The 102,720-nt window shown below is 38.7% G+C and overlaps 4 protein-coding genes and 1 long non-coding RNA gene across 15 annotated transcripts in view; 2 read left to right on the top strand and 3 right to left on the bottom strand.

Moving 5' to 3' along the window:
- Positions 1-4,678: 4,678 nt before the first annotated feature.
- dnai3 (dynein axonemal intermediate chain 3) lies at positions 4,679-27,472 on the bottom strand. Of its 3 annotated transcripts, none has more exons than XM_046050707.1 (23): positions 27,359-27,472; positions 26,058-26,140; positions 25,915-25,953; positions 22,994-23,178; positions 22,421-22,525; positions 21,784-21,912; positions 21,478-21,677; positions 21,037-21,153; positions 20,399-20,595; positions 19,689-19,807; positions 18,920-19,009; positions 18,508-18,597; positions 16,803-16,922; positions 15,558-15,631; positions 11,873-12,026; positions 11,048-11,147; positions 8,948-9,072; positions 8,420-8,480; positions 7,827-7,957; positions 7,385-7,592; positions 6,733-6,824; positions 6,042-6,158; positions 4,679-4,935 (listed from the first exon to the last, which is right to left on the bottom strand). In XM_046050707.1, the coding sequence occupies exons 2-23, from the start codon at positions 26,116-26,118 to the stop codon at positions 4,795-4,797; spliced, it is 2,655 nt and encodes an 884-aa protein (XP_045906663.1). In that variant the 5' UTR covers positions 26,119-26,140; positions 27,359-27,472; the 3' UTR covers positions 4,679-4,794. The 3 variants fall into 3 exon arrangements, with proteins under 3 accessions (XP_045906663.1, XP_045906665.1, XP_045906664.1); XM_046050709.1 differs by having other exon boundaries at positions 11,072-11,147; XM_046050708.1 differs by having other exon boundaries at positions 26,064-26,140.
- A 68-nt stretch (positions 27,473-27,540) lies between these two features.
- mcoln3b (mucolipin TRP cation channel 3b) lies at positions 27,541-35,222 on the top strand. 6 transcript variants are annotated; one of them, XM_046049240.1, is made up of 14 exons: positions 27,541-27,736; positions 28,703-28,899; positions 28,979-29,146; positions 29,418-29,571; positions 29,690-29,759; positions 29,863-29,959; positions 30,282-30,381; positions 30,564-30,676; positions 31,533-31,682; positions 31,843-31,944; positions 32,158-32,280; positions 32,427-32,633; positions 33,241-33,353; positions 33,566-35,222. In XM_046049240.1, exons 1-14 carry the CDS (start codon positions 27,724-27,726, stop codon positions 33,603-33,605), a joined length of 1,647 nt encoding a protein of 548 aa, XP_045905196.1. In that variant the 5' UTR covers positions 27,541-27,723; the 3' UTR covers positions 33,606-35,222. The 6 variants fall into 6 exon arrangements, with proteins under 6 accessions (XP_045905196.1, XP_045905195.1, XP_045905194.1 ...); XM_046049239.1 differs by having other exon boundaries at positions 33,238-33,353; XM_046049238.1 differs by having other exon boundaries at positions 33,235-33,353.
- Positions 35,219-55,216, bottom strand: LOC123970873 (G-protein-signaling modulator 2-like). 4 transcript variants are annotated; one of them, XM_046049237.1, is made up of 15 exons: positions 54,983-55,216; positions 45,874-46,112; positions 45,390-45,525; positions 44,890-45,029; positions 43,534-43,657; positions 43,213-43,328; positions 42,185-42,340; positions 41,149-41,257; positions 40,680-40,878; positions 39,965-40,062; positions 39,627-39,809; positions 38,811-38,973; positions 37,597-37,782; positions 37,392-37,507; positions 35,219-36,208 (listed from the first exon to the last, which is right to left on the bottom strand). In XM_046049237.1, exons 2-15 carry the CDS (start codon positions 46,092-46,094, stop codon positions 36,041-36,043), a joined length of 2,115 nt encoding a protein of 704 aa, XP_045905193.1. In that variant the 5' UTR covers positions 46,095-46,112; positions 54,983-55,216; the 3' UTR covers positions 35,219-36,040. The 4 variants fall into 4 exon arrangements, with proteins under 4 accessions (XP_045905193.1, XP_045905192.1, XP_045905191.1 ...); XM_046049236.1 differs by having other exon boundaries at positions 45,874-46,095; positions 54,983-55,215; XM_046049235.1 differs by lacking the exon at positions 54,983-55,216 and adding an exon at positions 50,531-50,676 and having other exon boundaries at positions 38,811-38,913; positions 45,874-46,095.
- Positions 55,217-58,807: 3,591 nt separating this feature from the next.
- On the bottom strand, positions 58,808-64,370 carry si:ch211-262h13.5 (uncharacterized protein LOC571127 homolog). The gene is made up of 7 exons (XM_046049245.1): positions 64,137-64,370; positions 62,993-63,103; positions 62,580-62,667; positions 61,712-61,878; positions 61,104-61,211; positions 60,431-60,517; positions 58,808-59,548 (listed from the first exon to the last, which is right to left on the bottom strand). The coding sequence occupies exons 1-7, from the start codon at positions 64,368-64,370 to the stop codon at positions 59,051-59,053; spliced, it is 1,293 nt and encodes a 430-aa protein (XP_045905201.1). The 3' UTR covers positions 58,808-59,050.
- A 27,537-nt stretch (positions 64,371-91,907) lies between these two features.
- The window catches only part of LOC123970731, a 24,281-nt gene continuing 13,468 nt past the window's right edge, over positions 91,908-102,720 (top strand). Inside the window, exon 1 of the long non-coding RNA XR_006825046.1 lies at positions 91,908-92,084. This is a non-coding gene — a long non-coding RNA (uncharacterized LOC123970731). The remainder of the gene's footprint in view (positions 92,085-102,720) is intronic.

Raw genomic sequence — 102,720 nt, 5'->3', positions numbered from 1 at the left:
TGCTATCGCCTGCCTCCTGTCAGCAGAGCGCTCTCCACCTGTCAGCAGGAAAACTTAGTTTGCCTGCTGCTGTAGTAGCCTCTTTTCTTAAAGGTGTAGTTCCACATTTTGGGAAATATGCTTATTCGCTTTCTTGCTGAGAGTTAGGTCAGAAGATCAATACTACTCTTCCCAGTCATCAGCTGATTATCATAGCTTAACAAAGTCTGGAAACGGAGGAAACAGCTAGCTTGGTTCTGTCCAAAGCTAATAAAATCCACCTACTCCTACAGTTTACTAATTAACATGTAGTTTATCCATACAAAATCAGAAGTTTACTGGTTATGTGCTGGACTATTTCTAGCTCAGTTTCCCCGTTTCCAATTGTGCTAAGCTAAGCTAACTGGCTGCAGCTTCATTCAACTGACAGATATATTTCCCAAAATGTAGAACTATTCCTTCAAGCAACAACTCAACCAAATAACTCACTTTACAGAAAAATACCATGGAATTATGTGTGAACATCGTACTAACAAATTAACTTTATTTCATGGAAGCAAAGTTATGAATAATCTGCCTGATAACAGCATGTCAAAAAGATGGTTCAGAGATTCCATGGTTATAGGAAAAGCTTTAAGAATTTTCCATATGTTTGTTCTGACAGACTGATAGTTTAGATGACAGATCCCAATTTGAGGGAATGGCATCCTGGTCTGGGTTTATGCCAAGATATCGTATGAAAAATGTTAAGCAACAATTTCTTGAACACACATACAAAGGTCTACTTGCTAGGTTTTTTCCCAACAGCTTTCAATCTCATGGTTTTCATCAGTGGACAGAACTGCTCAAATAGCAAACTAACTCTTCTGATGAACACTAAGATATAGTTCATAGCTCTAGAAATAGCTAGTAAGTCGACCTTGACTCAAGTTTATTTTGCCAAATTATATTGTGGATTTTTTTAGCCAGGCTAGCTAGCGGCGATGTTGATCAGTCAGTTGCTGCATCACTTGGTCCAGATTGAATGACTTAAACTATAAGATCGATGGCCATGAAATTTGGTATATTCATGTCCTCCTCCAGGCTTGTATTAACTTTTTTGATCTGTGACTTTCAAATTTCAATTTGACCAATACTTTGGTTTCTGACCAAATACTTACAAATACAAATAATGACATTCCCATTAGCCTCAGTAAGGTAAATAGCAAATGATAGCATGCTATCAGGCTACGCTGAGATGGTGACCATGGTAGACATTGTTCCTGCTCAACATCAGCATGTTGATATGGTCATTGTAAGCATTGTGATGGTACCATGTTCATAAGATAATACTTTCACCTAACGTAGGGTCACCTAGAGTTCACAGTAGGCAACTAGGAAATGTTGTCCAGGATGCTAAGTATAGGGCTATTCTTGATAGTTAGCGTTGCCTGGGAAGTTTAAATTAAGATTCAGTCAACTGCTTTATATATAGTATATGTTGCAATTTATGATAAACTGAACTAAATAAAGCATACCCCCTGTTTGAGCCTTTAATTTTTTTTTAATTCTTACTGCACACAGGACATGCAAACACATACACGCTTTGAAGTTAAAGGAAGATGCTGATTGAACTCTTTCTTGAGACGAGGAAACACTGTTTAAGACAAATTGCTGTTTTCATTTTCTTTTTAACTAGAGGCAAATGTGCTGCTCTGATGGTCAAGAAAATAGTAAGAAACAAGTCTGAACAATCACTTTTCTCAGAGGCAATCGGTTTTCCTATTTTAATGTTCTTGCCTTTGCTGTGCAGCAAGTTCCCTCTCCTGCAGGATCTGTGACGTGTGTTTGTGTGACTTGGATCTCTCCGTCTGCAGCTGGGGTCCAACTTGAATGACTATGTGTGAAATGTTCAGGGTGCCCCCATGTTGGGAGATTTAGGCAGTAGACCCTCGCACCACCTTACCCCACCATCAAACCACTTCCAAGCAGGGGCAGCTAAGAGGCCAGCCAGAACAATGCCAGGGAATGCCTTAATTCGCCAGGCCAGATTTACAGCCCCTCCTGCACAGCACCTGCTCACATTGTTTCCCAGGATTTGGCTTGAAAACCTTCAAGAATTGGTGATAAAAACTGGACCGCAGGCAATCCATCCTACATAGACACCCCCTTGGTTAGAGATTTCTTTTTATGTTTGGGAATTCTCTTGGACTTAGATGAAGAAATCAACTGAGGGAAATCTGACATGAATACCCGTCATGTCAGGAGGGTCACTGGGTTTATAGTTGTGCTGTAGTCCATTGTCCAAAACATTAAAGGAGTGTGAGTGCTAAGCAGCAGAGCTTAACCTGCAAAAGTCTCCGCATATGTCTGTGGAACTTCAAATGCCACGAATGCTTACATTGCATGCATCCTTACTCAACTGCACAACATTCTTTGCAGCGACCATAACAATAATAACTAACCAGTGAGGGTGAAGACACTCCCCCTGTGTATGTGCGTGTTGGTCTGCAGAAGGCACATTCCTCAGCTGGCCTGGGAGAGAGTGAGAGGATCTGGAGAAGAGAGGGACTGCAAAACAGAACTCCCAGAGAGGTCTGAGGAGCGGACGACTGGAGAGCAGAAGCCCCTTTTGTGACCCGGGCCTTGTTGGTGCCTAAGGGGCCATATGGACGCCTGCCTCTGTGCACCCTCACATCAGCCCATTCTTTTTAACGTCTGTCACCCCCTCTGCTCCATGACAGGACCATCCATGTGAATGAGTCATGGCCGGAGTGAAGTTGACCCCAGCTCCCTTATGTTGAGAGGAATCAACTCTGTTTTTCCATCTCTTGCCATCTTCTTTTTCTTCTCTCTCACTCTCCCCTACCCACTCTCGCCCAACATTCAGCTACTTGTTTTGCTGTTGATCATCTGTTCTTTCAATCGTCTATTCTCTCTTCCCTTTTTCGGCATCTCATACTCAGTGAACCTCGCAATAGACAGCTGCCCCTAAATTATGCGGCCACCCCCCTAGCTCTGTCCCTCCAGCTTCTTTTCTGGCAGGATACTTGCTGTCAGTTTTGACTATAAGTTTACTGGGCCTGCTCTTGACCTGAGGTGGACCAAGCACTCTGAGGCGTCCTTATGTTATCCCCATGAAGGTGCGAAACTAATGGAGTCCAGAGAGCTGGAGGGGTACTTGTTACAACACATGACAAGGGAAAGAGTATTCTCATAAATGTTGTGAACAATGTGCCAGAAATAAAAGTTTCACTTGGGAAAACCTTTCCATTGTGGTGAAAGAGTCCAACTGAAATGAAAACCACACTTTTAGCTGCAGAGCTACTTTTCCGTGTGAGCAGTAGTCCACTGCTCCCTTGCTTGTGTTGATAAAGTTTCAAGGCCACTCATTCAGGTGAATCTCATTACTGGATTCACATTGTCAATGTAGCAGGCTGCTTAAAAGCCTAGAGGTAACATATAACCACAGCTTAGATCAGTTGATCTCAAACTGGGTGGGGCATGTAGGCACTGTAGCGTTACCGGGAGAAAAATTTGGAGAGGAACTTAAGTTAAATAAACATGATTTATCTAGGGAAAATCTAGCAAACAAGAGTTTGATGTGCAATCGTGCCTACCTGAATCATTTATTTTATTTCAATCAAACTCAACTTTGCTCCTTTTTTCTTTGTTTCTCCCCCAATATTGTTATTGATTGATAAGAATGTCTAACCCTAACCGCCTTTTTACACATCCAGCAGATACAAAGCAACATGATTCATTTAAGCTGATGATACACGGGACAGCTTTTTGAGCAATCTTGCTGGTGGCAAGTCTGACTATGTTTTGAACGGATAGCGGCGATGCGGGGCGGGTGGCGGAGTGGTGGGGGAAGGGGATTACGGTAGTAATCTTTACTCATTACCATTGACGGCAACGTTGCCCTGCATGATTGCTCTAAAAGTTGCTCCGGTTATCATCAGCTTTAGGGTTGTAATTCTGGCCACCTGGCCAATATTCACTCTGTCTCTGCATTATTCTAACCATCCACCGACTCCTGAGGTAAAGATCTGTCTCAAATGTGCCAAAATGTTCACCGGCTAGTTAGTTAGCTATTTGCTAACTAGTTGTCTGTAGGCCTTAAAACCAAAACAATGAGCTGAAAGACGTTAAAAGAGCTGAAGGGAGTTGTAGAGTGAGAGGATATTTCTGTGTAGCTTCATCACTACAAATGAGTTGTTTCACACTACACAGTCATTTGACCCTTTGTTATATATTGATCAGTGCAGCTTTAAGAATATGGTCCAGTAATGTTTTTTCCTAACTGACATCTGAATGATTCACATAAAGTTATACATAATATTATTTTTCTTGTCTACTGGTTCAGATAGCTGCTGTGTGAACTGTTATATAATAGAGAAGCTTTCAACAACAACAGATAAGTAATCATGAAATCAAAGAGCCATAAAATGACTTCCTGCCGAGGTCAGATCCTTGAGATAGTTCAAAACTGCATCCTCAGGGAGTGGTGGTGAAGACTGGGCTAATGGATGGCATTACCCAGTAACTAGATCTCAGATGGGTAGATGAAAAAAAAATCTGTGAGCCTGATGTCCCAATCCAAAATCAGCCTGAATGTTGATGGCAGAATAAATGTGCAAAAATGTTCACTCTTCTCATATTTTACGTCTAAGTAGTATATAGATTGTATTTCAATAAAAACTGCAGCAAAGACACAAACCTTTACACATTTATAAAAACAGTCAATCAAATGTATAAAAAATTATGATGAAAACCAGTTTTATGTCTTTTATATGAAATGCAATTTGTGCGTGTATGTGTGCAAGTGTGATATCAGGTATCTTGTGTGTTGGCAGTAGCTGGCAATAGGCCCAGGCCCTTCAGGATGCTTTCCTCTAGCATCAGGTAATCACTGTATTCCTTCATGTTCGCTTCTTCATTCTCCTGCAGGAATTTGACTGGCTTCTCGGGCTCCTGGGGACAAAAACCAGAGAAGAATTTCAGACATAAACAATATGTAGCAAATGATAGGGCACATTACAACTTCTCCTTACCAAAGAGCTGACTTTTTCCCTGCTTTGAAGCAAAATCTTCAGCTACATGTGTTGCGTCAGACTTTTAGTTACACAAATATTTAACATAAATTTCAGGCAAACCTATGATTTCAAGAATACATCTTGCAGCAATCCCAAAATAAAAATATGTGGGAAACTTTTGTGGCTTCAGGAAAGGCTTGACAGACCACTTAACATTGGTGTATATAAATGAGATACAGTCTGAGCAAATTCTCTTTTTTGTCTCCTTTACCAAATCTTTTACAAAATAAAATTTTGTATTTTAACATTGCAAAATGTTCCAATATGATCTGCTTTGATCAGGTGGGGAAGAGTTTCTTAAAGGAGGCTTTGGTAAATGATAACTTTCTGAAATCACTTAATTTAAAAACAGTAATCACACAGTTTGAGGTGTCACATCCTTGTCATATGATGACAAAGATTGGAAATGAACATACCAGCATATGTGGGGAATGTATGACTGATTGGAGGAGCAAGAAGATCATGTCCACCACCACATAAACCATCATAAGATTACTGCAACAAAACTAACCTCCCTCTGCATTCATACTTACCATTTTTTAAACATTCAGCCACTGAAAGTTTTATCTCCTAACTATACTGTCCCCAGTGCAAAGGATCAAATGATCTGATCTGAGTGAATTAAACATGAGGGGAGGCAGAGTGAAAGAGAATAAGAGAGACAGAGGAGACAGAAACAGAGGGATGACCTACTCCAGTTTTTCCATTGCCAACTTTTAACTGTTGTACACACTAACTGGGGCAATAAAAAAAACATTTGCAGATCTCGCTGTACAGTCAGAGGGCTGTCCACCAATACCAGTGAGGTTAGAGTGTAGCTGAGGACACAAGGTCTCATTCAAAGACCACTTAAAGATAAACATTGATTGTGCAAGGATCCAAACCAACAACACTCCATAAACAAACTTACTTCTGCTCTCTAGGTCTAGTGTAATGTCCGCACAAAGCCTGCTGAGGCTTCTACCAATCAGAACGACAGCTTACCGTCTTCTTTTTTTGTTCTTCAGCTTCCTTCTTCTGTTTTGCCCACAGTTCCTCCCTCTTCAGAAAATCCTTCAACCTGTCTTCCTCCAGCTCAAAGTATTTCTTCACACTCAAACTCTGCATACGGACAAAACAGAAAGCAGTTCTAATGTGTGATGTATACTGTTCACAATAACCCATAATAGCAGCTTTTGCTATCAAACAGAAAATTTAGCGTCCCAGAGGCTCGACTGAACAGACTGCCGAACTCTTTGGTTCCTCAGTCTGTCAAACAGTTATATCAGAGTTTGGGTTCTCAGTAGGCCTCCGTGTTCCTGTGTAGACTAAGAACTGATTATAAAAGGGAGCAATTAAATGTATTGCACTGCAACCACTTATTCATAATGTCTGATGTAATATATGTCTGTAGTATTTGTTTTGTTGTTTTGGTTAAATGTTGTGTTTTGTTATGTATGTTAAACAGTGTACGTCTCGGGAAGCAAGACAAATTTCGAGAAAAATGTTCTAATAATAAAGTTACAGTAAATCAAATCAGGTTTGGTGATCATTGGTCTGCAGTGCTAGAGTTGTTATCTCATTTTGTCAACCTAGACCATACGTACATTTTTATTTCTTTTTACAAAATAATAAATAAACAGACAACTCATAAGCTTCTTTAAAGTGAGTACATCTGAGGTTGGATTGTCTTTACCTCACTCCTGGAGGGAACGTAGAGTGTCTTTGGGAGTTCAAAAACACGGACCATCCCAAGGTCATCGGTCACAGCCAGGAAGTGTTGCTTGGCTGTTTGTACAAAAAACAAAATCTTTATTACCAAGGCTGTGAAAATATAAAAAAAACAGGCAGAGAGGCAGGGACATTTTATATCTTAGAAGTAACTGTGACAGCAGGTACAGCAGAGTACTTCTTTCTCCCTATTTTATGTTATTGTCTTTTATCTATTTTGTTTGTTTTATTATTACATTTTCATAAATTTGTATTTCTCAGGTACATTTATTCATTATTTTACTGTTAAAATTTGTATAGTCTTATTATCAGCCTGTCAGTCATCCGTAAAGCATTTTGAATGGCACTAACCTGTACGAAAGCTGCTATACAATTAAGTTTGACTGATTAATACCTTGTAGCAGTCCTTTTTAGCAGTTAGTTTAGATAGTAAGTTTTCCATCTAAACTAAATCACAGGTTTACCTCCATTTAATGTAAATAAGGTAAACATATCATTACAATGTGATCTGTTTGTGAGACATGAAAGTTTTCTTTCCAAAACTTAGTAAAAACAAGTTATTGGAGCCACACATATGCATACCACTGCGCTGTGCACCAAAGAGGCCAAGAACTCACATGAGGCGGTCCAGGGTTTGATGCACGTAATCTTGGCGTTGGTGATGTGTGCGTGTACCCGTATAGGTTCACTGGTCTTTTCCAGCAGGTTCCACACATCAATGCTGCCATCCTCTTTCCCAATGAAGAAAACAGCTGGTCGGGACAGAGACCAGCATCCCACAGTGCACACATGCTCAGAGCTTGCTGACTGAATGATGGGACCATCCTGAATGTCATAGTTTACAAGAAGTTAAATTGAGTCAATGGGTTTAAAATGCAATAAATATGTTAAATATTATGATTTTGATCTTGTTGTGTACATCATGATAACTTAAAGGACTGATTATGTTAAAAGTCTAGGATAACTTTGATCTTTTGTGTTAATTTGTTATTGTAACTCAATCAAGTATGTGGGTATGATTTTAACTGGTACTGTAGCTGAAACGACAGTTGTTGTTACCATGACGCCCTCCTTCCAGATGGCGAAGCTCCAGCCTCCTGTTGTCAAAATAATGTCTTTGAAGAAGGGTGACCGCTGTACTGTATTCACCAACCAGTGATGGATGCTAAAACAGTGGAGGGGCTTGGCACCTGGGAGGGAGGAGGGACAGGAAGAGAAGGTGTACTGTTATATTGACAGTAATTTGCTTCCACAGAAGCAACAGAGCAATGCAATACGAGGAACAATTAACCCTCTGCGTCCCTTTAAATGCATTGACAAATTTGATGACAGTGATTACATTCAGTATAGGTGCCAAACGAAACAGTTGACTTAATGTGTGTTTATTAAAACATACATAGTTCTTATTAAAAATATTTTGATAAATTGGATATAATTGTTATTATGATTTAATGTTGCTTTCAGTCGCTTCTTTTGTCTCAAGACTTTGGGGATACCATTATTATTGGATTAGTGGATAACATCTAATGGATAAAATAAACCGCATTGTGGTCTGCTATGGAAAATGGTCAACAGTCAAGAATACACGATTTAACATAATGTGCTTATGTTCCTTTAAACTCATTTTGATAATTGCAAGCCAGAATACTCACTGTGCAGCCGTCCTGAGTCGTCCTTCTCCAGTTTCCAGTCAGTGTAAACAATCTCTCCATTCTGGCAGTAAAAATATACACATAATGGAACATGTTAGAAGGAAACATGGTATAAACCTGATCACATTTTATATTTTGTCTTAGTTTTGTTAACAGAGCTGCTGATAAAATTGTTACAAATGGGCTAGTCGATTAAAACTTGAACAGTAGATTTATTTTCCTGTGATTTTGAGATGGTAAATTGCTCATGTTCAATACAATAAAATGTGACATATTTAGCTTAACTTAAAGCCAATATTTAATTTTGGTACAAACAGTATTTGTAGTAGAATTTAATTCTCAGTTTTGAAAGACACCCAAATTAACAACAACAATGTCATAATATTTGTGGGTTCTTCCAATACAATAATTCCTATAAAATCTTCCTTAGTCTTTGTTCCATCATTAATATCTGTAAGCAGAAAAAAACTCTTAAAGGCTCATAGTGAAGAATGACTTGCTTTTATTTTATTGCTAAGAATATTTCACCTCTGTTCCAATATAGAGCTTGGTATTGACATCGTCCAGAGGTCTGAGTGTTCTAGCTGAGAGCGCTCTGAGCTGGCTGTAGTCCGGGATGACCATTAAGCTATCATCATTTTCATTAGCTTCCTCTGTCAGGGTAAACAGCAAGGGAGAGGGTAGGGAGCGGGGCAGAAAGTAAGATAAGGGTAAAAGTTCAACTTGTACATTTCTTTCACATTCATAAGCCTTTTTCAGACAGTCAAGAGAGACCGCATGGTCCTCATTAGGGACAAAATGTTGACAATACACTGTAGAAAACTCTCACAGAGCACTTGTTTTTTTAAATAGTTGGCTCATACCTGGCTTTCTTGAAGCTATTTTGGGTCTTGTTTACAAAGAAGAAATTCCAAAACATGTATTTAACCATTTGAAAACACTAATCAGTTATCAGAAAAGAAAGACATCTACTTAAAAAAATAAGAGAGAAAGAGTTAATAAGAGAGATTTAACAGTGGATTTGGTGCAGCCTGCTCTGTAATCTGACCATGAACAGGAAGGACAAAAGAGATGGAGGTAGGGAAGGGTACAGCTGAGGTGAATGGGCTGGTACGAGGGGATATGAGGGGAATGGGAAAGAAAAGGAGGTGGAGGTGGGAGAGAGGATTGTAGCGAGAAAGGAGACAGTAAGGGAGAAGGGTGGGAGGGTTGAGATAGGCAGGACTGGTTGAGATGGAAGAGGCCTTTTCCATCACAAAAGCCCAACTGTCTGTCAGGGACAGTACAGGACTATCTGTTCACACCCCCTTATCAGCGGGCCGCTCTCAACCAAGTCTCAGCCTCACTCTGTTAGGTTAGCTCTTGAAGGTCAAATCAGATTACCCAGTCAAACATCTTCTAAATCCACTTTCCCCCAGTTAAGATGTGTGTAAAGATATGAGACAGACGATATAGCACAGCCACAGATGTAGACATTGTTTCACTTTTACCACACTGCACTACTCCTCTGCTGTTGCTCAATCCCCATGAGGGGTTGCTCGCAAACACTTGGTGTATAAAATCATGTGGTACTGTTGCAGGGCTGAGTGGAACAGCGGCTACCGCTTTTTGTGCAAGTGAGTCCAGCATCAGAAATGGCAAAAGGCTCTGACCAAAATGCTGAATACAGAGCTCAGAGGCAGACAGCGTAGACTCAATCAATCTCAGTCAAACATCTTAAGTAGCACCAAAGTATTTATCACACAGCAACTCATTAAAACCTTAATAACAGATTGCCTGAGGGCTGCTGAAAAAACACCAGCAGATTTACTGCCTCAGTTAGTGGACATATTAATTCTATAACCGCCAGCCAAAGCTGTGTTTAGAGAGGCAGACCTTAAGTCAGACAAAGACAGGTCTCTTCTTGACCAGCCAGGACACACACGATCATCTTCTGGCCCTCAAGGAGCCTGAGTAGCATATTGCAAAGAGCTGACAGTCCACACGCCTAATGCTCTGCAACTATGAGGGCCTTGTTTTGGAAGTATCACTTAATAAAGTGGTATGAAACTGGAGGAGAGAAGAGGGACACAGACAGAAAACTAGAGTACCCGAGGGCTGAGTGAACTCCGCCCCACTGATCACTATGCTCAGCCATCCGAAGCAGAATAAAAGAATCCAAGATCCCCCAAAACAGATCTGCAGTCATGCTCACACTTCTGAGAACTATCAGACATGGGATTGTTATGTTTATAATGTAAATGATTTGATCTCCTCGCTTGTTTCTAACACACACCTTCACAAATTAAGCTTTCCTCTCACCTGTGATGTTCTGAGGAGTAAAATGAAAAGTAGGACTACTCATGTAATGTACACAAAACGAAATTTGCATTTTACATTTTGAACTCAGTGACAATGACCACAGAGCTGTCTCTTTTGTACAATCGGTTGCTTTCTAAAAGTGATTGAGTGAGTGTGTGAGTGAGTTATAACCCACTTTCATGATGTGCTCTGAATGCAACAATAAAACCAGTAATATTTGTAATAATGTAATTGAGTAATGCTCATTTGTGTGACTGATTGTAGGAAGAAGGAGGAAGGGAGACTGTGCCAATAAACTCAGGCAGCCTCAAGGGTAAAATTCCTCACCTGTGGTACTACTTATATTATTACCATTAGAGGTATAGTGTTCCAGGCTGAACTTCAAAGGAGCGTATTCTCCACTGGTATCGATCTTTGGCAGGGAAACCTGATGCATGACAGAGAAGAAGAAAACTTTTGACACTTGAAAAACTGACAGAGACTAAACATTATGTAAAACAAAATCACAGACTACGTTCAAGGAACTGCACAAGAAAAAGCATTAAATGAGCCACATTTCAATACATAGATATATATAGATAAATACACACACATACACAGAGCTTTTAAATTTGAGTTGTAGATAATGTTACATTCATATTGTGGTTTAATGTGTTAGCACTGTGGGGAATTAGCCAAACTCAAAGCCTCAGTCCTTCCTCCTTTTAAGTGTGTCCACACTCAATATTCAACTTTGTTACTTTATTGGTTTTATTAAAAAAAAATGTTTGGCATCCTTGAAAATGTCAAGAATGGAAGTGGAATAGCAAATCCAAATCTTATTATTTTTTGAAAGCTTTAGCTTACTCATGGCTTTATATCAAATGCAGGTGTATTCACATATCTACATATATTCATTTTTAAATATTTCAGCATCAAAATAAAATTTGTCATGACAGTAAATAGTCAAAATATGTTAACATTTATCAAATGTTTTCACAAAGATCGGCAGGATTAGCAGTATTTTCTTCCAGTATTGGTGGACTTCCAAGTTTTTGCTGTAAACAATACAGCTTAATATTTACATTAAGAAACTTTTGTCCCAAAGAGTTATGATTCTACACAAATCATGAGTTTTGTGCATCCCCATTGCACCCTCAAACCCTGTAGTACCCTGAAAAGAGGTTTCCATAACCGGTCCAGGTGTTTGAAAGTGTCAGGGACAGTGGAGAGTGTCAACTGGGTCTTCTGATCCACATTTGGCTTCATGTCTGACATTGACTGGCTCAACAGTTTTGATCCTCGCACATCCCAGAACATTAGAGCACTGTAGAGGGAGAGAGAGACACAGACAAAATCTTTACATCAACCTGAATATTAATAAAAACAAATTATTAACTGATACAGACTTTTTGGAGACCTGTGTCATTCTCTAATTAAAGGCACAAAAAGCAGCACCGTCTGCCAATAACCACAGAAAGTGAGCAGTACTTTGGCATCACTCTTTCATCTACAATTCCTTCACCACCAATCTATGGACATTACCCAGACTTCCAAATATATACTAAGCAGTCTGCATTTATATCAAAGCTACAAACATCTGCTAGAGGCTGATACTTCACTTCAACTTCTGCACACTGTAGTCAGAAGCATAGTCCACTCGCTAAACAAATAAAAATAAATTGCTGATAGGCGGTTCCAAAACAGCTGATGAGAATTAGCTCAATCAACTCTTAGCATGTTGAACCTGATGGAAGCGCGTGCATGGGAATGAAAAAAAACACATCATCAGTGAAGCTCCAACATACATACTCAGAGTTCTCACTAATCCTGCTTTCTGAAAAGGGGCCCTGGTATATTAGATGACATGTTACACAACTCTCCACAATTATTATTTCACAGCTCAAACACATAAAACACACACTGGAAATGTTTTCTCACAGATGCTGAGATAAAGTATCAGTATACTATTTCAACAACTTCGTCATGTCTTGCCGTATACATTCACACATATCAGGCCAAGAATTCTCTAACATGTTTGTGTGTAAGCGATGATGACTAACAATGATGTCTAGTGGGACCTGTAATCTGGCTACTAAAGACAGTACCCTCATAGACTGCACATCTCTTAAATATCTGACACAATACAGTGTGGTCAGCAGAGGGAGAATAAGCTAGTGTTGTTTTTGTTTTTGTTGACACAAGTCCATGGAGAACCTGGCAGATGCTGTTTTTTCAATGTCACAGCAAATGACAGTGGCCCACACACAGTGGTGGAAAGTAACTAAATACATTAACTCAAGTACTGTATTTTCAGAGACAAATACAGACTTTTTTTTTGCTTGCTTTTAGTGCTGACCCCAGGGCTCTCAAGTTTGATCAAAAGTTTGGAGTGAGATAAAGCGTGTTAGAGGAGGAGCCACTCAAATATTTGCCGCAGTGGCCCCTCGGCAGTTAGATTTTACCTATAAATAACTGATCCGAACAAATACAAATTATAATAATAGGTAGATCTGATAAAAGATTATTTATATATATACTTATATTTCAAAAATACAAATGTATCACAACAAAAAAGAAATTTGGCCCCAAACAAGCCCACTGAACAGCAGTTCTTTACACATAGGCCTACAGTAGGATGGCAGAACTTGCCCTACACATGTATGCCAAGCTGTGCGTGAGAGTAGGCTACACATTTCAGCTTGTAAATAGTGTTTTGTGTTGTAATTGTTTGTTGCACATTTTAATGCCTCGATGACAGCGGTAGGGGATTCCCACTTGAAGCACTGTGCCTCAAGGCTAGCCATTTTCACCATCATGATGGATAATAGCTTTCTGTCCAGAAACAAAATATAGGAAAATATCTCTAGTCCTTTCCTTAGTTTCAGGTAGCCAAAGCTAAGCCCAGTGGTGGACAAAGTACTACTGTACTTATGTACACAAGGTATTTGTACTGAACTTGAGTATTTTCTTTTCATGCCACTTTCTACTACTTAACCACATCTCAAAGGGAAATATTAAACTTTTTACTTTATCTGACAGCTTCAGTTACTAGTTACTTTTTAAAAAAATGTGTGTGTATGTATGTGTATGAAAGTTTAAAAAAAATAGGATGTTTTGATATAAATTACATTACTTAACAGTTTATACAAGTCCAGCTAGTAGGACTACATCAGTTAGGCTAATTGACGGAAATTTAATTGGCAACTGTTTTGGTATTAGTCATTTTTCATGTAAAAACATTTCATGGTTCCAGTTTCACAAACGTGAAGATTTGCTGCTTTTAATGTATTGTCAATCATTTTGAGGTTTGGACTGACAAAATAAGCATTGTGAAGGTCCCACTTAGGGCCCTGGATAACTGTGACAACATTTCTCACTATTTTCAGAATTCATTGCAATCCATTAATGGAGAAAATAATAAAAATAATCATTTCTCACTATTTTCAGAATTCATTGCAATCGATTAATGGAGAAAATAATAAAAATAATCATTAATTGCAGTCTGATACAAAATAGTTCAATCTCAACCAACTACATTAATGCATGAGGAATAATAATCTACTGATAGAATATATAATAGTATACAGTCATACGGGACAATTTTCTGTCTGCTTTGAGTAGGCTACTTTTATTTTTAATTGGCTACTTCTACATCTTCCAGCTCATCGCCTACTTACATACTTTTACTTAACTTTTTCAACGCAGTAGGCAGGGTGCAAACTAGGGGGGAGCCAGGGGAGCTTAGCTCCCCTAAATAAGATATCAGCTCCCCTAAAAGCATGATTTGTGGAATTTTGGGGGGTCTCGAAAATATTGACAGCATGCTTTATTGCCAATAATTTCTATAGTTCTCTATCATCATGGATCCATGCGTAAATTCAGGAACGATCACCGACCGTCCGCAGCGGGCATTTGCTGAAGAGACGGAGCCCCAGCTTCACTGGTGTTGTGCCGAGTTGTCCGTGCCTTGCGGGACTTTCGGATAATTTATCACTGTTGATGAACCACACAAAGAATATTATATAGTTTTTAAATAGCCAGCTACTTGAAATAGACCCACGAGGAACCGCGACGTGCATGCAGTTGTCGGCAGCACGGCATGCATGCAAAACTGAAGGTATGCTAGAAAGAGAGAGAGAGAGAAAATGGTCTTCAATAAACCTCAGTTTATATGCATATTTACAGTGTAAGTTGAATGAATGGAGACTGCAGCTCCGCGGCTTCCCCCCCATCGTTGTGCACAAAAACACACATGATTTAGTAGACAATAGGCAGGACCTGACGATTCTGATTGGACTATGTAAACCCTTAGTCGGGGACAGCTCTACTTGCTTTACTAGTTAGGCTACTAGATTCATATTGATAATACAAAAATGTAATCAACAACTTTTTAACATTTGACTTTTACTGGTAACAAAGTATTTCTACATTGTAGAATTGCGTAAAAGATCTGGACACTTCTTCCGCACCCTCACGTGGAACAAAAGATCAGCTATAGTAATTCATGGTAGATCATAATTATGTCAGTTGAAAATAATCACACGCATACACAAACACCAACAACACTGGCAGAATAGCTTTTACCAGCATGTACAGTGCTATCACAACACACAAGTACAACTGATGAGAAAATACAATTGAATTCTACAGACAGACAAAAGTGAACAGGGTAAAGGGGAATAGTAATAGAAGGAATGCATATGTTCTGTACCTGGCAGAAGCTCCCAACTATAAACAAACACGCATGCTTGTTAAGTCAAAATCTCTCATATATCACTTGGTTATATTCACTTCAGGCTGACAGCATTTCATAAATTTAACATTTTAATTCAACATCTTCCTGTATAAGACTTACAAGTCAGGGGAGCAGGTGACGACCTGAACAGAAATGTTATACTTGTTCTCCACTGGTAAGCCAGTCCTGGTCACCTAATCAGAGAGAGTGAGTCACAAAACCAACAAATGTCTGTCTAGTCAGGCTTTGTAATGTAAAGAGACAATAGTGAACAAGGTTCCTGAAGATATATGGGAGGTAAATTTGCCCTGGGGGGCACTTTGATGATTGCCTTATTTTACTTATCCAGATGAGTGCCAATGTTTGTCATGATTTATTGCAGTTGGCTGTATAGACACGAGGGATAGGCAGCAACAGGAAACCAGAATTATAGCGTTATTCATTCTTCATTGTTTAATGAAGAAGATTGTACGAACACAAAGCAACATGCTTAGATTCTGTGGACTGTAATAATTTATAGAATCAGTGTGAGACCACTGTTCATTATTACTGTATGGACATTTTTATGGCTGCTAACATTTTCTTTCACAGTTATTAGCAAATATCACTTTAGGGCAATACATTTTTAGAAAAAAAGGTTTTCTTTCATGCTGGGCCACTATTAGCGTACGGAAACTGGATGGCAGACATTATGATCTGCAAGTGAAAGTCTGTCAGTACAAAAGGAACCCATCTTGATCTGGATCAGCACCAACTATGTTTTATCTTATTATTTTTTGTTCTCTCACAGTATCATCCCTGTATACCTTCCTCGAATCTTGCACTTCCTATCATCATACCCTCAATATGTTGCATTCTAACCTTCACAGCCTTTTCTCTGCCCTGACTTCAGCCTTTTCTACTTCCCTGTGCTTCCTGTCAGTCTTGTTTATATTCAAGTCAAATGTATGTCGCTTTGGATAAAATCATCTGCCAAATGAGAAAATGTAAATGTAAGTGGCTTTTAACCTTAGTCAGTTAAAAACTCTGCCAACATTCTAAAACTAGATATAGAAACATATAATAAGAACTCTGATCATTTAAGGGTTTAATGTGTTCCTATCAATTTGAGACTTAGAGGTGAAGGATTAAAATGTACTCTAGTTGGCTCCAGTGTGTTGGAAACTATGCCAGCGTTTACATTAGATATAATAAAATAAGCTTGAGAAGAAGAAAACATTAAATAATGTTTTGCTGCTGTATAGTCACACAAAACACCTTTTAATAATCAAGACAGACCAAATGAAATACTGATAAACTTTGTGGAATGTTCTTTTAGTCTGCAGTTGTTACACCTTCCAACCCCTGCCCTTCAGCTCTGTATACCTCAAATGTTGGTGGCAGCCACTGGACATCAGTAATTGGTGCTTTGTGGCTGCTGTCTAAGGCAGACACTGCACAGTAGCACACAACGGGAGTCTTATTCTCTTTGTTGTTCTCGAGGTCCTGATGGGAGGTCAGACACAAAAGGCACAGCATGTACAGTGAGCTCAGACAATTCAATCTTTAAACAGTGCTGAACAGCCATCCTAAAATGATCCAGCAGGATTTTCAAATATAGTACGCTTACTAAATTCTACAGAATGTGTAACAAAGGATTTTTTTCAGTATCACTGAATCATAATAGTGCTGCTGTCACGTGGCATAAAGATTCAAATAGCACACTGGTGTTAATAGCAATATGGATTATGGCACACTTTTTGCAATACTAGATATAAAACCTGGCAACAGGGTATAATATTAACAGTTCAACATTTACCAAGTGCAAAACTTCTGATTGCTGATTGTGACACAGTTTGCACGTCAAAAATAAATTTATCTTTTTCTACTTTTTTTTTTTTATTTAGATCACAGGTTTTAAACATCTACTCATGCTGCTGCATGCTAACTCTGAGTGCACACACATCTGCTTGTTTGATTGTGCAGTGCAGTTGGATTTAAATTCTTCAAACAGAACACAAATCTATACAGGAGGATTTTTATTCTTCGTTTATCTGATGAGCTAGCAACAGGTGCTGGTGTAGAACAGCTTTCACAGCACTCAATATGGAAATAAAGCCTACAACTGCCATCGTTTACACTGCAAACACCAGGGAGGGCAGCAATCTGATTTGCTTGCGTGTGTTATCATCTATGGGGACAAACTATGGTGAAAGATGGAAGGCTTGTGTAACAGCTGGAGTATGTGAGCTGATGCTGTTGACTCTGGGGAATGAAGAGCAAACAAGGACAAAGAGAACAGAGGGAGGTGTGGACGGTGGGAGAGGGGAAAGCAAAAGAGAAGGAAGTAGTGAGGACAGGGATGAAGACAGCTGTTCCACTGTAGAGGCAAAAAAACACACACAAAGCAAATGGGGGTTGATGATGGGGGCATATGTGCCTATTTAAATACAGCAGCCAAGTAGAAGACGTCAGTGGAGGTCAGGCTTTAATGAACAGAACTGGTTTAATGTTTGGCCTCTGGATGTCTCAACAGGCTACGGTGGATTTAATGTACTTGCTATGGTGTGGGTTTAAATCTGAGCCCAAGTTTATCATTACCTCTCTCTCCCCCCACCTTTCCTTTATTACTTTACAAAATAATAGAGGGTTTTTTTGTGAGGCCTAACAGGGTGCTTTCGTTTAGTAGTAGGGTCATGTAATTATATAAATTTGCTTAGAGATTTACTCCTGGCATCACCAGTACGTTTGTGGGACTAGTTTTGATGGCTGTGGCTGGCTTGAAAAGGACCATTAGGCCACTGCATTCCCATCTAATGAAAGGGTGAGGATGAGGAGAGAACTCAGGAGTCAATGTATCATCATCTCACTCTGTCATACAGCACCACTAAAGAGTACTGCCTGTCTTTTACAGCAAATATGTTGCATGCTTTGATAAACTGAGGACCCCTACTTGAATAAACCAAACTGACATCATCACTAGCCAAATATTCAAAGTAACTGATACCAGATTTAATACACCAACACTAATATAAAACACCATGTATAATTGTATTATTGTGCATGTTAGAGACAGGATATGGGTACTTACGAATGTGTCAGTGTTGACAGAGACCTTTTTACCAGTTGGCTGTGTTCCTTGTAAGTGCGTAACGTGAGCAGAAATGTCCCATAACACAACCTGAGACAATAGCAATGCAAAATCAGTTAGAGGAGATCAATATCTGAGCTGTGTGCTAAATACACTTCATCATGTGAAAAACACATAAATCAGGGAAAATGTCAATTTAAAACAGAATGGGAACAGAAATAATACATGGGAACTGTACAGGATTATGACTAGTAGTGACCAAAGGTGTATTACATAAATCATATTAATCTAATTTTCTCTTATAATAAAAAATAGGGGCTTGGGGAAGTGGTAAAGTACAAAAACTACTATGAGGCAGAAAAGGCAGCAGATGCAGTAATGCAGAAATGCAGAGTAGAGTCAAAGTCAGCACCTGGCCATTTATGCAGCCGCCAACAATAATATTTGGATCAGAGGGGCAGAACTCAAAGGCAAAAATGTCATCTGGGCACTCCAGAAGCAACTGCAAACAACACAGAAAACCAACATACATATGGCAGAATTATTATATTTCAAAGTAGACATTTCTACATATTGGGTGCTTGCCATCCCAAGTATTTATTTATTCTCCCCATACAAAGCTTAGCTTTTAATCCACAAAACCAAATGCATACAGTAGATTCCACTTCTTCAGGCACAAGTGGAAATAGACCCAGGAGGGGCAGCATGGTATTACAAAGAAGTCATTTTTTAGCACCTTGCTGGAGTTTAGATTAGCAGCGAGACTAAACTACAGCACTTTGCTCCCCACACTAAATAAATAGATTTATTTCCATTATATAATGTATCTGGTTTCCGCTACACATTACCCTTTACCACTTTGATCCCTGTTCCAGCAGACAGTGAAACCAAAGCATGACACATGCACCAGTTAAGGCATACATCATCCAGAACTCATATTACTTTTGAGTGATTTAGCAGCTCAATTTTATTGATTGAAAGCCTGGGTCAAATCAATAGAGCCTATCAAATTTTGCTGAAGCAAATAATGGTCTTGAATAACAGCACAAAGCAAATCCTTCCAGCCGTTTCTTATCAAAGTGTATCTCAAACAGATGTGAGGTGAGAAGGTAGAGAAATTCTGTCTTTCTTCTTTTCCAACTTGTCCACTTTCCACATTGCCTATTATACACTTTCCATACCTGTGGATTAGAGGGGTTGGAGAAGCTATAGAAGAGAATGAGAGATGGTCTGACGACAAACGTTTTGGACTCGTTCAACTGCTCATTCTTCTTCTCTGCCAAAGCCACAGCGATCAAACCTACCACATCAAAAACACATCATACTCTGTATCAACTACACAGCAGCAAAAAAAACAGATGTTAAATATGTTTACAGAGTTTGAGAAATCTGTGGTTTAACTCTGACCCCTTCTTTGAATAACATATATTCGCACTGATTACATGTTTTGCACTGATATTATTATCGGTCTTGCTGGAAGTGTACCTTATGGGGGATGACAGCTAAGCAACATTACAAAGCAGTACTGAAGAACAGTAATGCTTTTAGATGAGGATTTGAAATTCTGATATTGGTTAGTGACAGTGTAATAACAGGGAGAATGGATGTTATTTATTTTTGTTATAATCATTGCCAGCATTGTCCATCAAAACTATCCTTGCCAGCACTTTTTAACCCAACGCTATTATAGACATTTAAAACCATAATCTACTGAACATGTTCTAAAATGATACTAAGTAAAGTAATCTGATCCAAATAACTTTTTTTTTCACTAAGAATATACTAATATTATAATATACAATACAATGCATTAATACAAAATTGTGTGAGAAATTTTTCACTGTTCAAACCCAGCGGAGAAATCTGTTCTCTGATGAATTCTGTACTTTACCGTAGATGGTAGGGTGCCAATTAATGCTGCTGATTTTCTTGTCCTTGGTGTACTTCTGGTCTGTGAAGGCCTGATAAAGTATCAAACCTTCGGAAACCTTCCCAGACCAGTCACCGTCTTCAGCTGCTGTGCCCAGAGCTTTCCAGTCATCAATGAACACATTCATGATCTCTTCCTGCTGAAGGACTTGCAAAACCCTGCAAAGAAAAAAAACAAAAAATGTTTTTTGGTAAAGCGGAAACACTTTCATCTAAATGTGCATCATTTTTCATTGCCCTCCATTGTATTTCTCCATAGCTACGGTACAACATTTTCTAAACTCCAGATGTTTAATTATCTCTTACCTGAGAACCAAGGAAGGTTGGGGGTGTGGGAATATGTACAATTACAATGTGTTATTGAAACTTTTGTTTGTGAATTCAACTATGACAGCACAAAATATAGTACAGTTGGAAGGTGAAAGCATCATCAAAGTACTCCCTTTAAATATTTTGATGCTCCTACAGTGGTAATAGATGAGTGTGAGTACCCTGAGGCCGATAGAGTAATCTAATCTATTGAGTTGGCTGGGTTGACTATCAGTCTTCCTATCCAGTATAGAAAGCAGAACATGACATCACTTGAACATTTCATTTTACCTGGGGGTCACTGAGTTGCAAAAATTCTTCAGGTTCTCAGACTGGAGGTTGTTCTCTTTTTCTTCATCACTTAACTCTCTTGGCACGTACTGGGTAAAGACATTCTTCTGAAACTTCCTGCAAAGTGGGCAGAAAATAATTATACAATATATTTGTTGCAGTGGAGAAACTATAAAACGATAAAGAGAGAAAAATGGTGGTGAATACTATTTCACAAATATGTACATAATATACAGCTATATAATCTGTCTCACCTAGTATAAGGCATATAAAAAAATAATTGTCTTACAAAGGGATTTAATATTGCATTCTGTGTTAAAATCTTATTTTCTTAATGCACTGAAACAGGTAAAATTATTTCACCAGACTGGCAGATGCTGGCAGAGTGCTTTCCCCCCCGTAGAACGATTCCCTTTTATGTGTAATGATTTGCTGCCATACCACTGTGTCTGAGCACTGCTGCTCTGCAGTCTTGGAACAGACTGAACCCCGCAGTCCCTCTGCATCTTCTTGATGCTGAATCTGCTGTCTTGATAGGAAGCACACTCTAGGTAGGCATCCTTGGCATCTGCAGCGTTGCGGTCGGAAAAACAGACTGGTAATCCAAACTTCCTCCGCACTCTGGTGAACTTGTACAACAACTTAAGACAAAACCGGGACAGAATAGAGAGGTGCAATGAAAGGACATATTTAATGTGTTTTTTATATACTGTGCATATTTAATGTGTTTTTTATATACTGCAGTACCTTTTCTCTGGTCTCTTTGATAGATTCTTCTTCTATTTCCTGCTCACTACCAAGAGATATCCATTGCCTTGGTGCTGGGATTTTATTGACTTCATTCTGAAACACCTCTGGTGTCTCAGGCTCTGGGGGCTGCAGTACACAGAATTACAAGAGTATACAGTATAAAGAACAGGAAACACACTAAAGTAGAAGGTGAGGGTTTTTTATGAACTTTCCACATTTTGAAGTTACAGCAAGATAGTTAAATAGATCTAGAAGTCTTAAACTATTTTAATCAGCCATTAAAAATATTCGAGCTACCAAAGCCCCATGGGCCCTCCAAATGTATGACCACTGTTACCAGCGATTCCTGTTAGCGGTAAGTGATAAAACAGCGTACACATCTACAATATAAAAGGAAAGTAAATAATATAAAACATTCCGGCTTAAAAAATTGTTCACCAGAATAAAAGTGAAATAAAATATTGTCCCTGCACTGGTGCTAATATGCCCATGCTAAATGATTAAGGTATTTATCCTCATGACTAGGAAAATATTTATTTATATTTATAACAAAAACACCAAGTAGTGGACATGAAATTAGTAAGAGCAAAAGCAGTGCATTTTGTTACCATAACCAAAACTACTGTCTGCTTACGTTGAGGATTCTGTCCTTAGCTTCTGGTGTCAGAACCAGGTAGAAGCTGTGATCATAGGTGAAGTCCCTGTCAAAAACCAGTAAGATCTCATCCTCTGGGTAGTCCTGTCAGATAAAAGAATTTTCAACATTCAGCTATTTTCATGACAGCGTTTCTTTAGAGAAAAAGTAATGTGGTGTATTTGAATGGATTCTGGCAACCACAAGGGAACTACAGGAGGAATTTGGTCAAGATAGTGTGCAACGGAGTGAGGTGGATTTCAGACATGAAGACTGATGCTGTAGGATTTAGGAACACAGAAAAAGACAGACAACCACACACGCATCACCAAAGAACAGATCAGTCTGTATGGGTCCCACATCAGAGTAATGTACTGAAGTAGAATGGGCATGACAGCATAAAGTAAAAGTGGTGGTTACCACATATTTCATCAAGATCAAAGACAGATGGGAAATGAAGTTAAACTGGTTACTTGTCTGTTCCCACATTTTTGTAACCTGGGAGTCTGTGTATCATCACAGTGTCTTGGGGGTATTGTCTGAGTGATCTGTATGACAATGGATCAGCCTCACCAGCACAATCTGTTTCACAGGCCTGAAATCGGACACTGCAGCTCTTGTCTTAATGTCCTGTATGATGTCGTCTTTTTTCAGCAGCTTGTAAGGGCTCTCTATTGTGACGTCCTTGTCTGTGCGGCAACCAAAGTGCTCCTGGGTGGCTGATGTCAGGACCATGGGGAAGATATCTTCAGGATGACCTTGGTGAGAGAGTTCACGATCAACAGAGACTTGGATTTTATGAATATTTGGGCCAAGCACTCAATAATAGCATCAATTGATTGCTGGGTGACTTTCCAAAAAGTTATAGCTACTTCCATTTCAAAACATTGTTAGAGATCTTTAGATACTTTTTTTTTGTTTTGGTGAATTTATTCAGAAACACAGTGTGTTCATATTCTCTTTCTCCTCTCCTGCAAACTGTAGCGAGTACGGCCTCATAAAGTCAATCTTTAGGATGATTCTGAAACGATAAGTTGAGGTGTCTTTGTCAGAAGCCAGAAGATTTGATACTGATGGTGTTGACTATAATAATAATAAGCTAGGTTTTTCATGTCTATGTGTTCTATCCTGCAGACTGTACACAACAAATTGCTGTCATTGTCTGTGCATCTTTAAAATATCTTCTTGAAATGATATGCACCAATATTACATAACAAGATTCCTTTACAAATGGAGTGTCATAGTAAAACTGTTAGAATAAAAATATAAATGTTTAATGTCTGATTATGTCCTGCATATAAAATTTGTTTTCGTATCTTCACCAGAGTGAGACAGGACTGACAGACATATGGGAAGAAAGCAGAAATGTAATTTGTATTTAGATGCAAACAGTGCTGAAAACAGAGATACAAGCGTGATGAGTGGCAATGTAGAGATTCCACAACTAAGAGTCTAAACCTCACTTATCCACATTGGATATTTGTACAGTGGGCAGGCTTTAAAGTCACCACTGCCTTTTCTCATCAAACGCACAACCATGCCTCTGATCCTTCACCTGCCTCTACCTGCAGGGTGGACCACCCTACAAAATCACAGGATGAAATGTAATCCTTGTAAAATTGCCTACAAGCAATGTCCCACTGCTTACTGCTCTATTTTCCACAATACTGGCATATGAGAGGCAGATCAATAATGCATGAATGTGAAACATAAACTGCTCAGTTACAGTCATCTAACCAGGATTTTTACTATATAAAACCGCAGTGCTGCGCCAGCACCACAGCAAAGTTGTCTTAATAAACAATATATGGAAACTCCTCCATATCTAAGGCCAGGCTCAGCCCAGGGCACACTACAGTAAACAGGACCCTGCATAATGATAGTTTTCATCCTGCTTGCGGTCTCTCTCTTCAAAGTCTTTCCACAAGGTTGCTGAGGGGACCCTTGGAATGCTAAAGTACAGCTTAAGTAACCACTTCCCAGCTGGGTGTGTCAACCTTTCCCACTCACACCACTTAGGCCTCACGCCAAATCATTGTAGTGGAAACTCACACCCCTCATTTCACAGAGTTATGTGTCAACTAAATGTATTCATGGGAAATATTTGCTTGAGAGACAAAGAGAGTGTGATGTGCAATGTTCCATAACCCTAAAGAATGCAATTAAACTGCACTTGTAGGCTGCGACTGTATATTGTAAGATATTTATACTATAACACAGTACAATGTAAGTATAGCTGTTTGTTTTCATTTCTCTTAATAGTGAAGAAATTAAGCCTGAACAATAGACCTGTATCAGCTGATATGATCATCTATCACTTATATCATCAAGGTCCTTGAGAAACCTGTTCAGGAGTGATGAAGTCAGTGGGCCACCATATAGGCATTGTTACTTGATGTGGACTAACAAAACGTTGTACCCCAAAAGGTTAACAAATTTAATTACAGGTTAAGAATTGGTTTTAGGTGACGTTTACGATCAGGATTAGGTCATGGTTAGGATAAATCTATTTTGTGTGTTATGTGTTAATTTGGGAGATCTAACAACCTTGTTCTTTTACTGTTGGTTGTATAAGATGAAAATTGGTGAAATTAATGAATACAATGAATACATGTACAAAACAGCCAGGACTCTTAACACCACTGTTTGTGACCAAAAGCTTGGTTTCAAAGCTGGTATGTTGACAGTAAACCAAGCCATGACAATGGGGACCCACAGCTAAGTAGAGAGCATGTCCAAAGGCTATGCAATGGTACACTCAAGATCACATCAGAAGAATGCATATCATTTGCCCAACTCATCTCTGATTTTTAGTTTCAGTCATACTTGTTACATCCTTACATTAAAGTAAGACAGTTCTCCTACATTATCTAAGACAAGTCTGAATAATTGGTTTATTCAGTACTGTGCAAATGTTTTAGGCAGGTGTGGAAAAAATGCTGTAAAGTAAGAATGCTTTAAATAATAGACATGTTAATAGATTTTAGTTTTCAAGTAACAAAATGCAATGTGAATGAACAGAAGAAAAATCCAAATCAAATCAACATTTGGTGTGACCACCCTTTGTCTTCAAAACAGCTTCAAAGCTTTTTCACAGTCCTGTAACTTTTATTAATTCATTGCTCTGTCAAATAAATAAAAGGTAATCAAATACAAGGTTCAAATTAGAACTTATACAACTAATTAGTTTTCTGTATCCAAAGGCCTTGTAAGATTTACTAGATCTCTAGATAATGTAATTTAAGATTATTCAAATTTGCAATTCCTGCAGGCACCTACAACAAACTAACTGTTTACTTTAAGATAGCAGCATCTATGCCGAGTATAACCAAAGGCCAGTTAACCCACCACTTTTTCTGAAATTGTTTACCTATTTATTTCAAGTTGACATGACTGTGAATGCACTAAGCTAAAACAAAATATTTTAATTGTCTCTTCTACATCATAGTTTCATCATAGTAAATAAAGTAAAACAGTGAATAATTTTCTCTTACCAGGCTTTTCCATGTGTGCAGGTGACTGAGTCTTTTTGCCTGAAAGGGAAGTAACAGACAACCATTTTTTAACTCTCCATTTGATCTTCCTTAGACAAACATGCATTGTATTTACATGCATTAACTAGTTTTCACACCCTCACCTTTACCTTTCCCCTTACTGCCTGCACTGCTTGTTGCACTTTTTTGTCTTGTAGGTGGCATCGTTGCACTTAGGATGGCTTCACTGATGAGAAAGAGAAGGTTTATGTACAAATTCTCTGAAAACATTTCTCCTAGCAAAACATCAAACTGCACATTTTTAATCAATCATTATCAATTCACGTGGCGACATCTTGTGGAGGATAAGAGAATTGCCTTGCAATTTTTGCACTGCCCTTTAAGAAGGCTATCTAAATATATACTTTATCTGTAAATAGAAAATTCAGCCAAGTCTGACTTACATTTTTATGGTGTATTTCAGTTTATTATTGCGAAGGTTACAACTAATGATATAAAATGGGGAAGGAAGATTACGATAAAACGAACAATATCACAATAAATTCCAGCGATGAAAATGTAATTTAAAATACAATTGCCTAAAGTACTTGAATATAAGTATTTTTTTATTATTTTGTTTATAGTATTTTATGCTATTTTAGAGTATTTGTCTTTTTTTATATTGCCTACTGTTCCATTATATATATTAAATATTTTCTTAATTTATTTAAATGTCTTACTGTATGTAAAGCACTTGGAAGAACCTTGTTGTTGTTGGTCCTATACAAATAAACTTATTTACCTAAAGTATCAAAAGCAAAAGTATGGCCCCATTCAGAGTATTATGTTACATTAGTTATTGAAACTGATGCATTAAAGTGTGAGCAGCAATATCATATTATATTTGCTCAAGGTGCAGCTACTTTTCACTTACTTATATAACGTTAACGTTCCTATTGGGTAAATTGATTCGTCCGTGCATCATGTTTTAAAACATATACATTAAATCTTTAACTTATAAAAAGAAACAATAGATGTAATATATTTTCTGCTGGAATACTTGAACTTAATACTTGCAATACTTGTACTTAACCTCGTTACTTTCCACGACTTCGAATTATGTTGGTCATAACTAATAACGCCACAGTATCATAATGCAATATACAATACATAACGTTAAGTTACAGACACATTAACGTTACATCCGTACTTGATACGACAAGACGTTAGCGTAAAGCAGCCTAAGCTATTGTTAATTTAGCAGAATTTACTTGCTAGCTAAGTTAACTAGAAGAGGTAACGTTAACGTAATGTAAACAGATGTGGTTAAAGAGCTCTAGGAATACAGTTTGTTTATTACAAGTCAAGTTTCGTCGAAGGCGCTGCTATTCGCAGTTAACGATAATCGCACTAGAGATGCGGCTACTACACAACTACAGTTTATAAACGAATAAATAAAGTTTACCGGTAGTTAAACCGTAGCAGTTTGCTTGAAATCCTTTCCACAATTTCAGCTCGCCGCTCATCAGTGGGACTGTTTGGTTTCCAGGGGTTACAGCAAAAAACATTGACTGACAGATCCAAGAGCCAATCATGTCCCAGCAGTGGAATGACGTCAAGTCGTAAACTATGGTTGTAAAACGTTACCTGAGCCACACAGCTTGAGGACTTCGCTCACAACAAGACAACACATCACAAGACAACACATTCTCCAGAAGTCGAGTTTATTTACTTAAGTCATGACATTCACAATTAAAAAACAACAGCAATTTGAGTACGTTATGAGTTTTAATTGAGAGACATCTGAACACAACCACAGACCACTGGTGGATGCAACCAAACGGTAATTAACCTGGTGCGGGACAGTGGTAAGTAGGCCACTGGCTAATTTTATGTTTCATTTAATTCCTGTTCACTGTTGGCCTGGATCGACAGGACGTCATTTTAACTCTCACACGACAATTAATGAATATTTCATAGTTTGCCGCAAAGGTAGAAGTTGATCAGGTTTCACAATGTGATCTGCTGTGTATTATTCAACAATGCTCAGGTACACCTGACTACAATTCCTTCTTCTTCAAAGACAATTGCTGCTTAGTCAATTTGGGTAAAGACAAGTTAGAGCTATGCCGAAGGGATTTCACTTTCAGATACACCTGTACAATCTAATGCAATAAAGTACAGCAGCCCTGCAATAAACCATATGATATTTCAGTTCTGTACAGTTATGTTTGCATTCAACTTTTTGAATTTGAAAGGCAAGTGTATTGGATTTCGTAATCTTAAGAAGTGTTTCTGTTCTACCTAATTTTTGTTTCCTTTATGCACATTCAATATAATGAAATCCAAAAGTAATACATGTTAACTAAAATCGCTCCATGCTCAAGCCAGCCTACACTTTTTTTCTCAAGAGTTTATCACAATTGTTTTGAATGTTCTACCTCAGTTTTGTGAAGTGATCCACTGTTTGGCATCAAGTGTTTATTCTGACCATAAAGAAGAGTTTAAACCACAATTAACCATCAGGTTTCTTCAACTTTCACTCAGGAGAAAAAAATCATCCTTTAAACTCAAAAGAAATAAGGATTTGATACTTAACGTGACAATTATCTAGGAAAAAAAACCGTTTTATCGTGATAACATTTTTGGCTGTATCATCCAGCCCTAAGTACAAACATGTAAATATTTATGTTATCAATCATTTTATATTTAATTGTCACATTTCATTGATCTGAGTAATGTTATAATGCCAATTTTTATATAATGTCAATTTATTGCACGTAAGTCACCCATATTTAGTTTATTGTAGATATGGACGAGTCCAGTGTCCCCCCTCCCTTGGCCAACCACCAACATCAGTGTGTGGAGGATCTCAACAACGTGGAATGTCTCAGAAGGAAGATCAAATATTACTTCATGAACCCATGTGAGAAGTACCACGCTCGTGGCCGAAAACCATGGAAACTCATAATCCAGATCATCAAAATTGCCATTATTACTATCCAGGTAATCTCAAACATGACCAATATGTTAATTGTGTTATTTCATCATCCTGATAACAAGTGTCTTTTTTTCACAATCTCAGTTAGTGTCTTTTGGCCTGAGCAACCAGATGGTTGTCACTTTCAAGGAGGAAAATCTGATGACATTCAAGCACCTCTTCTTGAAAGATTATGCTGATGGAGACATGGATATGTATGCTGTTTACAGACAGGCTGATGTTTATGATCACATCGACTACATCATTGAACAGGTAACTGAATGCTTACATTTTTTTTTTTTTTTATTTCCTCCGTTTTACAAAGAGCACCTGGAAGGAGTATTTTTATAAGCTCAAATTTGTTTGTGTGTCAGTTTATTTTGATCATGTGACAGATTGATTGGACTTTGCTCATGCTGTTTGAATTTGTATAAATTAACTGCATGAATCTACTGTACAATGGCAGTTCACCCAAACAACCTAAACTACTGCAGCTACTTTTTCACCTGACTTTATCTTATCTATTTCAATTGTTCATTTCTAGTATGGAGTTCTGCACAACATCACAGTAGGCAATCATGAATATGGGAAAAACGGCACTATCTACACCCCACTCTTACTATGTCAGGAGTTCTACAGAAACAGTACCATCTTCCCTGGAAATGACACCTTTGAAATAGATGCGCAAGTGGAAACTGGTATGTATGCATGATTGTTTGATTGAGTTAAAGGATAAACAGAATACATAACCAGATTTAATGAGTTTTATTTGCAAAACATTTCAAATTTCTTTTTGTTCTGGCTTGCATCTAACAGAGTGCCTCAAAGTTTATCCGATGTATCGCTCATCATTGCGGAACGCACATTTTAAATTGCATTTCAAAAGGTCTGTATGTAACTATATTTTTCTTAAGACAAAATCCTTTTCCTCTCTGGGATGTATGATTTTTAAAAAAAAACTAAGTTAATGTACCTGTTCTGTCTTCCAGGATGTTGTCTGTCAAGATCACATTTGTTCTCAAGGCCATAAATTTACAGACCATGAGACATCGAGAGCTGCCAGACTGCTACAACTTTGCTGTTATTGTATGTTTCATGACTTGTCCTCATGGCTCAGTAAACTATAGTGGATCAATCAAATTTTGTCTTTGAAAAGCAGTGATATGACATCTGATCACTTCAGCACAGATAGAAGTTAAAATGAAAAGAGTCAGGGTCAGTCCTGTGTTTATTTAATGAAGTTACGATGAGGACACAAATTTGAGCAGTTTAAAATGAAGGCTGTTTGCACTCATTGCTAGCTATTTACATAGTTAAATGTTATCTTTAGGGCTTCACAATTGAATAGTCAGCTATTTGGTTTGGCTGTAAGGATGAAGTAAAAAATGTTTGGCTGTCTGGTTAACAGATCACTTTTAATAACCATGCTCACAGTGGCAGGATAAAGGTTGACCTGGAAAATGATGTAGACATCAATGAATGCAGAGACTGGAAAGTAACTGGAGCGTGTAAGTTTATTTTAAAATTTAGTATGTACAAAGGAATAATCTGTATTGCTTTAAGCTTGTGTTCAGGATTCCTGGGATTCATTAAGACTGCTCTCTAAGCTTCAGACTTTGCTGCACAGAAAATCTGTTTGAAGACGTTCATCCTTTTCAGATAAAACATTTTAATTTCTCTGTTCCCTCAGCTGCTAGAAACATACACCTGACTGTGCTCTTTGACTGCTTCATCATTATAATCTGCATCACCTCCCTCACCCTCTGCACACGCTCAGTGATCAATGGGATTCGGCTGCAATTTGTAAGCAAACTGAAGTGACCATAAAAGACAGCAATTATTTTTGTTATCCCAAGTAGTACTTTATTTGCTCAGACGAAAAGAATAAAATGTATGATTGTTTGATACAGTATCTGTTCATACTGTATTCATAAAATGGAGGTAAGTCAATGCCAGAAACATTTTCCTCTGCCCTTAAAATCAGAAGGATGAAAGTCACAGCATCAGTCTGGGGCAAAACATTTAACCTGCTCAGTCAGTTTGTCTACTTATTTGTTTAATCTGTCCATTAATTAAAAGTGTTTATTAATTAATAATTATGGGTACAACATAGTATTGTTTTATTAATTGTGATTATTTTGACTGATATTGCGAAATCATTTGGGACATTAGAGGGAATAATGAATCACCATTCTGATTTTCATTGAAAATTATGTGTAGTCTGAGTCATCTCTGCAGTGCTACCATATTTTGAATGGTATTTTTACACACATCACCTTTAACAAATATTGCCCTTTTTCAATAAAACTTGGATTAATTGTTCTGCCCCAGTACAACAGCAGCTACGCGAGGGTAGATATCTTGTCAGTACTTCTTTATTTTGACTCTGTAATTCTCAGATACTCTACTAATGTAAAGTTACTGCTTGAGTCGTGACTTACGTGGAAGTGATGTAATATACTGCCCATTATTGGGATTGTGCTTATTCCTGGGACTGCCGCTTAATTCTTGTTGGTGCTGACTTGTTGGTTTCCCTTTGCCTGTTGTGTGGATTGCTTACATGGACTTCTGTAGTCAGTGCATCCCTGTATCTCTATTTGATATGTTAAAAGAAAGTTAACAACAGTACAACTTACCTGCATTTCCCTGTTGTAAACAGGATTACACACTCTACTGCAGGAACCACTGCAGTAAAGAAGTCCCCTGGTCAGACAAGTTTGAGTTTGTGAATGGTTGGTATATCCTCATCATTGTTAATGACATACTGACCATCGTTGGCTCCATTCTCAAGATAGAGATCCAGACTAAGGTAATGGGGATTTGCTATTACAGTATAGAGGTTGATCCATGTTAATTGCAATGTCTTTTTCAATATTACATTCTATCAATACTAGCTGTGCTAGCTAGCATGTACTTTGAGGCATTCCTTCAGTCCATTAGACACTTTTGTAAACGTCTGTTTCTTTTAGGTACTCACAAGTTATAACGTCTGCAGCATCTTCCTTGGGACAGGCACCATGTTTGTCTGGATTGGGGTCATCCGCTACCTGGGCTATTTCAGAAAGTATAATGTAAGATGCAGTCCATGTTCATTAGTTTCTATAAGTGCCACATGTAGTAAAAAAAATTACCACTGTTGTAATACAATTACAACAATAGCACTCATTATGTTACACTCTTACCTATCTGTTCATATTTCTGAAAACTGGCTCTGCAAAGGGAATGCCACTAAACTTTTTTTTTATGTAGTTGTATATTTTACAATGTTGTATGGCTATTTTCAGATTCTCATCCTGACACTCAGGGCAGCTTTCCCAAATGTTATCCGTTTCATCTGCTGTGCTGGAATCATCTACCTGAGTTACTGTTTGTGCGGCTGGATCGTCCTTGGCCCGTATCACGAGAAGGTAAGGAGTGTTTACTAAATACAAAGAAAAGTGGATTTTCACAAAAGCCAAACCAGAAAGTATTTATAATTCTAATCAGGTTCTCCCAATTTCAGTTGTTGATCATGAAGGACAGATAAAAATAATACCCGTTGCTTGTGTTTTAGTTTCGGTCCTTGAACACAGTGTCAGAGTGCCTGTTCTCCCTGATCAACGGAGACGACATGTTTACCACCTTTAAGAACATGGCACAGAAGAGCAGCCTAGTGTGGATTTTCAGCAGAGTGTACCTGTACTCCTTTGTCTCGCTGTTCATCTACATGATCCTCAGCCTTTTTATCACAATCATCACCGACACCTATGACACCATCAAGGTGACATTTACTCTTGTTTTAGATATTTGTTCCTTTTTATTATTTTCCCTTCCCAGTTGTGAAGGATGATTTGTGTGCTGGTTATTCAGAGAAAAGTAATGGTAGAAGAAATATTAGATCTTATACTTAAGTAGCAATACCAGTGCAGACAATACTCTTTTACAAGTAAAAGTCCTACAGTCACAATTTTAAGTACACAAGTATAGCATCAAACTTTACTTAAAGTACAATGTATTCATGTGTACAACATTATGTTGTAACTAGTAATGGTGGGGATTATTTTAATTACTTTAGACACTGCTGGGTAACTTGTGAATTTCACCCTCGGGGATCAGTAAACCTATAATAATACATTTGTTGATTGTATTTTGTATTATTAATCTGAATCTGTAATGTAACTAAAGTTATCAGATGTAGTGGAGTAAAACACACATTATTTGCCTCCGAGTTGTAGTGGAGCAGAAGAAGTATAAAGTAGCTGAAAATGGAAATACTCCAGTAAAGTACTCAAGTAAATGTATTTTGTAACTTTTCACCACTGCAGTATCGCAATGTTTCATTTGCAGTTGTTCTAACCATCACTTTCTGTATCATTAAGCAGCAGCAGCAGCAGCAGAGTGGAACTCCAACCTCAGAGCTGCAAAAGTTCTTATCATTGTGTAAAGATCTGCCAAACTCTGGGTTGTACAGACTCGACGAGCACAACAGCTGCTTTGCCTGGTAGGTAATGTGCAGCTGGTTCCACTAAAAATGAATTTGAATATTGCAACATTTGCTTTTTGTGTTGTAACAAACTATTTTGGGTGCCCCTTATTAGCACTAATTATACTGAGGATGCAAGTGCAGTGCGCCAAAGCACTTTTTAATATTTTATGCAGTTGCTCCACACAACATCTCAATAGAATCTAAGCTGAGCCATTTTCTCCTTTCAGGTGCAGGGAGCATCAAGGGAGGCAGACTTCAGAGGCATAGCAGGCCTTTATTTGGAGATTTTGAAAGGCTATACTGTATTATAGCCTAACAATAATATACACCTTATATGATTAAATTCAATGGGAGGTTTTCTTTAACATTAGGCCTCAGGTGATTCACTTCTGAAATTTTACCTTTTGTTAAAAGGTACAATGTGTAAGAATTGAAGAGATTTAAGAGTTTAAAAACTTCATCAGCAGAATGTGATAAAACAACACCCCATTTATACCTGGTATTAAAATGTGATCTGTATCCGGATACATTATCTGGATGATTAAATGATCCAATCTTGCCTTTGTGTTTATGCCGGGTATTTTTAGTGCATTCTTGTTATCCTCCTCAGATCTCAGTCCTCAGCAAACCCTGTGCCTGAATAATTTGAGTTGCAACAAATCCACTCTAGTTTTAAAGAAAATCATGTACTTTTGTGAGTTATTGAACTTTGTGACGACAAATTCTTAATATAGGTCCCCTTTTGTAAATCCGGCATATAATTAATAATTTAGCTGACGCTGTTATTCAAAGTGACTTACAATTGCTATATATGTCAGAGGTCACACGCATCTGGAGCTCATAGGGGTTAAGTGTCTTGCTCAGGGACACATTAGTGGATGTCATGGTAGTAATCGAAACCAGGTCTCCCATACCAGGCCTGTGTCAAATCCACTGCTCCATTGCCACCCCCACATTTTAATTTTTTAAGCAGTTCTGTTGAATAATGCATCTTTTAATGCTTTGGCACAGAATAGACACATATTCAGACATTTGAGGCACAACTCTTTCAGCCTTCTAGCTGTGTTGTTTTATGTTAGCTAAAAACATATCTATAATGTAATGCTGTGTATAGATGTCAGCAAATTGTACGGATTGTGTTTACACCTCCGAACACAATGAGAGCCAGACTACCTCCAGATGAGGTCAGGCAGATCCGATAACGAGACATTTAGACCTGTTTATACTTTTCCAGAGAACATGTCTGAATAACACAACCATACACTTTCTGAAATCAGGTTTCTCTTTCACCGAACAAATTGCTTTGTCAACTCGTCTTAAAACACTTCATTCAAACTGCACAAACTCACCAAAACTGTTGTTAGTCTTTCCACTGTTTCAGCTCCACACACACACACACACACACACACTATTCTGGCTCTACACACTATTGCCACCTACCCAATGCCCGACTGCCCTTTCGTTCCCCTACCGCTTGATGCCTCCTGTGCCCACCTGAACCCGCCGTGCCTTCGTCAGAGCCCTGGTTGGAGCTGTTGTAACCACCTCGGTACTGTATTCACCGTCTAGCCTCGTTTCAGAGGCTGTGTTCAGTCCCGGTTCACAGGTAGGCTGCTTAGCCTGACTCTGGTGCCCATTCAGGACTGTTTTTGATATGTAATATGCTGCCCCCTGTATGTTTGGAGTATGAATTTGATAGGGGAGTGTTGTTTCAATTCTTATACATTGCTCCTTTAAGGTTAGAAATTAAGGTACTAAAACATTGTCAAGTCTGGTCTCAATATGATGCACTGATGTTTTTCTAATGCATGTCACTTGGAAGGACCCCCATGTTGTACACTGAAGACAATGAATCAAGGTTAAATAAATAAGCTCTAATGTAAATTCATGAGGTTTTATTTCTCCATTGTCAGGAGAATATCAATATAAAAGCTACAATAACTTCTCCCAACCCCCACTCCTCACACTAGTTAAGCCCCTGTAAAATCTTGTTAAAATGGGGGGAAAAAATCCCAGTTCAGTTCATGGCAATAATAACTCCATACATACAACCTTTAACAATATAAAAACGATCAGTGAAGTCTTCAAAAGCAATATAGGGAAACAGATTCTAAAAATGGCTCCATTAGCCACCAGTGCAGCAGTAGTGGTGGATGTGGAACTCATTTCCCCAGAGAAGATTTGTTAATTGACCTCCATGTTGAAGAGGTCTGAGATCAATTCAAACCGAGATGTACCACTCTGATAGACTTAATGTATTCACAAATTGGCAGAACAGGCCGTGCAATGATCCAATTTGCTTAATTTCAGAACCTCTGAGATGGGTTCATAGAAGGTCCATCATCAATCCCTTCAGTTTGGCTAAAGTTTTAAGAATACAGTACTTTTTAGTCCAAACACAAACCACCACAACCCACAGGTTGAATGAGTGGCTTGATGCAAGCCTCCAGAGTAGACATCTAAAAAAAACAAGTCGCCGAAAAAAATTTCCCATGATTTACAGTCATAATGAACAGTTCTGTATTTTTTTGAGACCCTTATTCTTTATAGTGTCCCTTGTATTCTTGGCAGTCTCACAGGAACGTTGTCAGGACAATCCAAAAAGGCAGAGCTCATGAGTATTGTGGGTTACAACAAAACAGCTTTGTTACTTCATCTGTTATCCTGAGACAATAAAAACAAAAAAACAATCACTCATGGGGTCAGCCTGGTTTGGATTGGGTGATGCCAGGGGGTGGCAGGACTCGCTGCTCCTCCATCCTGTTAGACTGGGAACGCAGGATGAGACTGAAGAAATCCTCATCTGGAACAGTTGGTCCCTTAGTTTTAGAGGGTGGAGCAGCACACCTCTGGTCGTTCAGTCGAGAGCCCTAAACAGTGACAGTTATTAGTAAATTGTTCTTTATAAGAGTCAACTGTTTGGCTCGAGTGACCATGCATCACTGCCAGTATTAGAAAAGCTCTTATTAAATGTAAAGTCTGTTAGATGTTTTACACTTTGTATTAGAGATATCTAGAAGAAAATCATTGTAATGATTTGGTTGTGATCAAAACACGTTTTTGAATAAATCTCCATAGGTTTAATTTAAGCCAAGAAAGTTAGTAAATCAAAATGCACAAAAAAAAAAAAAAAGAATTAAGGTGAAACAAAATCTTGTTTATCAAACCTCAGAGCAAATGAGCACTTAGCTAAAGCCAACTGTTTCCCATAATGCATTGAGCACCTGGCTCTGTACCTGTAAACCGCTTAATCTCATGAGATTATCACCACCTGTGTCAATGTGACGCTGCAGCAAGTCATGTATTACACTGAGCTACACTGTGATCACTGATTCTGCACAGGCCTTGCTTATCAGGAACTGCCCAACTGTTTTGTCATAATATACCAGTGACAAATTAGGCGTCTTAAGTGTTATTTTCCTGTGTGTGTGTGAGTGTGTGTGAGATCTCCTTGTAGCCACTCAGGACTGATTCAAAACACAAAGAGAAAAACTGAGTGGGGCTCAGGTCACAAAATAGTGTACCAAGATAGTTCATTCCCGTGCCTCTAAAATTTACAAAGTGAACCCTGCAAGAACTTTCTTTACACCTTCCCACTATGTAAACAGAAAAATAATTACAATAAGTGGATTGAACACTCAAACAGTAATTATGACTGAATGAAAAGGATGTAGGCCAAGATTTATTTTTTTTTTGGAGGTCCATAATTTTATTAAATTTCCAAGAAGTTTCTTGGAAAGAACCATACAATGTGTTACCAGTTATTATAATGAAAATAGAGACTTGTTAACTTGGTGCACATCCATGCAATTAAACATAGCTGGAGAATTAGGTTGGCTTTTAATGGATCAGCTCTTTAAATGAACGTTGTGTTTCTGCCCATAATTAGTAACAAACTATGTAGTTATTTCCAGGGGACCTCTTGACATTTATTAAGAAGTTATTCACAAACTACAGACCACCAGTAAAATAAAGTATTAGTAGAATTTCTATCTAATGTGGAACACCCGTTATGCCTGGGCAGCAGCAATATACTCGATTTATATTTCTTACCTGGCACTTCACTAGCATGTCGAAGAAGACATCATCCCCCTCAGGCTGCTCAGCGTTTACCTCGAGGCGACTGTACAGGGAGGGTATGTGAGAGGTATCTATACTGGAGGTGGGGGCTGGGAGGAGAAATTAGCATAGGTCATGATGCGAGTAGTACTACCGAGTGATGCTGAGGGAGATGACAGATTAAGCAGCATTTTGTCACCTTGTGGGTGGACTTGATCTTTGCTGGAGGTGGAGGGTGTACGAGGCAGGTTGGAGGTGTTGAGACGTAAGCCAGGAAAATGGTTCAGGCTGACTCGTTGGTCGTCCAGACGACGGGCCTGGGAGCTGGCCAGCAGCTCCAGGAAATGACCAGGATCCTGCAATGGTGTTTCGCACTCCAAAATAGCTAGAAACAGAGATTGTAACAAATGAAGGGTTGTTTAGAATACGTGTGCTGGTAACAGTGAGTTGTTCCTTTTACTCCTATAGCCAGCATTTCATTATGATTTTGTAGAAGGTAAATACTGGGGGAGGAGCATAAGAGTTTGAGGAAGAGGAGATGATCCCTGGTTACTTATTCTATGACATTTAAAGCAACACACAAAATGTATTTGAGCATCAAACACTTCAAAGAGACTTGGCAGTTGGCTATAAAGTATGTAGTTTTGTCCTTCATGCATTATCACAGCCATCATACTGTGAGCTTGGATTTGTGACCATAACAGAGGATAGACAAAAAGTATTAAGGTCCATAAAAGCTGCTTTGCTCAGTGAAGGATTAAACTCCAAACCTTTTACAGGTAATGTTCAAGGCTAGAGGCGTTTGAGTGCTTGACACTCAAATCACAGATTTTGGGTAGCGTATCACTTTAAGGCATCTTTGACACAAACAACACAAAAGGATTAATCACACAATATAGGGCCAGTGTGTAGGATACAGTGGCATCTAGTGGTTGCAGATTGCTACATTCTCAAATGTAAGCTGCTAAACTCGCAAAAACACTAAAGGCCCTCTCTAGAGTGTTAGTGTTTGGTTTGTTTGTTCTGGGCTATTCCATAGAAGAAGACCCGTTTCCTCTATAGATATAAAGGCCTCATTCCAATGTAACAAAAACACAACAATACTTATTTTAGGACAATTATACACTAATGAAAACTATTGAATACTTGTGAATATTACATTAATTTCTGACAATTTTACACACTGGTCCTTTTAATATATAAAAGGACACATTTGGGGACATGCTGCATTCACACCATATGAGGCAGAGGTGGTATTACACAGCAGACTCGTAAATAAAATAAAACAAGATCTTTACCAAAGAACAAATTTCTTTTACTCGTTTCCACTTCTTTCCCCTTGAAAGATGAGTCAGAAAATTGTACTATTAAATATGGTGTGAACACAGATGAAAACACAAGGGGCTGACTCACATTTTGTTTCAGCTATAGGTGGGGTGGAGGAGGGAGAGGAATGAGCAGGGGGTTGGCTCTGGCCATCCATTAGGGTGCACCTTTGGTCGTCCATTCTGTTGCCCTGGAAACGAGAGAGGAGGTCGAAAAAGCCATCCTCTCCAATAGTGTCCTGTGATCCTGGCTACAGTGATAAAAAAAATTTTTAAAAAAACCCCAACAAAGATAACAACTGAATAACATTAGAAGAGAACAGAATAGCGGACAACCAATATAAACATCAAAATACATGAATAGCAGAGGCATACTGCATTAATTACAACTTTCAAACGCTCCCGTTAGGGATTGTAGTCCAGGGTAAGATGAATTACAAGTTAATGGTACAGTGTCTATAGCATAGCCTATAGACACTTGTAGTCATCTTACCCAGGACTACAGTTTCCTTGATGTTTAGCCACACAGTTTCAACTGAGTGACACAGGTGTTCTGCATTAAAGGTTGTTCTTTTAACCTTTTGTACTGCTGCATTTACTTGCTGCCTGTTCTTGCCTTGAGGGTCTATCACCGAAAGCTTGCTAATAAAAAGATTTTTGTAAAGATTTAAGTGTGCAGATGCTTCCTTTCCATTGAGTTTCAAACATAATCAGAAATGATGGTTCCACACCAAAACATTTCCTCTGTATTACTGTAAATTAAAAATCTATAAAAGTGCAACATGTATCCTATGACACAGCTTCACTTCCAAACTTTTTCTTAAAAGCTGAAACATCATTGTCCATTAGCCTCTTGTGGGTTCCAGGATGTTTGAGCAGGACAATCTACTGTATTTAGAAATACCTTAGGAGACACCGGTGCGTCCGGCTCAGGGGAGTGCTCTGTGCGGGTTTCATTCTCGTCTTTAGGAGATGATTTGTTGTTCTTCTGCTTCTTGCTTTTCAGCCGGTGAAAGAGGAACAGCTTAGTAGAAGCCTTGATTGTGTTGTTTTTTGAAGACCCGGGGAGTACATCCTCCTCCCAGTCCTATAAATTCAAAGTGCGTACAGACCGATGTTAATCCTATAGGCTGAGTGAACAGTATTGTAGATCAATCATTAATGAGTAAACAATTCACTGTATACTTAATCATAAGTTTTCTTGCCTTGTGAACTTTTTTTTTTTTTTTTATAAACACATACCAGATGTGCTGGTGAATCTCCGGTTTGATTTTTGTTAGGACTTGAACTATGTTCCAGGTTCTCTTCACTGCCTCTTCTCCTTGATGGAGAATTGGCCCCTGAAACAGAAATACAAAATTCAACATTGTGGCCACATTTTTTAATATATATGCAGCACTTGTACAACTACAGGACAACAGTAATTTAAACTGGTGCCCTGAGTCTTGTACACTAACAAAAGTTATGCTTACAGTGTAACTCATTGTGTGTATTTCCTGAGGTCTAACAAACATGTTGAATGTATTTTCTTACTAATAAATTACTTGCGGGTTTTTCAAACAATCCTGCATTCTTTAGATTCATGTTTACTGGCTTGCAGTCTTCCTCTTCCCTGCCTTTGTTGGCATATTAGGTGCATTTGAGATGACTGTGGCTGACTTTTGCCAACTTCATAGTCAAACGTGAGCTGCAGGTGACTGCAGGGGAGGGGCGTAAAACCCTGCCGTCAAGTCGGAGACACTCTACCTCCCGTAGAGTGCGTGAGCTTACTGTGAGCTTAGAACAATGATGATTGAGATCATTCAAAAGGTTGTTCCAAAAGCCGGAGAAAAGCAACTACAGCTGCCTTGCTCCTGCAAGGTTTTAATGTTATGTGACATGGTGACGTTTTGCAGTGCTAGCAACTAGCCTGCCTTATGTTAAATCCGACTTGCTTTTCTGAGGATTGCAGATTTACCTGCGAGGTTGGGGTAACCCTGGAAGGCTGGAGCCAGAGCAGAGCTGTTAGTGTTGCGGAAGATGTTGGGGTAGATGTTGGAGTTGGACTTGAAGCCGACAGCTGGGGGGTAGATGTTGGAATTGGACTTCAGGCTTACGACCACCCGTAGATCCGACAAGTTCATCCTGGCTGTCACCTCACCGCTTTTGTCTCCAGTCTGCAATATCGACAACATCAAAGTTCATGTAATTAAAGCTCAATGTGAGCATGAGACTTCAAAACAAAGGCAAAACATGTGGGGTTCAATGTCACACTGCCCTTGTAGTCTATAAAAGTGCTTTATGCGTGCATATATACACACATGCTGTGTTCAGTACAAGGAAGCTATTATTCCCTGCTGTTCCCAATACAACCAGTAGAGGGTGGTGTTGCCTGTTGGCAGCTACTGATAGGTCTCTGAGGAAAGAGGTAGACCATAAACAGTCACCTCTTTGGCAATTTCCAGATGTTTCTCAGCAAAGTACATGGCCTGCTGATGATTCCCCAGGGCGGTGTGGGCATTTCCTAGACTCCAGTATGCTCTTCCTTCACCAACTCTGCAGCGAGAGACAGAGGGAATCTGGTTGAGCAAGTTCAGCTAAGATTATGCAAGACTGGGAAGGGCATTCATCAAACTATTACACAGTACATCAACAAAAACCTGATCTTAACATGAGCTTATGCTCATTTCGCAACAGCTGGTATTTAACAATTCCATATGTATTGTAGACCTAAAAATCAATCTGATGTTTGTGTACATATTATTTTATAAGAATATCATAGGTTCTCCTCACAGGAAGAATATTTGTATGAGTAAACCTATAATCTGAACTTTATTTCCACCCCCCCTCAATCCGATTTTATTCCTTTTACATACTACCAGAAATCCTGGATCCCTTTACTAAGACTATAAAAAATAGAGAGGTACTCCCACAAGAGGAATTACAGCATTGCCTTGTTAGCAGATTTGCAGTAACAGAGAAGCCTATAAACACTGACTTTATCTGCAAACAACAGCTTAACAGTGTTTTCAGGCTGATGTACTTTAGATCAGCCTTTTAATGTTGGTAGATATGGAGCTAATTTAAAATTTTATCTATAAAAACAGTACCATGTTTATATGATTTGGGTAAAATGTGTCTTTTGTACATAGAAAATATATTTTCTGCCTGTCTAAAACAGACCTGTTTGCTGGTATGCATGTGAACTTGCACATCCTTGCTTTTGGATGCTTCAGATGGTTTTAGCTGGTAATGTTTTAATGACATTAAACTTCCATAAGCAAGACCCCAAATGCTCTTGCCTTGTGACTTTGTCAGATTTGTCTGTGTTTTGCAGTTTACTGCGGCTTCGTGGGTGTTAGCGGTAACACCACCTAATTTTGGCAGGTAATTAGTTAAGGGACCACCCACATTAGAGCTGTACATGCTTGTTATGCTTCAAAGACAGTTTGGCAGAAAACTGACAACAAATGGCTTTTATACCTGTCATTGAGATTCTGAGCAATGACCAGATGTTTGAGATGGTAATCAATGGCTCTCTCATAGTCCTGAAGCAGTGTGTAGGTGTTGCCCAGACTGTAACAGGCCTGGGCCTCCACTGCTTTGTCCTTCAAAAGCCTGGCCAGCTGCAGAGTCCTCCTTAGGGCGAAACAGAAGAGTAGGAAGAAGGTCAAAGAATGTTTAGGGTGGGAGCAGCAGAATGATAGCTATCTGCTCCTTTCTTTCCATTTTCCAAGGGCTTCTGTTTCAAGAAAATGCTGGAGTAAGGGATTAAAAACTTTTGAAATAAACAGACTACTGCTTCTACATATCTGTACACACATCTGTGGTTATAAATGACTGTATTTACATTTTACTTCAAGTCCCATTTATAAACAGTAAACAAACATTTACTAAATGGTACACACACACACACACACACAGATTTAAGGACCTGTTAAGTGTTTATTAATGCACAGTATATCACCAATAGTAACTTCTACTAATGCACAGTATATCACCAATAGTAACTTCTACTATGAAGACATTTTATATTATGACTGTTTTGCTATATTGGCTTTAATTATCTGTTATACACCAGCCTCCACTTATGAATGCCCACAGGAGGAGTTGTAGTTGCTGATAAATACATTAATAAATATTTGTATTTGCTTGCAGTTCCATTAGTGTGTTATAAATTTATTAAATGTTTTTAAATGCTTATAAATGGTAAAAAGGGGGACATAGAGTAAGCGTTGCAAAATTCATTCTCTTGAATCTTAAGCTTGATTTTTTTGTTGGCCAATTTATTTATGGTTGTATATTCAATGGTTAAATATTGCTTCTGTCGCTTATGCTTTTAGAGTACAAAGAAGAAAACAGAAATAGAGTAATCTGGGCTTAATGTTAAAACTCTGCAAAAATCATCATCATATGCATAAGTTTCATGTTCAAGTATGATGACATACAGAGATATCTGCCAATGACCATCACAAAGTGAGAAAGGCCTCAAGCCTCACTTGTTTACTCACTTGTAATGACCAGCTGCCACTTCAAACTGGCTGAGGAATATATAAGCGTTGCCAAGGTTACAGTGGGCCCTCCTCTCAGCAGACTTATCCCCAAACTCTTTAGCGATAAGCAGCCGCTGCCAAACAGGACGAACAGTAGGGTGCAAATTACTGACATTATAGGATTCACAGGAAAGACTGAGGTGATCAAGAGCGGGCATAGGCTTCAGTCATTGGGTCAGACAAAATGAAAATGTATGTGGATAAATTGTCTTAACAAATTGCAGGAAGGCCTATTGGAAGCAGGTGATGTGTAGCCCTCACAACAAGTTTGCCACTTACCTTTTCATGAGCAGCTACTGCAGTTTCAAAGTCACCCAGCAGATAGTAAGTGTTGCCAAGGTTACCATAGGTACGACCCTGGGCTGCCTTATCGCCTAACTCCTTCACCACGCAAAGGTTTGCTCTTTGTTAAAAAATAAATAAAAAAAAAAAAAAAAGGTAAAACAAAGAAACACATTTACACAAGTACCATAACCTGTTATCATGTGAAAGTTTCATACTTGGGTCCAAAAGCTAGTAAATGGACCTTGAGTTAAGATTATTTTGTCGAAAGTTCCAAGGTCAAGACAGAACTTTCACGCTCAACAAGACTACATGTCAGTGGCAGTCAGGAATGTTAGAACATTTCCAATCAACACTGCAGTATTTTCTTTTACAGAGATTTTACCGACAAATTGAAGAGAAAAGGGAAAGCATAACTTCATCAATAACTTGTAAACACTGCCAAAAAGGCAGCCATGGTGTGCTTCAGAGTCTTGGTTCAAAACAATTTTGTTACAAATGTTATACAGCCTCCAAGCAGCTTAGAGTATGTTCATTTTATATCTCAGGAATTTGGCTGGCAAATTTACCAAGAGTAACCATGTAGGAGTTCAGCATCTTACTCAAAGACACTTTGATACAAGGCAGAGCAGTGGGCTGAGGATATAAGTATGAAGCTAATGATAAGACTAAACCAAAACTGCATACATTTTAGGATGATAAAATATGAATTTGGTATTGACAATTCTATTGTATATAGCAAATCTTTATTTGTCTTTATCTTTATTTGCCCAGCTGAGATGTGGTATTTAACAGCTAAACTGGACGGTATGTTAGTCTGGAAAAAGATATGTGGATTTGTTCACTGTGCTGTGGAATGATGTGGAAAATGAGTCGTTTTACTGGAAACTGTAATACTTTGTTTAGCAAGATAAAAACAGATCTTGATTTTGTTAATATGGATAATGCACCAAGACTAAGTTGACTATTCAACATGTGAAACATTTAAATTTGCCAGTTACGTGGAGAAGGCCTGGGAGATGAGAAAGCTTAAAAGTCAGTGTACAGGTCATTTTTCCATATAAATATGTTACTTGAAATAGAATAGAAATACTTATGTTATAACTTTTCTTTTCCTTTCGTCAATTTGTTTCAGTATATGCAATACTAAAAGATGCATGTTTTGTAAAATTGCAGTGTCTTGTAAGCCCATGTGGGATGGGCCAGATGTTAGGTGTGACACAGACAAAAAAAATAAATAAAAAAACCTATGCTGGCAAGTTAATAGTCATGTCACTTGTATCATTGCTCAGTACTTTCAAAATAAATGCAAAAACAGCACATAGTCAACATTTAGAAGTGATACCAACTCACTCATAGTACTGTGCAGCTTTCCTCAGGGCTATCCTAGCTTCCTCCGAGAACTCTCCTGGATCAGCTCCAGTCCAGCAGATGCCCTTTCCCTTGGCGTGATAAACGTTCCCGAAATTATACAGCGCTCGAGCCTGCCCAACCTACAGCACGCACACCAGATTTTCACAGACGGAAACCAGAGTGACCAGCGTTGTAATTATGTACTTAAAATACATCGACACCAGACCTGCTTGTTTGCATGGGGGCTGGCCAATTCTAGATGTTGGTACGCCGACACTGCAGTCATCGTGCATACTAATAATGTTCTATGGTTGCAGAGCATGCCATGTAGTATGATTGACAATAAATTTGGATCCATTTATTCTAATGTAATAGTCATTGACTGAACAGATAAGTGCAAAGTCATCCATTGTCAGTTTGCTAAGATAAAAGGATTGAGGGAATGTTTCACCTAAATAACTCTTGCTGTAGTTCTAAAATATCACTAAAATACCACCCACCTTATCATACATGGATCTGGTGATATCCAAATGTCTTTGGCAACAAACCACTGCTTCATCATACCGTCCTAAAAGCTTTAATGTGTTTCCAAGGTTGCCACTGGCTTTTGCCTCACCAAGCTCATCTCCAATTGTTCTGAGATTTCAAGGGAGAAAAAAAAAACATTAGGAAATAATTAGACTGGAATATAAGTGGATTACTGAAATGTATTAGTAGGAAAACACAAGAGGCAAGAAAGTAATTTACAGCCTCAAGCAATAATACGGTGTAGTCCAGTCTAGCAGGTGGAATCAGGTCTAGCAGTTTAATCATGGAGAGTGTGATTAAAAAAAAGTTTTAGTACGTAGTTTAATTCCAGATTATTCATGTTTGACCTGTATAAAACTAGTGGGCATGGTCACTAACCCTGTATCCTTATGAAAAGGGTTCAAAGGAGGATTTGGTTTTCGAAAAAACTAATGTCAAGGTTGTGAAACAGTTTACCTGGTAAGTGTGAGGTCATGTCGATGGTACTCCAGGGCTTTGTTGTACTCTTGCAGGTGAAAGTAGGCATTGCCCAGCTGGCTATAGATGGCGCTAAGAATTTGGAGGTCCTCTGTTCCAACCTGGATGGCAGACTCAAAGGAGGAAACACCGGCACGATAGTCACCAGCCTTACAAAGCCGCTCACCTTCCAGAGCCAGGTCCAGGCAAGATGACTCCATCCTGCAGGAGAGTGGGGTCTACGTGAGAAGTGACAGTGAACTCTATGTTTAAAAGTCATGATATTGTTGATTGAAGTTACCTCACACCAGACTTACAAAACAAATACTGAAATGTGATGAACACGTTTAAGTAAAAACTTGTTATATCCTAGGGGGATATAGTAAATCAAATGAGGAAAAAGTAAATTATAGCCATATATATATATATATATATATATATATATAAATTAACTACAATTCTTAAAAAGGGAAGCAACTAACGATTATATTATCAACTAGCCTAATATTAATAACTGCCCATCGCAAAAGTCAAATGTCTTCTTTTGTCTGACCAACAATCCAAAAACAATTGAGACACATTTGAGAAGTTTGGCTTTTTTTTTTTTTTTTACTATTTTTGCTTGTAAAGCTATGAATTAATCGATTAATCAAAATGGCCTCTAACTGCCATAATTTTAAACCATATACTTAATCCCAGAAATGCCAGATGTCATGTCCTAAAATAACAAAATGCAGACGGTGGTATCAAAATCAGGAAACTCTGAATGTCTTCTGTGTGTTGTATTAACTCAATCAACCTGATGGTTAAGATCACCTCAATCAATGATTGCTAAAGCTCCTCTTAACCTCAAATGAGGACCCTTTCTCACACACAACCGACACAGAAACAGCCAATGTCAAGCAGAGAAAGTCTACACCATGTGAAGCCAGAGACAAGAACTATAAATCCAAAATAGGACGGCACTTTTCCTGTCTGTCATGAGCTTAAAAACTCCAAAATTACCCTGGTATGAAAATATGTGCCTTCGATTTAGCCATGGGCACAAAAGTAAACTCATGTGTCTGTGGTAAGGACTACCATTTTACAACCTCCACACCCTTCCTACAAAATAAGACCACCCCTTTTTGTAAACTTCAAACCACCAGTTTGAAGAGAAACAAGTGAATCCATGTGATAACATCACATGGTTGTAAAACAAATCCAGTCATGCACGAGCGCACAGATTTTCTATCTGGAGGACTGCGAGTAAGGACATCTACCATTTACTTCATTTGCAGTTTAAAGTCTAAAGATAAAATTTCCAAAGCTAAATGTACTTTGTTTCAATTGACTGATCCTAAATTTGGACCACTCATCTTCTGTAAGAGTTACATTTACAGACTGCATTCAATCTTTTTCCTTCTAAAGATACAGATATTACAAATGTTAATGTGGATTTTGAGATATAATTAGAATTGGGTTGCCAGCATAAATTCTCATTTGAATAATCAGAGGCTTATGACTTCAGGACTTTTGAGCCCGAGAGACCCAGTACTAGGTCTTCCAGACAGACTGCACTTCCTTCAAATCTGGCTCCTGACCCCGCAACAAACTCTACCATGCTTCAGGAAATGAATGATTAAGGTTAGGGTTAAGGTCTGCCACTCCCAGGAAATAAGAAATTTTTTTTTTATTTATCTATGATCCTATCCAGTCCCTGTATTAAGAAATGACTGATCAAATGTGGCTTCCTATAATTCACCTATTACAACAAAAAGTAATTTTGTCGATGTTCTGTCTCATCTTACTGTTTTCTAAACTTAGAAGATTCCTCATTTTCAATCACCGGTTCTACTGAACACACTGGTGTCAAGGAGAGACGTATTTAATCTTGGCTGTGCAACGGGGACCTTGGAAGGGAAAGTTGATGCAGAGACTTCAGAAATTTGTTTTTAAAAATATATGCATGTTGTTATTTTTTAAATAGCTTTACACACAATAAAAACTACTATTGCTTTTGTTGCTTAAAGATATTCTTTTGACAGGTTTTCCATTATAGCATACCCAACCTAGGTACAGATTTGTCTGAATCTGCCATGAGTATTACTTAACGCTAATAATATGAAATACATTGTTTCCTTGTCTATAGTAACATGCCTTCTGACATCTAAACAGAACAATTAATTACCTCAAATCAGTGCAAAGTGACATACCAATGGCCATGCTCACATACCTGTTGCCTTTTCCCATTCTGATGCACTCAAGACAGTTTGACACGACGGACATTTCAAGCTTTTTGATCACTTTCTGGAGCAAACCCAGCTCTTTCAGAACATTATCCTTTTCCTTCTCTTCCTTGACGTGCATACACATAACGCACGCAGCCAGAGTATCCCAGTTTCATTAAAAATGAAGAAAACACGCTCCTTTGGATCTACTGCTGTCTCTCAAGAGCACTCTGCTAACCTGTGGCAACAGCTAAACAAAGGACTTAATCCTCTCAGCGAGTTCACTTTGACTTTAACGGTCAGGTGCAGCAGCAAGAGATCTTTTCTTTAGACGAATACAGATTAACACCAAGTTGTTACCACGCCGATATTAACGAAGAGAGTCGTCAGCTTGGTTGCCATGTCTAACTAACTGTTGTATTCTTTATCACTTTGCCATTGGTAACCTGCATCTCTAAGCCACCTGATGGTTTGTGTCACTTCCAATTAGGCCAGTCCTCAGTGGTAATTATAGCTACTTTAAGTGGCTCGAGTGAACCTTAAGGCTATTTGCTCAACACTCCATGAAATAATCATTCACCATCAGGCTGCCTGGATGGGTGGGAATTCTTCTATTGTCCCCTCAAAAATAATTTACCTGCAAAATATAATAATGAGATGGGTTATTCATTATTGGATTTCCATAATTCTCAATCATTTCCTGGGGCAAATCCCACAGAGAAAACATAATAATGTATTAAAAAAAGAGGAAAGTCAGAAATACATTTACAGGTAAGTGACAAATAAGGAAAGGCAAGATGAGCAACAAGCCTAATGCATGTTTTAAAAGCATGTAGTAGGCTTTCAAAAATGAACATTTTGTATTTACGTTGGTTTCATGTAATTTGATATGACATGTTTAAACCACCTTCACACTTCAGGAAGTACTTCAGAACAAAAGGGATTCCATTACTTTTATTTACTATTAAATATTTATAATGTAATTGATAGGCATTTTATTGAGAATTTGACCTTTTTAGAGCAAGTTTAAAGATTTATTACGGTTAAACCACAATGACATTCCTGCCATCATGCTCCAAATATTTTCTCAAAACCAGACATTTTGGACTAGGTCCTCAATTGTAAAGTTTATTTTCAAATTTTAATCCCTTTAAATTTAACTAAACCGTATGGACAAAATAATTAGCGTCCTGTCATTGATCCTTACACCACATACCATCCCTTCCTTCTCTAAAGCTTCTAGTAACTCAGCTGTAGCCAATCCTGAGAAATCCACTTGTCTGAATTAACTAAGAAGTCTGGACCAATGTGCCCTCTAAGGGAAGAAACAATATGTTGCCTCATTATTAGCTGTTCCCACAGTTGACCAAAAGCCAGCCCAATCATTATTTAATCAGGGCAAATGTTGGATATAACCCAGCCTTAGTTCATGCAAAAATGCTTTAGACTAGTAAAAATCAAATAATGATGCTTTTCTCTAACAGCAACTCTGGGCACAGAGCCACCTTTAGTGCAGCTGCTCTAGTGCAGTTTGTCCCTGTTGCTTTTGGGTGGGCACCAACATTTTAGAAACTTCCATCTTCTTGCTATCTCGTATCTGGAAAAGACATTACCATTGGTGCTCAAGACAAGCAAGAATCTGGATATTGGATTGTTTCAATAACCTGCAGGCTAGTCAGTAACCAGTACAAGGAGGGGAATTCATTCAGAGAAAAATGTGCCAATGGCACAGTGACTTGATGGGGCTTGTATGTAATACCCAACATTACAATGAGGGTGCAATATTGTGTCATCTCTACCTTTCAATAACAACATAGCCTGCAATCATGTGCATATTCTCACAATTGTTTCAGTTGTCCCATGAAATATTTAGATTGAGGTTAGTAAAGACCTCCTGTAGTCTGCTCAGCATCCTCCATCAGTTAGCCAGTAAGGTGTCATGTTACTGACACAAGAAAAACCTTTAACTGTTGTTACTTATTCTCACATTTATGTAGACAGACAAATCTGTAAATATACTATGAAATCTATTTTAGTAGGCTATTTGTATTAATAAAATGGCATTTGATTATAATAATAAAATATTGAATGATTTTTGAATATCAAACTGATTATGTCTAATATTAAATTGAACAATCAATAAAAATTCCATAATTTCCACAATTTCTAATATCCAATTGTTCAAATTGCATGTTTTGTCCAACCAGCCGAAGAAATTCAGTTCACTATCACAGAAGACCAAGAAAACCAACAGACATTCACATGTAACAGGTTATTTAGACTATTCATTGATTACCAAGAAGCAATTTGAGGCAAATCTATCATCATATCACAATATATGAAGGACAAACATCTGTAAACCTTCAGATACTAAGCAATGAATACATCATTTTGCAGTCATCTCAAATTTGACACCTGACATGTCAGACACTAAACATACAGCCTACCTCTGGCGGACATGAAGTAAATGTTCCCTGTGCTGTATACAGGGTAGAGAAAAGCTGCCATCCATGACAGTCAGCCTATCAGTATGAACCAGAGCCCGAGGGTGAAGGGTGAACACAGCCGGAGAGCGAACCACATGATGGATCCCTGACAACTGCCAAGCTCATGGGAAAACCTGGAGACTAACTGACAAGAAATCTACACCCTACCATACGTGAAAGTCTTCAGAAAACGCTCGATACCGCCACGCATGCTTTCCATCCGACAATGCAGGAATTCAGCCATCACACTATCTCTGTCCCAACTCTTATCTTGTAACTGGAGCTGGGAAGCAAGAGTAAACACTCACTGCACCCTCACACTGTCATGTGTTTTGCACCAGCAACATCTTATTTCATTCATACATTAAACAAAAATCAATCCATCCAATTATTTTGAGAGGATGCAGATGAGTTTAAATATGTACACTGATGCTTAATTTTTTAGAAGCTGTCGGTTCTAGAGCAGAAACGATTAGTCGATCAGCAGCTAAATTAATCGGCAACAATTCTGTTCATTTAATCATTTAACTAAAATGTGCATGTTCACAGGTTTTCTTAGTATCTTACGATAGTAAACTAGAGGTGCTCCGATCAGGATTTTGTGGGCCGATCACCGGGTCTACATGAAGCCATTTATCTATCATGTACCATTGTACAGTATACTGTATATTTATTTAATTAGTCCTAAAAACAATGTATTAAGTACTAAAATTAACAGATGATAAAGTATTAGGGAAAGCTTGGCCTGGTTACTGCGAACATCTTATAGCTTAACAAATATAGCTTTCCTTTGGAATAAGCTACAAAAACAGAACAAACAGCATCTTTATAAATTTACTTTGACTATAAAAACTGCAACAAAAGAGGCTGTAGCCAAAATATTTAGGAGATAAAGGAGCACAGGCATCCTGAGTCGATGATAAACTGAAGTAGCCGCTTTTTGTTCTGGAAAGCTCAGGCAGGTTCTGTGGGCTTTAGGGGGTAGAGAGAGGGGGAGTGCAGAGGAGTCATAACTGACATTGAGATTTAAAAATAAGGGAAATTTAAATAACTAAAAGTACAATGTTAATTCCACATTATACTGTTAGTATATTGTTAATATTGCTTATAGTTACTATATTCATTATAACTTCATATGGTTTATAGGCCTGATATTATTTCAGTGGGTTGTTTATTTATTAAATCCTTGTGCAATAAGAAGAGTCGACATCTTTTACATAAGACTACTGCCACGGGCTTTAACCAGAAGAGAGAGTAGCAAAAACTTTAAATATGGCCAGCAGGTTTTTATTTGATTTTATAAAAAGGTTAAAAAGACGGAAGATTACCAGGGAAACATTTAAACGGGAGGATACCGGGTGAGAACTGAAAAATACGGTAGATTCCCGGGGAAACAAGAGGGTTGACATGAGAGTAGTAGAGAGGGGAGTGGGGTAATGTGAGGCTACATACGGTTTTTTAAACAATTTTATAACGAATACAATCTTCTCCGTCAACAGCAGTGTTTTAGCTGCGCATCAGAGTTGATCGTCCATATTAAAACTACTTAAAAACATACATCTAGTGGCCGTTCACATCGACTGGGCATGCGTGTGCCAGTGTAAACATGAAGCAGTTGCAGAAGATTTGGTGAAAGTAGTAAGTAATACAGATGAATAACCACACCAGGTATTGTTTTTGCAGTGACTGACAACGATGTGGAACTGTTACTGAAAGCAACACGTGAGTACAAAGAGACTGACAGCGGAAAACAGACTGGGAGTCGTCGCAAAGTAAATACAGCGACATGCACAGTACAAAATATTTTAAATACCCAAACTAAAATAGTCAGTAGCATTGTGTTTTTGCTTTGCATGACTGATAACAACGAATCGGAAAGCCAAATGTGAGTGTCTGTGTCATTGTTTTATTAAGTCATCCGTTTTTGCCCATGGATTTGCCGTTTTAATCTAGACGGAGGCAGAAACATAGCAAAAGAGAGATAAAGAGGCAGTCAGCTGATTGAGTGGCGCCTCTCTTTGCATCAGGAAACTCACACTGAAGGATCAGTCTCTCTCTGCCTGATGTGCTGTGGGTCAAGACTAAACTCTGGTAGCCGGCGACGTGTGTGTGTGTGAGATGAGCACGACCGCGACAGTTTCACATGATCGCTCCTGCTTGTTGCTCCTCTTGTCTGATTGCTGCTCAAGTCTCATTGTAAATGATTAACTGGGGGCATCTATCGCGTCCTGTCTGAAAAGGAGAAGAAAGGAAAAGATGCTAGCCAGCTTAGAAAACTGCTCAGACCGCGTAGTGAAACCATTTTAGCTGTTGTTGAGAAATTTGTCCGGTGAGTATTGCATGATCTGATCGGCTTTTCTTATCGGACTTTTTAGAGACCACCGATCAAACTAGTTAAAACCATTATCGGCCAATTACAAACTGTGACCAATCGATCGGAGCAACCTTTAGTAAACTGATTTTTTGGAGTTTGGACTGTTGGTCTAAACCAATGGATTAAAAGATGAATAAAAGAATATGATTGGCAGACTAATCGATAATGAAAATATTTAGTTAGTTCAAGTCAATTCTGGCAATTTTCATGTACGTTTCTTTAAGAAGAAATATACAACTTTAACAATAAATAAATAAAATATACAACATGTTGCAGTCACTATCAGATATGCCTAGCTAGTACTAGGATATTAACTTATAGCTGGAAGTATCCATTTTAAAAAGGGTTGACTGTGGCTTAAATGGATTAATGCTCACCACACCAGCCTGACACTCCAATGAACCAATGAAGAAAGTATTCATCCATTTGTGCCAGAATCCCCCCTACCATGTCAAAACAACATTTTATCCACTCTTTACACCTCCCATTTTGGTGATCCTGTCCCCAGGAGGAGCTTTTTGTTTTGCTCTCTTCTGCACATACCGCTGCACTGAGCTGTACTGGACTTGCCTCACTCTCGACTTCAATGAGTCTATTATCCTATGACCTCATTCATTTTCACCCGAAAAACTCCAGCTGACTGCATGATTTTTGTGTTGAATGCACCATCCTCTGTCAACTCCAGACAGTGTAGTGAGCAAAAACCCCAAGTGTGCAGCGGTTTCTGATGCAGGGACCACAATGTCTGGCAACAATCAAAACATGTTCAAAGTCACTTTAGCTCTCAGTAACTTCACTTGTTGACCTGTCTGCATTGTTTTACATCTTTTTTTTTTTTTTCAGAGAAAAAAAAGTTTAAAATTTTCTTTAACAATTCCCAGTAAATAGTTGCAACTCACTAATTAAATACTGGCAACTAAAAGACAGTCTCAACAACACTGGGACAACATGTATAACATTGTATTTACATTTGCACAGTTCATTTTCACTGACTCTGGCCATGTAGTATTGTACAATACAGCTTGTCGATATCAGGAAAGTTCAACAGGAACTGAGATGTGCGGCCATGTCAAAAACAAAACAAGACAGAGCACCAAATACTTGCCCTTTCACTTTTAATTTAATCTACATAACTCTAAAATGTTGTAAATATAATGTATTTCATCTGTTTAGTTTAACTGTTGTTACTGTAGACCTCTAAATTCCTAGGAGGAATGATGTTTGGGCATTTTTCAAATAAGATGAGCCCAGTAAATTCTAATTGATCATTTCTACAGGCCTAAATAGCAGCTGAGCAATGACAGAACCATGACCAACCCACAGAAGTGTGTGTATACTGGCCATAAAAGTTTGAAATCCGGCAGCACAGATGTGCCAGGTATAAAAAATTACAAATCTTTCTTTACCACCGCTTGCAACATTATCGGTCCTGTTACTTGACTGTTTTTTAAACTTTTAGTAGAAGAAAGATTAGGCTACTTAAAAAAATATAAAATATTTCTTTGCTCTGACTAGCAGTTATTTAGTCACATATGCTCATGATAAAAGGCCCAATGCCGCATCCTAAACCGTAACCATTTCAATATGAATACGCCCAACCAATCCCCCTCCAATTAAGTGATGTACTCTAAAGTGATAACCATCTTTTCTTTTGAAGTAGGCTTAGGAGAAACCATCAATAGCGACGCAACCCTAACCCTGCATGGGAAAAGCGGTCACAAGGAAATTTAAATAGTAAACTGAGCTCATTTCCAGAAAGTTGGAAATGAGTCAGTTTAAAATGAACATGCCATCACATGTTCGCTGTCTGACTGAAGGAGCGAGAGGATCATGAAGTGGAGAGACGTGTCTGTTAATATAAAGACAAACAGAGTAATGTGAAGAACTTTAAGGAAGGCTTCACCGTGAGCAAAACACGCTAACATTACACTTAGAGGTAACAGAGTGTCGCTTTTACAATAAATGTAACGTTAGCACGACAACACGGAGGACTGACACCAAAACTTTTTAAGGTCCTAACGTTATTTCATTTCACCTACCTCAAACTGAAGTGCGCTACTGCACCACAAACATGGCCTCGGCTTCAGAAAATGTGTTCCCCAACACAAAATCTTCTACACCAATCGTTTCACCTAGTTGTTTACAAAAGTACGATCTCTGGGAGGAAGATATCTCGGTTGTCTCGGGAAGCAGAAGTTGAAGAAGCCACTCCTCGCGCTGAAAATCTGCCTCCAATTAGGATTCCACTGCTGCTGCCTTCAAGTGCCATGGGAAAATTTGGCACCGCTATTTAAATGCAAAAGATCGACCAATCAAACATCAGATATGAAACTATCGGCTTTAAATGTGACGTTTAGTGGGCGGAGTGAAGTTGAAGACCCTTACTAATAGAGGACAGTCATGATTGATACAGCGACATGCGGGAAATTACCACAATGCCTGATGTGATAGTTACATTTAAGGTATCTCACGCCCCCTTCAGCACAAAGTGTGTCTATGCTACTGGATTATTAAACTCCAACAGCAGCTCCTAAATTAACTAACCTATTGTTACATGCGTTATTAGGGGTCCAAACCACAAATGGGGCTGGGAACCGCGATGCCTTGCATTTGTTTTCGGCCCCTATTGTTTTCGTTCTCATTTTTATTATTTTTTTATTCTTCTTGCATAAAACTCGTACTGCGGCCTACACGGTAACTGCTAGGGACGCGAAACTCCTGGGGTAGGTCCAGTTCACTGCACATAACTCAGGCGCAAAAATCCGCACACTTCTACCTCTAGGGGGTGCTATAATCAAGGTCAACGCGTTTGGCCTTGGAACTCCCGCCTACGAAGGCGGATATCAAAAACCTTACATCCACGCGTTCGGGGGATCGAGCTGAATGTCGTGGTATAGGCCCCGCCCATTTCCGCCCAGACTTTTTTTTCACTACATCGAGAAAACTGAACAACCTATTTTAATTAACTCCTCCGAAGCCGCAAGTCCGATCGACACCAAACTTGGCACGGACAATCTCTGGACCAAGCTGATGAAAGTTTGTAGAGGAAATTTTGATCCGACAAAAAATGTCGCAATTATATGCTAACAAATGTTTGCGAAAAACTTCCAGAAGGAAATGATGTCATTTCGTCGCTTTGGAATGGCCGATCCACACCAAATTTGGAGCGTTAATGTGGGATGCCCCCCTAAGGGCATGTGCAAAATTTGGTGCAACTCGCCCCTAGGTGGTGCTATTGAATCCCAAAAAATTGTTCCTCTATAACCACAAGTCACCTTGACATGAAACCAGAACCGAATTGTTCAGCATGGTCCCCTTACTACAGGCACCAATGTTCACCCAAATATGCCCATAGGTGGCGCTGTTATTGCAGATTAAAGATGTCAAAAAAAATTCCCATTGATTTACATGCATTTTATATCTCCATAACCACAAGTCCCATTAACACCAAATTTGGGTCAATTGTTCAGCATGGGGTCCCATTTGGTGCACTTCGGCCAAAAGGTGGCGCTATAATCGAAGCTCAAATACCCCATTCATTTCAATGGGATTTTCAACCAAAGGACATTTTGCCGGATAACAGCTCACTACATCGCACATTCATAAACCTTACGTCTACGTGTTTGGGAGATGCTGCCGATTCCGATGTTATAGGACACGCCTCTGTGCGATGACGTTTTCATTTCGCGAAAACTGGAAAATCTATTTTAATTAACTCCTCTGAAGCTGTAAGTCCGATCGACACAAAACTTGGCACAGACCATCTCTGGACCAAGACGAAGAAAGTTTGTAGAGGGAATTTTGATCCGACAAAAAATGTCCCAATTACAAGCTAATAAATATTTGCGAAAACGCTAAAAACATGAAGTATAACATATCTCTGGCTTGGAAAGGCCGATCAACACAAAACTTGACGGCCTTATGTGGCATGCCCCCCTGAGGGGCTGTGCAAAATTTGGTACAGTTAGCCCCTAGTTGGCGCTATTGAAAAAAAAATCCCATTGACTTGCATTTTATATCTCCATGACCGCAAGTCCAATTGACACCAAATTTGTGTTTTTCGGATTCTAGGTGGCGCTATAATCGAAGCTGAAAGGCCGTGGAAAATATCATTGTAATGGCGGATCAACACCAAACTTGAGGTCCTTATGCGGCACGACCGCGGGGCACCCTTGCCGACTTGCTCACCCTCCGCGGGGCTAGGGGGAGGCTTGCGCCGGGAGGCTTGGACCCCGCTTACAGCTGCTTGCAGTTCTAGTTTTGTTTTAAGACTTCCAAACAACAGCAAGGCTGAGAAATGTATTTTCAAATATGTTTAAGTTCTGAACTCTCGAGAAACACTTGAAAGCAGCAACTCGTGTATCAAATATTTTTTACGTCTAAAGTAAATTGTAAATTTGGGAAATAGTCTAATTACAAAAGCACCCAACAGAGTGATGTTAAAATTGTGTTTTATAAGGGATTTATAAGTTATGTCAAAATACAATTCTTGATTTCTGGTCAACAAAACCTGTTGGGGAAGATACTTCTAGATTTCAAGATGCCACAGGTCACGTCAACTGTCAGACTCAAATATTGAAGTTCCAACCATCCACAAGCCACATACAGGCCTATTTCCTTACCTTTACCAAAATAATTCTGTCCCAACAACATTTTTGCTTTGTTTGTCAGTTCTATGAGACTAAAAACAACAACAAGCTAATAAATGTAGTGATCGTTTCAAATTCTGAATCTATCAGCTACCGTGGTCTAATCTGGTCAATGCCTTCTGCTAGGACTAGCAATGGGAATTTCTTTTAGAGCTGAGACAAAAAACAGGAAATGACAGAAAGGAGGGAGTTAACTCTCAGTCCCTTTTAAAACACACACACACACACACACACACACACACACACAAACACTGTTAACAAAACTGAACATGATCCCACCAGGCCTCTTGAATGAAAGTGTAGCCTACTATTCAGAAGAACATAGACAAGCTTGGTATTAACATGTTTTGACATGTTCTTGGCCTCATTTTCCCAGGCATTTAAACCTCTGTTGGTCATTCACAACTTGATGTCACATGTAAATCACTAAGTAGATTACATGGCCATCATATGAGTTTCATGCAGCATAACAGCAGTGTCGCAGCATCTTCCACTTTGTTTCAGGAAGGTTAAGTTTGCCTTTTTCACTCATCTTTCAAACCACTTGTCCTCTTTGTCAAAAATGTGTACTTTGCTTTCCCCAAATGAGTTTCCACTGTCCTTTAAATGAAGACAGACTGCTGCATCTTGACCTGTGGGGTTTGTTCCACCTTGGCTGTGTTTCATTTCCTGATGTATAGCTCTCTGTGTTTGTCATTGCTTTGGACTTCACATTGCTCTGCTTATGTTTGGTGAGTGTTTTTTTATAGATTTCAAGTTGCTGACTTGCTTGTTGTTTGAAAAAGACAGGGTTGCTGTGTATATCAAAGATAAGACTGAGTGACACTCCAGCCATCTCACCCGCTTCTCCCCTCCTTGTCTGTCTGCTCTTTCTAATAGCTCTAGTGTGGGAAAGGACCTACTTTGGGTACCCGCAATTTTAAAGCTTTCCTGAGATGTTTGCACTTGTCTTCTTCTCAGTGAACAATGTCGGCCCTGTGGTGAAGAGTCCTAATAAACCCTGACTTTTTCTTTGTGTCTTTGTAAAGCTGTCTCTAGTCAAGTTCAATGACCACTTAATTATGTTTGGGCTCCCCCACAATACTAAGGCACTCCTTCACAGTTATTTTGCTTTATCTAAAACTCGCAAATGTTTTTGTTTCCTTTTGCAATACTTTTTAGATTCACTTAAAGCATTTCAGACTATTAGCTTCAGTATATACGTTCTTCAAGTAGTTTACAGGGAACTCAAAAGAAGGTTTATTCAAATTGTTCAAATATTGGAAGCCATTTTCAAATACATATAGGTTAAGCTTTGGTTGCTTTGGTGAAAGTATTACAGTAGAATCAGACAGATAATTTCGGGGCCAGTGAGAAGAGATCATATTCCTTTCATTAGCACAAATTATCACAAGCCTCCGGTAACACTGGTCCACCCCCTCACTAGATAACTGAAAATGAAAAAATGAGCAGTGGCAGTTAAACCGTGGTGTATCGAGAAGGACCAGGACAGGAGCGGAAAGGAGAGAGCCCACTAGGGAAATCAGACAGGAAGATGGGGTTGTGAGAGGGTGAGGTCTCCATCAAGGCCTGCCGTTTCTTGCGGTCACGCTTCTGGTAGCGGAAGTTAAAGGGTGGTCGCAGTGCCACGGGGCCTCCTATCTCTTCAGAGGATGAATCAAAAGGACCGGCAACTGCTGGTTGCTGTTGCTGGTTTACAAGATCTTCAGCAGATTCACTGGAAGATGAGGAGAGGGGGTTAGAGGGGTTAACCACAACAGAGGGGTCAAAGGGCACAGGGTGATTGGGTGTGGGGTCAAATGGTGCTGGTTGAACAGCAGGAGGCAGTGTGGGGTCAGAAGGAACAGGCTGCGGATCTTTTCTTGGGTCATCAACCAGAGGAGGGAAGGTTGGGATAGCAGGGTCTTGGGGTCGGTCGTGACCCTGAGGCCGCACTGGTCTGAGGATGTCCACGTTCTGCAGATGAAGAGACAAGATCACACCAGACTAATGTTTTACAAACTCACTCTCAGTGGCTGCAAAAAGAGTCTCAGTCATGCAATATTACATTACACACCACAGTTCCTAAAAGGAGTGAGAAGACAACATAATTATAGCACAGAACCATACAATTTTAAATCTCACACATACATTTAAACACACACAAGCACAGCATACAGTACATTTAAGGACACAACACACAAGATATGACAGAATAATTATACAGCCAGTGTCATTCATTCAGAAAGTTAAATTATCATTTTAAAGGCTGCTTTAGTAAAATCTGAAACAAAACAGAGCATAAAACATTCATCAAATCTCGGTCAGGCAGTGGGTTATTACATTCCCAACTGCAGTCGTAAAGTGTGATGTGACTGGCACTTCATATTACACTTTGCTGAAGTTTTTGGACTTTGCTCACTTACTGACTTACATCTTTTAAGGCACTCAAATGTTGTTTTTTGGGCTGTACATGGTTTTCCTGCTTTTGGTGTTAAACCTCTCTGCTGCTGTTTTTCTGTATTTAAAGTACTGTCATGCTTCACAGATTATGACAGAGGAGAATTGAAATAATTTTATTTGGTAGTCACAAAACACGAAAGCTCTTAAAACTGTAGAAATATGGTAGCAGCAAGTAGAAAATGGATGGGGTTGTTATTGTTATACATTCTCTTCCTTTCATTTAAGACATACACCTCTTATGTGTATTTGCTTTTCATTTGTCACTTAAGGATAAGATATTTATTTGTACTTAAAATATTTTTGACACCAAGGCAAATTCCTTGTATATTAAAAGCAACTTGTCAATAAATCTGTTTCTGATTCAGATGGTAAATATTTCTTAACTGCTTCCTATACCTGTACTTTGAACATCTCACAGGACACCTGAACATCGGGATGGACATTCATGTCTCCGTGGACAGCTCCCGCACAGAAACCTGCAGTCTGAGAGGAGAAGATGAGACATTTTGTTAATGTCGTTTAGGATACTGGGTCAATACAAGAAAAAAGCAATAGGATAAAACAGGGAGGGTACATATAAATAAATAATGCAATAATAAATGAAAATGGAGAGAGAACCTGTCAGGCGTCTTTAATAAAATAATCAATTACTGCAGCCTTTTAGTGGTGTCAGTTTTAAAACTAGAAATTAATCTGTCATGTCATCAACTAACACTTCCAGGAACGGCTTCAGTGATAGTAAACAACTTGCTGGCTGATTGATGTTTATTTAAGTTTTTAGAACAACATTAATTAGTGTCATAACACTGTCACGTTGTCACCATAGGAATCAGTTATTTTAAATTAATGGAGCTTCAGACAATATTGTTTAATTGTATCCCTTTTTTGTCCTTAGAAGAAACATTTTCACGTATCCAAATCAAGATTGTAATGATATGAAACTCCAGTTTCTGTGTGAACAGTATTACATTAATTTAGCATTTTACTTGTCTAATATGTTGTGTTCATTGTGTCAACATAATGTCTCATTTTGAATCAGCTGACTGTCTGGACTCCCTCTGTTGAGTACCTCTGTGTCAGATTCGAGTGTTAGTCGTTGGCAGTTGCCTCTTTCTGTCACTCCCTCTGGACACTCTTGGACTGTGTACTCCACAAAGCTGGCTTTCACTGGCACAATCTGAAATATAAAAATAATATGCTAAGAAAAGGGCAAATCATACATATAAACACACTCTTACAGGCATATATAGAGAGGGGGTATGGTTGCTGCAGTGTAATGGCTCATCATCTTGGTTTTAGAGCACAAAAATTGTTACCTGAGGGGAATTACTGTATTCAAAGAGAAGCAATATACTGAGCTTTCCCCCCCAAGCGATCTACTCAATTTCTCATTTGTTCCCCAAACAAAAACCTGGCCAGACAGTAAGGTCTAACGTGCCTTCAGTAATTCTTCACCATGTTGTTATATTTTCATGGTTAATGTGGAGCAGTAACGGTACTCATCTGGTACACAAAAGCTCAAAGGTGCGCTGTGCCATCTGCTCGTGTACACCCAGAGATTTTTCTCAAGTGTAATTTTGCAATAAACATTAGATTCAACACATTGTTGCGTAATGAAATCAGCCATGGGGGTTTCTCCGGCCAATCAAACTAACTGTACAGTATATCCTGTTGTACCTGTGCTGCAGCTCTAGTGATCTTCTTCACTCCGAGACCTGCACCCAGCGTGGACTGCCTCTTATAGGCAGCCAGAGTAACCTGAGCAGCAGTCACGGCCTGTTGGCTTTCTACAGGCAGCAGGAGGGGGCAGGTTGGACAGGTCTGCTGGAGCTTCTCTGGGGGATCTACAGGGACCAGACAGGCACATTTGCACGAGAAATTACAACAACAAAATTAAATAAAATTGTTGATTAAATAAAAGTACACGATTAGCAGTATTAAGTAATAGCTGAATAAGTAATACAGCATGTTTTGGAACATATCTTGTAATGATTTGATCCACATGCACCAACAAAACACACACACAGGACTGGGTGGGTTTGTACAGATCATGCTTGACTGACTAATTGTTTGAACTTACAGATTCAAGATTTTCTTAAAAATATATTATTTTGGAGTTTGAGCAGAGGTAACAGGCAAAATAACTAATGCACCTGTGTAGGTGTTCAGTGCCTTTAAGTGTAAATGAATATAAAATCTCAGTTGACATTAGGGGGAACCAATGGACATTTTGATTACTCATAGTGGGTATTGCACATATGTAACTTGTTACGTTAATCAAGGCTCAATTCCATTTAGGTGTGCCAGTGAAACATACAATATGTCATACAAACACAATATGGTAAATATCACAATTTCTCATCAAGGTCCAAGGTTTAGGGGGGAAATGCATTCCTTCAGTGTTCCAGTATAAGCAATATGTAACTGAAACAGGCTTCTTGAGCAAACCAGTGTTTACACAACTGTGCAATATTTTACAGAAATAATGAATGACTAACTGCCTTTGTCAAACTGCTAATTTAACAATATGTTACAGTAACGTTACCTGGGACAAGAGTGCAGTCGTAGCTGTACAGGTAGGAGTATCCCTCTGGTGTGTGGAGAATGGTGGTGTTACAATTGCCAGAAATTTGCTGAAAAGAAAAAAACAGAAGTTAAAACAATCACTTCGAAACCACTTAAATTTGATAATATGTGACATAACTGAAACGGTCCAAATTGACTTTACGTGTGTGTGCTCTTTTACTTCTATCGTATCAAGGACCAAAGTTTTAGACCTCAAGAGTGAGAATGTTTTTGTGAAGTAAGGATAATTGGTTCTTTAATGGACTGTTTATGGTTTTAAGGTTTAAAGTGAGAATTTGGTTTAGGCCAGCATAAGGGTTAAACTGCTCTTTTTGCAATGTAGGGAATGCAGTGTTGCACAAATAAACGTGTGTGTGTGTGTGTGTGTCCTACTGTTTCCATGAATGGTCTGACGTCACAGCGTTTCCATGGTTTTGGGCTGCCTATGTGACACTTGGTCTCCAGGACATCCAGGTCCAGGTAATACACATTGCCCGCTGGGCCCTGACACGCACAATGCAAACACAAGTAATAAGAGAGAGGAGATAAAAACAATGCAATTGGCTCAGATTTTCCAACAGTACTTTCATATGCACCAGTATTTTTGTTTATGGAAAAAATGATAATGAAATTTATGAGAAGTCTTCTGCCCAGTACCTTCATCTGTTACATCGGTTACATTTTTAAGGAATGGAGGTGCTAAGTAATTCCCTGTAACACTTTGGACAATATTGATTTGAGCGGTAGACCTGAAAGCAAATGCTAACACTTTGAGCAGGTGTAATAGGGGCCTTTTCAGGTCATGAAGTTGAACTGAGCCTCTTAAAACCTGATCTATCCCACAGTAGAGCTACAATAGCCTTCAGCTGTTGACAGCATGAAGTTCATAAAGCCTGTTGTGTAAGGTGGTCCTGCACTGAAATGACCTGGACTTTATTAACAGTCACTTCAGTCCTAAAGGCCTTTTTTCATGAGGTGTGAAAGGGGATGGCTTCTCGTTTCATAACATAATATGTTACATTTATTATGAGCAACATGCGCCGAGGGCAGTCACTCACAACAAAGTGCAAACAACAAATATTTATTGTTGTTTTTAGTCTTTAATGGTTGCACACTAATGTGATTGCTGCTATTTTTCATGTATTTGAGATATTGCAGTGGTTCCCAAAGTAGGGTCTGTGGACCACAAAAAGTCCTTGAGAAGCCAATTATCATTTCCCCAGAGTGAGAGTCAGCATATTGTGACACTGTGAGAGGATGCTTTCAGATTCTAAGTTTTACTGTGCACAGTAATTTGTAATAACAAAACACACATCTTCTCAAAAGAAATCAAACTAACGTGAAGATTGGCCACGGCTGGTTGATCATTGTGTGACTTCCTTTTTTCACAGGGATGTTTTGATATTTCAGCAACAACACAAGTGAAAAAAAACTTTCCAACTTTCCTTTTTCATTGTTAAACATGAACAAATCACCCACTGACAGAGTATTACAACAACCCCAGCTTTTCCCACTGGGCATTTGTCTTTGTACTGACCTGAGCGTGCAGGTGGACATTTGCAATGCGGTTGAGGGCAAACTTATAGCCATCTGTGCGATCCTCATTGATGTAAGTCGTCGCCAGACGAGACAGCTTCTCCACTGCTTTGTCATTACAGGGAATGGGAGCAAGTTCAATGGGCCCGAGTAAAAAGCCCTCACTGTACACACACAGAGTGTGAATGGATAGCAGGCATAATAGCAGTATTAATGTGCAGATGGATTTGTCCATGGTAGCAGACTTTCAGACAGGAGCTAAAAGACAGAGCTGGTATAAAGTGAAGTTTGTTCTTCTGTGTTTGCATTCAGTCTCTGCAGTGACTTTTGGAATCAAAACAGGACGGAGCTGTTGAAATGAAGCCAAGGACAAAGTTTATTTGATGACAGGGGGCTGATATTTGTGAATGAATGTTCCAGTGATTCTTTCGGCCTGAAGAAAACTCATTCCTACGAAGCAAATCAAGTGAATGACAGCCATTCAGTTCATAACATACATGTGTTTATATGCACATACAAATAAGATTAAAGGTGATTTTATTTTGATTTTATTCTGAATAAAAGATGCATGTAGTGTATTTGAGAACTACTTTAATGCTACATTCCCTATTTACATTGTAAGTTGTACCAAAGAATTATTTTGTAGGTCATATTATGTGGCTGTAATATGAGCATCTCACCAGGAGGGGTCACTGTGAGTTTGGTGTGCTGTAACGGAGGGAAATCTGGTTAAACTGTTGGTCCACCAGGCAGAACTGGGTTAATGATTCACTCATATCCAGTTAATTAGACTTTCTTTTGTATTACAACCTTGTAACTCTTATATCTGTGTTTTCTATCTTGATTTTACTGAAAACCCATTCACCCTTAATCTGACTGAATTTACTTCATTATGGTAAATGAGCAATTGTAATTATCTCAGCTTTATTTACAATTACTTACAATGAACGAATAGATTAATTTAGATGATTGAGATTTCTTATAGTATACATTGTTATATCATTTCAAGGCAGTAAACAGTTTAACCAAGCTGCATTGTGTGTTATGGGTGGGGTTCACACTTTTGGAGCAGTCAGATTGGTTCCATTGTTTCATCACAACAACATTGATTAATGTCTACAGTCGTGCACAGAATAGGACACAGGCGAGCACACATACCCTAACTATGTCTGTGTGCCACACACATTTAATTTATCAGAGGTTTTACACAGATTATGAAACAACATACAATCTTGTCTGTAGACACAACATTTTTATTAGCCATGTTAACAGTGTGATTCGAGGGATGACAGCATTGGTTGGTTGGTTGGTCCCCCACTTTGATCAGACTTAAATATCTCAACACATATGAGATGGGTTATTGTGAAAATTACTGCAGATATTTATGGTTCCTGCAAGGCAAGGCAAGTCAAGGCAAGTTGATTTGGATAGCATATTTCAACAACAAAGCAATTCATAATGCTTTACATAAAATATAAAAACAACATAGGGAAATATAAAAAAGACACTGACATATTCTAAAGGCTTTAATTTCATGTAAATAAAGGCAGTGGTAAAAAGAAAGGTTCAGTCTTTATTGAGAACTGAGGGTTGCAGCAGGCCTGCAGTTTTTTGGGAGTCTGTTCCAGATATACGGAGCATAAAAACTGAACGCTGCTTCTCCATGTTTAGTTTTGACTCTTGAGAGTCAAGCCGATTTCTGAACTGGAGTGATGTGATCCACTTTTTCGGCCTTAGTGAGGACTCAAGCAGCTGCGTTCTGAATCAGCTGCAGCTACCTGATGGATTTTAGGGATTGTAGGGAGCCCTGTAAAGACACCGTTACAGTAGTCGAGTCGACTGAAGAAAAATGCATGTAAAAGTTTTTCCATATCCTGCTGAGACAGAAGTATTTTAATCCATGATATATTCTTCAGTTGAAAGTAAGCTGACTTTGTAATTGTCTTAATGTGGCTGCAGGGATACATTTGCATAGGGATCACCTTAATTTCCCTGTAGCACCACCAGCAGGTATGATTTCACTTATTTTGTGAAATATCTCAGCATCTACTTGATGGATTGGTACCAAATTGTGTACATACATTCATGGCTACCAGCAGGTTGACATTTTGGTTCAGAGTAAATTGCAGTGGTGGAATATAACTAAGTACATTTAACCAAGTACTGTACTTATACTGTATTATTGAGGTACTTACAGATTTGATGCAACTTTATACTTTTACTACATTTCAGAGGGAAATATTAATATATAAATAATATATTACTCCACTATTCATTTCACAGCTTTAGTTAGTAGTTACATTTCAGATTAAGACTTTACATATAAAACATAAGATAAGATTTTAAAATATGATGCATTGTTTCAGAAAAACTACCCAACAATATAAAAAGTTGTTAAAATAATCTCCACCTTGACAACATTTAAATGGTTCCTACATTTTACTGCCATTTTGAATACTTTTGACACATTAAGTGTATTTTGCTTCCACTTTTTTAGAACATGGTACTTCTTCCATCACTGGTGAAATGTCTGGATAAGTATTGAAGGTTACAGACATTCATGTCCTAAAAAAAGGGATGAACTGTAAAATCTTTGGCAGTGCAATGACCTTCATTTAGCATCATTCTCAGGTCAAAATACCAGATTTTAGCATTCTGACATGCTAAGAAGGAGAGCACGATGAACATTATACCTGCTAAACATCAACATATTACAGAGCTAAGTGCTTCACGGAGCCGCTAGCATGGTTGGAGACTCTTCTCATTTAGAATGTTTCAGATTGATATTCATTCTTAGGTTTAAAATTTGAACAATCAAGGAGGATAAAGGCCATGTTTCTCAGGGAAGTTTGTAATGTTTCAAGTTTCAAGTGCTTTGTTCAATTCAGTGGTAAGTAAACTTTGAACAGTTAAAATATTTAACATAAAATTAAAGTGTAGAGTGGGTTCCTTTTGCAAGCATCTGTCCAGGGATAATCATTTAACCCATTTCAAATATTCACTGAACCAGGTTCAGCTCTCAACAGAGGCTGAGAGAGAGAGAGACTCACTCAGCAGAACAAATTCTGCTAATATCAGAAGAAAAAAAGAGCTGCCTCAATGCTGTGTGTCTTTGTGCATGCGCGTGTGAGTTTGTGCGTGTTATTTCATACAAGAGAATGTGTGCTCGTGTTTGTCTGTGTGCACATTTGACCGTGCAGAGCCATGATTGCATGTGTCAGTGTTACCGGCAGCTAGTTGTGTTGCAACAGAAAGCAGAAAGAGTCTGTGGGGGAGAGATAAGAACGGCGAGGCTGCTCCAAGGACTCGCTCTACCAGCACAACGCCAGACCCAAGTTAGACAAACCTCCTTTGATGTGAGCACAGAGTAATCTCCCCTTCTGCTTGCTGCGGAGAGATGCCACGCTGTTGTGATGCCCAGGCCCAGATACGATGGGGCTGCTGCCACTGGGGCTCCTGCTGTTCACTTTGTACAGTGATGAGCCGGGGGTAAGAGGAGAAGAGAAGAGAAGAGGAAATTTCAGTTTGATGTGGTCAAAATACTGTTTTGAAAGGTTTCACTTACTTGTTACTTGTTGTGGAAAGTTTTACTCTGACATGGTATAAATGGCGTTTCAGGGAAGTTCATTAGTATTGTTTCCAGTAGAGAATTTCAGTGTAGCATGGTCTAAATGCTGTTTCACAGACCGTTCCACCCTGCCTAGAACACATTTCTGTGGGAAATACTGCCAGAAATGTCCTCCTGTGTCACCTCGCCTGCCAGTAGGATAGGAAAAGAATTGGTTTCTTTACTGCATGCCACATTTAAGAAAAAATAAGGCCAATGCTGTTACTCTTCTTTCCCTTTCTAACCACACTCTACCTAGGATTCATGTGTCTCAGTCAGAGTATTTACATTTTGTCTTTTATCATTACTTTTTTGTCTCTCACAAATACGTGTGAATGAATAGAACAAAATTACAGGATGACACCTAGCCTTTATCTTTTGCAAATCATCCTCTTTATCTGCATCTCACATGCTTTCATTCACACACATTATCTTTGCTTTTGTCTTCTCTCTCACTCTTCAGGGTTTTTTTTTCACATTATGCTGTTCGGATATTTCCCTTATCTTATTGGTCACAGTCTGCACAGAGAAGGGAAGACGTTAGGATAGAGAGAAAGCAGGAAGACAGATAATTCCCTCATTTAATTGGTCTCAAACTTTTTCTCACCTCGAAGACCGGCTTCCTACACTGTTGTGGCCAAAACCTGGACATTAATGCTAAACCGATTACATTTCACTGTAACTGGTCAAACTATGAGCTTTCATTAAAAACGCTTTCACAGTTGATTGGCATTCACTGCAGCAGTGGTGACAAATCTCTGTCATGTTACTTGGATAAAGTAGTCAGTTCATGTAGTCATCTTCTCTTACTGCAGCAACAGGAAGTAAAGTTTCATATTTGTATGCCAGTAGTCAGTGGCAGAGGAAGATGCATGTACTTTGTGAAGAGAGAAAAAGAAAACCCTCTTGAATTGTAAACATTTGGCACTTTGATGTAGGTTTTACTGTAAGCGTATGGTTTTATTTGCAATTATTAGTGACATTTATTTTAACATGTTTAGGTTGTTCCACTCTTGAATTGTGAATCTTTGCCACTACTTATTGCACTATGAACAACATTCTAACAACCTTAGCTGTAATGGAAATAAAGTTAACTCAAACAATTATTTAGCTTTTTGCACAATAACACTGGCCACACGTATGTTTTATGGATGACACAATGTCAAATGTTTTTTTGTTTATTAAGGTTAAACAGTACAGTTTCTTATCTTACACAATAGAAAATCATGTTGCTGTGTTTACCTAGTTTTTCACTATATTTTGCTATACTTTTAAATATGCTACATGAATATAATTCTATACTTATGGTAAATAGGAAGTCTAAGTATTAATTCTAGCCATAAATATATAAAACCTTGCATTATTTAAATCTACGAGCTGCTGTCTTTCTTTGATTTGTAAAAAATATATCCACTGTTGTCTTTAAATGTTCCTTCAATCTTTGTAGTCTAATTTCAAAGTAGCATTATATGTTTTTTAAGCTATTGGGAGGCAGAAGAGCATTTATACAGTTGCCTATCTAAAAATCCAATGAAACACAGTGATATTATTATATAGTGCTACAAGCTACCTAATGAATGTTATCGTCAATGAATATGGAATATTTACTCTTGTTTTATCACTGTTTTGGTCTCCACCAGCTTTCAACACTGCGCGATTCCGTAAATTCTTGGATTATGTTCAATGTTTTTTTTAATATCCAATGCAAATGTTTTTTGAATATTTTCAAAATCAGTGCCTGATAACTATGGTATGGTTAAGGTTCTGGAAAGATTGTGGTTAAAGCAAATAAACTATGGTTAAGGTATGGTGACTTGGCACCTAAAACAGATGCCTCTACAGTAAATGCAAGCACAGTGTATCAGTTTGAGTCGCATAGAGAAAATACAGAGGAACACAGTCATGTCAGGGTGTATTATAGAAACCCAGAACTGGTATGATGATGCACAGTATGAGCGACTGGCTCAATCACTGAATGTGATTGAAGTGCCATGTGTGGTACTCTAAACTCTGGCCCTCGTGATGCATTGTCCACTCCTCATTTTACCTCCTCGGCCAACTCTAAGCTGTATCATGACCAGTCACCTGCTACCCACTACCCAGTTGGACGTCAGTGCCAGTCACGCTAACAAAAAAAATATTTCTTTGGCAGTTATATTGTGTCTATTTGGAAAATGTCTTGACCTCAATTTGCTATTTATATTTCTGGTTTGTGTATGTGTACACATGCATGCTGAATTTGCTCAAATGTGTTTGGATGCATTGTGTTTTTATTTGCACATACTGTGTTTGAAAGCCTGTGTGCAGGTGGTTGTCTGCCTCTGTGTATCCATGTACTCTCCTGTGTGTGTGTGTGCTCATGTGTTTTTATGTGTGAGAGGGGTTAGGGAGAAGTCACTGAGTCAATGCATGACCTTGTCTAACCGACTGGGTATCAAACTCATGACAACTAAAACTTTTCCAGCCCTAAAGCCTATTTATACACCCATACAGGCCTCTTTGATGTCGGCACTTAAAAGCACCACTAACTCACCCTGGAGGAAGAGCCTGGCACACAGAGGATGCTCAGGATGTCTTAGCTTGTGTGTATGTGAGCGCATACGTGGGTACGTGTGTGTGTGTGTGTGTGTGTGATACGTGGGTACGTGTGTGTGTGTGTGTGTGTGTGTATGTGCATGTTCGCCATCCGTGTTTAGTTTCATGATGACTAACCATTTTTTAACTTTCATATTTCTAGACTTTACACCTCTCATCCTTTTTATGTCCATCTGCCCCAACATCTGAGGTGCAGTCTTTGTTTTGGGAGGAGATGTATTAATAAGGTTTCACACATTTAAATTCTTCCAGGACATTTTAGCATTTTTTAGAATAATTTTTCTTCAGTTTAAGTCTAAACCTGTACTGTAGATATATTGTACTCATGTCTTTTCTGTCAACAAGCCACTGATCTGCTAGCCAACATTGTATTTCTCAGACTGCCTCATATACCAGACGTGGAATGTAGTTGGCACCATGCCATTTCAATTATCTTTCACTTTCACTTTCTCTAGAGTAATCTTTTAATCTTACTGCTATCCACCTCAGCCTCAGTCCAGTCTTTGAAAATCACTTAGCATTTTTTCTCTCTCTTTAATGTCCATTAAATATTTAAAAAAAATTCTGTTTTCATTCTGTGTCTAGAAGCAGCCTCCTGCTGTGCAGAAGCCTGGTGCATGCTTCACAATTATATTTTGTGACATTTTCATTTTTAAAAATACAAATTTTCCTGTTCTTTATTTCTGATTGATATAACACATCAGTATTTCAACATACCAGATTCATAAAAGCCTGCACATCTTCTGTTTGAAGAGCTTGTTTTCTTAAATTAAATCTCGTACTAACCAGAAGTTATATATTTTACATTTTTTTGGAATAGGGAGATGAGGTGATGGCCAGCCAACAATGAACAGTGATAGTTACCATGAGTGAACAGGCAACCACATTCTACAGGGGGAACCACAGGCCTGTTTGAACTGTAGTGATAAACTCTTCTCTAGGGATGGTTATCTTTAGGATTTTATCGATAATAGCCTACTACTCTTATCAATTTATTTCTTTGTCAGTACTTTCATTGGTTGATTTTAGTATATTGTTTAAAACCAAAAACATTCAGAACAGGATTAGAATTGAACGTCACTACATAGTACTATATACTATACATTTCAACATGTTTGCGTGTTTCAGTTTGTTGAATAGGTGTATTGATTGAGTATTTGCTTTTATTTGTGAAGGTTTTGTTGTTTTTACTTACAGCAGGGAGTGTAGTTGTTGTAAACTCAAGTAATCTTGGAGTTACTTTCACTTCAGCTGTTTCACTTCTCCGGCGTGGCCTCTCTGCTCTACTGACCACTGACTTTGTTCTGTGTGTGTGTTTGTGTAGGAGCTCACAGAAAGCAGGATTTGTATGATTTCAACAAGAATTTGTTGTTACAAATACATAACTTTAACATAATCACAGGACAAATGTGGTGCATCGATAGTGAGGTTGCAGCGTCCTTTCAAATTTTAATGCATCAGAGATGCAGGACACATACCTATCAACATCCCTGCAGCTTCCAGCACACCTGTAACACAGAAGCGCTACTTTGGGGGCTAGTTTCAGGGACACTGCAATGTCAAGTCTTCACATTGGCTGTATAGACAGTAGCTGGATTTGTGTGCATTCAAGCACAATAAATTATGTTAATTTCATGAATAGGCTTTAGAAACCATTCCTGTGTGTGCAAAACTGCTATTTGAACATGGCTTGTCTTTTTTAAATCTTGATTCTACTTTTTCTTCTCCCCAACAAGCTAAAGCTGTACACAGACTTTACAGACTGTACATAGAAAAGGAAATACAAGATGCTGCCAAAACCACTCAGAGCTTGGTGAGTCATGTCGCTACAACCACTGATTGCTGGACTGCCAGACAATGCAGTTACATGGGAGTCACATGTCACTGCATAGACCAGACCTCTTTAGCAAGGTGCTCCGCTGTACTGACTTACAGATGCATGGCTCCCACACGTTTGATGTCCTTGCTGCAGCATTAGAGGAAAAACCATTAAGAGTATCCAATCAGGGAAAAGGTAACCAGGACAACAACTGACAGTGGCTCAAACTTCCTAAAGGCGTTTTGAGTGAGTGTTTATGGCAAGAACGAGGACGAAGCTGCTGCTGAGCAGGAGAAGAATGCTCCAGATGATGAAGGTCCTCTAGAAGAAGCAGAGTATCCATATGGCTCTATTATTTTGAAGCACGACACTGGCCTATGATTTCAACTTCCAAGGTATTATAGTTGATCATGTAGTGCTGCAGAAGTTGGTCTATTTTTGCAAAATGTCAAGCACTGTGGACCAAAACTAGCCGGTGTATACACGGCATTACACATCAAAATTTAAGTTGTTGGGGTAAAAATCATTTAACTTTCATTTACATTTTATATTACTGATATGACTGGTATCCCCATTAACTGTGTTTTATAGTTTAAATCCAGCAAAAATTGGTTTTGGGGGGGAATATATTATTTTTATATATTATTTCGAGTTTAATTTTTGTTTCTGTTGAGTGTGAAGTGTGTTTTACGATGAGTTAACAAGGCAAATAATTTGGTGAAAAAGAGAAACTTGAATTCAGAAGTTGTACTTTTGAATACAGAAGTTGTATTTTTCTGTTTGATTATAACAATAGTTGTAAGAATATTTCCTTTCTTGACATTTTGTGAATTTATTTTGTATATTTATTAGACAAAAAAAGCTAAGAGAGCTTATGTAACATAAAGAACTCACCATACATCTCGGCTAAAACTATGGGGGGAGGCCTGAGCTCTCCTATCAGAACTCTTGAAGTGTTGATCATTTTAGTAGATTTTTGAATGTTTTAAACTCTTAAATCTCTTAAATTCTTACACATTGCACCTTTCAGACCAGTACTGAGTCTACACTCAATAGTGATGTCACACTATCACTGCAGCATTTGAGAGCAGCAAAAACAAACATTTGAGCTGCTCCTCTGGTATTAAGTTACATCACCAGCATTCAAGAACGTTCGCTTCCTTCACTTGAACTTCACCTTTCCTTCACTTCAACTGTATTGATCCTGGTTTGATGTTTGAATGAAGACAGCTGGTTAGGGTGAAATAAAAATTCAGGACCTGGCACCACTCCCACACAGTCTGTCTCTTTGTCTGACTACCACTCTTTGCTTGGCTGCCTCTGACCAACTATCTGCCTGATTGCACTCTCTTTCTCCCTCTCTCTCTCTTTCTCCCCCCCTTCTCTGTGCCTCTCTGCCCATCAGATCATTGTTGCTCACAGCCCGAGAGAGAGGAGGTGTGAAAAGCTCATGTAGGGAGAGCAACCCCAGGAAACGGCAGCCAAAAAATGACTGAAACAAGGAAAGAGTGCGTCAGTGAGTGTGTTACTGATTGTGTGTGTACATGAAGTTGTTTGTGTGAAGTTTTGCGTCTGTGTGTGTGTGTGTGTGTGTGTTATGTGTCATTCCTTTCTCTCTCCAGTTTTCTGCCTGTCTGATTGTCTTCACTTGAAAGAATACGACCCTCCTCCTGACAGTGTTATAATGCATGTCATGAACTATGGAATATCAAAACCTTGTTATTTTAGCCAAAGTGGGACTGCAATAAATATGCAACAACTTCCATCAAAATGCACAAGCTCACACACACACACACTCCAAAAATAAAACACATTTACATTTAAGTGTAACAGTTGCACATAGCGAAACCATTTTAAGATGCGTGTGCACACCTGCCATGATATCACTGAAGTGGTTGTCCCAAGTCAGGAGGCACATGAGCAGCATGCAAGGAACAGGATGATGGAGTCTTTTCAACACTTTAATCATAGATGTTTTAACACTTAAATGCTGTAGGAGAGAAAATTAACAGCTGTACCCTCTGTGAATGATGAAGCATTAATGGAAAAGAAAAACACTCTACACACCACACACACACACACCACACACACACACACTTCAGTGGCTTCTGAGAGGAACAGTTCTGCAGTTTTATCAACCCTGAAATGGGAAGTGGTTTGTGATATTAAAAAAGAATACGTGACTGTGGCAAGTAAGCAGAGGCGGGCAGGGTGTTGGTCAAGGGGAAGAGAGAGGGTCGCTGTAATCCTAATGAACCCTCCCATGTAACATGTTTCTGGTGCAGAGATGAGCCTCCCTTTGGCATCAGCCAGTGGAGATTGGAGTAGGTCATATCACTGAAAGAGGAAATACCACAGAACCCTGGATATGAAATAACTCAGTTTTGCTACTCCATCTTGATCTGTGCGGAGGAGCAGCTGGTTGTGGAAGTGCTGTTCCCATTTCAAATTTTTCTTATACCCTCAATGTTACTGAGCAAAGAAACACTGGATAATTTAAAAATCAATATCTATTATTTGTTTCAGTTTAATTATTTGAACTTTATTTGTGAGAAATCCCCTGTTGTCCATCATTTTGGTGTGGTGAACGGGTTTAAATACACAAACACAACAACATAGTTGCTGAATTCATCCAAAATTAGTGTCAAAAGTAAATTGATTTGAGTGTTTTCAGTTTTCCCAACATCATAATCATTTTTAGCTTCCACCCAATCACTTGAGCTCGGTGATTGAATGTTTCTTACTATAATGCACCTTGGGAGTCATGATTAACTTCTCCCTTGACATTTTTATGTACACGGGCTTGTACCTTCAACTTCTTATCAAAGAAGCAGATATTTTATGAAGCACTTGTTCATCTGTTATACTGATGATTTAATTGTGAGTTTCACGCCTGTAGAAGCTCTTCTCTCTGTAGAAGCCCTTCAACTGTTAGTCACGTAACATTGTCTATGGTAAAAAATCAATGGTACTTCACAAATCTATAAAGAAAACAGTATGAAACTGAATAACGATTAAATTAATGTTCTCTGGACTTTGTTCTTTCTTCTTCAGAAAAATATGTGAAATACAATGATTGGTCCATGTTTAAAATTAATGCCAGGAATTTACTCTAGCTACAGTTACAAGAGGGCAGGTATTGACCCACCTATAAACGTATTCTAGCAAAGTGAAATAGGACTTTAATTTCATCATATTTTCTTCTAATGCAGCAACAAAGAAAATTAGACATTACACACTGAACATTTACTTGGCAGCTTAAACACTTCAACTGAGTCCTTCTAACAAATATTCAAACCTGACAAAGATTTGTAATATCAGTTCTAAAAATATACAACTTGATTGTCTCAAACAATTGCTTATTTGAAGACAGGTGCAAAATGGCTGCTGTAGGTTGAACCATCAAAGTATGACCACAGGTGAAGACATGGGGCTGGTGCATGATTTACAGCATTGTAATGAGCTCCAGTCATTATGTTTCTGCATGTATAATGTGTGAATAATACCACTGAACTGTGTGGGTAGCTCCCACTGTGGGTCCCTGTGTAGCCAGTCCCTGTGCTTTCACATCTAGCTAGAGCTTTGAAGTGGCAGGTGGGCCATCTACATGTCACATACACACAAACACACCGACCATGTTGGTGAATGAGAGAAAGACATAGCCCTTTGTTGGCAAGTACAAAGAACATACACATTGTCGTTTTGGTGTTGAGGGACTGTTTTTGATACAGCATAATCAGATTCACACATTTTAGGTTACTGAGGCTTTAATGAACAAAAGGAAATGGGCTTAAAACCCACACGGTTGTCAGGCGTAAGTCATTCGGGATGAGCGTTGACTTGACTTGAGTCTCTGCTCATGTGTGAAAGACCTGATATAACACGATTTCCCCTCCCAGTGGCATGGCAGAATTGTATTTCACATAAAAAGATGGGATTTACACACATGCGTACGCACTCACACACATGCAAAAGTGCTTTGAAATTATGTGCAGGTAAGCCAAAGCCACAGTAGAGTAAGCCAAAGAATTACAGAAAAGCCATTGTCAGTTGTCTGGTGTCACTATTCCACACAGGCTCACATATCTCAGCGTCCTCGTCTCGTTTTGGAGCTTGCAATGAGCCATAAAGTTTGACAAAACTACTGGGATAAATAGAAGTATTTTCTCCGCCTCTGGAGATGCATAAATGTGATCTCCAAAAAGATTTTTCCAGCCAATATGTAGATTTTTCCAACAGGATGTGTCGTGTTTTAATCCCTAGTTTGTCTTGCATTGCAGGGACACAGAGAAGCAAAGCAACATAGCAAATAGACTTTGAAATACTACATCTATTAAATTTGGAGGCTCTTTATCTGCCATATGACCAGTGGTGGAAGAAGTACTTTACTTAAGTACAATACCACAATGTGAAGATAGTCCTGCAGTCCTGCATTTAAAATCCTATTTACAATTACTTAAAGAACTGGCTCCTGTTACTAAAATATTACATATTGTAGATTATACACCTTCATAAATGCAGCACCAAAAATCTATAGCATAGGCCTATATAATAATGACATTATTAGATTGTTAACATTGATGCATCAATGTCTAAGTAGCATTTTACTGTTTCAGCTAACCAAGTTGGAGCTAATTTTAACTACTTTATTTACAGTAAGTTACAGTTAGACCACCTCCAGGGGTTCACACAATAAAGCTGAGGGGTCATGAGCAGTAACGCATTACTCAGTAACTGCAGGACTATTTTTACATTGTGGTATTGTACTTTCTGTAAAGTAAAGTACTTCTTCATCACCACTGGTCATATGACAAAAAGATTCAAGATCCAAAAAAGTCCACTAGCTATGTTACTCAGTACGGTACTGTAATAATATTACTTTTCCCAGTGACTAGTAGTAGTAGTAGTAAGTAACGGATTTCTATTTCCAAAGCAGAAATAATATTACAGTTACTAATCCAAGTAACACTAGTGAACTGGAGTGATGTGATCCACTTTTCTGGTCTTAGTGAGGACTCGAGCAGCCGTGTTCTAAATTTGAATCAGCATAAAATACATATAATCAAGGTTTGCAATTCCACTACAGACAGTAACCAATAGTTTACCAACTAACTAAATAGTTTAGTCACAACACCACTATTGTATTCAACAATACAGTTACATAAAAATAGAACAATTCAAATGGGTTGACAGGTAAAACAAAACAACAGTAACAATATTAGTTCATTTATATATACAAATTGCAAACAAAATCAAAGAAAACCCTGCTTCTTAAAACCTTTTTTTTTATAGAATTGGTCATTGGTTGGGTTAGTGAGTGTGACCCCTCCTCTCCTGTTCCTCTTTAATAACTGTCATTTCAGAAAATAATAGGTTTCACATATTATTAAAAGCTTTCTTGAACAATGTTACTAAACATCTTGATCTATTTTTAACTTTCAGCCATGTGAGGTCAGTGTCTGCATTTTACACTTACTGCGTGCTAATCGTGCTGCTCTTTTCAGCTCTTTTTTGGCAGCACCTGGCCAGATTACTGAGCTGTAATACAGTCACATAAAGTAGCATAAAATAGGAACACTCGAGTTAAGTAAAAGTTCCTCAAAATAGTAATTATTACAAAAGTTGAGTGAATTAATTTCTTTCCATCACTGCATGTGATCCACCGTGAGGTCACATGACAAGTGATGACTTGGAAATAACTTATATAACAGTAATGTAAGGTTATTGGGTAGAACTGATCCTGAAAACATACAGAAAACACACAGAAACAGCAATCTGATTTAAAAATAACTACAGTCTAATTAGTTTTCTGCTTTCTTTCTGCGTGCGTGCGTGCGTGTGTGTGTGGGTGGGTGTGTGTGTTTACGTGTGTCTGAGGGCAGGATGGGGCTGCAGCGACAGAGTAATTAAGAGAAACAAGTCTTTGATCTTAATGAGGTTTTTCTACACTCGTAAGTGGATGTGTATATATGTGAGAGGGCTTGTGTAACAGTCCCTCAATACCCCAACCCCCCAAAATGAAAAGTAAAAATAGCAAGTGAGTTTTATCTCTGATGACTTTCTCTTTTTTGGTCACAGACGACATGTCACTTATTTAAAATAACAGATTTAGGTCACTCTGAAAAAAAAAAAAGAAAACAACTTCCATCAATTTTTCTTCTCAACTTTGTGACTAATTGACTGGAAGATAATTTGAATGCTGAACAGTGGCAGCAGGAGTCCACTCCATTCAGCGGTGAGATTGATGCATCTGAACAACACCAACAAACATGGCTCGCAATCACTCTAGAGGGGGTGCTCCACTGAGAACATCATTACTGACTCTGTGTTGTCTGCTAAATCAAAGTAGCTTCCCCAGCCTTGATAAAAGAGCCTGGTGCCGACCAGGGCGGGAGTTTGCCGCTGGGTTACCCAGATCAGAATCCTCCCCTGATAAACCAAGATGCATTTGTTTTCTGGTCAGACTGATATTTAGCAAATCCGACTAAACAATTAAACACAGGAAAATGTATTTTATTTGGCTATCATGGAAATTACAGAGCTGGTCTGAACTGCTGGTTGAAACCAGATGATGAACAAAGAGATGATCAAATAGAATACAATAAGTTGGGAAATATACTGTCCAATACTATCAAACCGAATACAATATGGCTATAGAGTGTAACTGAACAGAACAAACTCAGTTCAAGTTCAGTATCATTTATTTATAAAGGCCTTTTGTCACAACTCAGTCACAAGAAAGACATTTTGTACATCTAACGTATCAATAATCTATCACTGTACATGATGATGCTGTACAATATGCAAAAGACAGCGAGGGGAAAAACAAAACACAACACAAAGAATGCGATATGAAAGAGACATCCCAACAAGTCCTTCAAGTTAAACAACAAAAGGTATTATTAGTCCATACCCGCTAGAATGAAATATAGAAGTGTTTTCGGATCTGAGGCCACTATCAGGACGTAACAAGCAGAGCAAACCCTCAAATAATCATTGTGTGAAATGGGAAATGTCCAAGACAACAGTAAAAATTAAATAATACTATCATCACAATTAGTACTTTCTGATGGCCCAGAGTCAGGATGGAGGTTTATCACTCTCTTGTTTAATTTATGAAACAGTAACAACAAAAAAAACAAATCACGTAAGGAAAGCAAAATGAACTGATGTGTAATCAAATGAAATTCCTTAGAATATATCCCACACACAAATCCAAGCATGCACAGACGAAACTGTACTGACAGAAACATGAGGGAGAAAAACTTAACATGCTTACTTACACATTCTGTATATACACAGTACACTCACACACACACACACACACACACACACACACACACACACACACACACACACACACACACACACACACACTCACACATAGATACATGAATATACGGTGCACATAGGCTGTTATCTGACCTTTTTATATACTGATACAAAGGGCTGCTAAATACGTTAAGATTCTTGCTCTGTAATTATGTTGAATGTTGTGAAGTCAACTAGAAAAGTAGAGTAGAATAGATAAGGTTAGTGACTGGACCCATTAAAAAGAGTGAATGAGCGAGGAAAGTTCTGGTGTTTTCATTCTCTTTGTTCACATCTGCACGATTCCTTTCCAACACCCTTTCTCACATAACTGTAAAATACTATTTTATTTTGATCTTTCATCAAAAGTGCGTCTACAAAACAAGACAACATTCAATTCTGGCATTTTTTGACGGCAGACCATTTTAAATATTGCAGGACGTAATTGAACAAAAAGGAGCAGTCACAGTGAGCTGTTAGATGAAGAGCTGCAGGTGACAGATTCCTCAGCAAGACAACCAACTTCACTGTGCTCTGCTGTTGTGTGGAAAGCTACTTGCGCTGTGTGGAGTATGACATTAGTTTGCAGTTGATGATGGGAAAAAGCCAATCATTAACTGACTTCTTTAAAGGTGTCAAAGAATGGAAAACTGTATTTCCCTTGGCATAGTTGAATAAAAAGAGTTCAGTAGCCTACATGTAACTGACATACTGTGAGCCTCAATCTCCATAGTTTCCTCCTTCATATGTAGGCCTATATCTCGCGCACCAAAAATAACCCAATAAATGGGCAAATGCCAACAAGCGGTAGATGTTACGTGACATCTGGGATGTATTCGCATAGACCCGCCCACGTTCCAGAGTTAGTGGTCTTACAAGGTCATAGAGCCAGAGCTGTAGAAAATATTTTCTGGTTTTCACTCTGATGTCCTCTGGCTGCTCTGCCTCAACTCTGTGATTTATGAAGTTTCCTGATGGACAGATAGCTTAACTTGTTGCTAATGCTACGGATTGCTAACAGCTAGCTGTTGCTAACAGTACTGATATCTCCTGTTACCAGCTGGCTCTGAAACAGCAGTCCAAAGATTCTGTAGTAATGTTACACAACCCCGAAGCACCAAGCTGCCTGTCTGGGCAGAATCAGCAGTAGGACAGCTAGCTGCATGGCTAACTTAATAGCAGTGGTTAAGACTGAAATTTGAAGGAATCTAACTTTAATGTGTCCAAAGATAAGATTTCAAATGACAGCATGCCACACTGAAAACTACTCTCTCATTGCTGCGGTCATAGTCTGGGGACATATAAAGGGTCCAAAAAGTAAAACCTCTTTAGAAACTCTAATGTTTGTCTGAGAACTACAGGATATGCAAGGAAACTCATTCAACTCAATGAGGCAGTTAAATTTTCAGAAAAGTACTCCTGCACAGATTAAGTTCTGCAGACTTCGACTGGTCAAACACATTAAAATACTTGAAATTAAATGAGATGTCACTGGGTAAATGAACAAATGTTTCTCACTTTCTGAAAACTTGACCTTTTTAGAGCGCAATCTGTTTTCTGTTTGTGGGACACAGATGATAGGTGTCTTAATCAAACTGCAGCATTTGGTCTGGGCTGCCTCTGACAGCTTCAGACAGTTTCTCATTACTGAGCTGGCATTTAGTCATTTAGTCATTTTAACATTCAGTTCCACTCTTGTCTGCTGACTCAGAGCACAGTCTGCACCCTGCTACTTCAAAACACACCCAAACACACTCTACAGTAGGACATTAACAAGGTTCGAAAACACTTAATGGAACGGTAAAAGCTGACTAATTGACTGATTACGAGTGATAAAGAGAACTACACACATTTATATATAAAGACGGAGTGATAAAGGGATGGATGTACTTTGCTTGGTTTGTTCATTTTATGCTTCATTTGTTTAGTTAATTTAATGTAATTAAGTAATGTTGGTGGCTCTCAGTTGTTAGTATGCAAGCACGCACGCACGCACGCACGCACGCACGCTCGCGCACACACACACACACACACGCTGCCTTTCACTGCTGAGAAAAACATCATTATATTTCTCCCATCACCCTGCATTCACACAGCAAGCAACATGACCAACAAGTCGCTGGAAAACTATTCATTTCCTTTAGAGATGAGTAACCAAACTTGGCTGGTGTGTTGATGATAAACAAAATTGTCCAAAACCAGAAAGTTGGCTACAACTGAACTTCTCTGAATCAAGGGGCTGTCAACAGCCAATCAAATTCTCAGACTTCTACCCCTATCATTGTAATTTTGTTTCATGAACAATGGTGGCTGCAAAATGTATGAGAAGCTGATTACAAACATTCAAAGTTTCCCAGTTCTCCACTACTTTGATTTGAAAGGCTACAGGAATAATATGATGCTTGGAGAATGGCTTCATCAATCATTGAGGTCAATGTTAAAGGACAACTCGAGCATGATTGAAAACTTAGCTCATTTCCTGCTTTGTCCTTCAGCTCTGCATCATGTTCCTATCATGTTCTATAATCCACTTTTTCGTATGTTCCCGTTTGCTTTGCTGTCATGAGCTTGTTTATCTAAAGGATGTGGTGTTATTGTAATTGTATACTGTAAATATCTGCTGGTTTATAGCTGGTGTCTTGTTTTGGTTTCAGTTTGATGAACATACATAACATACAAGAGATCCATGAATTAAATGCTCCCTCTCAAAATATTTAAATTTATGGTCTGACAACACTGATAATGGTTATGAAAATAATGTCATCGCAAAGTCCATTTAGCTGCACTTCTCAGATGGAGTGTTTCCAGTTGTCATGGAACAGTACCTAGATGTTCAGATTGACAACAGTTATGAAAAAAACCAAATTTAAACATTTACATGAAAACTATGCAAACTGCATCTGCTGATGAAGATCATTCGATATGATTGATAGCTCCAGTACAGCTAATGAATGTATCATGTTTTCTCAACTCCTGCTTCCAAGGTCAAGAATACACGTTTTCATAGAACTATGCAAAATGCAATTGCCAGAACAAAGTATGAGCCAATCGTCCAGGGCCGTGCAGAGACCTTTGGAAGGGCAGGTGCTCAAAGTATAAAAGGGGCACATGGAACAAGGATTCCAATAGGGCTGTTCTCAAAATATCAATACAGAAATACATTGTGATGTATTCCTTGCTGATATGCGTATACAGACGCTTCTTTATCGTTGCATCAGCAAATGCTGTGACATAGTTTTGAAAAAGAAACACAGGGAATACCCAGGTCTAGCTTTAAAACACTGTGGGCTGACATAACTTACAGGGAACAGTTGCTGGTAACGGGTTGCTGGGGATGTTGCAGTTGATATAACTGGAGGTGATCTGTGACAAGATATATTAAAACAAACATAGGATATATATATTAGCTGACTAAATGATTATGTGACCATGACAAGATAAAGATTGTTGAGTGTTTGGGACTGGCTCACAGTGATTGACCTGCTGTTGTGCTGCAGACAAGGGAGACACTCGCAGAGACTGCTGCACACCAAGAGCTGCAGGTAGAGAAAACATGCCAGATTCAAAAATGTGTGGGTTTAACCAGAGAAGGAAACATTAACGAGGGAAAGAATGAGGGTGGCCATGGCAGGGCTAAGAGTGAGACAGACAAATCTATTGAGTGTTATGTGGCTTGTGTGATGCAAACTTTGGATGATAATTTTATATACTGCATTGTGAATCTCAGATATATTTCGATTTGTATAGACTATATGTCTAATCATAAATATAAATAAATAAACTGGCATTATACTTTCACATTAACATTTCATACCTTTTTGGCCCTTTCTTCTTCACTCTTTTCTTTGATGTCAGGAATATTCTTTATCTTACACACTGACATTTTTATATGTATTTCCAGTTATTGAGTTTATATAGTAGTTTTGCTGTTGCAAACACAGTTAAAATGTAGGCTAAATCTATTCCAATACTGTTCTGAAGTTAATGATCTTTTTAAAAAAGGGCTGATAAGTCGGAGGAATACGTATCAGTATAAGTTTCTGTTTTACCAAAGCTGTTATAATTATTTTAAAGAGGTGGTATTATGCTCATTTTCAGGTTCAAAATCCTATTTAGGGGTTGTACCAGAACAGGTTTACATGGTTTAATTTTTAAAAAAAATATATTTTTGTCATACTGCACATTGCTGCAGCTCCTCTTTTCACCCTATGTGTTGAAGGCTTCCTTTTAGCTATGGAGTGATGGATCTAGTCTCTATCTAAATGATCTTTGTTGGGAGTTGCACATGTGCAGTTCCTAGTTAAGGACTACTAGCCAATTAGAAGCAGCGAAGGGCGGGCCAATGAGAAGCCCCTAAACAGCTTCGATTCAGCTGTAGGCTACATGTTGCTGACCAGCTTGGCAACCTGGACTTGAGCAAGAGTTGCAGAGTGGTGACTTATTAATCTGCAACAAAAGTATTTTTCATTAATAAAGTTTTAACTGAGCTCTGTCTCTACATCACAGTAACAACTTCATGTCCATTGACTGCCTGGAGAGTAGATGGTGTTTGGAAGGGAGAGGAGAGGTGTGTGCTGCAGCTCAGTGTTTTTCCGCCAGTGTTTTTGAGGGCGTGTCGGAAAAGCCGCCTGGCAAACGTTATATGAAGTGCATTTGGTTTAGGGAAGCGGCTGGACTACAGATGAACTGTTCCAGCAGTTCAGAGCAGTGTTTTCTGTGGGAGATGAGAACTGCCTTTGGGTTGGACTTTGGGCTTTTTCACTTTGCAAACCTATTACATGCACAAAAAAGGTATATAACTCAATAAAGGAGAGGGAAAAAGCCAAAAAGCACAATACCACCTCTTGAAGGCACAAGGCTTTTATTAAGTTACTGTAATAATCCTAGCTCAAGTGAAAGGTTTTTAGTCAAATTACATAAAAAGACCACACCTCTCGACGCCAATGAAACTTTTCTCCCTCAAACAGCACGAAGTGAACAGAGCACCTTTGTTTATCTGTGTGTAGATGTAATATTAGCTGTTGGCATAGTGTTAGCCGGCAGCTACCGTTACTTCTACAGGCAACACACAACATATATAACTGTGCATGTTCTCTTGCGTCTTCTTGTAAAATATATCCAACCCACAACAAGGACATTGTGGTAAACCCCTCTTACCGGTGGTATCGAAAGTGTACTGTAGACAGTGCTGCTGAATCACTAACGGTGTCTGAACGGGAGGGCTCGTCACAGATGAGGTCATCGGGTGAAAGGTCATCATGTGGGTCATTTTATTTACTGCAAAGTTATTATTCATTCATTTTATTTATAGTTTGATTGGGCAGGCCCTCACAAAAGGGCCTTTACAAATTAAAAACTAAATAAATGAAGGAAATTTTGCATTGATAAAAGGGCCCTTTGGGCATCAAAGGGCAAAATGGCAGGAGCTCAAGCATCCAGCGCACCCCCCTCTGCACATGCCTGCAATCATCTCCAAACATGTGCCATTGAGATGCGTTATACTCCCAGCCCTACATTACAGCAGTTAATTTCTCCTCTGGCTGACCGGCTGGGATGAAAACCTCTACAGATGCAACCCGCCCCACTCACTACTCTGATCTGTTTTTGTTTCCAAATCTCACAGCAACTCAGTCATGGAAGAGCTATCTCTTGTTGCCCTGTTGTTGGTAACCCTTGCCTCTCTCAGGTGCAATAATTTGGAAAATACCACAGTACTATGGCTATCTACTTGCCAGGTAATGGGAGTTTTAAATGACTACCACATGCTACCTGTACTGCACACCGTGCTGCTTCTCAACACAGTATCAGGAGATTATCCCCTGGCGTACAGTGAATTCTTATCTTTACGTTGCAGTCAGGATTATTTTGCTTTTGGAGGCACCAGAAGGAGAGACGACTTGGTGATGTAATGAAGCAACAACCCATCAAATTAAAAAATAGACCGGACACCTACTGGAACTCTATATTATCGAATTACTCTCCAGTACACGCAAGTTAGCTGCAATAACACCCGGCAGATTTATTCTTTTTGTAGTCACAGCACATGACTTAGAAAACTGGCACAACACGACCAGCACTGATTTTCTGAGCCAAGAAATGCCTCCGCCATGGCAGCACATCAGGTACCACAGGTGACACAGAGACGTCCTGTTAATTTCCACAGCAGCAACAGTTATGTGCCAGACAAACAAACACTGAATCAACTTGAACTGAAAAGACTGGTAGAGCTGTTTCTATCCAATATGCATAACATGAGCAGGATAATTAGTGTATTTATCAACTTCTGTGTGCACATGTGCATTCCTGTGTGTATATCTGTGTGTGTTGCACAGAGGGATGCTTGACTCCCAATAGATGTCATTATTTTCCACTTGCAAGCTCTCATCTCAGCAAGCATGCAGAGGTATTTTTATTATTCTGTCTGTCTGATATTTTGTGTGTGTGTGAGTGTGTGCTTCACAAAATGTTTGTCTCTCAAAAAGTTCCAGACACTTTCTCATTCTGTCTGGTTAGCAGAAAAGTGCAGGAAATCTCATTTCCTACTAAAATTCTTGCAAAAGAAGCTATGGCGCATCAAGTGTCACAGTGTCAAAGGAATCGGTTCAAGTGACTGGCACAAATACAATCTTTCATCTCGTTCAGGAGCAAGCTTTTAAATTAACTCTGCATGTGGTGTGACTGTGTATCAGGCTGGCAGGCACAGGGCTCATGTGTTGGAAAGTGGAATGTGATTCACCCTGAGAGAAAAGAGATGACACGATCAATTACATCAGCAAAAAGCTTGCAGAAGGTGTTAAAAAGTGCTTTTGTGAGTGGTGCACCTGGGTAAAGGCAGCCAAGCGTTGTGGGGTTTCTGTCAGCGTCATGGACAGCAGTGTCTGATCAGCACCATGGACAGAGCCTTACTTACTGCACCATGACAGCTGTTCTGTGCTGCTATTTATCAAGCTTCTCAGAGTACCTTTTTTGTCTTAAAGAGGTGGTATTATGCTCATTTTCACGTTCAAAATCTTATTTAGGTGTTGTACCAGAACAGGTTTACATTTAATTTTCAAAAAACACCATATTTTTGTCATACTGCACATTGCTTCAGCTCCTCTTTTCACCCTGTGTTGAAGGCTTCGTTTTAGCAATGGAGTGATACATCTTTTCTCTAAATCTTTGTTGGGAGTTGCACATGCGCAGTTCCTAGTTAAGGACTACTAGCCAATCAGAAGCAGAGAAGGGCAGACTAGTGAGAAACCGGTAACCAAGGCTTCTGTTCAGCTGTACATGTTGCCGACCAGCTTGGCAAGAGTTTCAGATTGGTGAGTTGTTAATCTGTACAAATGTATTTTTCATCCATAATGTTTTAACCAAGCTCTGTCTCTACATCCCAGTAACAACTTTATGTCCATTGACTGCCTGGAGGGTAGCTGGTGTTTGGAAGGGAGTGGAGGTGTGTGCTGCATTTGCGTTCAGTTGCTAGTAGGGGCTGATGATGGCACTGTGAAGACACAGACATGCGCAAATCTTTCAGGAGAGGTAGATTTTTTTCTGAATTACTTGATGATGCGCATTGTTTGCACAGAGCAGGCATAATCTTTGTCAGCGAGTTGGTGAGAGACATCATCTCACCACAGACTTTACACAGCAATGCGCTTCCAGCTAAATTGAAAATTGTGAGGATGCTTCGTTTGCATCAATGCAATGCTGATGATTTAGAGCTAAATTGTCATGGAAACAATTATGGCACTTACAGCTACACTGTCACGTGTTTCATAGACTATCACCCTGCATAATCCAACAGACGCAAACACAATTCATGCAAAAAGCCGGCTTCGCAGGTGCAATTGATGGCAGTGATTGGTGGCGCCAATCACAGACAAGATGCGTGAATTGAGGCTCCAATGGTACGGCCATGTTGTCCGCAGCGACCAGAACTCGGTCGCGAAAACAGCCCAACGATTAGACCTGGGGGGCAACAGGCCACGAGGATGGCCAAAGAAGCGCTGGATGGACAGGCTCAAAGAAGACATGAAGATAGCAAACGTTGCCCCGGAAGACGCCCTGGACCGGAAGAAGTGGAGGAAGGCGTGCACGCAAGCGGACCCCGCACCAAGCGGGACATAAACCGCTAGGAAAGAAGAATTGATGGCACTCTTATAAAGATCAACTTTTTTATCTTTCATTTTCAATGCGTATAATGTATCCTCTTAAAAATTCTTTATTGTTAAATGCGTGTTGAATGTAAACTCCTCTTAGGAATTTCACCATTCAATGTGAATTATTTGAGAATTTTCTTAAATAAGGAAATCTGTTCAGTGATTGGTCCTTGCCCATGTTGTCATCCAAAATCCTTTTTGCAGCACAGTGAATTGTTGTGAATCACCACTAAGACTGACACTTAAGATTTAGTCCTACACCTCACTTAAATTAGGACTGGGATGCTTAATAACTTTCAAGCACAGCTTTATGCCAAGATTTTTTTTACTCTTAAGTCAGTTCTAAGCAGTGTTCTTATGAGAAGCTTCATAAATTCAGCCCCTGATCTCTGAAAGCCATCAAATTTTTGACCAATTAGTCCAAGTAGATTCATTAAAGAGAAGCTTAATGAACGAATCTGAAGTTTTCACAGGAAAACTAACCTCCACACAGAACCCACGCTGGTGAAGAATTGCTGCTCCTGTAACTCAAATGATTCAAATCTGACAGGTGGAGGCAACTCAGGGAGTTGTCAGTTCTAATACTAAAAATGTGCCTGAGTAGAAGGAGTGTAAGAAAAGCACAGTGAGTCAAGCCAAAATCGAGATCGAGTCCAACTGTGGTGTGTTGAGAGGAGTTCATCCAACGCACCATATAAAAAGCAATAAAGTTTTAAAATGTGTCAATTTAAATTGAACTAACATTTACATTAACATGTTTTACACTTGCATACAGCAATACTGCAAATTTACATTGAATATGTTTTATTAATGTATTGAAGAAAAAAGTATTTCTAGCAATTTTCTCTTTCTTTCTCTATTGATAAAAATGAAAACGTATTTGTTATTTCAACTTGCAGTTTTTCTGTGTTCCTTTTCTGTAATTGTATTCTCTTTTTAATTTTAACTTATTAATTAATTTATATTTCTTTTTAGCAAAACACTATGTTATTCTACACACAAAAACAATATACTTTCTTACAATAAAGGACAGAATATGCTGTATTAGCATATCTCTCTTCTCAGGCACACAAATCAAAAAATCATGAATTAAACTCACAACACTTGTGCATTATATTAAGTGAAACTTTGCATCATCTGATTTTATCAGTGATCCTTACACAATGCAGGACTTAGAGTCACTTCAGGGGGTTCATGGATGTTGAGTGGACCTAAAGTTGCATTAATGATTCACGTGGTGACTTAAAAAACAAGCAAGACCATTTTATTAATCTGAATCTTGTTTATTTAACTAAACTGTATAATACATGACTTTAAATCCACTTTTGCTGGGGTGGGGGCATGAACTTTTTGTGGCTTCTGAAGGGGGGCGTGACAGAAGAGTTAAACTAACATGACCTGGACCCAAATAAGCAACAGAAAATGGACTTTAGTATTAACCACTGAAAAAAAAGTAATTTAGTAATTGCTACATGTCTGAGGTCACATGCCTCTGGGGCAACAAGGTGTTAAATGTCCTGCTCAGGGACACATTGATGGATGTCACAGTGAAAATCAAACCAGGTCTCCCATATCAGAGAGATGTGTCTTATCCACTGTTCCATTACCACAAAGTAATTCAAATTAATTCAAGTTGTTGCTAAAATCAACACTTGTCCATTATGATTCTATGAGCTTCCTTAATACTGTAGCTAGCAGTAGTGACAGAGTTTGCTACAGGTGTGATGGTGCTGACTGAAACTCAACTACAAAGGACTGAACAGACTCCTGCAGCACAATCCAATGTTGCAACAACCCTTTTCAAACCATATTTCACTTCGTAGGTACATAACGCTTCTCAACAGCCTCCATCAGATACTGTAAAGGAATTTCCCCTCTTTAAGGGTGATATCACACAGAGTTTGCCCGGGTCAGATTAGGGTATTTTGCCGAGATAAATGTGTTAGTGTTATCACTCTATACTGTTGTTGCCATTTTCTCCTCGGCCGAGCTCCAATAAATATTGCTGCTTAAGACATCCCGAGTTGACCAGCTGACAAGAATTTCCTTCACAGATACAAAAACATTTTAAAACTTACATTATGGCCTACAGCTGGATAAAGAAAATGTTTAAGTATTAAGACTTTTGAGTGGCTTTCATTGATGAAACTAAATCAATGCTTTTTAAGATACTCTGTACTACGATTACAAGGACCAGTTATAGTTCCTGGTTGGTAAATTTTACGTGTTGGCAACAGCAAATCAAATTTTGGTGCAAAATCTAGCCGATTCCCAAGCAGACCAAATACACTATGGTCTGTCCTTTCCGTCCACTTTTATTTGAGTCAGTTTTTGTATCCTCAGCCCTGATAACTTCATAGTTTGTGCTAAGAATCAATCCCACTCTCTGCCATACAAATTAAATGAAATAAAACTCACCGTCTTTCATTTCAGTTAAAGTCAGATTAAATTAATTAGGTGCCCTCCCATTCACATCCTTCTTAATGTTTATGAGAGTTGAGCTTGTTCTATTAAAAATACACTCATGAGTCAATGAGTTGTTAGGATTTTTATATAGTGCTCCACATCACTTATTACAGTATTTCCCAAAGGGTTCAGTGTGTTGAGTTATAGTGACTTTCACAACTCTTTTCTCAATTACGTCACAGCTTAGAAGTTATTTTACTTTGCTCTTTATCTACATTAATCTATAGAGAATATAAATCAGGAAATTATAAAACATCCAGATGAGTCATGCCCTTTCACCCTCTTCTTACTCTCTACTCTATCTGTCCTGTCCTCACCTCCTTGTGAAAGCTGCAACTAATTTGATGCTGGATAACTCCCTGCAGTACTGAGAGTGATAGAAAGAGACAGACAGAGAGAGACAAAGAGAGGCTGGGGGGAGCAGTAAGACGAAGAGAGCAGTCAGTGGAAAGAAAGGTAGAAAGTGAGACAAAAAAGGAGAGGCAGACAGAAAGAGATGGATAATGAGGACAGACAAAGCAGAATATTTCACCACTGGAAATATTTCACACTTCACATAATATTTCATTCTTACCGTTAGATTCTTGGGTTTGAGATTCTACCCAAGGCAGACAGATTGACAGACTATTTTTCATCAGCCTTGCGTTTCCTCCCCAGCTCCTGCAACTGTAAACCTAAATGACTGCCATAAATCCTCCACAAATCCACATATATTTTTGCCATATTTCTGGTGACAGCTGATTATTTCTGCAGCATTTAATATTTGCGTTCACAACTACAGTGTATTCATCTAAGTAACATAATCAAATTGATTAAGCTATCATCGCTTTGTGGGTGTGTGTTGATTCAATATAATCAAGAAGTCATTTAGAGATTAAAATAAGTTTCCTGAACTGATTTATGATATAATATATTTAAAAGGTATAATGTAAATGAATATGGGTTTGGCAGAATTGACCATTCACAGTAATTGCTATTGCTACAACAAATTCTCGCACGGCATGAATGCAGTCTAAAGTGAAAACGATGGCATGATTTGGCATCGATATTAATAATAATGTTTAAAACAATGAGTCTTATATTCAGACAGAAGTCGACAAAATTAGCCAGCAACAATCACTTTGAAATGAAAAATGCAGATTTTATCAGCTGTAGCTAACTAGCTAATTAAACTAATGTTAGCTCTATGAATTGGTTGAAAATGCTGTCTCTAGGTAACTTTTTATGTTTCCAGCTGACTTGTTTAATCAAGACTGTAAAAGGGTTCTTAAAAATAGTAGAACTGAGGCTAAAGCTACATGTCCCGGGCAAAAAATCCTCAGATGATATATGTAAGACACATAATGTTAAATAAAGAAACCGCATTGTTTTTATATGCAGTGTGGCTTGTTGTCAAACCGTGTTTCACCTTTAAAGTCACAAGAGAAAAGGCTTTTAGGATGAGATCTAACCAATGTGTTTGGCAAACATACAGTAGTGCTAATAACTCGCCTTACATTGGCTGGTGATGCTGGAGTGTAAACTTCCAGAGCAGGACTGAGTAGCTAACATTACTATAATAAGACCTTGGGCGAGTTCAATCTCAAAACGTTTTGCACCGGTTTGCAACGTTTACTGATTGAACGACATGTTTCCTTGCAACGTTGCGCAACCTTCTGCAACGGGCTTCGAGGTATGTTTCCATCCGTTTGGTGGGCGTGTCTCAGGTGTTACCTAATCAGCTGCGGCAACTTTGTAACCATAAAGTGTTAAAAACATAAAGGCAGGAAAATGCAGTGCGCTTGCGTACACAGCAGGGTGTTCAAGGCACCACCGTTTCCGTTGGAAAAAACGTTTTGCTACACTTTGTCGGCGCTGAACTCGCCCCTGATATGTTGCCGCTGCTCAACCTTGCTTCCAACGTTGTCCAGTGGTCGCTTACGGTATTGTTGCAAATAAATTCCCACGTGGCCCAAAACGCATTTTCCCTTTACAACTGTTTACAGGACACCTCAATCTCTCAACAAGGTCAGTCATTATGAAGCTTTAATCCATTTTATATTTGTAAAACATGTGGTGTTATCTCAATGTAGTGCATAGATTGAGTGGGAACTCACAAGCGGTGAGTTTTAAAGTTTAAGCTGCACAAACACTTCTTTGCAGAAAAAAAAATTGGAAGAAAGTGTCACGGGATCCAAGTAAAATAGAAAACTTAGACTAACTATGATCTGAACACCTCCATTGTCAGCAAGTCTGATTTATTCAGCTGGGGATTTGAACCCTGGAACTCTAGAGTAGGTGACTTACTGACTGAGCTGCTGGTGAGAAGCTGTTTCTGTACACCTTCTCACAAGTTGAGATAGTGACGTCAAGTGCCTGACCTGGATATTTTTGTCAGTTTAAAATTAAAACGCTTTCAACATTCAATATGTTGGTGACAAAATTCTGAAAAAATCACAGAATGTCTGTGTCGATTTTGGTAGCGTTTGAACAAAGACTTATATATATAGATGTAGATGTTAATTGATTTAGCGCATTCTGAAAAATACAGAGTGACTGAATCGACCATAGGTTGCAGTGAGGCAAGCAGTTGTCACATATCAATTGATGTCCTGAAAAAATTTCCGCTCTCTAGGACGTACGGGTGATTTTCTTAGATATTTTGAAGTTTGGAATCAGAAATGTACATTTCTTGTAATAAGCCACACACACTTTGAGCAATGATTAGTAGTGACCCTAAACCGAATTTTGTACAAATCCATGAATTACGAGGTATAAGCGAAGGTCAGACAGAGCATCTGAACAGACGTGTCAAGTTTGGTTAGCAAGAGAAAAAAAAACAGATTGACATATCAAAATTCTTTTGATTACTTTTGATCAGCGATGTCTGTAGGTGATCCTGCCAAAGTTTCAGGTCGATTGGCTAAACAGTCTGGGGACAAGTGTGCAAAAATAGGTTTCATAGAAAAGTGAAAAAAAGTCATATAATTTGACATTTTTAGAGCTGAAGACCATTGGACCAAAGATGCAGATGAATCCAGAGATTAAAATAATGAAAGATTTAGAGATAATTGCAAAAACATTAAGTTGGTTGTTATAGCGCCACCATGAGGTCTATGAGTGCCATTTTTTTGAGTAGTGGGTGGAATTTGCTGCCCAAACACCTTTAGCTGAGAAAAACAAGAAAGAAGGAAGAAGAATGAGAACAAAAACAATAGGGCTCCAGCAGCTTCACTGCTTGGATCTTAACCTTCACAGACAAATGCACCTCCCTCTAAACTCTTTAAATGCAAATACAAATAAAATATACTAGCATTTACAAAATACTGTCACCTAAGGTCATAAGTCTGAGTCACAGAAATCCATCCCAGAAACCATAAATAACAAAGTGAGATGATTATCATGATGAGCTGCCTGTCTTATATGACCCTTGACTCTTATTCTACCACTGGGGCCACAAAATCCCTGGAGTCCTTATTACTGTGCTGGAAGAGCAGAATTAAGAATATCTGTCTATATTACATATGATCTAGTTTTCTAAGTGCATTGCTGTGTTTCATCCTTTTACCTCCCACTCTCTTGAGAGGTGAGCAGACCGTGATGACAGTATGCAGAGCTTATGATGCCTTTATGTGCCTTCACTGAATGCCTTCAGTGTTAAAAATATGAAATTGTTGCATGAAAATGTAGCTATTCCTCTAGATGAGAATCTAGGTGCTATTTAAACATCAGTCATTGCCAGACTATTTGTGATACCCTTGTATAATTATTATAAACAAACGACTCCATGATGGAAATGATTAGTAATATGAGTCACTGCTAATGTTTTTGTAAAGCCCATATTTTCCGAAAACCATAAACTTTAAATATTTTTTAACAGGAAGTAACACTTCCTCTCAATTAAGAGAGGATAAACAGCTAGAAAGTGATTTTCCATCTGTCTTTCACTCCTTCTACCATCTGCCTTTGTGAGAAACTCTGAAGCATTAGCTCTGTTTGTGTTGGAAGAACATTAATCTCTTCCTGCTTTATGTCACAAAGTAATCTAGCACATCTCTAGTCAAATTTGACCCTGTGGTACACAACAGGAAGTGTAGTGTTCGATCGAGGCTACCAATAGTCCTGAACATGTTCTCATTCATTTACAGTAAATATCCCAGGTAGCCAACCCGGAATCCAATGCAGTTGAATGTTGGTGCACTCATCTTGTGTTCTGGCATCAAATCCGACCTGCATACAGCTGCCACATTTTGCTAAGATGTTGGGGTGTGGAGTTGGGCTGAAAACAGCTCCAGTTAGTAGACTGGTGTCAACGCCAGAAACAGGACCAATGGACCTGGGAGGATTCTGGCATGTAATTCGTCTAGAGTCTGGCAACCAGGCATACAGGGTTTAGTCTGCTTTTGACTTTTGGCTACCTGGCTATACTAATGCAGTGGGAAGCTACATGTGTTACAGTAGCTTTAATACTAATAATAAGTCCAACTTTGCATGTTTGTTTTTCTGATACAACATACAGATCTCTTGTGTAAAGCTCTCCTTTGCGAAAAAAAAAAATACATTTTGTTTCATGATGGCACCTCTTGTTTTTGCATTAACCAGTCAGAAAGCTGTTGGTTTTCAATCTACAGTACATATATGGAGAACTTGTTTTCATACCCATCAAATAATTTCACTTTAAACCATGTGGTCAAGTTGATGGACAGCCAGATGGCAACCTGCTACACAAGAGCCACAGACTCTAAACAAAAACCTAATTTAGTTTTTCTGCTAATGGCTCCCTCTTATCAAGGATTTGTTGGTTTTTATTGATGTTTCTGTAGAATGTATGTTTTTTAACTAACCCCAAGTCCATCCTTCCACCATTTCTAGTTTCTGATGTGTGTTCTGTTTTGGAGTTGATTTGTAAGTCCACTACCCATATTGTCATCCTGGTAATGGATCTCAGTCTCATACCACATTGGACCAGACAGGCTTAGGGTCGTACAAGCTGACACGGCACATCAAGCCAACAACCATTTTCTGCTACTGTGTAGTAAAGCCTGCAACCAGTACAACATTTCATACCACCAGCACAAGACTGCCGGCAGCGAGAAACAGAGCTTACCTCCTTGGCAAACCTTTTAACTTTTTTTAGTAAAATGTTTTTGTTGAACAGAAACAGCTATGTGCATATATGATACATAAATGAGGACTTTCCTAAAAAAAACAACATGTAAGAAAGGTTTAGTGATTTAGGGAAGGACTGCATTTTGTATGAGGTAATGAATAATTTTCACTAAGAGGCAGGATTCACTTATTTATGTGTGGTTAACTACATCCAATTTATAATGCATGTAATTGAAACAGTTTGCGTCATTGCCAGTTAAATAGAAAATCAACATCTGTTAAGAGACTAAATGAATTGTTCCTCCTGTTGTGGAAGGTGGAACAATTAAGTGTGGAATTTCTCTTCAAACCTGATTTTTGGAAAATGATGATGGCTGACCTCTAGTTAGGGTCCTAGTGATAACTTAGTCATCTGTCTTTGCAGTGAAAGCCATGTATTCTCTACAGTCTTTTTCTATCTCTCCGTTGCAGCTAATTTTTAAAGTGTCTGTCATGTTGCGTGGCAATGAAGTGCAGCACAGTGCTGAAAAACAAAACTGAACAACAGGGGAGCCACACTGTTACAATCAGTGTGTCTCTTGTCACGTCCTTGGCTGGGCTGGTTAGTATGGAGATTTGGTGCTGGAGGTTAAATGAGGAGAAGACTTTCCTTTTGGGAGAAAACCAGGCGCCTGCTCTGGCTTCTAACCATGTGAAATATTAACAAGGCCAGGGACTTTACAGCGGCTGCACCACCCTGGCCTCTGCATAAGACAAAGTGCCGGCATAAAAAAAAAAAGTCTTTTTTCTAAAGAGGAAGAAGATACAGAACAGAAGGGAAGCCACAGATAGTTCAAACTCCAAAGGATGTTGAAAAAAGGAATACATGATAGAAATTCAGAGAAAGACAATCTGTCACTACTTGTTTGAGGACTCAGGCGCACTGCTGAATGGAGTCATCCAACACATCTGATGAAGTGTTAAACAGGTAATCAATCACTAATTTAAAACAGATTATAATTTAAAGTAACCCTCTGAGCCCCGCTGTATGTGAGTCACTCTGAGCTCAGCACTTACACTAACTCTAACATGATGCAACCGTCCTGCAACTGAGAAACAGAGAAAAAAATATGCAGAATACCCTGCTTAAGTATGCATTTCTTCAATTTTTAATAATGTCTTAAATCATATGTTGGTAGTATTAGTCTTATGTTCTTATGTTAGGGCTTTTAGTAAACCAGAGACAGACACTGACTCATTCCTGATGTTGCACAAAGGCTGCAATGATGCTCATGTCAGCAAAATTGTAGGCTTTTTTTAATCACTGCAAGAAGAGACTGGAATTCAGATTTGTACTACAACAAGATTACTTGACATTTGTTTACTAGAGAATGGCAAACAGAAAAAGATGGAGATAAGGGAGAGTAGGAGAGGATATGAAATACAACAAAGAATGCAAATTGGTTTTCAATCTGCCATAGTTGAAGTTCAACTTTGCTGTGTGTGTCAGTGATTTTCTTTTTGCTTTTAATCTTGACTTTTCGTCAGCTGAGTTGCAACAAAGCATCTAACCACTTAAATATCTAATTTAACCTGAAGGAAGCTCAGATGTCTTCAGGGAGAAGGCTTTGACTTGAGAGCAGAAGTATTTTCTGGGACATGAGGAGACATGGGCAAAATGAGGCAGGCTGATTGCTATTCTGAAACGTGGTGTTGTGCAGAGAGAGGAAGACAAGCCCAGCGAGAGAGAAAAATGTGTGCACTGACAAAAGAGAAAGAAACAAAGAGTGTGTGTGGGTTTGTATGAGGGGGAGAAGGTGTGGGGACAGACATATGCCACAATTACTGTAAAGATTCATTCTCATACTCGTACATATACATACATAGTTCTTCTCTTTCCCTGTCATGCGCGCACACACAGATATTGTCAATGAGCCATCCCCTCTTTTTAAAGATGATTTATAAAGAGATTAAACGAGTGGACCACATTTCTCTACAGTAACCCGTTGCTAAGGAAATACAAAATGTAGTCTCTCTCTCGCCTTATGGTCAAATTATCAAATCAACATGTAGGTGCAGTCTTGAACACAGAAGCAGGATAACATCAGGGCTTGTGTGTGTGTGAAACCCCTGTAATCTTGGCTCAATATGCTGCTTCCCTCTTGCTGTCGCTTTTATGTGGTGACAATGGGGGAACCTGAATGAATCAGACGGGTGTGATCTCATGTTAGGGGCAACCTTGCACCACTGCGGCTGCTGTCTGAAAACCTTGTATCTCCAGAATCCCTGTTTTTCAAGTGTCATTAAAATGAAACATTAATCAGTGTTCTTATTCTCTACTAACTCAGAAACATTCTCTTCAGCCCAAATATTCAGGAGGCATCTCACTTAGTTTGTGAGCGCTCTACTGGTTCATGTGCATGCTAGTTGTCTGGGTGGAAACAGTAGAGAAAGAGAGTTGTATGGCTTATAACAAGGACTTATACGCACATCACAGTGCCAGAAACAGTAATGAAGGCAATGAAAAGGACACAGTTGTGAACATTTGTCAGAAATTGGGAGAATTACAGGAAATCGGGAGAGGGCAATGAAAAACGGGATTCCTCCATGAAAATTGGGAGGGTTGGCAAGTATAGCCAGGAGGTGGTTAGCTTAGCATAAAGACTGGAAGCAGGGGGAAACAGCTTCACGTGCTCTCTCCAAAGTGTAAAATATCTAGGGCTACCTACTAACATCTCTAAAGCCACAACTTGTGTTTTTTTTCCCATTTCTGTTTGGGTACAGATTAAAACAATAACAAAATGGGTTAATGTAAGGTTTAGAGGTACTGTAGAGTCGCTCTTGTTCCTCCACTACCTCTACTCTGTTATCTCATATCACCACTTGAAATTCTCTGTCTCTTAATGTACAGACTGGGTGTGAAATTGGTGTTGTCCAGGGACACTCAGAGGCAGCAGCGGAATGCGCCCCTAAGCCCCGCCCACTTCCTTTCGGCGGTCATGTTAACTGATTGGGCTGTTCAAGAAGAGCAAGCTAGTGTAGGTACAACTGCGAGCGAATCTGGCAAGACTACTATACTACTATAAACTATATAAATAAATGAATAAATAAATAATATTTATATGTCCCGTGCTTGTCAATCCTTCCCTTCCTCCCTGATTTCTCTGTCCCTCTCCCTGCTGTTCTCATGAAGCTTCAGTTTCCCCAATTCCCAAAATCTGCTCTTGCTCTATAATTATTAGAAATAGTATCACTTGGGTGTTTTTAACTTAACACATTTTTCAGTTGTGTCGAAACAGAGAGACAGAGTTAAGTCAATTTATTTGTAAAGCACATTTAAAAACAACCAATGTTAAACAAAGTTATATGATTAAAGAGAGGAGCAGAAACAAATAGGCATGAAAAGAAGCCCCTCCATCACACAAGGCGATGGTCCTTTTAACTTCACTGTTGCAGAAGAAGCGACGCCTGCTACTCCAGGAAGACATAAAAAGCTTAATTTATGAGGTTATTATAAAGATAAGCTCTAACGTTACATGTGATTAGATAAGATCAGAGGAGTAGAGTCGCCTGGCTGAGTGGGAGGAGGAGGTGAAATACTGCCTCCTATTTGTTTGGAGCATGTGCCAAGGAATGAAATATTATACCTTTACGTGAATATTTAACATTTAATTATTGCTGATCAGGTCTCAGCTTTCTGCCGTTTAAACATTCAGTGGGTCATGTGGTTTCCTGTACTTTGACTGTATCAGTGTACAGCGGTGGTTTTAAAGCAGTGTTTGGTTTCATTGTCTTCATTCTTTAAACATTTTCCAGCAGAAGACTCACACCGTAAAAAATAAGATTAGACTGAACTACTTCCTACAAACACTGAGGGCGTCATCAGAAAGCAACACAAGAACTGATCCCTCCAGAAGAATTGCTGGCTAAATTTAAACTTCAGAGGCTTCAGGGCAGAAAACAACAATGGGACTCAGGAAACAGATGGGGGTGAGGAAGGTAAAGGGGGGGGATCAGGTGGAAGGAAGAAAGAGATGGAGAGGGAAGAGGAAGATAGAAGTGTGAAAACGCAGACAGAGCAGAGATAACATGGTGATATTTTGACCTTTGACACTGATTGAAACTTTAGATTTAACTACATTTCTTACTACATCTACCTGAAAGTGTTTTTTAAATATTAAAATGTGATTTTTAATTAAATATGTGATCCTTACTACTATCGTCTTAACTTACAGGACAGCCAGGGTGTAAATATAAAATAAAATCTTAATTTTAGATAAATCTCTCAACATAAAGAAGCTATAACTCAAATAAAGCTCTTGGGTAATTTGCATGGCATTGAACCAAGATTCTCTTACCCAAAAAAAAAGTAAGCTTAGCTGCTCAGAGCGATCTCCTGAAAAATGTGTTAAATTTATCAGGATCTGTTAACACTGAAGAGGATACACTGTGCTTCTGGAGAAAACACTGAGCATGAAAAAGATAACATTTAAAGATATTCATTAACAGCACATTTTACCAAACTCTACTTCTACCATATAGATTTACCATGTAGATAGATATATTAACCTCAGTAGATGTAATGTGAATCACTGGACTGAAGCTCTCAACATAGCTGTGACATGATGAGTTCAGAAGTGATTTAAGTCACGTCACTGCGGCAGTTCAAAAAGGCAGGAATGCCATAAACCTATAATAAGGTGTTTACTCCCTTCGGGGGTAAAGAGCCACTCTGACCAGAAATTTACTGCACTGTTATTCTTGTCATTTCTGGAATTTCCTTGACTATTTAACACTTCTTGCTCCCTCTCCTTCTCCACAGAGGTTCATACTGCAACTTGTATACATACGTTTGAATGGGCTGTTTGTAAAGATTCTCAGTCATCCAGGTCATAGTTATCCAAGGTGGTTTAAAATCAAGGGCAACTGGACTTGGTTGAAGATACTGAAAGAGGCTTCTTCAGTTTGAATGGGTTGCTTTAAACTTAGGCTTTGCGAAGTTTGTCTTCACATTTGATGTACATGAAAGCTGGAGTGTTGATATATCTTTTTAGTGGGGGCTCTATTTAAATAGCAAAATGTCAAACTTTGAAAGGCCCAAGCTCCAACAAATTCTATATTAATTACAAATTTAAAAAATTTGTCTAATGGGGTGCAATAATTAAAGGTCAAAATCTTTACCTCAAATGTGATAACTTAAGACGCTGCTGAGGGATGATGCATCTTGGCACAGTGTTCGGGAATTATTAAGTTATTCTGTAGTTAAAGGTAAACATTTTTGAACCTTAAAAAGACGCAACAGCTACCCTATTGCATCAGTCTAACTTTGATGAGTCCATTTGTTCTCAACTCTGACTGTCAGCCTAGATAACTAACAATAACGACCCTACTCTATCTAGGGCTGAATCCCAATGTCCACCCTCTGGACTTTGGTAATTTGTACTGTGACATGCTCACTGTCATTGTGTCAAGTCAGCAAGTGCAGTGGGCTGTAAGAGGACAGAACCACAATGAGGCAGGGCTTCAACCTAATTCAAATGCAAGTTCTTGAACCTGTAACCTGTCTCAAAGTATTTTTCTGAAAGGTTCCTAGCGGCACTGACATTGGTAACTGTTGCAATATATGTGCAGGATCTGACAGAGATAGATAATGGCTGATCATTGTAAAACTGTCTGTGTACATGAGCAATAACGCTAATATACTAATACTCACATTAACTAAGTATTCTCACACAGTAAGTGGTCTGAATTTCTTTTAGTGGTTAGATGAAAACCAACCTTTTAACCTCTAATTTTGCAGATTATTGACCCTATATATTCTTTATGTATACAACATAAAACCTCACTAATTATGAATTCTAGAAATTAAGTCTACCAATTGTTGAATTGAGGTTTTGGACAGCCCTTAGAACTCTTGAACTTGGAGTTCCTCTTTACTGTAATTCTAAAGTGCGAAGAAGTCTGTATTTTTTGCCTCTTAGTAGTGGTGTGACGAGATCTCACGAGATTAAATTGTCACAACAATTCTCATCAGTTAAAAACCTGTCTCGTGAGACTCAGTAAAATCACATTTTTCACATGCTGTCAAGCCACACTTCTCACGCAGTATAATATTGATCTGCTCTAACCAAAACAGAGATATGGTTCGAATGTTAGCTTTGTTCTCATTTTTTTTTTCAATTGGGGGCAATAACTGATCAATTCCCAGGTGGTTAGCCTGGATATGCCGCTTCAAGTACGTGGTGGTTTTTCCAAAAATCTTATAACCATGCTTGCGTCCGATATAATTAGGCATTCTGTTTTTTTTTGTCCGCCTCACTGTATTTGAAATGGGACCAAACACTTCTTTCTCTCTAGCATGTTGTTTTCCATCACCAGAGTTCGCATCCTCCACGGTAACGTTTTCCTCACGCACCAGGCGTCGCCCCGATCAGCCAGCACTCAAACCACAGGAAGAAAAAAACCCACCTCTGAATGAACTGTTCAAGTGATAATTTAGAGGGAGAAAAAAATATGGCCTGTAATATTTTGTCTCCTCATACTGACAAAAAGAGATTTTATTAACGTGTTCGTTTTATGGATATTTTAGTGTCGTAATTTTTCATCAACAATATTGCATGTTAATATGGTCACAGGCAGAGTTTAAGGACATTGTCGCTGTCTCGTCTTTGTGTCGTTTTACTATGGGGGAAAAAAAAAGGTACCAGTGGATCAAAAGCATAATGTACAGCAGAGTAAAGGGCAGGTAGACTTCTCATTAAATGATGATGTTTGTCTGTGTATATTATGACTTTTCTATGGACATGTCAGAGAACAAAGATAGGAGGGAGAGATTCTGAACGTGCAGAAAGTTTTGACCATGAGCAGAAAATGCTGAAACACAGGAGCTATTGAAGTCCGGTAGTTTCTAACTCAATTAAAATTAAATAATTTATCATAATGGTGAAAAGGTGCCACAGTCACATTTAAAGAGGTTGGTTCCCCAAAGACACAAAGAGGAGGGAAGACTGAATTATGTATCAGCAATGATTATATTTAAGATGTTGATCTACAGGAGAAAAAGATCTGATAGCAGCACAGAATGACTGCACTGACTTATAGTCCGTTATTGTTAGGTTATAGATTTTGAATCATCACCTGCCACCTCAATTTTGTGTCTCTCTTTATATAAATAAAAAAAAATCACCATAAACTGGTGCAGGAAATAAATTGTTTAATACTCAAAATTTTCATATAATTCCGCACTAAAGATTTCTTAAAAATAGCGTTAAAACTCATCTCTTCTTGATCCTGTGAACTCAATCTTGGATCTTGTCTCGTCTCGTCGTTTAAGTGTCTTGTCACACCCCTACCTCTTAGCAACACTGCAGTGAGCTAATCTAATTCCTGTATATCCGTGTAGTTACTACTGGTCAACCTCACACACCAGCTCCAGCTTCTGATGCCCAGAGAGGTGAGAGGTTCCAGGCTTTCCATTGCCAAGTCCTACAATGCTTAAATCTGTTCCTGATCCTGTCTCTGTACCTTGCAGATGGCATCTTCACAAGGTAGTGATCCTGCCTTGGTTTTCACCTGC

Source organism: Micropterus dolomieu, linkage group LG05 (assembly GCF_021292245.1).
Source record: "Micropterus dolomieu isolate WLL.071019.BEF.003 ecotype Adirondacks linkage group LG05, ASM2129224v1, whole genome shotgun sequence".
NCBI classification, from domain to species: Eukaryota; Metazoa; Chordata; class Actinopteri; order Centrarchiformes; family Centrarchidae; genus Micropterus; species Micropterus dolomieu.
Note: the sequence above shows the minus strand (reverse complement) of the source record. Positions and strands in the feature narration are given on the sequence as shown.

Coding starts and splice junctions, on each gene's coding strand:
- dnai3 (XM_046050707.1), bottom strand. CDS start 26,118: ATGCCACCTACAAGACAAAAAAGTGCAACAAGCAGTGCAGGCAGTAAG. Junction 23,179..25,914: donor TGCACACATGGAAAAGCCTG/GTAAGAGAAAAT, acceptor TCTCTCACCAAG/GTCATCCTGAAGATATCTTC. Junction 19,808..20,398: donor TTGGCACCCTACCATCTACG/GTAAAGTACAGA, acceptor TTGATGTGGTAG/GTTTGATCGCTGTGGCTTTG.
- mcoln3b (XM_046049238.1), top strand. Junction 29,147..29,417: donor TCGACTACATCATTGAACAG/GTAACTGAATGC, acceptor GTTCATTTCTAG/TATGGAGTTCTGCACAACAT. Junction 33,354..33,565: donor CACAACAGCTGCTTTGCCTG/GTAGGTAATGTG, acceptor TTCTCCTTTCAG/GTGCAGGGAGCATCAAGGGA.
- LOC123970873 (XM_046049234.1), bottom strand. CDS start 50,595: ATGGATGGCAGCTTTTCTCTACCCTGTATACAGCACAGGGAACATTTA. Junction 42,341..43,212: donor GTGGCAGCTGGTCATTACAA/GTGAGTAAACAA, acceptor TTTCGCCCTAAG/GAGGACTCTGCAGCTGGCCA. Junction 41,258..42,184: donor GCTCAGAATCTCAATGACAG/GTATAAAAGCCA, acceptor CTCTCGCTGCAG/AGTTGGTGAAGGAAGAGCAT.
- si:ch211-262h13.5 (XM_046049245.1), bottom strand. CDS start 64,370: ATGGACAAATCCATCTGCACATTAATACTGCTATTATGCCTGCTATCC. Junction 61,212..61,711: donor TCACTAGAGCTGCAGCACAG/GTACAACAGGAT, acceptor TTTATATTTCAG/ATTGTGCCAGTGAAAGCCAG. Junction 60,518..61,103: donor CACTCGAATCTGACACAGAG/GTACTCAACAGA, acceptor TTCTCCTCTCAG/ACTGCAGGTTTCTGTGCGGG.